A 144,179-nucleotide genomic window follows, 5' to 3' on the forward strand; every position below is an offset into this window, starting at 1 on the left:
CTCAGTGGCACTGGTGGCTCCTCCTCTTCTTGAGTGCCCCATCGGTGAAGCGCTCTCTTTCGGGACACCTGTGCTCCCGTGTCCTGCTGCTGCATCTATTGACACAGACAGCAAGACTCTGCACCGCCCCCGGCGCCCACGTCATTGGATTTGATTGACAGCAGCAGGAGCCAATGGCTGCGCTGCTATCAATCTATCCAATCATGACACAAGTCACTGGCCGGAGCTGGTGTGCTTGTTACATAGTTACATAGTTACATAGTAGGTGAGGTTGAAAAAAGACACAAGTCCATCAAGTCCAACCTATGTGTGTGATTATGTGTCAGTATTACATTACATATCCCTGTATATTGCGGTCATTCAGGTGATTATCTAATAGTTTCTTGAAGCTATCAATGCTCCCCGCTGAGACCACCGCCTGTGGAAGGGAATTCCACATCCTTGCCGCTCTTACAGTAAAGAACCCTCTACGTAGTTTAAGGTTAAACCTCTTTTCTTCTAATTGTAATGAGTGGCCACGAGTCTTATTAAACTCTCTTCTGCGAAAAAGTTTTATCCCTATTGTGGAGTCACCAGTACAGTATTTGTAAATTGAAATGATATCCCCTCTCAAGCGTCTCTTCTCCAGAGAGAATAAGTTCAGTGCTCGCAACCTTTCCTCATAACTAAGATCCTCCAGACCCTTTATTAGCTTTGTTGCCTTTCTTTGTACTCGCTCCATTTCCAGTACGTCCCTCCTGAGGACTGGTGCCCAGAACTGGACAGCATACTCCAGGTGCGGGCGGACCAGAGTCTTGTAGAGCGGGAGAATTATCGTTTTATCTCTGCAGTTGATCCCCCTTTTAATGCATGCCAATATTCTGTTTGCTTTATTAGCAGCAGCTTGGCATTGCATGCCATTGCTGAGCCTATCATCCACTAGGACCCCCAGGTCCTTTTCCATCCTAGATTGCCCCAGAGGTTCTCCCCCCAGTGTATAGATTGCATTCATATTTTTGCCACCCAAATGCATTATTTTACATTTTTCTACATTGAACCTCATTTGCCATGTAGTCGCCCACCCCATTAATTTGTTCAGGTCTTTTTGCAAGATTTCCACATCCTGCGGAGAAGTTATTGCCCTGCTTAGCTTAGTATTGTCTGCAAATACAGAGATTGAACTGTTTATCCCATCCTCCAGGTCGTTTATGAACAAATTAAATAGGATTGGTCCCAGCACAGAACCCTGGGGAACCCCACTACCCACCCCTGACCATTCTGAGTACTCCCCATTTATCACCACCCTCTGAACACGCCCTTGTAGCCAGTTTTCAATCCATGTACTCACCCTATGGTCCATGCCAACGCACCTTATTTTGTACAGTAAACGTTTATGGGGAACTGTGTCAAATGCTTTTGCAAAATCCAGATACACCACGTCTACGGGCCTTCCTTTATCTAGATGGCAACTCACCTCTTCATAGAAGGTTAATAGATTGGTTTGGCAAGAACGATTCTTCATGAATCCATGCTGATTACTGCTAATGATATCGTTCTTATTACTAAAATCTTGTATATAGTCCCTTATCATCCCCTCCAAGAGTTTACATACTATTGATGTTAGGCTAACTGGTCTGTAATTCCCAGGGATGTTTTTTGGGCCCTTTTTAAATATTGGTGCTACATTGGCTTTTCTCCAATCAGCTGGTACCATTCCAGTCAATAGACTGTCTGTAAAAATTAGGAACAACGGTCTGGCAATCACCTGACTGAGTTCCCTAAGTACCCTCAGATGCAAGCCATCTGGTCCCGGTGATTTATTAATGTTAAGTTTCTCAAGTCTAATTTTAATTCCGTCCTCTGTTAACCATGTAGGTGCTTCCTGTGTTGTGTCATGAGGATAAACACTGCAGTTTTGGTTACTGAAGCCCCCCGATTCACTTGTGAAGACTGAGGAGAAGAATAAATTCAATACCTTTGCCATCTCCCCATCCTTTGTAACCAGATGTCCTTCCTCATTCTTTATGGGGCCAATATGGTCTGTCCCCCCCTTTTTTTTCTTGGGATTTTTTTTGCTCTCCTCCGCTATGTGTCTTTCATGTTCTATCTTAGCCAACCTAATTGCACCCTTACATTTCTTATTGCATTCTTTATAAATTCTGAATGCTGTGGATGATCCCTCAACCTTGTATTTTTTGAAGGCCTTCTCCTTTGCTTTTATATGCATTTTTACATTGGAGTTAAGCCATCCAGGATGTTTGTTCGCTCTTTTAAATTTATTACCCAATGGGATACATTGGCTAATGCCCTTATTTAATATGCTCTTAAAGCAAACCCATCTCTCCTCCGTATTCTTTGTTCCTAATATTTTATACCAATTTATGCCTTTTAGCAAGGTTTGTAGTTTAGGGAAGTTGGCTCTTTTGAAATTCAGTGTCTTTGTGTTCCCTTCATGTCTCCTATTTGTGTGATTTATACTGAAACTAATTGACCTGTGATCGCTGTTACCTAAATTGCCCCGTATTTCCACATCTGTTATCAGGTCTGTATTGTTGGTAATCAGTAGATCTAGTAATGTTTTATTTCTAGTTGGTGCGTCTACCATCTGACCCATAAAATTGTCCTGCAAGACACTAAGGAACTGGCGAGCCTTAAATGAATGCGCGGTTCCCTCCGCCCAGTCTATGTCTGGGGGGCCTATAGCATACTCCCAGTATTATTTTCCCCTTAGCTTCATCCCTTTGGAGCTCTACCCATAAAGATTCCACCTCCTCCCTAGCCCCCTCAGTGATGTCATCTCTCACATTCACTTGTACATTATTCTTGATATATAGGCATACCCCTCCCCCTTTTTTACCCTCTCTGTCCTTGCGGTATAGGGTATACCCTTGAATGTTTGCCAGCCAATCATGAGAGCTGTTGAACCAGGTCTCTGAAATTCCCACAAAATCCAAATCCTCCTTGTACAACAGTATCTCTAGTTCACCCATCTTGTCCGCCAGGCTCCTGGCATTGGTGAACATGCCACATAGTTTAGACCGGTCGCATATTGTCCTCGTATTGGGTGTTTCAAGATTGCAACTTGGACTTGCTACTATACTCACCTTGTGTTTTTGTGCTTTGGTTAACCTACCACTAATGCCCCCAATACTACCCTCTGGAATATCTTCCGCGCTGGCTATCACTGTCTCTGGACCCTCCCCCCCATCGCCTAGTTTAAAAACCCCTCTAACTTTTTGGCCATCTTCATTCCCAGCAGATCTGCACCCTCCTCATTTAGGTGCAGTCCGTCCCTTCTATAGTACCGGTTACCGACTGAGAAGTCGGCCCAGTCCTCCAGGAACCCAAACCCCTCCTTACTACACCAGCTCTTCAGCCACTTGTTTACTTCCCTAATCTCCCTCTGCCTCTCTGGTGTGGCTCGATGTACCGGTAGTATTCCTGAGAACACTACCTTGGAGGTCCTTTTCCTCAATTTAGCTTCTAAGTCCCTAAAAACATGTAGCCACGCCCTACATGTTTCGTCATTAGTAGACGTCTTCAAAGGGGCCTTTGAAGACGTCTACTAATGACGAAACATGTAGGGCGTGGCTACGTTGTAAGCCGTCACGATTGCCCCATGTTATGCACGGGTTATTACGATTTTTATATGCCGGCTTGTTTTTAAATTGTATTTTCACCTCACGGAGCGTGCACTCTCCGTTGCGGTCTGTACTTTTATTTAATAAATTCCGAAACTTTTTACACTATTGGAGCTCTGCTCTTTTGTTTTTTCCTTTGCCACACTGGGAGCAAGAGAGCTTTCCTTCCCCCCTCTCCAGGCGTTTCACTTGGACCAGCCCGGATCGGAGACAACATTCCTAACAGCTGCTGGGGAGATCTTCTCATTACATGGTCCCTGCAGAGGGCAAAAATCTGCATGCCTGATAGACCCTGCCAAGGAGGGGGTCCAACACGGAGGGTAAGAGTCCACCTTTATCACTTTCTTACTTATTGGAGTCACCGCCAGTGGATTTGCACCATCCTGCACATCTCTCTCCCTTGTCAATCCACTCATAGGGGGATTAGTTGCTGCTGAGCTGTATAGTGGATGGAAGCTTCTTTTCACTGATGAACTTTTTATATTTGAACCCATGGACTGAGTTTGTTTGATTTTCAGATTTTCATGCTATTAATATCATTGTATTTCACATGTACACATTTTTTGTTTCTTCTTTTTATTTGAGTTTTTATGTTTTGCACTTATATATTTTTACCACTCATGGAGTCATTTACTTGCTCTCAGTAGATTGTGGTTTTTACTACTACCCACATGTATTCACATCTATGTGTGTATTTTCATATAATTAGCGCACTTTATTTATTTTTTATTTTTCATGGTATACACAGATATTGGTGTATTTTGTGTGCAGCTTTTACCTTTGACCTTTTTTGCTCTGCAGCGCAGTTTTTCTTTTTATTTTTGAACACACACCAACAGACAGCAACACACACCAACAGACAGCAACACACACCAACAGACAGCAAGACTTGTATACTCTAACACTTGTTTTTAACTCCCACTTAATGCAGCTCCACTTACACCAAGCTCCACAGCTTCAAACTGAGCACGCTCAGACTGAGTCCTACAACAAGTTAAATAGGCACCTGTGAGCAATTAACCACACCCCTTAATTGATAGACTGATGAAACAAGAAAAAAAAAAAAAAAAAGCTATTTAAAAAGTGACAGCAAAAGGCAAATTAAAAACTAAAAGAAGGTTCCCGTCACGGGAATTACAGGGCTCAGGTAAGTAAAAGGGGGGCTTGGGGGGGGGGGCATAGAATGCATTAAGGTAAAAAACCTCAAGGGTTTACAACCCCTTTAAGTCCCAAGAAGACTTCAACCAATATAAACCTGCCCTTCTAATATACTGTTCCTGCCTATACACTGCCTACTAGACCTATTTTATCACACTCATTATCACATTATCATCCAGTTCCCATCAACTCTTCTCTACCGTTAACGCTCTACTCTGTCCTCCACTGCCTTTACCCGCTACCTCACAGATTGGGCCCAAAGTGTCAATATTTTGTATGGCCACCATTATTTTCCAGCACTGCCTTAACCCTCTTGGGCATGGAGTTCACCAGAGCTTCACAGGTTGCCACTGGAGTCCTCCTCCACTCCTCCATGACAACATCACGAAGCTGGTGGATGTTAGATACATTCCACCTCCACCTTCTGTTTGAGGATGACCCACAGATGCTCAATAGGGTTTAGGTCTGAAGACATACTTGGCCAGTCCATCACCTTTACCCTCAGATTCTTTAGCAAGGCAGTGGTCAGCTTGGAGCTGTGTTTGGGGTCATTATGTTGGAATACTACTCTGCGGCCCAGTCACCAAAGGGAAAGGATCAAGCTCTGCTTCAGTATGTCACAGTACATGTTGGCCTTCATGATTCTCTCAATGAACTGTAGCTCCCCAGTACCAGCAGCACTCATGCAGCCCCAGACCATGACACTCCCACCACCATGCTTTACTGTGGGTAAGACACACTTGTCTTTGTACTCCTCACCTGGTTGCCGCCACATACACTTGACACCATCTGAACCAAATAAGTTTATCTTGGTCTCATACGACCACAGGACATGGTTCCAGTAATCCATGTCCTTAGTCTGCTCGTCTTCAGTAAACTGTTTGCGGGCTTTCTTGTACATCATCTTTTAAAGAGGCTTCCTATTGGGACAACAGCCATTTAGATCAACTTGATGCAGTGTGCGGCGTATGGTCTGAGCACTGACAGGCTGACCCTCCCACCCCTTCAACCTCTGCAGCAATGCTGGCAGCACTCATACGTCTATTTCCCAAAGACAACCTCTGGATAGGACACTGAGCACGTGCACTCAACTTCTTTGGACAACCATGGCGAGACCTGTTCTGAGTGGAACCTGTCCTGTTAAACCGCTGTATGGTCTTGGCCACCGTGCTACAGCTCAGTTTCAGGGTCTTGGCAATCTTCTTTTTACCTAAGCCATCTTTATGTAGAGCAACGATTCTTTTTTTCAGATCCTCAGAAAGTTCTTTGCTCTGAGGTGCCATGTTGAACTTCCAGTGACCAGTATGAGAGAGTGAGAGCTATAACACCAAATTTAACACACCTGCTCCCCATTCACACCTGAGACCTTGTAACACTAATGAGTCACATGACACCGGGAGGGAAAATGGCTAATTGGGCCCAATTTGGGCATTTTCACTTAGAGGTGTACTCACTTTTGTTGCCAGCGGTTTAGACATTAATGTTGACTTATTTTGAAGGGACAGCAAATTTACACTGTTATACAAGCTGTACACTCACTACTTTACATTGTAGCAAATTTTCATTTCTTCAGTGTTGTCACATGAAAATATATAATAAAATATTTACAAAAATGTGAGGGGTGTACTCACTTTGTGAGATACTGTATATATGGCATATTTCCATACAAGTTGTATTAATGTCTATGTTGTTTAATAACAACAAATTTTGGATTTTATCTTGTGTGCCTTAATAAAAAACATGTATTTTTATGGAATATTTGTTTTCATTATACCAGCACCTAAAAAATCCTGCCAAAAAATATCTCTTTGTATGGATTTTATGAACGTATAATGAACGTATATTACGTAACGTAATATGAATTCGTATTTTATGATCACGTGTTTTATTGATTGATGAACTCTTACAATAATTATTTTATTTTTGTTTGGAGCACATTTATCAGTTTCATTGCACGCTGGTCCAATCAGTTCCAATTGACTCTGTTGGGATTTGGGATGATATTCAAGTCTAATGCCACATACACATGAGCGGACTTTCCATCAGAGTAGACTCTGACAGTCTTTCTCACGGAGTTCCGATGGAGTTCCGCCGAAACGGACTTGCCTACACACGATCACACCAAAGTCTGATCGTTTAGAACGCGATGACGTACCACAGGACTAGAACAAGGAAGTTCAGTAGCCAGTAGCCAATAGCTGCCCTTGCGTCATTTTTGGTCAGTCGGACTAGCATACAGACGAACAGTTTTCTCGATAGGGATTGAGTCCGTCGCAAAGATTTGAAAGATGTTCTTTTTCTAGGTCCGTCAGAATTTTGGAAAGAAAAGGTCAGATGAAGCCCACACGCGATCGGAATGTCCGATGGAATGATTACTTCGGACCTCTTCTGCCGGAAAGCCCGGTCGTGTGTACACGGCATGAAGGGATTTGGCTGCTATCTAGCCATCAGTGGCAGCTGTTTGTGTCTGCCAGAGATCCAGGGGTCCTATGAAGTATATGACAAGGAAGTTGGATTCCAAAGACAGTGGGGGTGATCTAGGTGAAGGTCTAGCAGATTTTCCTTGGACTCTTTGTTTTGCTGTGGATTCTTTGAAGGATTTCATTTAGCAGATTTCATGCTTAGTACTTTTGCTTGTCAACATGCACAGGATTCTTTCGCTGAAATGCTGGTCTACAGAATTACTTTATGAGAGGTTGTTGGCAGGCTTTTAATTTCTTGGGAAACGTCTGTTTTCCAAATTTGGATAAATATATTCAAAAGTTTTCAGGAGGGAAGAGTTTTCTTTTACCTTTCAGGAAGAAGGGTAATTACTCATCTCAAAGAGTGACTGCTCCTTCTACTTCTAATCCTGTTTCTTCGAGACAGTCCTTTCATCACTTACAGGCTTCATCCTCCAGCGGAAGCCTCAGACCCATTTCCATAAAATGTCCTGTCTTCTAAGCCAGCAAAATTAGATTCTAAGTCCCTCTCTCAATGAAGGGACGCCCCCACCCATTCAGGTGGGGGGACATTTGCGGGCATTTTCTCAGGTGGCATGGGGATGTAGTGGACAAGTGGGTTTGATGTGTGATTGTTCACAGTTACAAGTTGTTCCTGGAATTTCCACTTCCACATGTTATGTTTTCAAATGTTTCTATGAATCTGCAAAAAATGATTGTTGCTTCTGCAGGCTCCTGAGCAACTTCTTTCACATTGAGTGATCATGCCAGTTTCAGAAAAGTTCCTTGGATAGTGTTGGTGCATGCTGTGGTAGCCTTGCACCAACCAGGAGACTTCCTCGCAGAGTAGACATAAAAGATGTATATCTTCATGTCCTCACCTTCTCTTTTCATCAGAGGTTTTTGCAGTTTGGGATATTTTTGGTATACCTGGATGATCTGTTGCTCAGAGTGCAATCTGTTCAACAGCCTGAGCACAACATATCTTGCACCTTGTAAAGGTTTGGCTGGGTTTTCAATCCCCAGAAGTTGGCATTGGTTCCGACACAGAGACTGAAACACCTGGGCCTACTTATGGACATGGTCCAGGTGAAGGTGATACTTCCTCCAGAGAAGTTTGTTGCTCTGAGAGTTCAAATGTCACAATGGTGAAGTATCCCTCAATTTGTCTCTGCATGAGATTGTTGGGGAAGATGGTTTTGCCCAGTTCCATTCAAGATCTCTATAACGGAATGTTCTTTCAACATGGGACAGGAGAACACAATCCCTGGAAATCTCTAAGGTCTCTACGTCTCAGCATGCTACAGTCTCTATACTGGTGGATGTCTCCAATGAGGTTGGAGACAGGGAATCATTTTTGGAAGGTGCTGATGATGGATGCCAGCCTGATAAGATAGGGAAGAGTTCTGGGTCACCTTTTGGTGCAGAAAACCTGGTCTCTAAAGAAAAGGTAATTGCCCATCATTGTTCTAGAGCTGCAGGCAATTCGCCTAGCTTTTCTGCACTGGTTGAATCATTTGCAGGGATTTCCGGTTAGGGTCCAGTAGGATATTCCCAAGGCCATGGCATATAGCTATCATCAGGGTAGTAACATAAGCCATGCTTCCAGGAAGAGGTGAATCTCATCCTGTCCTGGGCAAAACTCCATGTCCCTGTTCTATCCACAGTTTACATTCTGGAAGTAGAAAATTGGCAAGCAGACTTCCTCAGTCATTGTCAGAGCACTCTGTTTGTGGTAGGGCATGCCAGATGTGGATCTGTTAGCATCCAGGTTCAATGTTAAACTGTATATGTTTGGAAAAAAAGTATGGACTTTATAGGCCACAATAGTAAAAACAAAAGATTTTTATTAGTAACAATCCAATTATAGTAGTATAAAAAGACATGTAAAAACATTGCGGCAGCATCCTACAGTTTGTCATTGACATCTCCATCTCCAACTATAGCCACTGAATCAGGGTCATGGAATCTGGCAACCCTGTTCAGCACAGCTGGAATAGATGGTTGTAAAAATAAATAAGCTCTACATGTTTTGCGATATACGCTTCTCCAGGAGATTATTTACATTTTTTTGGATGAATAAAGAGACCTCAAATAAGTATACATACAACATGTGCATTGCATTGACAGTAATTGTAAACAAAATATTAAAGCTGTATCCGAAATCCAAAAACCATAAACCAAAGAGTTACATGCACATTAGGCTGAGGAACGATGTGGGAACACAGAGTGCCTATAAAGATAGGAAAATAGTAAAATTCTACACCAAAAGTGATTTTCCTTAGAATACATATATTGGGACATAAACTACCACCAAACATATTGATGGGGTGGGCAACTACATGGCAAATGAGGTTTAATGTAGAAAAATGTAAAATAATGCATTTGGGTGGCAAAAATATGAATGCAATCTATACACTGTGGGGAGAACCTCTGAGGGAATCTAGGATGGAAAAGGACCTGGGGGTCCTAGTAGATGATAGGCTCAGCAATGGCATGCAATGCCAAGCTGCTGCTAACAAAGCAAACAGAATACTGGCATGCATTAAAAAGGGGATTAATTCCAGAAATATAATGATAATTCTCCCACTCTACAAGACTCTGGTCCGGCCACATCTAGAGTATGCTGTCCAGTTCTGGTCACCAGTCCTCAGGAAGGATGTACTGGTAGTGGAGCGAGTACAAAGAAGGGCAACAAAACTAATAAAGGGTCTGGAGGATATTAGTTATGAGGAAAGGTTTCAAGCACTGAACTTATTCTCTCTGGAGAAGAGACGCTTGAGAGGGGATATGATTTCAATATACAAATACCATACTGGTGACCCCACAATAGGGATAAAACTTTTTCGCAGAAGGGAGTTTAACAAGACTCGTGGCCACTCATTAAAATTAGAAGAAAAGAGGTTTAACTTTAAACTATGTAGAGGGTTCTTTACCGTAAGAGCGGCAAGGATGTGGAATTCCCTTCCACAGGCGGTGGTCTCAGCGGGGGGCATTGATAGTTTCAAGAAACTGTTAGATAAGCACCTGAATGGCCGCAACATACAGAGATATACAATGTAATACTGACATATAATCACACACATAGGCAAAGCTGTATCCTGGCCTAGGCCAACAAGGCCCAGGCCTAGGGCAGCACTTTGCAGGGGGGCAGCATGGAAAGAGTCCCCGCCGGCTTGCGCTACACTGTTATGCCCTGTACACACAATCGGACATTGATCGGACACTCCGACAACAAAATCCATCGTTTTTTTCCGACGGATGTTGGCTCAAACTTGTCTTGCATACACACGGTCACACAAATTTGTCGGAATTTCCGAACGTCAAGAACTCGGTGACGTACACCACGTACGACGAGGCTATAAAAGGGCAGTTCAATACCAAGCACACCACCCTTTGGGCTCCTTTTGCTAATCTCGTGTTAGTAAAAGTTTGGTGAGAGACGATTCACGCTTTTTCAGACTCGTGGTTTTCAGTTCGTTTTTCTGCTGTTCAGTTTGTGCTTGTGGGTTTGTATCTGTTCTTCAGTGCATGCAGTGAGTTCCCATTGATTTATCAGTGTGTTCTTGTCCGTTCGTTACTGATTTTCAGGTCGCTCTTCACAGGCCTTGCTGTTCTTCAGTGCCTTCTGTTACTTCGTTCTGACCAGCCGACCATTTTCTAGCCATGTTGCGTGTATGTACTCATCATAGAATTAGTGCTGTGCGGGGGCTTGGTGTTAGGGTTCTTACTTTGACACAAGCCCAGTCCATGAACAGGGCGAGGAGGAGTTCATGGACCAAGAATTAGTTGCTCCATCGTGACCAATTCTGTCACATGCCTTTGCTCCATGAGATCCGTGAGAATGATCCTGACGATTTCAGGAACTTTCTCCGGATGACGGACCCCGTATTTCACCGTTTGTTGGCTTTGGTGACCCCTTATATCAGCAGGCAGGATACCTGCATGAGGCAAGCTATCACTCCGGAGCAGAGGTTAGTCGCCGTGTTGTGGTACTTGGCGACGGGGAGATGCCTTCAGGACCTCAAGTTCTCGACAGGCATCTCCCCCCAGGCTCTGGGGATCATTATCCCAGAGACCTGTTCTGCCATTATACAGGTCCTGCAGAAGGACTATATTAAGGTAAGATTTTTACCCTTTAACATCACATTTTATTGTATTTAATGTTTACTAATGTATTGTATTTCTTTCCTTATTCCCTAATTACCATGATTGTAATATGCTGTGAATGTCCCCTTTGTCCTCATGCATGCTGGATTTAAAAAAAAAAAATTGTCCTTCATGCATATTTGCCTTCACTTACCTCCCCAGCATGCTCTCCTGGGCCTATATCCACCTCGTCTAGTTACTTAATAATGTATTTTGTCAGCTCCATAGTAGTGCTTTACCCTAAACAACCCCTAAAATGTGAAAATGGCCAAAGTAATACATATTATTTAGGCATTCATCTCTCAATAAAGTGGAGAGGGTTACAAAATGGGCCATCAGAGGGGGGGGGGGGGGAATCTGATAGGTGGACCTTATACCTTTGTCTTTAAATACTCCCTAAAATAAATGTCATACTGATGTTGACCTAGAATGTTTGTGTCTAATCTACTTTCAATGTTTATGTGCAAAATGAATATTTTTTTTTCTTGTTTGACTCCACAGTTTCCTTCCAACCCACAGGAATAGCAGACTGTGGCCTCCCACTTTGCCCAGCGGTGGGACTTTCCCAACTGCGTAGGGGCAATTGATGGGAAACACGTCCACATAGTCCCATCCCCCAACTCGGGGTCATACTATTACAACTACAAGGGGTTCAATAGTATTGTGATGTTGGCAGTGGTGTCGGCTACTTACGAGTTCCTGTATGTGGACGTGGGGAAGAATGGCCTGATGTCAGATGGTGGAGTCATTGCCCAGACGGAGTTCTACAGGCTTCTCCAGAATGGCAGCTTGGGCTTCCCACCTCCAGAAGACAATGCGGAAGGACTCCCATTCGTCTTCGTTGCGGATGAAGCGTTTGCGCTGGGGGACCATCTTATGCGGCCATTCCCTATGAGGACCCTCACCCCGGACCAGAGGGTTTTTAATTACCAGCTGGCCAGAGTCAGAAGAGTGGTGGAGAACACGTTTGGAATAATGGCCAGCCAGTTCCGCCTATTTCTTACACCGATTCACATGGCGGAATATAAACTCAATCACATCATCCTGTCTTGCTGTGTTCTCCACAATTTTGTAAGGAGAAATTCTTTGAACTATGCTGACTCAGTTGGGCCTGAGGCCAGAATTAATATTAATGAACCAACCCTGACGGTGCTTGAAGCTGGCAGTCCTGGCTTGCCCTCCCCAGAGTGCCCGCGAGGTCCGTATAAGATACATGGAATACTTTGCGGGTAGGGCGGCCATCAATATGCCAGACAATGTCTGAGTCATTTTTTAAATAAAAATATATTTTAAACTGAACAAATATTTGCTTTGATTTACTGCTTGGCTTTCTTTTAGCTGTCTCCTCGGTTATCTTTTATTAATGTACATATTTTTTAGCCTTTTTCTTCAACAGTGCAAACTAAATTTCGTTGACACGTGAGATGACAATCTATTCTTCGGCTAACTATTATTATTAGGTTGTGGGTCTGCTACACACACACTTTGTTTTTTTTTGTGAATGTATGTAATGCATTACTGACAAAAATATTAATAATTTTCAACACCATGACCGAAATTTGGGGAGTCCTGAAAATGGCGTGATTGTGTAAAATTAGAAAGCACTGTGGGTGTTATTTACTAAAGGAAAATACACTTTGCACTACAAGTGCACTTGAGACTGCACTGAAACTGCACTTGTAGTGCAAAGTGGATTTGCCCTTAGTAAATAACCCCCATTGTCACTGAAAACACCAACTTTACTCCAAAAACGCTTTTGAGCATTGAAAGAAGAAGCCACACATGTTGATTATCAATCTTTTTAATTAAAACACAATCACATGTTCATTTCTAAAAGGGTTTTTGAAAAAACCAACATGTTTGTTGTATAACAATTTTTTAGGTCACATTAAAAGTAGAAATTGCCTTTTAAGGTAAAACAGGCATGTTTAAAACCATAAAAAAAATACACAAACTCTGGAACTTACAAAGTTCAACTTTTATAGAAAGTGAAGGCAATATCAGACTTTATCAGTATTTATAAACTGTATTTGATATTGCGTTCAGCAGATTGGGTGATGTCACCCCTGGAAAAGCAAAATTTTGAAGATGCACATTCATTGCCTAATGTCAACATGTGCTAGCTGTCATCATGGGGGATCAAGGGACGTGTTTTGTGGGCGCAACCCCTTCCTCTCAGCTACTTTATTATTGAGGAAGGGGTTGCACCCACAAAACGCGTATACTGATCTCCGTGATGGCAGATAGCACATGTTGACACACTGTGTGCATCTTCTAAATTTGGCTTTTCTATAATATGTCAAAAATTAGTCATAAAAACAAAAAAAAACCTGCAATAAGTTAGGGATTTCTGGGTGTTTTATATTCTCCCTAAAACGGGAGAATTGTTTTGAACATCATTGATGTTTTTCTTTAGGGTTTCTAAATCCCTATTACACCCCATTATCTCCCCGATGAGGATCTGGGCACTTTCACTTGTGAAATGACATTCCTCTTCCACAACATCACAAAAAAACCACGTGCAGGCATCCATCTCTTACCTGAGGCTGTGGTCGCAGACACTCACCTGTTGTGGTGACAAGTTCTATAATGTCTCCCTCCTCCTCCTCCTCTGATTGGGTTTGGGGGATTTCCCCTTCTTCCTGAGGTGGGGGGTCCGTGGTCTCCTCTGATGAGTAGTGTCCTCCGAGTCTTTTCTCCCCTATGTGAACAAAAATAGGTAGACTTAGCACACAAATATTTGATGGCAGAAATAGGAATATGAAATTTTGCTTGGAAGTGGGGTACAATTGTCAGTTTTGGCAGAGTTCCAAGATGAAGAAATATTTTTGTCCTTTGTCAAGCTTCAATACCTGTTTTGTGCAAGCTTCACAGAGGGAGACACCCCTATAGTATTCACTGGAGCACCTGTGTGGGCCCCCTAATAAAAAGGGTGTTCTTATGTCCCACACTAGAGCTCCAGCGTCCAGATGTGTAAACAGCTGCTGAGTGTCCTCTCCTTACACAGAATCTAATTTGCATTTCATTCTAGTTACAAACCCATATACAAACCCAATACAATGTATTGAACTGCATCTGGACAAAACATGGTGTTTTAGTGGCCGAACGAACAATGTTTCCTACGAACGAATAATGACATGAAAGTTGCCATTTTAAACTGTACAACAGTAAAGAAAAGCACATGGAGCAGCACGAACGTAATAAAAACAAATAGGAACACAGGACTACTTACTTTTTTGCAGCACTCTCCTGATCCTTCTATACTGATCGTGCTCCCTTAATTTGAGGTCTGACCACCGTTTCCTGAGTTGATCCTTGGATCGCCATACCCCAAAATTCTTCTGCGGACTCTTCACAACATTCCCCATGATCTTGGCCTTTCTGACATTTGGGTTGGGGTAAGGTCCATACTTACCGTCATAGTCGGCCCTTTTCAATATGTCCACCATCTCTACAAAGGCCTTATTTGAGGCCTTAAATCTTCTCCTTCGGGATCGTGACGTTTCTGGCTCCGGGCTTTCCTCCTCTTCCTCGTTGCTGGAATTATCATGCACCTGTTGTGTCTCTGCCATGTGCTCTCCCACTGCGCCAAAAGAGAAGGGGTGGGGAATAGACTAGAAAGAACGTCAGGGGCAGACGGAGTTTCACGCATGCGCAGTGTATATAAAGCGTAACAAGCGTGCGTCGTACATATGATTTGTGAGCGGGGAAGGAGTATCGGAAGCGCCGATCGTGATAACGAAGGTACCATTTAAACTTAGGCCTATACTGCTTATAGATTGAGGCCTATATTGGGACAAGATTAGGAGACTTTAGCCTGACATTAGGGTTTGTCTTGTGTATTGCAGATAAAATGGATGGCTTCAATGACCACAACTTCTTCCCCCTGTTCATAGACAAGTACAGGGAGCTGCCCTGTCTATGGCAGGTCAAACACCCGCAATATAATCATAAACAAAAGAGGCAGGCAGCGCTGGAGAAACTGCTGGAGTTGGTGAAGCCGGTGGTCCCCATGGCAACCATCCCCTATTTAAAAGCCAAAATTGGTGGCCTGAGGAGCACTTATCTTAGGGAGCACAAGAAGGTCCAGGATTCCCAGAGATCAGGAGCTGCAGCAGATGACATTTGTGTCCCCAGGCTGTGGTACTATGAGAGACTGCAATTTCTGTCAGACCAGACTGAAGTCAGGAAATCCCTCTCAACCCTTCCTTCCACTCTTCCTTCCACCCTATCTTCCACCCCAGCTGAAGCTTCCGATGTCCAACCTGGGACTTCCAGCTAGGAAGAAGTGGAGGAGCCCAGCTTGAATCAGGTATAACATTGTTCTACAGATTTCTGGTCAATAAATAAATGATGTTTACTTGATGTTATTATTGATCACTAATTGCTGATTTAATAAAGTTTTTTACATATCAATAGACAGTAGTGGGCAAAAAGAATTGGCACAAGAATGAAAAATGCTGGGCTCAGAATGATAATCTGTTATATTTGTTAACATTCAATTTGCAAGTCATGAGATGAAAATTGTGCATGATTGATAAAGAAAAACCTAAAAATATGTCCCTTTTTCATGCACACACATTCTACAGCCAGGAAGAGGCTGTGGAATGTGGTACACAGGAGGAGGCGGGGGTAAGTGGCAGCCAGGAGGAGGCGGAGGTAAGTGGCAGCCAGGGCCCAGTAGGAGCCTCACACAATCACAGGTTCCTCCCCTCTGCCTTCCAAACAAAAGACCCAGGGGGGAGTAACATGGAGGAGTCAGTGCTTAGGCTGATTCAGGAGGCTTCTTCGTCCCTCAGAGTCACCCCTACTCATCAAGAGGCCTTTGCCTGCATGGCTGCCACCAAACTGCAGGACATGCAGGAGAGCCAATGCCTCATGTGTGAGCAAATCCTTTATAAAACATTAACTAAGGGGGTGAGGGGCGAAATCGCACCCAATACCCACCTGTCTGAGTTGCATCATCCTCCTCCTCCTGCCACAACTCCAACACCACAGACACAGCCTGGAAGGAAGAGTGGAAAGAAGGCAAGAAAGTGATGGCCTCGGTTCAGTCTGGTCTGACAAAAGATGCAGGCTCTTGTATGACCACAGCCTGGAGACATACATGTCATCTGCTGCTGTTCATGATCTCTTCGACTTCTGGACCAGATTGTACTTCCTTATATATGGACTCCTCAGGCCACCAATTTTGCATTAAAATAGTTGATGTGCCTTGGGGGCCAAAGGCTTCGACAATTTCTGAAGTTTCTCCAGCGTTGCCTCCCTCTTTCTTTGGTTAAGACCTCTTAATAATTTTTTTTTTTTTTTTTAATAATACTCGCCTATGTGTTTTCCTTCAAAAAAGGACAGTTTGTTTGTGAGGAGGCAGGTACATTTAAAAAATAAAATGTGAAATTGACAAGAGACACGAACAACAACCAACTCCTTGAGATTAAATAATACAAGATAATAATGGTGTTGTGGTAACTTGACACACAAAACACACCCAAAACTATTCTGGAGTTAAAAAAAAAATAATAAAAAAAAAACAGGATATCAGGATTTAAAAAAACTAAAGAAAAATAATACAAAATCTAAAAACAAAAAAAAAAATATAAGAAGTTTTTGAGAACTCTGTGCGAATATGAGCAGCAAAACAACTTCATTCTTCTAGCATTATAAAGAAGAAGAGAGTACGCTGCATTAAACAATTTAAAATATTGCAGCGTGACGAAAGTGCTATATCCATTACGAATGCTAATTTTACCAGACCGAGCAGTTCTGTCTCAGAATTTATTATGAGCATGCGTGACACTTTGTGCGTCGGAATTGTCCACACATGGTCGGAATTTACGCGAACGGATTTTGTTGTCGGAAAACGTTATAGCCTGCTCTCAAACTTTGTGTGTCGGAAATTCCGATGGAAAAAGTCCGATGGACCCCACACATGGTCGGAACTTCCGACAACAAGCTCTGATTGCACATTTTCCATCGGAAAATCCAACTGTGTATACAGGGCATTAGTGCAGCGCCAGTCTTATGGGGTGGACTGGGCTGAGAGGCAAATTAGTTTAGAGCCCCATAAAGCGGCTGCACTGCTTCCAGTATGCAGGTAGCCAGCTTTCCGCAACTGTCCTATCATCCTGGACCACAAACTTTCCTCACTGTGCTATGTTTTCTTCTGCACCATTGGCATGGTTATATCTTCTTAATCCTCTCCAAAAAATTATTAGAAATGTGTGCTTAAAGTAGAACTATAGGCAACACTTTGATGGACTTGTGTCTTTTTTCAACCTCACCTACTATGTAACATGTAACTATGTTATACCCTGCTCCGGGAATCAGCGTTAACCATACTGCCATAGGTTGCACCGTTAGTCATTGAATGTAATAAAAATAGTAGTCTCCCTCTCTTTTTTTTATTACATTCAATGACATTGGTCATAGGTAGGTGTATCTTAGGGACTATTGGTGCAGCCTGTGGCAGTATGGTTTACACTGATTCCCGGTGCAGGGTATAGCATCAATATGTTTGGTGGTAGTTTCTGTCCCAATATATGTATTCTAAGGAAAATTACTTTTTGGTGTAGATTTTTACTATTTTCCTATCTTTATAGGCATCGGGTGTGTCCCCACATCTTTCCTCGACCTAATGTGCATGTAACTATTTGGTTTTTGGATTTCGGATACAGCTTTAATATTTTGTTTACAGTTCCTGTCAATGCAATGTACAGGTTGTATGTATACTTATTTGATGTCTCTTTATTCATCTAGAAAAATGTAAATAAGCTCCAGAAGAAGCATATATTGTGATAAATGTAGAGCTTATCTAGTATTACAACTATCTATTCCAGCCATGCTGAACATTATTATGGTCACCAGATTCCATGACCCCGATTCAGTGGCTAAAGGGAGGTGTATTTTATTTTTTACTATTGGCGCTTAATAAACTCCATACTTCTTTTCCAAACATATATATTCAATATTAGGATATGGCACTGTATATTATGTTTGCGTACACCCACAGCACCATCCTGTGTTTGTGTACTTGTCTAATTAATTATCTATCGATGTTAAACTGAACAGGTTTGTTCCCAGGGTCATGGATCCTAGTGGATGCCCTGGTGACACCAGGGGGCCGGTTCTCTCTGATATTTGCCTTTTCTTCAATACAGCTTCTTCTGCACCTGTTACGTAGGGTTCGGGTTGAAGGAACACCAGTAATTCAGATTGCACCAACCCGGCCCAGGAGAATATGGTAAACCCACATCATGAATATGTTGTTGGGTGATCTCTGGTCTATTCCACCTCAGCCAGACCCCCTTGGTCCAATCTTCAATTCTTCTTTATGGTCACTGACTTTAACAGCTTGGTTGTTGAAGCCAGAGTCTTAAAGGATAGGGAGGTGTATGATGCAGCCATCCCCACGCTGCTGAGGGCCAGGAAGGCTACTTCTCACAAGATCTCATGTGGCCTGGTGTGAGGCTAGGAAGTTGCATCCTCACAAAAATGTTATGAGCCAGATCTTGGCTTTTCTTTATGAAGCTGGCATTGAGTAAGATCAAGGGACAGATTTCAGCTTTGGTGATGCTTTTTTAAAGGCCAATTGCTTCCCATTCTTTGTTTGTCAGGTCACTTTTGTTTGCATGAGACCTCAATTTGATGTTGTTAGTTTTACATAGACCACCTTTTGAGACAGTTCAGGACCTACCATTGGTTCTTTTGATTTATAAGGTTGTTATTACTTCAGCAAGAAGAATGTCAGAGTTGGCTGTCCTTTCTTGCAAGAAGCCTTTTCTAGTATTCTACCATGGCAGGGTGGTTTCTTCTATATCAGCCGTCATTCTTGCTGAAGGTAGTTTCTTCTTTTCGTCTAAACCAGGACATTGTTTTGTCTTCACAGGCCCCAGTCACCAGGAGATAGAACCCTGCACACTTTAGATGTGGTTTGGGCTATCAAGATGTATTTGAAATTGACTGCTGCAGTCAGGCAGTCGGATTTGCCTTTTGTCCTTCCTGAAGGACCAAGGAAAAGTCAAGCGGCTACTAAGTCAACCATTTCCTGTTGGATTTGTCAGCTTATTCCTCAAGCCTACGGTAAGTTTTGTCAGCTTATTTCTCAAGCAATAAAGAAAGGCTCCACCATTTCCAGTGAACTCTACCAGGAGTATAGGTGCCTCCTGGCCTATCTCTAATCAGGCTTTAGTGGCTCAGGTCTGTATAGCTGTGATCTGGTCTTTAGTTCACACTTAATTAGGCTTAACCAGGTACATGTAAGAGCCTCTGAGGATACTGCCTTTGGTTGCAGTGTTTTGCAGGCTGCCGTGTAGTTTTATTCTGGTCCATGAGCAGTGCTTTATGACATCCCAATATGTTAGGACTAATTTGGATGCTCTATGTCCTGTGATGTATGATTAAGAAAATTGGATTTTTGTACTTCTCTGTAAAATCTATTTCTTTGAGTACATCATGGAACACAGAAATCCCTCCCCTCTTTTTGGATGTCAGCTTGCTACAAATCTACAAGTGCTTCCTGTGTGTGAAGGGTTATATAGGAGAGGACTCCTTGCAATTTTTGCCAGTGTCCAATCATCTGTAGGTGGCTCATAACCCAATACATAAGAATCAGTATGGCTGCGCTATGTCCCATGATGTACTCCAAGAAAATGATTTTACAGGTAAGTGCAAAAATCCAGTTTTTCTATAGGAAAAAGGATTGTACAATCAGTCATTGTTTCTGATACACAGTGCCTTTGCAAAGTAATTGCTTTGCATTTAGAGTTTAGATCTACTTTAAAGCTGTTGGTTTACTATATGCGGGGTGCATGCAATAATAGATGTGCATTATTACATATATTGTCATTAGTGTAAAAGAAAAGTTCAGGGTTTTAAAAAAAACAATCATTCATACTCACCTACAGTAGGTTGATCCAATGCTGCATCTGTCCCCTGCCAGCTCTGTAGTGAAAACTGAGCGATTAAACACCGCTGATTGCTCAGTTCTCTGCCTCTGCTCTGGAGCGCTGGGCTGTAGAGGGGACAGAAGGCACTGGCTCATGCTCTCAGAGGATCGCTGAGAGGCTGAGCCAGGTGCCGATCCAGGCTTCTGGGTGGACACCAACCACATGGTCGGATCATTTCAGAGCCTGGACCGGCTCTTTTCAGAGCCTGAACTGTACTGCACTCCTGTGATCCATAGGATAAGTATGGCCAAAAAAGCTTTGGCCATACTTCTCCTTTAAAGGGTGATTTTAATTCACGTTGCTATAATATACAAGGCAAGGTGGGGGGAAAACTATGAAGAATGAGAGTTCTACCAGACATTTTCATGTGGTACTATTAACTTTTATGGGCCCCGTTAAAATATTTTTTTTTTTAGTGCAGGAACATAATTTACTACACATTAAAGAGCAGAGCATTTTTGTGAACAGTGTACATAGACCACAGTGCTGTTACAACTGTCCTTAAGTTGAAAAATGTGTGTTACACCACAGGAAATGCACATATGTAAATCAGTCAGATGGTTACTCTAAATGAACTTTTCTCAAATGATGCATATTTTCACAGTTTTTCATATAGATGAAAAATGTGTCATTGCTTTTTTATTTTTTTCTTAACGCGCAGTTTTACACAGGCCTGGTATAATGTAATGAACCTGTCAATAATTTGATATTTGTGCTGTTTCCTGAAAACCTATATCCAGTAAATTTCTTATTTTGGATTCAGTTGGTTGTGAGATTTTGTTATATGATTTAGGCCTAAATTGTGAATTTTAACACCTGTGCAAAAAGTATCTCTGGCAGCGAAAGGGAGAAAGAGTCAATTATACTAGGACTCTGTAATCATGGTTGTTAAAAAAAATATATACATTTTTCATGAGCACCTCTGGGCCTTGGGCTTTTCAACCTTGTGAGCTAGGAATGTCTACTTGGGCCTGTAAACAAGAGATTGAAGAATGAGCTTCTCATGTCGGTAACCAGAATTTCAGTTTCTCTTATACACAATTCCAATTTTCATGTAGAAAAGTAAGTAACATATTTGAATTGTGTTTTGGTGTTTATGTACGTAACATGTGTTGTCCTCTCTTTGGGGATTGAGAAATGGCAGGACATTGCACTAAACCTGTAGGTAAACAAGAGAACCAGAACCTTAGCTAAATGAAAGAGTGGGTTTCAAAAAAAAGTTGGCAGTGTCTCCATCCATGACAGTGCCTCTGTGAACAGAGGGGATTCCCTTCCTAGGAAATTAACCAGCAATCTAATCAAAGTATTTGAGAGCAGAGGAACTACTGCAACCAGCAGATAAAATTAACCATAAATATATAGATGCACACCAGTATGGAAATAATACAAGCTTTATATAGGAAAAAGATTAATAATAGTACATACACCCAGCAAAACAGAGACAGGAAGTGCTATACAATTAATTTTGTAATAAACAAAACAGCTATCTCCAGACCGTAGAGAGAATCAGATCTCTAAACATGTTTGATGAGTTAACCTTTTCATTGCCAGGCCCTGCGCTCCACTTTTAAACTCAGCTAGCCGAATCATTTTTGCAGTTTTTGCTTTGCTTTTTTATTTTTATTTTATATTTCCTGAAAGCACAGAATGTAGAATAAAAAGAAGGTGCTACTGATTTTTAATGCCCCACGATATTTGTGCAAATGATTATCAAAACAATATTTTTGCTAAAAATACCCTAAAATCATTATTAGCAGATCAAAACACAGCAACTTTTACAAAATTCTTACTAAATATAAAAGGTTAACCTGTTTTGAGTTTATAAATAACAAATATTTGTAACTTTTAAATAGTGTCTTTTTGCAAAATGGTGAAAATCGAACAGACGCAAAAGTGTAAACATCCAAATTTCTCAAAAAATCTGAAGGTTTTCATTTTTCCCTATATAGCTTTCAGAATGTGTGAAATGTTTATGAAAACAATATTTTCGATAAAAAATACACTAAAATCATTATTAGCAGATAAAAAATTTTACAAAATTACTGCTAAATTCCTACTAATTATAAAAGCTTAACCTGTGTTGAGTTAATAAATAACAAATATTTGTAACTTTTAAATTGGGCCTTTTTGCAAAATGTTAAAAATTGAACGTACCAAAAATTTCTCTAAAAATCTGGAGGTTTTCATTTTTCACTTTCAGCTTTCAGAGTTTGTAAAAGACCCCCTCAAACCATATATTTTCTGAAAGCACATGACCAGTAGAATAAAAAGAAGGTACTACTGATTTTTAGGGTCCCATGATTTTGAAATGTTTATCTAATCACTATTTTCACACACAAAAAAAAAAAAAACACTAAAATCCTTATTTGCACACACAAACACAATATAACTTCCATAATTTCTGCTAAATTCCTCATTCAGTGGGATGTGCTAAAGCAATACACCCATGGGGGCCATGTTTACCAGCACGGGTATGCACAGGTATTCTGTGCATCCCTGTGCAGGCAGTCCTATTCATGTCAATTGGGACGCAGCAGCTGCAAGGACAGATCTGACATTTATACGGGTGTAGGTGCATGGCCCCAAACGTAGACAGTGTGAGCTCGGGACATGCACCAACACAGATATCAAGTTGGGACCAGTGGCTGTGTCCTTGCAGCTTCTGCGTCTCACACATGAATGGGACTGCCTGCACAGGAATGCACGGAACACCTATGCATTCCCGTGCAGCTGCTGTGTCCAAACACGGCCCTTTAGTAGTATGCCCTGCTTGACAAGGCCTTAGGCTTTGTTTAGACTTACGGCTGGTGCCAACCACACCCCTCAAGCTGCAATAGATGGATGGGGGTGTTACATTCTGGGGGTGTTACATGCTGGGGCTGCGATGCTTTGTGCCCCTGGCAAATTTGACCTGACTTGGGAGGAGGAGTTACACCGCTTCCTCACCGCCTGTCAGTAGCATCTGGAGCGTATCCTCGGGCTTCAGAGGAATTAGGACACGAGACACCAGCCATAGCTGGTGTGCTCATCCCTAGGGCAAGAAAGACAGGGCTCAGGTACGTAAAACAGGGGTCTGGGGGGCTGCAGCATGAGAGAAGGTTTTTCACCTTAATGCATAGAATGCATTAAGGTGAAAAACCAGGAGGGTTTACAACCCCTTTAATTGTGGCTCCAAGAATGTAGTTTGTTATAGAATGCACTATATGTGCATTACAATATGTAGGTTGCACTATTAGGCCCCTCCAAGTAAGAATAGGAGAACATTACAACAGTGCCATTAACCCCAATGCTAAGAATTCATCTAATGGCTCAAAACATTTTAGGGATATCCATGCCGGCAATATGAGCTCTTTCATATTCAGTGGAGTTGAAAGGGTTAAGGAATCCCTGTGGGGAGGTGATACCCACCATAGATTGCTTGAACAAGAGGTATGGTGGATTTTTACCTTAGGGACTAGGATTTCTTTAGGTCTTAACCACAAATGGATGTAGTTCGTTTTCTAAAGTAATGCTTTTTCCCAAACTACTTACTTTATTCCACTTTTGTGCAAAAGTTTATTTTCTTTTAACAGCTGCCTTTAGAACCATTTCTGTGTCATGCCTGACTCTTGCACTTTTGTTATACTTTTATTCATATCTATTTGCGAATTTATGGGCCATAATCATATTGTTCTAGCAGATATTTGTATTCACTGTCTGATTGTTCTGGGATCAGTAGTTCAGCCTTATATTATTAGAAATGTATATTTATTACTTTTCCATTTTGTTTATTTTCCTTTTTCTTTTGTATTTAGATCTATTCTGCTGTATGCCAATTCCACTACTAGGATAGATAATACACCTGGATCTTACCTGCTGATGCATATATATTTTTTATGAAACATTGAAATCTTTGTGAAATTTGATTATCTATTATATGTTTTTGCACTTATTGTGAAATTTGTATTGTAATTTGGATTACAACTGTACGCTTTGTCATTACTGTTACACAGACGTGTATGTCCTTCACATTGATTGGATTTTAATTAGTAACACCTGAATGTGTATAGGTGGAAGGTGTGTATATTGATACTAATGCCGCGTACACACGGTCGGACTTTTCGTCTACAAAAGTCCGACAGCCTGTCCGACAGACTTCCTGCGGACTTTCGGCGGACTTGCAGCAGACTTTCTAACGAACGGACTTGCCTACACACGACCACACAAAAGTCCGACGGATTCGTACGTGATGACGTACACCGGACTAAAATAAGGAAGTTCATAGCCAGTAGCCAATAGCTGCCCTAGCATGGGTTTTTGTCCGTCGGACTAGCACACAGACGAGCGGATTTCGGGGTCCGTCGTAGTTACGACGTAAAGATTTGAAGCATGTTTCAAATCTAAAGTCCGTCGGATTTGAGGCTGAAAAAGTCTGCTGAAAGTCCGGAGAAGCCCACACACGATCGGATTACCAGCCAGCTTTAGTCCGTCGGCGTCCGTTGGACTTTTGTAGACGAAAAGTCCGACCGTGTGTACGCGGCATAAGGTCCAGTTTGCATCATGCTATGACTAGGGCCTTTTGGCCAAAACGCGCTTTAAGCTGTTATTATCTGTTATCACCTTGTAGCAAATAAAGACTTCAAATGCTTTGTGTTGCCGGCTCCTTATATCTGTTTATATATTTAAAATAACATATTTGCTAAGGCATTTAAATATAAACCTCTAATTATCTAAAATATTTAAAAAAAATATTGTGTATGGTGACTTTTAATCTTACCATTTTTAATAGCAACTTCTTTAAAGGATAGATGGGCACACATATCATTGTCACCAAAAGGTGTGGAGTTACCATTGCTGCATTCTTATTGTGCCTCATACTGTCATTATTGTGTGAGAATATAAACTAAGGATACACGTGCTGTCTTCTTTTTTTATGTGAGTGCAATGATAAATGTGATTTGTTTATTTAATAATATGCTGCACTAGAGTTGCTTTTACTGCTATTTTATACACTTTTTGTAAAACTTACTATATTACATACAGTACTTGCCAAACTGGTAAAGCTGCTGAAGATTGGCAAGCTTGCCATGCTTCCTGATGCTTCAACCGTTCTTCTGAGAGATATGTAAAGGTGTGCCCAGTTCACCTTTGGGACAGGTGATCTGACATAAAGAGGACTGAAACATACTGTGCACATCTGTGCTTTTTTCATTAGCTTGCATTGATACATGTGTTGCATGTCAACCACAAATGACTGCTAAATACAGTAAGACATTGAAATAAATATTGGAGGTTTGTAAAAAATAAATTCATTTTATTTACATAATTTAAATAAGGAAAATGCCATGCATTAAGAAAAAAATAAAAAGCATGTTTGGTATACATCATATCATAACACTGCAAGGTGCATAACTAATATTAATCTTACTCCAGTAGATCATAATATAAAAACTTCCATAAACAAAAGAAAAACTTAGTTCAGAGCTGAATTATTTTACATAGCTACATAATTACATAGTTAGTCTGGTTGAAAAAAAGAGAAAAAAAGTTACAATCCTATATACACATTTCTTTACCCACTGTTGATCCAGAGGAAGGTAAAAAACCCCAGTAAAGCATGATCCAATTTGCTCTCGCAGGGGAAAAGATGCCTTCCTGATCCGAGATGCAATTGGATAGTTCCTGGATTAATTTTTTACCTACAAAGTTAAACTTTTTCACAGTATACACAAATATGTTTGAAAAAGAGGGTAAGTTGTAAAATAAGGACATTGCTCATTCAAAAATTAAACAAAACGCATCTCGCATAAACAGCTTACATGAGCTTTTGGCGTGCAGATATGTTAGGATTTATGTTTAAGTCTGTTTTGCAACCAAAGCTAAGTTTTAGCTTTGTGTGATCCTATGGCCATACAGCACCCTGTTTGCCTTCTTTTCTGTTGTGCTGCAGTGAGTACTTGTTTAGGGGTTCATTTCAGCCTCAGAACTGGTGCAGGACTTGGAAATGTTATATTCTAAGTTGATCTGAGACAGATCCTGTGTTAAGCTTTAGGCACATGGCTGTATAGGGCCTTACAGTGTGCAGACCCCGCAAAATGCCTCCCTAGGGCCCACTGTTACTGTGTAAAGCCAACCATTGGGATGAGTGAGTATAGGTGGTTATAAATGATTGCGTGAGATGCTGAAAAAAAAATGAGGATTAGTTTGCTGGAAAATCAAAGTTAAAAGTTCGTTTCTTGATCGACTGCTTTTTTTTTGACAATTTATGGTATGTCCACAACATTGTTCCCTAGTAGAGTATAATGACTATCAGGGTAGGGGCCAGCAATAGGCAGGTCAGGCAGCTGCCTTAGAACGTCAGGGTACGGGGGCAGCAGAATCCAGATCCCCAGCCACTCGCTGGGAATTCAGATTTTTAAAATGGCTGTTCCTCCAGCAGGCAAACTAAAACTTCCACCCTGCACCCCATAGAAGAGAGGGTGGAGCATGAATGCTTTCGTTTGCCTGCTGTTTAATAGGCAGGCTGCTTTCAGTGTGAAAAAGCCAGAGAGCAGAAGGCAGGCGGAGCGATGAGTGTGTACCGCTGTCAGACGTATCCAATCAGGCAGAGGAAGGTGAAGCGGTGGACAGATTCCCATGTGTGCAAGTAGGAAGCGGGGGACCCGCTGTCAGGCAGCATGGAGGTGTGCGCTGGCTGTGCACGCTAAAGTCAGGCCGGCGGAGGAAGTCAGGATGGAGAAGGCTCCCCGCTCTTTACAGCTGCTGCTGCCGCCGCTAGCAATGATTCGGGACAGATCTTTTCATGCCTGCCCCAGTGACAGCTAACCCTGGTTGCTGCAGATTCCTCCACTGACATCATCTGGAGAAGGAGCCGCAGGACTGGGAGGAACTGCGGGGCTGGTGAGATCTGAGGGGTTGGTAAACCAAAGGTGTGTGTGATGGTGGAGGGAGGGTGGTATCTGGGGTGTGTGTTAGAGGAGAGATGTGGGGGCTGTGATCAGAGTGAAGAGATTTGGGGGGTGTGATCAGACTGGGAGTATGGGGGGGTGATAAGGCTTGGGGGTATCTGGGGTGTGGTGTAATCAGAGTGGGGGGTATCTGGGGGTGTGATGCAATCAAGGTGGGGGGAATCTTTGGTAGGTGTGTTATGGGAGAGGTAGGTGTGTGTGTGTGTGTGGGAGGTAATCAGAGTGAGGAGATCTGGGGGTGTGATCAGACTGGCGGTATCTGAGGGAGTGGTGATCAGGCTGGGGGGGTATCTAGAGGTGTGATCAGAGTGGGGGGTATCTGGGGGTGTAATCAGGGTAGGGGTATCTGGGGAGGTGTGATCAGGGTGGGGGGTATAAGGTGGTATAATCAGGGTGAGGGAATCTGGGGAGGTGTGATCTGGGAGTTTGCTTATGGAGGGAACCCAACCCAGCCAGGGAACCCAGCCATTGGAAGTTTTAGTTGGCCTCACCTGCAAGCTGCCTGTGGCCAGTGAGGGAAAGCGAGGAACGCATAACCCCACCCCCTCATTACACACTGCCATTTAGTGGAAGTTCAATGGTGTGTGACATCCTTCACGCTGGCACCCCATCACATTATGGGTGCAATGTAAAGATGGCACTAGCTCGGTTTTAGACAAGGAGTAACAGGAGGATGGTTGGAATATGTTGGGGGGGACAATGTAGACAATGTTTTCTTGCTGCCTGTCCCAGAAATAGGCAAGTTTAGTCACAGTATTGTCACAGATGATATTTCTGGGTGCCACAAAGAGAGGTCACCATTTTGTTATAGACCCTGCAACCAGTAGTTGCACCCCTAATAAGGATCCTTATCCTGGAATGTTAGCTTTGTGAATTAACCTTTTATATGCAAAAGCTATATCCACACTTCACAGAGGAGGGCTTGTGTAAGCAAGATGCCTGGTTATTTTTTTAAGCCAAGGCTCTGTGTGAGATAAGACTGGTTTACTAAAATGCACATACCTAATAACAAAGAGGTTTAAGCTGTGACTGGGTCTCTTCCTTTAGAGAAGTCATAGGGGTTACCTGAAAACAGCAGGTCATTGGAGGTCCTTAACATTTCTATCTACAACTTCTCTTCGAGTAAAAAATTGTTTCAAAAGGTGCTACGTGCATGCAAAATGTCCTCCCTAATGAACAATTGAAAGATTTTATCTAAAGCGTTATGAAAGAATAAAAAAGGTACTGTGAGATTATAGCTGTATTAGCATGTAGAACAGGGATATGCAATTAGCAGACCTCCAGCTGTTGCAGAACTACAAGTCCCATGAAGCATAGCAAGACTCTGACAGCCACAAGCATGACACCCAGAGGCAGAAGCATGATGGGACTTGTAGTTTTGCAACAGCTGGAGGTCCGCTAATTGCATATCCCTGATGTAGAAGAAAGGCCATAGAGGGCTCAAGGTTTAAACCAGGAAGAGGTACTTGGGGTCCAAAATAGCCGTGGGGTACTGCGTGTGTTAGTACTGAATTGGGTTACTGGGTAGCTATAGGTGCTGGAGGACTGTTGTTGTTGAAAGTGAATGTATGAGGGAATGCGTAAATGAGGTCGGGGTCATGCATTATTTCTTGCACTATAGCCCATAAATTCCAGCCTTATCTTTGACTGTCATGGACAAAGTTATTTTGTGTGACATGTCTCTTTACTTCTTTTTTACTTATTCATTGCTTCATTGCTAATCATCAGATTATATTTTTGTCTTTTATTGAACCCTTTTTCTGCAGTCTATGAAAATCACTTTTTGACAATGCTGGCTTTGCTGGCATTAGATACTGGATTTTTTTCCAAAATCTAGAATTCAGAGGTTGAGACTTCTCTCCTTTCCATTTAACTCTGTTTGCTTTCTTGAGCAGCTGCAACGATTCTGGTATAAAACTTAGCTCGCTTAGAGGTGTGAACTCAATCAAAATAACTTTAATATTCCGTTCCACCATTGCTTTATGCAAGCCACTTTCCAGCTCATACATGACTTTACCAGAGGCATAGTTTTTGCTGAAAACAATAATTAATCTCCTGCTCTTCTCCAGAAATGCATTCATGTCATCGACCATAGCTGTATTGGAGTTACAAAAAGAAAGTAAATGTTAAAAAGAAAATGCTGAACAACAGCTTATGTCTTTAGAACTTAGAGATAAGATCTACCAAAAAGCAACCTTTCTTATTTCTATTTTGAATAGTGTGTTAAAATGTTCAAAATTTCTGTTACAACAGTTTTTTTTTTCCACCTTTTCTGTTGAGGAGATTCACTTTCGCTTTCTATCCTGCAGACACAACTGAAATGAGATGAATATATCCTCTCTTTGACATTAGTCACTGTGCTAGGTGTCCCCATTGCAAGACTTGCCCTTTATTATTAATTTGGTGACAACTCAAGTTTCTGGGTTTTCCCTACCTTAAGTTCCAGTGACAGTGGCCACCAAGACAAATAGACAGGGTGAATATTCCCAGAAGGTACACAGAAAAAATGGAAAAAAATATGGCTTCAGTTACACATTTAGCCCTTTACCCAGATGCAGAATGTAAACATAATAGTAAGGGACTATAGCTCCAAACATCTAGGTTGGATGATACAAAGTGTTGAACAGAAGGGTTCAGCACATCTTTTGGACTGATTTGTTAATTTACACCAGTTTTAATTTCTTGTATGCTTTTTTTTTTCATAAGCCAGGTGTTGTCATGGCCGAGACCGGAAGTACCCTTATCACAGTCGGATTTTTGACATTTTAAATGTAAGTTGCTATGTTTGTTTATGAATAAATCTTTTATAAATCACTACACGATTGAGCCATCCCTCTTTCTTGCAAGCCCTCACCACATCTGATGAGCCTGGAGTTTGAAGCCATCTTCCAAAAATACCGCTATTTCTGTGGTGATCGCTGGAGGTCGATTGATTGTGGGGATCCTGCTTCTACTTCATATTAAAGCTCTGTTTGACCCGTAGGGGTCTTCATTAGAGGTGAGAGTCTGGGGGAAATGAGTGGTGCACTTTGGATGGTGATAGTGATTGGATGAAGTGGACACCGCTTCATTTTTTTGCACATGCACTTTTTATATATATATGAACTGTTATATGGAGATTTGTTTTCGTCCTATTGGAGTTGGATTGCACTTTTTTGGACATTGCACTTTATCTTGTCTTATGCACTTTATGAGATATTTGGACATTATTAGAGTTTGTTATCACATCTGTGTCATCCATTTGCACTGTATGAAATTTATTGCACTTTATACTGCTAAGTATTGTTAAAGCACTTTATATTGTTAGAACCTTTTTTTTTTTCACTGAAGAATTACAATATACAGCGAGTTTATTTTCACTGTTGCAACACATTCTTACTAGTTGCTGACAGTTTCAAGATATTTGTTTCCACCTTATGTTACTCCATTGCACTTTATATTGTCAAGCACTTTATATTGTTAGAATTTAAATTTTCTTGAAGATTTGCCACCTACAGTGACTGTCTCCAAATTTATCCACATTTAGGTGATCCCTGAAAACTTTTCTCTTCAGAGAAGCCTATCCTGCCTTTATCTAACAACTGCACTATTTTCTCCATTAGCTCATCCCCCACAGCTATTACCCTTTTGTATAACTTGACCCTCCCTCCTAGATTGTAAGCTCTAACAAGCAGGGCCCTCTGATTCCTCCTGTATTGAATTGTATTGTTATTGTACTGTCTGCCCTAATGTTGTAAAGTGCTGCGTAAACTGTCGGTGCTATATAAATCTTGTATAATAATAATAATAATAATACTACAGTAAGTGTATTTTCACTGTTGCTAGACATTCTCTTCAGTTGCTGACAGCTTGTGTGATGTATATCCATTTTTCTCATTTTATTCTAGTTAGCGCCACATACCATTTCATATTCAATACTTTTCTGTGTGGGAACACTTATATATGTTGGCGGCTTCTTACATTCGTTATATTCATTATTTGTAGTATATTTTGGTTTTGGGCATTAGTTTACCCCCCTCCTTTACATATATCTTAGCAAAACATTGTCGCCTTGGCTGTTACCAAGTCATTCAGCCCACTAATAGACACTCAAGCCGAACTCCTAAGACCCCTTATAGGAAACCAATCAAGGATGAAACATAGGAGCTCCTACTGATGGCTTACTTTTGAAGGCATATGGTTTAGGGCAGTCATCCTCATCTTTACTGCCCTACAGAGGGGTTTGCATGTTAACCATAAGTGTCACTGAAATGTATACTTGCTAACAATGGAGGCATTATAAAAAAGCAAATCTTCAAATCAATGGCAGAATGCAGGACCAAAAGAGACAGCGCAGAAGTATCTTTGTGTGTTTAGTTGGATATATCAAATTTCTTTACTCATGTTATTTAATGTTGTAGATGGAAAATTATGATTTGTTTTTTTTTTTTTGTTTGTTTTGGATAGAGTAGGACCAGGTTAAAATCCTTATTTATGTTGTTTCTGCCCCTTGGGGAGAGTATCCTTCATTTCTTGTTTAGAGACTTAACAGTAAATAAGAGATTATCTCTGCAATTTGAGGGAACATCCCCCCCTCCTAATAAATAGGTATTCTTGCCTTCCATTGTGGTGGCAAATGAAAAATTCCAAATGTCCCTCACTTTTTGTCTTAGTGATAATGAAGATCAATACAAATAGCACAAATCTAGCCAGGTGGGGCACAGAAAGCGCTAAAACTATTTACAGAGGTTCTAATAATTTTGTTCAACATTTCCCAGTATTAGTTGCTGAAGAATTACTTCGCTCATCGTTTGGCTTGAAATAAATTATACGGAATGGGAAAACACTTTATTTGGCAGAAACGTTCATCAATTTAATTGTAGATTAGGGAATAGAAATTGGAATACCTACAAATGTTATTTTGGAAATCTGGTAATATAATGTACCAGTCTACTCTTGGGGCCCAGAAAAAGACTTGGCTAATTGGAACATTATATTGTTAGGCTACTGGCGCCATTTTTGTGATATTGTAGAGAGGATTCTGGAGTACCCTTTTACTATATTACATTAATACTTCTCAGGTTAGGAATGGACTATATCCCCTCCACCTTATTGGTCCAACCAGACCCTGTAAATTGTAAATAAGAATAGGCAAATCTACAGAAAGACAGGGTTTCGGTGGGCATTGCAAAAGAAAAGCATTCATATTGTGTAGCACTTCATTTGTCTGTCCTGCTGCTTCAAGGCCATTGTTAAGATGCAGAGAGTGACACATTTGAGTCTACTAATTTAGCTAACACTCATAGTGAAAGGAGCGAGTCCCAGGAAGTTGGCACAGTATTCTACTCTTGGTTCCAGTCTAAATGTCACAGGTAGGCTTCAAACACCTCTGAGCATGTTGTCAAGAGTTCCTGTCTTACCATCAGGAATGTGTGTCCGTTCAATGAATTTAATTTTTGACCCCTTGCCGGCCAGGCAAATCTGCCTCTGTGTACCCTTACCCTGTCAAAGTTGACCAAACTAGATACAATTCAGCTGTTACCAAAATGGTGAGTATGTTTCATTATTGAATAATAGCAAAGGGTGCTGCCAAATGAAAATTGATGCAAAACCACGTATTTATGGAACTGTTACTCAGGCAATTGTGAATCTGTGCACAGGAAAGGGAAAGAATTTATGAATAAAGAATGAGAAAAAAATTACAATTAGAGAAAAAACTGTTCTTACCTCCTCCCGGAGTAACATCTCTCTCAAAAATGCATAGTTTAAAACCAAAGTTATTTTCCAAAACTGGGGCAAGAATGCGTAATGCAAAATCTCTCTCTTCACCTTTGAGACTGGAATAACTTTCAAATGAGATGTATGCATCATATTCTTTAGAATCTGAAAAGCAAACATATAAATATCAACACATTTTCCGATGCAGTGCTTACATTGAGAAATGTAAGTGTATTGGAAACTATTTGTGTGTGAAACCCAACAGATGTATAAATAAGACTTGGGAATCTATGCCTCCGGTTTACTTTTAAACTTTTTACACCATAATTCATCTGCATGCTAAAAAAAATATACCCTCATAGATGTTTAAGAAAAAATCTTTTACTAAAAACTCTCCACCCAGAAATGCTGGAAGAAGTTGGTCTGTAAAATAAAAGTGTTACACATGTGCTGCCTACTATCACAGACAGATATTTGTCAGCTTGAAGGGAAATAGAAGGGTGATAGAGGTAATGCTAATATGTGTTCCACTTCCTCCGATCAAGTGAGTTACAAAAGAATTAGCGTTGAGTCCCAGTGCACATCTCCACTGAATGTCAATCTACGGAGCCACTACAATGTCCACATTCTTTGCTTCTTCTATGTACACTATAACAATGTATTAATCATTTCATCATCAATTATATATTTTATCATTTTTACTCAGTTTTTTAAAAAATAAGGAAGAGGGTGTAAAAAAATATCTGACTCAGGTGTAATATGCAAAAAGAAGGTAACTGTCAGTGATTCAAAAAAAAAATTGTTCTTTTGCAGATACCCGCCAGGTTTACATCTACCAATAAATCAGTGAATAGATGAGAGAATGTGCATAACTGCACCACTGGACATGATTTATATGCAGGGATTCACTGAGTTCTGAAACTTCATAAATGGGTTTCTTCAGCATACAAAAGGCTCCACTACTGCATGTTAAATGTTAGCATTTTTTGCCTCCACCCCTTGTATTTGGCCTTTGACTTTATGAAACTATATAGAGAGATGAAATATATATAATTTTTAAATTTTAACTATATCTAAACCTCCAAAAAATGTAATATATTGCAGGTTACCAGTCCCTATATGTGGTGGCTGCATTTTGTTGGCTAGATACATTTGCTGCAAATTAAAAAACTAATCCTGTAGATTCTGCAAGAAATGTTGGGCTTATTTACTTAAAGCAAATGGGTTGTTACCGCTGTAATGGAATTTGCACTTTACAATAGGATTTTCCCTAGAGTATAATAAAGTGGTGAATACCCAATGGTATGCAAGTAAAATAGAAATTAAGAAAAAAAAATTTTTGCTTGCATGTTTGGATGATGAAAGTCAGCAGTACTTCAGCCCATTCACTAAGCTCTGGGGATAATTTTCTTTGCAAAGTGCACCTTCCCTTGCAAAGTGAGCAGTCGATTTGCCTTTAACAAATCACCTGTACTGTGCACTGAATTGGGATTTTAAACAATTGTATCTTCCTTCCCCGCTCTTTTCTGTGAACAACACCAAAAAACTTCCCCACTATGTAATGGAGATGAGGAGAAGGGTGGGTCCTTGTCGTTCATATCAGGAGAGCAGTCAAGGGTGCCAAACTGTTCCTCCATAGATACAGTAGAGTGGGTGAGCATTGTCACTCTAGAACAGGAAGTGTGTTACTAGCAGGATCACCAGGTATAAAAAGAAAAAAAGAAATCAAACTGATAAGCTGCATAAAATTACATTTTTGGGGGATTTCGATATACTTTACTTTGCCTCAATAAAGTTTCAAGTGTGAAGTTGAGGACTGTGACACCTACCTCCAGTTGTCTCATCCAGTCCTGTGATGTTTCTGTACAATAAAACAATCTCAATTCTAAAGCAAATGCACAGAACAAACGAAAGTATAATAGCAAGTGAACAAGCCACAGCTGCAATAATTGAAGTCGTGAAAACACTTTTAGGAATATCTGGACCTTTGCCTGTTGAAGTAAAACAAGATTTAATTAGTGTTTAACTCCTCTCAAATTCTCAATAAAAAGCATGTAAATCGTTCATATTTTACAGCATACAAATACAATAAAACAGTATAAATTTAATCACACAACAGTGTGACAAGTTTTTATTCAGAGCTAGTACTTCTAACACCAATAACAATACTTCCAGAAAAGTAAGCTTATAGTGTGAGTGAACTTTTAAGACCTGTGAAAATCAGAAAAATAAAAAAATGTAATTTACTGAAATTAAATAAACTGTGCACACCAAAGACAAACAATAAAACCTTACATATCGATTTATTTCCCTTCATAAGAAAAGTATTCACAGTATTATATTAGCTAAATAGTTAAAAAAAACTGTTTAAAAAAGATATCACATGATATTGCTATTATATTAGATTTGATTACCCTATTTATTTGGAGAGGTTTTCCAGGTTTTAATTGTTTATGTGTCAGTTTATCTCAAATAACCCCTGTAGCATAAAAATCAATTGCCAATACCTCCTTAAATGTATTTTCAGCTTTGTTTTCTGTTTTAAATAGTTAAAATTATAGATAGCTACCCCAGTGTTTTTCTACATTTTTTTTCATTAAGAAATTGAAGCTGTCCTATAGGCCCAATTTGGACATTTTCACTTAGGGGTGTACTCACTTTTGTTGCCAGCGGTTTAGACATTAATGGCTGCATGTTGACTTATTTTGAGGAGACAGCAAATTTACACTGTTATTCAAGCTGTACACTCACTACTTTAAATTGTAGCAAAGTGTCATTTCTTCAGTGTTATATATATATATACACACACATACACATAAAATCCCAATAAAATATGTTTACGTTTTTGGTTGTAACATGACATAATGATGAAAATTTCAAGGGGTGTGAATACTTTTTCAAGGCACTGTGTATATATATATATATATATATATATATATATACACATATACACACAGTTGTGCTCATAAGTTTACATACCCTGGCAGATTTTATGATTTCTTGGCCATTTTCAGAGAATATGAATGATAACACAAAAACTTTTCTTTCACTCGTGGTTAGTGTTTGGCTGAAGCCATTTATTATCATAACTGTGTTTACTCTTTTTAAATCATAATGGCAACAGAAACTACCGAAATGACCCTAATCAAAAGTTTACATACCCCAGTTCTTAATACCGTGTATTGCCCCTTTAACATCAATGACAGCTTGAAGTCTTTTGTGGTATTTGTGGATGAGGCTCTTTATCTTCTCAGATGGTAAAGCTGCCTATTCCTCTTGGCAAAAAGCCTCCAGTTCTTGTAAATTCTTGGGCTGTCTTGCATGAACTGCACGTTTGAGATCTCCCCAGAGTGGCTCAATGATATTGAGATCAGGAGACTGAGATGGCCACTCCAGAACCTTCACTTTATTCTGCTGTAGCCAATGACATGTTGACTTGGTCAATCTCTGTGTTTCATAGTAGGATTGGTGTACCTTTCATCACAGGCCTTGTTGACTCCTCTCCATATGTAGCATTTATGGTTGTGGCCAAAAAGCTAAATTATCGTCTCAGCACTCCAAATTACTTTGTGCCAGAAGGACTCAACCATGCAGCCCATCTTTCTTCAAGTGCCTTCTTATTGTGCATCTTGAAACAGCCACACCACATGTTTTCAGAGAGTCCTGTATTTCACCTGAAGTTATTTGTGGGTTTCCTGGCAGTTGTGGCTGAAATTTCAGTTGGTCTACCTGACCGTGGTTTGGTTTCAACAGAACCCCTCATTTTCCACTTCTTGATTAGAGTTTGAACACTGCTGATTGGCATTCTCAATTGCTTGGATATCTTTATATATCCCTTTCCTGTTTTATACAGTTCAACTACCTTTTCCTGCAGGACCTTGGACAATTCTTTTGCTTTCCCAATGACTCAGAATCCAGAAACGTCAGTGCAGCACTTGATGAAAGATGCAAGGGTCTGTCAGGAGTCCAGAAACTCATTGACCTTTTATACGCACACACTAATTACAAGCAAACAGATCATAGGTGAGGATGGTTACCTTTAATAGCCATTCAAACCCCTTTGTGTCAACTTGTGTGCATGTTATCAGGCCAAAATCATCAGGGTATGTAAACTTTTGATCAGGGTCATTTGGGTAGTTTCTATTGTTATCATGATTTAAAAAGAGTAAACACAGTTGATTGATAATAAATGGCTTCAGCCAAACACTAACCACGAGTGAAAGAATAGTTTTTGTGTTATCATTCATATTCTCTGAAAAATAGCCAAGAAATCATAAATTCTGCCAGGGTAAACGTATGAGCACAACAGTAAAGACTGTGTGCGCAATTATTAGGCAAGTTGTATTTTTGAATTAATTTAATTAATCGCCGTACCCGTACAGCGATTCATGCACTGGCCTTCGTGGACGTGGGGGAGCCAATCAGCGGGTCCGGCAGACTCAATGTCCGCAGGCCACCCGCGATCGGAGTAAACATGGCAGATCTCCGTTCTGTCAGGGGTTGACATTGAGATCTGTCTTCCTGCTAAGCAGGAAGACGGATCTGTGTGTTTCCCTAGTCACACAGTCCCCATACAGTTAGTAATCACAAACAGGGAACACATGTAACCCTTTGATTGCCCCTGATGTTAACCTCTTCCCTGCCAGTGTCATTAGTACAATGTCAGTGCATATTTTTAGCACTGATCACTGTATTAAAGTCACTGGTTCCCATAGGCGTGCGTACAGGGTGTGCCAGGTGTACCTGGGCACACCCTAATCACCCTGTGCTGGGCAAATTCCACCTGCTGCTTGGCTGCTTAGACCCCTGATATCTCACCAAAGTCCCCCAATGGGGCTCCTAAAAAAAAATTGTAAAAACAATAATAAAACAATATTGTAAAAAAATATTGTAAGAAATAATAAAACTGTAAAAAAGTAATATTAAAGAAATATTAAAGAAAATATAAAAAATAAACTACTGACACCATGCCCTGCTCTACTGACACAAACATCTGCCCTACTGACATTGTCCACTGTTCTACTGCTATATATATATATATTTATATATATATATATATATATATATATATATATATATATATACACAAACGCATGTGCTTTGGAATGCACACCCTAATGTAATAGGCTGCGCACACCTATGCTGGTTCCCCAAAAAAGTGTAAAAAATTTCAGTTAGGTGTTCGATCTGTCCGCCGCAATGTTGCAGTCCTGCTAAAAATCACTGATCACCGCCATTACTAGTAAAAAAAATAAAATAATAATAAAAATGCCATAAATCTATCCCCTATTTTGTAGACGCTATAACTTTTGCACAAACCAATCAATATATGCTTATTGGGTTTTTTTTTAACAAAATTATGTAGAAGAATACATATTGGCCTAAACTGATTAATACATTTGTATATATATATAGATATATATAGATATATATATATCTATATATATCTATATATATATATATATATTTTTTTTTTTTTGGATATGTATTATAGCAGAAAGTAAAAAATATTGTTTTTTTTTTCCCAAATTTTATAGCACAAATTTTGTTTGGGTACAACGTCGCAAGATCACACAATTGTCAGTTAAAGAAACTCAGTGTCGTATTGCAAAAAATGTCCTGGTCATTAAGGGGGTAAACCCTTCTGTGTGCACAATTATTGGGCCACTATTAGTGTGCAGAATTATTATGCAACTGTATGAAAAAGAAAAAAATTCCCATCTCACTGGCTTATTTTCATCTGTTAAAGTGAGAATAATAAACAAACAACTCAAAATTTACAAATAAAGATTCCTGAAATTTAAACAAAAAATCAGTCACCCTTCTTTTCAATAACAGCCATAAGCCTTCCAATCATGGAGTCTGTCAGTTTATTGATCTGTTGACAATCAACTTTTTGTGCAACAGCAACCACAGCCTCCCAGACACTGTTCAGAGAGGTGTACTGTTTTACTTCACCATAAATCTCCCATTTAAGAAAGGCCCAGAAGTTCTCAATAGGGTTTAGGTCAAGTGAGGAAGGGGGCCATGTCATTATTTTTTCATCTTTAAGGCCTTTACTGGCTATCTATGCAGTGGAGTACTTAGATGCCTGCCATGGAGCATTGTTCTGCATAAATATCATGGTCTTCTTGAAAGATGCAGACTTTTTCCTGTACCACTGCTTGAAGAAAGTGTCTTATAAAAACTGTGAGTAGGTTTGCGAGTTGATTTTGAGTCCATCTTCAACCCAAAAAGGTCCAACTAGCTCATCTTTAATAATACCAGCCCATACCAGTACCCCACCTCCACTTTGCTGCAGTCTGATTTGAAGTGGAGCTCTGTGCCCGTTACTGATCCAGCCACAGGCCCATCCATTTGGTCCATCAAGAGTCACTCTCATCAAATCAGTCCATAAAACCTTTGAAAAATCTGTCTCCAGATATTTCTTGGCCCAGTCTTGACGTTTAAACGTATGTGTCTTGTTCAGTGGTGGTCAGGTTTCAGCCTTCTTTACCTTGGCCATGTCTCTGAGCACTGAACACCTTGTACTTCTGGGCACTCCAGGTAGGTTGCAGTTCTGGAGTACGACAGCTCTGGGAGGATAATGGGTTACTGGTAGCTTCACATTTGATTCTTCTCAAATCTTTGGCAATTAATTTGTATCATTTTTTTTCTCAACACGTTTCTTGCGACCCTGTTGTCTATATGCAACAAAATGTTTGATAGTTCTGTGATCACGCCCCAATATCTTAGCAATTTCAAGAGTGCTGCATCTCTCTGTAAGACTTTTTCAAATTTTTGACTTTTTTGAGTCAGTTAAATCTCTTGGCCCATTTTGCCTGAGGAAAAGAAGCTGCCTAATAATTATGTACATCTTGATATAGGGTGTTGATCTCCTTAGACCACACCCTCCCTCATTACACAAATACACATCACCTGATATGCTTAAATCCAATAAGCATTCAAGTTTACACAGCTTGGAGTTGGACAAAATGCATAAAAATTATGATTTGGTCAAAATACTCACTTGCCTAATAATTGTGCACACAGTGTATATATATATATATATATATATATATATATATATATATATATATATATATATATATATATATATACACACAATTTAAGATATCAAGTAATGCTTAGTGAACATGATTTCTCACGGGAGATGTGTTCTATGCATTAAACCATTGTTTGAAAATGAGTTCATCTCAATGCCACTACTTGGAATCTAGACACTTTTGACTCTTTTGACTCCCATTTTTGACAGAATGAGTACAGCTTCATTTGGACATGTGGCTGGGAGGTGGCAAAAATACACGGCTGTGTTGCATTTACATGCCCCGGTCATGATGCTTCGCTTTGCTCCCAAAGCAAAGATTGCCCAAAACGTAGATTTCCGTCCACCAAATGCTACACAATCAGGCAAATGGGGAAATGCCGAAAACGTGACGCAAAAATGGGGTTAAAGCAAGTGGTGAGGAGGCATCACAGTGCTTCCTCGCAGCCTGTCAGCAGCCTCTGACAGAACGATCTGAACAGCTTCAGAGGAAAGGAAGATTTAGATGCACTTCTAAATCTACCTTTAAATTGTCAGATAAAAAACAGCTAAGTATGTTGATTCAAATTTTTTCTAAAAATGTTAAAGGTTATTCCAAGAGCCCCTATAGTTAGCACACAGTTCCGGATGCAGATTTTGATGTAACCATATTCTAGTATCTTACCTTTCGGTTTCTTACCTTTCAGATTGAAAATGTATGTCTTTTTGTCCGGGTCTAGTGAATTACTTAAACTGCATACATATGGGTACTTAATATCATCCTCATTTATACTTGGTATTATTAGTTCAGTAAATGCAATACCTTCTTCTTTCTTGTGGCTTAAAACATTAAATGCAGCATCTTTAATTCTCAGGGATAGGCAAGATATGCAATGGATTTAATTTACATGTATACTGAAAATTTTCTGTAATTTTAGCAATTTCTAAGAAACAATTGAGGAACGTTTATAGATAGTTATATTACAAATTTATGTAAACACTTCCAGCCCCCTCCTTAGCCCCCAAAGTAGTTGAAAAGTTGAAAAAGCCCACCAAGGTATTAACTCATCTCCTCCAATGGTGGCGGCCTACTGCATTGTTGCATCCCAGCTAACAAACTGTTTTGCGGTCCTGCCGGTGCCTGTGCATTAATATCCCACAGAATAGGACATCTCTTCAGAAGTATGGGAATGTCCGATATGTGTTACTGGACCTTACTGAGCAACATTTTGGCTGCTGCCCTCAAAGAAATTAACCACTTGCTGACTGCCCTATAGCTCTTTCACTGCTACAGGGTGACAGCTGTGCACAGAATCACGATCATTCTGCACTTTCGCCTATAGGGGGCACGCGCCACTGGCGGGGTGCTTCTGCTGTGATAATTTACAGCAGAAGCTGATCTGTGGGTCCCAGGGACTCAGTGTCCTCCAGCACCTGGCGATCGTTAGTAAAACAAAGAGAACTGAGATATGCCTATGTAAACAAGGGTGATCTCAGTTCTGATGGGGGGGGGGATGATCCTGCGCATCTGCAAAGCAGGGAATAGAATCAATCTCTTCCCTTAGTGAAAGAAGCATACAAAACCGCTGGCTAGGCACACAGTTAACCCTTTGATCGCCCTAGATGTTGAACCCCTTCCCAGCCAGTGTCATTTGTATAGTGACAGTGCATATTTTTTAGCACTGATCACTGTATTCGTGTCACTGGTTCCCGCAAAGTGTCAGTTATTGTCTGACAGTTTGCCGGAATATCGCAGTCCCGCTATAAGTCGCAGATTTCCGCCATTACTAGTATTAAAAAAATAAAAAATAAATTGCAGAGCAAAGCAGGGAATAGAATCAATCTCTTCCCTTAGTGAAAGATGCATACAAAAACACTGGCTAGGCACACAGTTAACCCTTTGATTGCCCTAGATGTTTAACCCCTTCCCAGCCAGTGTCATTAGTACAGTGACAGTGCATATTTTTAGCACTGATCACTGTATTCGTGTCCCTGGTTCCCGCAAAGTGTCAGTTAGTGTCTGATAGTCTGCCGCAATATCGCGGTCACGCTATAATTCGCTGATTTCCGCCATTACTAGTATTAAAAAAATAAAAAATAAATTCCATAAATATATCCCATAGTTTGTAGACGCTGTAACGTTCACGCAAACCAATTGGTATACACGTATTGGAATTTTTTTTCCAAAAACAAGTAGCAGAATACATCTTGGTCTAAATTTATGAAAAAATCTTATTTATTTATTTTTTGTAATTATTGGTTGTGTTTTATAGCAGAAAGTAAAAATTATTGTTGTTTTTTTTTTTTGTTTATAGTGCAAAAAATAAAAAACGCAGTGGGGATCAAATACCACCAAAACAAAGCTCTGTTTATGGGAAAAAATGACATACATTTCATTTATGTCCTTATGTAATTTATGTCCAGCACAATTGTCAGTTAAAGTAACCCAGTGCCATATAGCAAAAAATGGTCTGGTCATGAAGGGGGATAAATCTTCCGGAGGTCAGGTGGTTAAGTAAACACCTGAATGGTAGTTTTAGCCTAATGGCCCATACATACAATCAGAAAATCGTACGAAAAAAGCAATTTTCAAAGCGATCATACGAAAATCTGATCGTGAGTACAGAGCTTTTGAGAGCCAATCACGGTTTATTTGATATTATTTGATGGGACAAGCATGAAAATTTTCCGCATACGATACCAAATCATACAATTAGTGCAGTTGTCGTTCGAAAATACAATACAAATGAACTACAACACATTACATCACTTCCAAATTTTTATTCTGTTTTCGTACGAGAATTTTCGTCACTTTAGTAAACTCTTCATTTTCAATATGAGATTAGCATGCAAAAAAACCCCCCAAAAAACGGACGATCATTTGCCCGATAATCTCATAGTGTGTACCAGACATTAGATAGTTTAGAGCAGTGGTTCTCAACCTCAGTCCTCACGTACCCCAAACTGGCCATGTTTTGGGAACTTCCCATAGATAAAATAGCTCTTATCAATACCATGTCATTGATATTGATTTAAACCAGCTGTGCAAAGTGAAGGAAAACATGAAAACATGGCCCGTTGAGGGTACTTGAGGACTGAGGTTGAGAACCACTGGTTTAGAGGACTAGGGAATGGGGCTGGGGATGTTTACTTAAAAGTAAACATGTCCTTTAAATAACTACAAGATTACAATGTTGCAGTCTGATCATTACGGAAGAGGGGGGTCTTGCCTACAGCAAACTAATTATATCATCTCAGGCAAACTCAAGTCTGGAATTTAATGATAGAGTTTTAATGATAAAAGTTGGAGATATTTTGAACATTTCAATGGTCGCTATATTGAGAAAAAGTTAGGAATGCATTCATGCAGATTTTTAACGTTACTGACAGGCCCACTTTAAATTTGAACTCCAGCAAAATTGTTTGTTTTGAATAGTATGAGAAAGGAATATATGCTCTATCAAATTCAAGGTATATTATGAGATCTAAGAGCGTTAGCCCCAATGCACATGGGAAAGTAGTGTGTGTTTTTGAAACTAGGGCACAGGGTAAAGAAAAACTGCTACAAGCGAGTATGTCAGCTTACCTCTACCCCAGCACTGCTGCCTTAGCCCTAATAAAGTTTACCTTCAGACAAAAATGTTTAGTTTTAGTTGGGATAGTTCAATTGCATTTTTAAACACTTTCACGGCAGTCTGTTACCCTGGTAAATTTCATCTCACTTCCTGTCCCTGTGATAGCAGTGTAAGAAATCCAGGTGTCTGTTGTCACCAGGCACAAGACAGCACAAACAATGATACTAACCTGACAAAGGTTCTGCCATTTTACTAAAAAAAAAAATAATTTTCTTTTTTGCAACTAGGGTTTACTACCTAGATACTTTGCTTTTCATATTATATATCTCCTGACACATTATTCCTCATCAGTCATCATTGACCCCCTAATACCATCAGGCACCCTGTACATTTAAACACAGATTTATTTGCCCCTCAGGGTATACCTCACAAAGTATGTCTTTGTCCTTTATGCCTGCTATGTATGTGCCCCTACTGTTCTCTGATGCATGCACCCTAAGACAGTTACTTTGTCCCCATATGTGCATCAAATTCTTACTGTTCTGGGACCTTGTATGGTATTCCAGGCACTAAAGTTTGCATCATTTTGGATTGTAAGCTTTCACAAGCAGTGCTCTCCTAACACTATTGTTGTGAAATGTATTGTAACTGTACTATCTTACTTTATTCTGGTCTGTGCTGATAATCAGCACATTGATTATCAGCACAGCCCCCTCAGTTGTGCAAATCACCTGTAAATCAGTGCCCAACAGTGTCCCAACAATAAAGTGTGCCAGTGCCATCCACAGTGCCAATCAGAGCCCACAACAGTGCCAATCAGAGCCCCCCATAGTGTCAATCAGTGCCCACCACAGTGCCAATCAGTACCCAGCAGTCAGTAATCACTCAGTACCTCACCATCAGTGCTGCCCGTCAGTGCCACCTGTCAGTGCAAATCAGTACCACCTATCAGTGCCAATCAGTGCCCCCTGTCAGTGCCCATCACAGCCACCTGTCAGTGCCCATCACAGCCGCCTGTCAGTGCCCATCAGTGTCGCCTTTCAGTGCCCATCAGTGCCGCCTGTCAGTGCCCATCAGTGCCGCCTGTCAGTGTCCATCAGTGCTGCCCATCAGTGCCCATCAGTGCCACCTATTGGTGCCCATCAGTGCTGCATATCAGTGCCGCCTATCAGTGCCCACAAATTCTACATATCAGTGCCTCCTCATCAGTGCCCATCAGTACCACTTTATCAGTGCCAACTCATCAGTGCCCATCAGTGAGGGGGAAAACAAAATTTTATGACAAAAACTAAGAAAAACTTTTTTTTTTTTCAAAAATTTTGGTCTATTATAGTTTGTTTAGCAAGAAATAAAAACCCCAGAGGTGATCAAATACCACCAAAAGAAAGCTCTATTTGTGGGAAGAAAATGATAAAAATTTAGTTTGGGTACAGTGTTGCACGACCGCGCAATTCAAAGTGCGACAGCGCTGAAAGCTGAAAATTGTCCTGGGCAGGAATGGTCGAAAGTGCCTGGTATTGAAGTGGTTAAATATCTTGCCTGGGGGGGTGCCTATAGTATGCCTGTAAAGTTGCGCAGTTTTCCCTCAAGAACAGTTTGGAACAGTACCACAGCAAAATGACATTTCTAAAGGAAAAAAAGTCATTTTAAACTGATCGCGCCTGTAATGAATTGTCGGGTCTCTGTAATATAGATAAAACTCATTGAAAAAAATGGCATTGGGTCCCCCCGCAGTCCATTACCAGGCCCTTTGGGTCTGGTATGATTATTAAGGGGAACCCCGAACCAAAAATTGTAACAACGTGCATCCCCCCAAAATGCATACCAGGCCCTTCAGGTCTGCTATGGATATTAAGGGGACCCCTGCATGAGATTTTTTTTAAATGGCGTAGGGGTCCCCCCCAATATCCATACCAGACCTATGGCCCCCGGCACGCAGACCCCCACAACCACCGGGCAAGGGTTGTGGGGATGAGGCCCTTGTCCTCATCAACATGGGGACAAGGTGCTTTGGGGGGCTACTCCAAAGCACCCTCTCCATGTTGAGGGCATGTGGCCTTGTAAGGTTCAGGAGGAGGGTGCTCTCTTGTCCCCCTTCTCTTTTCCTGTGGCCTGCCAGGTTGCGTGCTCAGATAAGGGTCTGGTATGGATTTTGGGGGGGACCCCATGCCATTTTTTAAAAATTTGGCACAGGGTTCCCCTTAATATCCATACCAGACCTGAAGGGCCTGGTAATGGACTGGGGGGGAACCCATGCCTTTTTTTCAATGAGTTTTATCTATATTGCTGAGACCTGACAATTCATTACAGCCGCAATCAGTTTTAAATTACTTTTTTCCTTTAGAAATGTCATTTTGCTGTGGTACTGTTTTAAACACTTGAAAACTGCGCCACTTTACAGACATACTATAGACACCCCCAGGCACGATATTTAAAGGAATATTTCATTTTTATTGTTTCATTTTAAGCATTATTAAAATCACTGCTCCCGAAAAAACGGCAGTTTTTTTTTCAAACAGTCACACTCCAAACTCCACTATGGCGAAGACCAAAGAGCTGTCGAAGGACACCAAAAACAAAATTGTAGACCTGCACCAGGCTGGGAAGACTGAATCTGCAATAGGCAAGCAGCTTGGTGTGAAAAAATCAACTGGAGCAATAATTAGAAAATGGAAGACATACAAGATCTCACCCCGTTGGGTCAAAATGATCACAAGAACGGTGAGCAAAAATCCCAGAACCACACGGGGGGACCTAGTAAATGACCTGCAGAGAGCTGGGACCAACGTAACAAAGGCTACCATCAGTAAGACACTATGCCGCCAGGGACTCAGATCCTGCAGTGCCAGATGTGTCCCCCTGCTTAAGCCAGTACATATCCTGGCCCGTCTGAGGTTTGCTAGAGAGCATTTGGAATGATCCAGAAGAGGATTGGAAGAATGTCATATGGTCAGAAACCAAAGTAGAACTGTTTGGTAGAAACACAACTCATTGTGTTTGGAGGAGAGAGAATGCTGAGTTGCAACCAAAGAATGCCATACCTACTGTGAAGCATGGGGGTGGTAACATCATGCTTTGGGAACAGGACGACTGATCCGTGTACATGAAAGAATGAACGGGCCATGTATCGTGAGATTTTGAGTGCAAACCTCCTCTCATGAGCAAGGGCCCTGAAGATGAAACGTGGCTGGGTCTTTCAGCATGACAATGATCACAAACACACCGCCTGGGCAATGAAGGAGTGGCTTCGTAAGAAGCATTTCAAGGTCCTGGAGTGGCCTAGCCAGTCTCCAGATCTCAACCCCATAGAAAACCTTTGGAGGGAGTTGAAAGTCTGTGTTGCCCAGCAACAGCCCCAAAACATTACTGCTCTAGAGGAGATCTGCATGGAGGAATGGGCCAACATACCAGCAACAGTATGTGACAACCTTGTGAAGACTTACAGAAAACGTTTGACTTCTGTCATTGCCAACAAAGGATATATAACAAAGTATTGAGATGAACTTTTGATATTGACCAAATACTTATTTTCCACCATGATTTGCAAATAAATTATTTAAAAAATCAGACAATGTGATTGTCTGGATTTGTTTCCACATTTTGTCTCTCATAGTTGAGGTATACCTATGATGACAATTACAGGCCTCTCTCATCTTTTTAAGTGGGAGAACTTGCACAATTGGTGGCTGACTAAATAATTTTTTGCCCCACTGTAAATTCACAAATTACACAGGTCTATGAGTTGGCCAACTTACTGAAAACAATGCACTTCCTGTCGGGCCAATATCTTATCTCAACCATAAGACAGGGTTGTTGCACAGAGACACTGAGAACTCCCTCTAGTTGGCCAATCTACAAATCTATTTTTTTACAATAGCACAAAAAGTGCTATATGGGCATATACAAAAACATGTAAAATAAAATTTAAAAAAATGTGAATACAAAAAGTTATTAAAAAAATAATTTAGGGTGAACACTGCAACAATACTAACAATAATAAAACCCCAATTGTTTTATAGTATTTTAAATAGGAAATCTGTTTATCCTACATGTAGCTTGCTATTATGTTTTATACCCTTCGAAAGTAAAAATTACTTACCTGCACTTTGTCATGCACGGTTTTGTTATGGGAGATTCACAGTCATCAATTAAATCATCCAAATTATCGACTCTAGACTTGTTGTGAACCCAGGAGAACTGAAACATTGCTGTTTTGCCTACTGAAGCCTCACACTTTACAGACACATTTTGTCCTAGGGATTAAATACAATTGAGTTAAAACAATGTACCATTCTACCAGGACAGAATAAAATAAATGGGTTGTGAAATATGCATTCTCCAAACTTAGTGAATGATCTGTTTAGCAATTCTTTATGTATGCTAGCCTAAACCCTAATGTGCTGCCAGTAGAAGTGCAGTTGGTAAAACTGGGAATAAAGAGCTTGCACTTCCAGGCAGTTGAACTAAGTTCCATTTAGACCTTTGCTTGCAGTTTTGCTAATTTCCAAGTAGTTCTGAATGAACTTTTCCATATAAATTTGTATGGTTTTAAATCACAGGAAAGAAAATAATTTCTTATTTTTGTTGTGTGGATTCATAAAAATGTCTAATCACTACAATAAAAAAAGTGTAAATCATCATACCAAAAAAGCATTAGTCACAGCTATCCTTTTCTTTGCCAGAGTTTATAGAAATTTGTGCACTGATACGTAACTCACCAGTACATAATAAGTGAACAAAAACTATGCTCTGGTCTGCCCCTCGAATACCAGTTATTTCCCAGTTCAGTGCTGCCGCCATTTTGCCTTTTGCACAGCAAAGAGCAAGGTAAAGCTAAGCTGTCAATCACAATCCACACATTAATGATACCTTTACAGTTCTTGTCACTGATTTCTGTAGTGCAGTTGGCACGAGACAGCAGCCAGGGAGAGTGGTTACAGATGCAGATTAGACATGTGCGGTTCATTTAGTTACGAATAAATATTCAGTATAATTTTTCGTTATTCGGAGATTCGGAAATATCCGAATCTCCGAATTAGAGTATAAACAAAATTTACTGAATGCTCTGAATAACGAAACAAATCTCTTTAGAATTTCCGAAATTCAAATTGAAATTCGAACTGAACTCCAGTCGAATTCTAACTGTAAACATACTTCTGAAATCAAAGACTGTGTGTTATTAGAGTACCATTTCAAAATAATGCTGTTTTTATTAAGCTAAAGGTCATTTAAAGAGTCATCATTTGATGAAGATTTTTCTTTTGTTTGATCACTTTGTGTGTTGCTATGGCCATTTGTATTGTCTTGATAGCAATAATATAGAGCTAGGTTTAGTAAGAGCATATGTTTACAGAGGCTCTTCCCCCTCCATTGATATGTAAATAAACCAGATGGATAGGTTTTGGAGCTGAGACAGGAAGTTGTCGGCAGGATATGATGTAAGCAGGAGTTAGGGGAAGGAGATTTAGCTTTTGAAAGAGACATATGTTCGGAAAAGAGATGTGTTTGGAAGGACGATGGAGTAACACATGGCTGCCGGAAGCTGGATAACAGTGGAGACATTTTAAGTTGGACCGAGCAAGGAACCATGAAGAGCATTACATCTTAAACCCTAAGCTGAATAACTGTTTAGTTTACTTAATACATACATATTGTACATGCTTATATTTGTAGGCATATTTTTGCAAGCTATGAGTTGTGTTATATTGTGTATCCTACAGTTGTATGGGCAGTTTTCCTGTTTAGTAAAGCAATGATACAGTTCAGAAGTCTAAACTTCCTTGGTTTTACCACAAGAACTTTGCTAGATAGACAAAAGCATTACACTTTGCCACATTCCAATCGAAAAAAAATAACTAGATTACCGAATCTAAACGAAACAAAAGGCCAAGGAGAGAAGACATCAATGTGAGTTGCACCAATACTACACTTTCAGTAGAACACACTAGGCACACTTTTCACCCCCCATCACCCCCCGATCACCCCCCTGTACCCCCTGTCACAGTGACACCAATAGCAGTTTTTTTTTTTTTTTTGCATTGGTGTCAGTTTGTGACAGTTATAAGTGTTAGGGCAGTTAGGGTTAGCCCCCTTTAGGTCTAGGGTACCCCCCTAACCCCCCTAATAAAGGTTAACCCCTTGATCACCCCCCCGTCGCCAGTGTCACTAAGGGATCGTTTTTCTGATCGCTGTATTAGTGACACAGGTGACGCTAGTTAGGGAGGTAAGTCTATAGGTTCGCCGTCAGCGTTTTATAGCGACAGGGACCCCCATATACTACCTACTTTAACCCCCTGATTGCCCCCTAGTTAACCCTTTCACCAGTGATCACCATATAATTGTTACAGGTGACGCTGGTCAGTTAGTTTGTTTTTTATAGTTTATTATAGTTTTAGGGCACCCGCCGTTTATTACCTAATAAAGGTTTAACCCCCTAATTGCCCAGCGGTGATATAAGTTACGTTTTTAGGGTCAGATAAGGTCTGCATAGCCCCAGGCAGCGTCAGGTTAGTGCCAGTACCGCTAACACCCAGGCATGCAGCCTACACCTCCCTTAGTGCTATAGTATCTGAACGGATCGATATCTGATCCGATCAGATCTATACTAGCGTCCCCAGCGGTTTAGGGTTCCCAAAACCACAGTGTTAGCGGGATCAGCCCAGATACCTGCTAGCACCTGCGTTTTGCCCCTTGGCCCAGCCCTGCCCAGCCCACCCATGTGCAGTATCGATCGATCACTGACACTTACAAAACACTAAGCACACATAACTGCAGCGTTCGCAGAGTCAGGCCTGATCCCTGCGATCGCTAACAGTTTTTTGGTAGCATTTTGATACAGTCGTTGACAATCAGGAGCTTTTTTGCCTGTGAGACTCACTAGTGTACCCCTAAATTCAGAGCCCAAAATGGCAAATCAAAGGTACACTAGTGAAGAGGCCTACACGTTTCTGAGCATGACAGATAGTGAAGAGGAAGTCACTCATCTGTCAGATTCAGGCTCAGAATACGATCCTGTAGATGACAGCGGCTCCATGACAGATAGCTCTGACGATGGAGTTGTGGTCCCTACCAAGGTCAGGCGTACCAGACCCCAATCTTCTTCTTCTGAAGTGCAAGAACCGCAGGTCTCTCGTATGGAGCAGAGAAGTACTAGCGCCGCTATTCCTTCTGGTGAACTGGCAAGCACCAGCGGCCTAGTACACCCTGGTCGTACATCCAGCACTGCAGTATCACGTGGTGACGTGGCGAGTCCCATAAGTGCAGTTCAAGCTGGCGAGGTGGCAAGCACAAGTAGTTTCCTGCTGCCACCAAGAAGACGAACACAGGCCCTTCATGCCCATAGTGCCCATAGTGCCCTTTCTGCTGCATTCGCCAATCCGAATTGGGAACCCACCACTTCTGCAGCACCCGTACTTCCCCTATTCACTGGACAACCCGGCATTCAGGTGGAAACAGTTGATTTTACGCCACTGGATTTTTATTCGCTGTTTTTCACCGAAGATCTCTATAGATCTATTGTGGACCAAAGCAATTTGTACGCTGGTCAACACATCGCCACTATTCCCCAGTCCTCCCTTGCCAGAGATTGGAGACCAATTACGGTCTCCGAATTTAATATCTTTCTGGGCCTTTCCCTCAACATGGGCATAAATAAAAAGAGTGAGTTGCGGTCATATTGGTCCACTGACCCAATTTACCATATGCCCGTGTTCTCTGCCTCCATGACCAGGGCACGATACGAGCAGATTTTGCAGTTCATGCACTTCAACAACAATGAACTCTGTCGTCCTCGTGGAGACCCTGAATACGATCGGCTCTACAAAATTCGGCCCCTCGTAAACCACTTCAACCAACATTTTGCAGACTTGTTTACTCCCCATCAAGTTGTCAGCGTTGATGAGTCCCTGATTACATTTTCTGTCCGCTTGTCATTCAAACAGTACCTCCCCAGCAAGCATGCCAGATATGGGGTCAAGATGTATAAGCTCTGTGACAGGGCCACAGGCTATACATGTAGTTTTATGGTTTACGAGGGCAAAGATAGTCACGTAGAGCCGACAAACTGCCCTGACTACATAGGGAGTGCTGGCAAGATAGTGTGGGACTTGGTGTCACCCTTATTCAGAAAGTGGTACCACTTGTACGTGGACAATTATGCCACTTTTTAGTCACCTTTTTGATCATCAGATTGGAGCATGTGGCACCGTGCGACCTAATCGCCAGGGCTTTCCCCAGCGGCTTGTAGATTTCCATCTTAGGCTGGGGGAGAGCCTGCTTGCAGTGTAATAATTTGCTCGCTATGAAGTGGAGGGATAATAAGAATGTTTTCGTTCTTACCTCCCTTCATGCAGACACGACGGTCCAAATTACTACGGCGACTAGTGGTGTGGAGAAACCCCTCTGTGTCCACGAATATAACCAAAATATGGGAGGGGTGGACCTCAACGACCAGTTGTTGGCGCCGTACCTAGTTGCCCGTAAGGCCAGACGCTGGTTAAAAAAAGTGTCTGTTTATTTATTTCAATTGGCTTTGCTGAACGCTTATGTGCTATACAGAGCTTTAGGACGGACTGGATCTTTCCTTAAATTCCAGGAAGAGATCGTCAGAGCCCTTCTGTTTCCAGACGGTGCTCCACCTCACCTATCCCAACCAAATGCAGTAAGCCGGCTGCATGAGAGGCATTTTCTTTATGTCCTCCCGAGTACCCCTACCCAACGAGCCCCCCAAAAAAGATGTCGTGTCTGCAGCAAGCGCGGATTTAGGCATGACACCTGGTATTATTGTCCCTTCTGTCCTGACAATCCTGGTCTTTGCATTGGTGAATGTTTTTAACGCTACCATACACTAGTTGAGTATTAGCGAAGGGTACAGCACTGCACAAACTAGGACACACTTTCACAGGGTCTCCCAAGATGCCATCGCATTTTGAGAGACCCAAACCTGGTACCAGTTACAAAAGTTAAAGTTACAAAAAAGTGTAAAGAAAAACAAAAAACAAAAAAAAGTAAAAAAAAAAAAAAACAACACAAAAAAATATAAAATAATAAAAACCAAAAATAGTTGTCGTTTTATTGTTCTCTCTCTCTCTATTCTCTCTCTATTGTTCTGCTCTTTTTTACTGTATTCTATTCTGCAATGTTTTATTGTTGTTATGTTTTTATCATGTTTGGTAACCATTTTTTTGTTTTTAGGTACGCCATTCAGCTGCAGAGCGGATTTATTTATCTTGACAGCAACAGCATTTGCTCCCACATGATGTGAAAAATGAGAAGAGATAAAGTTTGACATATAAAGTTGAAATAATGTCTCTCAGAAAAATTTTCGCTGAAGTGGAAAAAAAAAAAAAAAAAAACAGCATTTGCTCCCACGATACATAAAGCCGCGATTCCAGCGCTGTCGGAGGTGATTTCACCACCGCAGTTACATACTTCAGCATATATGCCGAAGCGTGGGGCAGCAGTGGGTGGAGGAGCGATTTGCTCCTGCCTTTTGCGGGAGGATGCCCCCATGCTTCGGCATATATATATTTTAGGCACAGGTTGCATTTAAATGTTTTATTTTTTACTATTTTTTTTTGTATTTGCTTTGCAGGTATGGTAGGTCTTACTGTTATACTGTAATGTTACTTTGTTTTATTGTTAACCATCCTTTGCTTAGCAGGTACGCCATTCAGTTGCAGCGCGGATTTATTTATCTTGACAGCAACAGCGTTTGCTCCCACGATACATAAAGCCGTGACTCCAGCACTGTCAGAGGTGATTTCACCACCACAGTTACATACTTCAGCATATAAGCTGAAGCGTGGGGGCAGCAGTGGGTGGAGGAGCGATTTGCTCCTACCTTTTGGGGGAGGATGCCCCCATGCTTCGGCATATATAAACGGTGCATGCATGCCCATCATTAGAAGTGGGCGGATGAAGGGAGGTATTCTAATGGTGGGCATACCCATTGATCAATATCTTTTTTTCGTTCAGCCCACAGGCTGCATGAAAAAAAATTTTACAATATATGCCCAACAAGGACCAGCAACGTACTGGTATGTTGCTGGACTTTGAGTGGTTATACCAGAATGATGCCTGCAGGTTTAGGTATCATCTTGGTATCATTCTTTTCAGCCAGCGGTCGGCTTTCATGTAAAAGCAATCCTAGCAGCTAATTAGCCTCTAGACTGCTTTTACAAGCAGTGGGAGGGAATGCCCCCCACCGTCTTCCATGTTTTTCTCTGGCTCTCCTGTCCCAACAGGGAACCCGAGAATGCAGCCGGTGATTCGGCCAGCTGACCATAGAGCTGATCAGAGACCAGAATGGCTCCAATCATCTCTATGGCCTAAGAAACCAGAAGCTACGAGCATTTCATGACTTAGATTTCGCCGGATGTAAACAGCACCATTGGGAAATTGGGAAAGCATTTTATCACACAGATCTTGGTGTGGTCAGATGCTTTGAGGGCAGAGGAGAGATCTATGTTCTAATAGACCCCAATTTTTTCAAAAAAGAGTACCTGTCACGACCTATTGCTATCATAGGGGATATTTACATTCCCTGAGATAACAATAAAAATGATTAAAAAAATAAAAAATGAACGGAACAGTTTAAAAATAAGATAAAAAAGCAAAAAAATAATAAAGAAAAAAAAAAAAAAAAAGCACCCCTGCCTCCCCCCCTGCTCTCACGCAAAGGCGAACACAAGCGTCGGTCTGGCGTCAAATGTAAACAGCAATTGCACCATGCATATGAGGTATCACCACGAAGGTCAGATCAAGGGCAGTAATTTTAGCAGTAGACCTCCTCTGTAAATCTAAAGTGGTAACCTGTAAAGGCTTTTAAAAATTAAAATGTATTAAAAATTAAAAAATGTATTTAGTTTGTCGCCACTGCACGTTTGTGCGCAATTTTAAAGCATGTCATGTTTGGTATCCATGTACTCGGCCTAAGATCATCTTTTTTATTTCATCAAACATTTGGGCAATATAGTGTGTTTTAGTGCATTAAAATTCAAAAAAGTGTGTTTTTTCCCAAAAAAATGCGTTTGAAAAATCGCTGCGCAAATACTGTGTGAAAAAAAAAAATGAAACACCCACCATTTTAATCTGTACAGCATTTTCTTTAAAAAAAATATATAATGTTTGGGGGTTCAAAGTAATTTTCTTGCAAAAAAAAATAATTTTTTCATGTAAACAAAAAGTGTCAAAAAGGGCTTTGTCTTCACGTGGTTAGAAGAGTGGGTGATGTGTGACATAAGCTTCTAAATGTTGTGCATAAAATGCGAGGACAGTTCAAACCCCCCCAAATGACCCAATTTTTGAAAGTAGACACCCCAAGCTATTTGCTGAGAGGCATGTCGAGTCCATGGTATATTTTATATTGTGACACAAGTTGCGGGAAAAAGACAAATTTTTTTTTTTTTTGCACAAAGTTGTCACTAAATTATATATTGCTCAAACATGCCATGGGAATATGTGAAATTACACCCCAAAATACATTCTGTTGCTTCTCCTGAGTACGGGGATACCACATGTGTGAGACTTTTTGGGAGCCTAGCCGCGTGCGGGACCCCGAAAACCAAGCACCGCCTTCAGGCTTTCTAAGGGCGTATATTTTTGATTTCACTCTTCACTGCCTATCACAGTTTCGGATGCCATGGAATGCCCAGGTGGGACAAACCCCCCCCAAATGACCCTATTTTGGAAAGTAGACACCCCAAGCTATTTGCTGAGAGGTATAGGGAGTATTTTGCAGACCTCACTTTTTTCCCCAAAGTTTTGAAAATTGAAAAAAGAAAAAAAAAAATTTCTTGTCTTTCTTCATTTTCAAAAACAAATGAGAGCTGCATAATACTCACCATGCCTCTCATCAAATAGCTTGGGGTGTCCACTTTCCAAAATGGGGTCATTTGGGGGGGGGGTTTGTGCTTGGGGGAGGTTTATGGCCTTCGAGACTGTAATAGTTAGTGAGTTGTGAATCAAAAATTTACACCCTTAAAAATCCTGAAGGCGGTGATTGGTTTTCAGGGCCCCGTATGAAGCTAGGCTCCCAAAAAGTCCCACACATGTGGTATCCCCATACTCAGGAGAAGCAGCAGAATGTATTTTGGGGTGTAATTCCACATATGCCCATGGCCTGTGTGAGCAATATATCATTTAGTGACAACTTTGTGCAAAAAAAAAAAAAATTTGTCATTTCCCTGCAACTTGTGTCAAAATATAAAATAGTCCATGGACTCAACATGCCTCTCAGCAAATAGCTTGAGGCGTCTAGTTTCCAAAATGGGGTCATTTGGGGGGGTTTGTGCCATATTGGCAATTTATGGCCTTCAAAACTGTGATAGGTAGTGAGGAGTGAAATCAAAAATTTACGCCCTTAGAAATCCTGAAGGCGGTGCTTGGTTTTGGGGCCCCGTACGCGGCTAGGCTCCCAAAAAGTCCCACACATGTGGTATCCCCATACTCAGGAGGAGAAGCAGAATGTATTTTGGGGTGTAATTCCACATATGCCCATGGCATGTTTGAACAATATATCATTTAGTGACAACTTTGTGCAAAAAAAAAAAAGTTTGTAATTTTCCCGCAACTTGTGTCAAAATATAAAATATTCCATGGACTCAGCATGCCTCTCAGAAAATAGCTTGGGGTGTCTACTTTCCAAAATGGGGTCATTTGGGGGCGGTTTGTGCCATCTTGGCATTTTATGACCTTCAAAACTGTGATAGGTAGTGAAGAGTGAAATCAAAAATTTATGCCCTTAGAAATCCTGAAGGCGGTGCTTGGTTTTCAGGGCCCCGTACGCAGCTAGGCTCCCAAAAAGTCCCACGTATGTGGTATCCCCATACTCTGGAGAAGCAGCAGAATGTATTTTGGGGTGTAATTCCACATATGCCCACGGCATGTTTGAGCAATATATCATTTAGTGACAACTTTGTGCAAAAAAAAAAAGAAAAAAGCTTGGGGTGTCTACTTTACAAAATGGGGTCATTTTGGGGGGGGTGGTTGTGCCATCTGGGCATTTTATGCCCTTCAAAACTGTGATAGGTAGTGAGGAGTGAAATCAAAAATATACACCCTTAGGAATCCTGAAGGCGGTGCTTGGTTTTGGGGCCCCGTACGCGGCTAGGCTCCCAAAAAGTCCCACACATGTGGCATCCCCATACTCAGGAGAAGAAGCAGAATGTATTTTGGGGTGTAATTCCACATATGCCCATGGCATGTTTGAACAATATATCATTTAGTGACAACTTTGTGCAAAAAAAAAAAAAAAAGTTTGTAATTTTCCCGCAACTTGTGTCAAAATATAAAATATTCCATGGACTCAGCATGCCTCTCAGAAAATAGCTTGGGGTGTCTACTTTCCAAAATGGGGTCATTTGGGGGCGGTTTGTGCCATCTTGGCATTTTATGACCTTCAAAACTGTGATAGGTAGTGAAGAGTGAAATCAAAAATGTATGCCCTTAGAAATCCTGAAGGCGGTGCTTGGTTTTCAGGGCCCCGTACGCAGCTAGGCTCCCAAAAAGTCCCACGTATGTGGTATCCCCATACTCAGGAGAAGCAGCTAAATGTATTTTGGGGTGCAATTCCACACAAGCCCATGGCCTGTGTGAGCAATATATCATTTAGTGACAACTTTTTGTAATTTTTTTTTTGTCATTATTCAATCACTTGGGACAAAAAAAATGAATATTCGATGGGCTCAACATGCATCTCAGCAATTTCCTTGGGGTGTCTACTTTAAAAAATGGGGTCATTTGGGGGGGGTTTGTACTGCCCTGCCATTTTAGCACCTCAAGAAATGAGATAGGCAGTCATAAACTAAAAGCTGTGTAAATTCCAGAAAATGTACCCTAGTTTGTAGACGTTATAACTTTTGCGCAAACCAATAAATATACGCTTATTGACATTTTTTTTACCAAAGACATGTGGCTGAATACATTTTGACCCTGCTTCACAAACTTGAGGTGTGCTTTTAGGCATGCTAAGACAAAACACTATAATATTGAGAGGCCACTTTAGGATGCTTTAAGTGTAATTCAAGGTGTCTAAAGTACTACTTAAAGACTTATGAATCAGGACCAACATATTTTGCTTAAAAGGGCTCTTTGTGCCCATTATAGTAAACCTGCCATGAGAATAAGACAAATGTGGTTAGTTGCCTTGTTGTAATGCTGACCCCTGGGTGCACATTAAGTTTCAGCATCATTATCTCATACTTATTTGGAATCAATGACTTAAACCAGGGGTCTTCAAACTACAGCCCTCCAGTTGTTCAGGAACTACAATTCCATCATGCCTAGTCATGTCTGTGAATGTCAGTGTTTTTCAATACCTCATGGGATGTGTAGTTCCGTAACAGCTGGAGGGCCGTACTTTGAGGATCCCTGACTTAAACTATTAAACATATTGGCTTAAACTATTAAAATAAGGGCATTAGGGTTTTTCTTTCTCATTAGAGGTTTTCTTTAAAATCAGACATTTAGGACTGGTTAATCTTAAAAAATAATTACTATTAATTTTGCAATTATAAACAAGATGTATAATAATATTTAGGAGTCTACCTACCCATCTCTACTTCTGTGATAACAGTGCTTCCCAAGCCGGTTATCCTAGGTCTTACATGTTCTTGTACATCTTAAAGTAAAAAAAATAAATAAATAAAATAATTACCTGACATTTGTAAATAGTATCGGTATTCCCATCCACTGACAAGCAGTGTACAGATAATTACAGTGGGACCAACAAAGAGAAAGCATGACTCAGTAGCTACTACTACAGAGCAAAGAGAAGTAATGCTGTAATTGCTCCACCATTTAGTCAATTTCATAAATGTGTATTTTTTATATTTGTTATCGTCAGTGCTTAAAAATAAAAGAAAACATATTTTTTTTAGTTTGTTAAATATGAAATTTTGCTTATGAATAATTTTCATTTTCATATACAGCCACCAAATGGAGCTCTTGGTTCCTTTGGCTCCCTATTTCCCTTTAATTTTCCTGTTGGTACTAACCTCAATAGCTCAAGGTAATGGGAGTTAGAGCAGTGGTTGATTTTGGCCCCCCTCCTCATTGCATCCAATAGAAATTAATTCCTAACCTATTTGGAAAGGTACTGGTGGACAGCGCTCAATGGACTGGATGTGGAAATGGTGAAAAAGTCAATAGGGCAACAAATAAAGGCAATGTTTTTATTCCATCAGTAAACAAGGTAATAGATAAAAAAAGAGCCAATGATACCATTTTGGATCCCAAGGGCGTTGAAGGTTTAACACCATGCGAAGGGCTGGCTGGTGGAGCATGGAGGGGCACCAATAGTCCATGCTGTGGAAGATGGAGACCTGGTCCGGAGAGAGAGCGGATGGCTGGAGGCAGAGACCCAGGTGTGTGTGGGAGGTAACACTGCCGTGAGTTGCAGGATGGTATGTTGCAATCGAGGACCCAGCTGGAAAATCCAGTGACACTGCCTTGAGAGTGTCTCTGCCGATCATGGTGGAGGGGAAATAACAACCAGGAAGCAGAACCAGAGACCAGGGGAGCTCGGCTGTACTGACGGCGGGCGCGCCTTGATGACGTGCGGTACCAACCGTAAGTGTGATGGAAGGTGGAGGCCAGTGAACCAGCGCTTTGTGATAGCTATGGCAGTGATAATGCGTATGTGCGTGAAACGTGTCATCACAGCAACAGAGGATCCTGTGTTTTCCACGCTGGTTCACGGCCTCCACTTTCCTTCACACTTATGGTTGGTACTGCACGTCATCAAGGCAAGCCTGCCATGGACATGGCTCGGCTCCTTTGGTCTCCGGTTCTGCTTCCTGGTTGTTATTTCCCCTCCACCATGATCGGCAGAGACACCCTCAAGGCAGTGTCACTGGATTTTCCAGCTGGGTCCTCGGTTGCAACATACCATCCCGCAACTCATGGCAGTGTTACCTCCAACACACGCCTGTGCCTCTGCCTCTAGCCATCGGGTTTCTCTCCCCGGACCAGGTCTCCAGCTTCCACAGCATGGACATTGGTCCCCCTCCATGCTCAACCAGCTGCCCCTTCGGATGGTGTTAACCCTTTAACGCCCTTGGGATCCAAAGTGATATAGTTGGCGCTTTTTATTTTCATTTAAACTTTATCTACTACCTTGTTTACTGATGGAATAAAAACATTGCCTTTATTTTTGGCACTATTGACATTTTCATCATTTCCACATCCAGTCCATTGAGCGCTGTCCACCGGTACCTTTCTTTCATGCTACATCCTTCCATATGTCTTTGGTCAGTTGCACTGGTTCTAGTTAAGTCATAACTTTCTGGTTGCCATATACCATCATATGATCCACAGTTTCTAGTGCTTAAGGAACTATGGGGGTTATTTACGAAAGGCAAATCCACTTTGCACTATAAGCGCAAAGTGCACTTGAAATTGCACTGAATGTGCACTTGGAAGTGCAGTCGCTGTAAATCTGAAGGGCAGATCTGAAATGAGGGGAAGCTCTGCTGATTTTATCATCCAATCATGTGCAAGCTAAAATGTTGTTTTTTAATACCCTTGCATGTCCCCCTCGGATCTACAGCGACTGCACTTCCAAGTGCACTTTCAGTGCAATTTCAAGTGCACTTTGCACTTGTAGTTTGCACTTGTAGTGCAAAGTGGATTTTCCTTTCGTAAATAACCCCCCATGTTTCTAACCTATTTGGAGGTCATTTTTTGGTGAGTTAACATGCTTAACAAGGTGCATTCAACAAAGCTTAATGTGTGGAATGAACACAAAGCAATTTTGTAAAAAACCTGCGCTCATGAGAAAACAGCCAATAAATTGAATGTTAAAAGTGCATAGTGAAGCTGCAACAAATATACTTCAAATATTAGTGAAGTGTATAAACCATAAATAAACTTAAAATGTGCGCTGGCATGAATAAAATTAAAATTAAATCTGCAACAAACAAGGTTTCCTGAAAGGCCACCCGAAGCTGTAGTATATACCTTAAAACAGGGGTCTCGAACTGGCGGCCCTCCAGCTGTTGCAAAACTACAAGTCCCATCATGCCTCTGCCTGTGCGAGTCCTGCTTGTAACTGTCAGCCTTGCAATGCCTCATGGGACTTGTAGTTTAGCAACAGCTGGAGGGCCGCCAGTTTGAGACCCCTGCCTTAAAATAAACCACAGTGCTGCAAAATGACAAATTACAAAATATAACACATCTCCGCGAAAGAAAATATATAAAAAACTGAAGAAAATTAAAAGTTCAAAAAAATGTGATTGAAAACAAAAAACGCTTGAAAAGCGCCACATTCAGTTTGTGAAAAACGGAATTACAAGAAAAAACGTGGGTGAAGAAGATGAACCGTTCTTTTAGTGTATCACATCAAGGTGGGAAAAGGTAAGAGGTATAAGAACACTTCCAAACCACCGATAGTTGCGGGAGAGTAGTAATGGCTGTACTCTTAACAAACTTGTTGGACCTCCTGTGTAGCGAGGTCATATGAGCTTGCAGATACAGCCCTCTGCAGGGACAAGTGGGAGACGATGTCCTGGTCCTGCTCACAAGCGTCACCCGCTTCCAGAAGTTGTCTCCGTTTCAGCATCAGGGGGGAGACTCTTTTTAAGCTCGCTGAGGGGTGATGGCGAGAGATTGAAGAAACAGCCTTACTGATACTTACTGATTACTGATAATGTGTGCAATGAACACAAAGTGGCTCTAATATTCATCATCATTTCATATGGAGATTGTTTAGAAATTTGGATTGCTATTCTCGATAAGAATTTCTTCACATCACATGAGGATTAGAACTCTTGGATAGGCACATCTAATATGATATTTTGAGATATGTAAGAAGGCCAGTATGCTGGCCTGAATTTATAGGAGGAGCCCGTGGGGGTATTTAACCAGCCCGCTCATTTCCTGTGCGCGATACTACGTCACTAGGCCGACTATTCGAGATTCGTTAGCGTTCGCGAGTTCCGTCTTCGAAGTTCCCGAGGCTTTCGTTACCGTCATGGTTTTGTACAATGTGCCTGGCTCGGCTGTCGCAGGTAGGGTTTTTTTACATTTGACCTTCATTTCATGCATTTATGTTAGATATCTTGGCACCAGACCGAGTCATTCATAAAAACCCTACACATAGCCGTATTGTTAGCCACTCACTCGCACCGCTATCATAAACAAACATTTCTACACTTTACGTACTTCATTACGGGTCGAACCTTGTAACAACAGTATCGCACCGCTCCGTCTAAACGTGTCACAAATATTTTTACATCACCGTACCATGCTCCCCAGACAGGTTGTTGCCAGTCGCAAATCGCGGCACACCGACTTGTGTCTCAGTCGTAGCAAATCATTTCAACCATTTCAATCATTTTAATCATTTCACTAATTTCTCTGTCACTTACCACGCTCCGATTCAAATCTAATGGCATCAGTGATGCACCGATTCGTCCCGGTGTGCCCCAGTTGTTTTTCGGCCTCATTTCAGTACATGCTCCAGAGTCTGGTTCGTTGTTAGTCGCAGTTTACGGCTCACCGATTCATGTCTTTGTCATGGCAATTATTTCACTGTCACGAATCACGTCCCGGGTCGAATCCAGTCGCATCCTTATGCACCGATTCGTCCCGGCGTGCCCCAGGGTTTTTGGCCTTATTTCAGTACACGCTCCAGAGCCTGTTTTCGTTGTTAGTCGCAAAAAATTCAGCTCACCGATTCGAGTCTCTGTCATGGCAATTTCACTGTCACGTATCACGTTCCGATTCGAATCCAGTCGCATCCGAGATGCAGTGATTCTTCCTGGCGTGCCCCAGGGTTTTTTGGCCTCATTTCAGTACATGCTCCAGAGTCCGGTTTGTAGTCAGTCGCAGTTGCCAATTCGTGCCTCCGTCATGGCAAATCATTTCATTTCACTGTCACGTATCGCGCTCCGATTCGAATCCAGTCGCATCTGAAATGCACCGATTCATCCTGATGTGTCCCAGTTGTTTTTGGCCTCATTACAGTACATGCTCCAGAGTCCGGTTCGTTGTCAGTCGCTGCCGCGGCTCGACCGTTTCGTGCCTCTGTCATGGCAAACAGTTCATTCATTCATTCATTCACACATTCATTTCACTGTCACATCCGATTCAAATCCAGTGGCATCCGAGATGCATTGATTCGTCTCGGCATGCCACAGTTGGCTTGGCCTCATTTCATTTCATTTTTATGTTCCACAATTTGATTACTTGCTTGTCGCAGTCGCGGCACCGATTCGTGCCTACATCCAGGCATAAACATTTCACTCATTTCATTTCATGCAACAGTCGCATCAAAAGACTCAAAACCACTCCAAATAGACAAACTTGCATAAACGCACTGCAAAGTTACACAAGTCAGTCATTAAGTCACCTTTTCAATTCAGATAGTCAAACCCCTCACCAATTGTCATATGTCATTTCTCTCTCCAGGTCAGTCAAGTTCAGTAAGTACACCCTGCAGCAAGTTGGACGGTATTCCCCCAGGTAAAAAAAAACAAAAAACACACCCGTCTAAAAAGGACAGGAGCTGAGTACGTATGCTGACACAGAAAGAGAAACAATCTAGACTTTATGTCACCCTCAATAGGTTCCGGTCGACCATCTTGCAACCTCAAAAGACAGCACATCACTTCCAGGTCACAAGCCACCTAAAACCATGTCTCAAGCTGGCAGCGAAGACTTCACTGCCCCTCTGTCACCTTCCCCAATGTCAGACAGTGGCAGCGTGCAGTCCCTCAGAGGATCTACCATCCCCAAATTAACGCCGGAACTGAAGCGCAGGGGTGTGCCTTTCCCCGCTACAGCCAGGAAGGCAGAGCTTTTCAAACTCCTCTTCCCCCCGCCAGCCACAGCTGGGCCCAGTACTCAACAGGCTTCTCTCCAAACAATTTCCGCTGCTATATCACAACTTCACACCATGGTGTCATCTTTGTCAACTACAGTCATGGATGTCCAAGCCAGAGTGGCACTCTTGGAGGCCACGACCATCCCTGACCCACCCACAGTGCAGGTTCTGACACCCCTTCCTGCAGGTAGTACAGGGACAAGTCCCACTATCTGCCCAGAACATCTGGTTCCAGCCAGCATTAGGAAGGACATCCTGGACGGCAAGGACGTCAACCTCGCCTCCCTACTCATTTCAGTCCACGACTTAGCAGAGAACAAAGCCTATACCTGGGGAGACGTGTCAGTGGTCCTCCAGGCCAAAGATCCTAGGCTCAACCGAAAGTTGTCCATCCCAGAGTTTGTGCTGGCCTTCGGCATGGTCAGGGATGCTCAGCCTTCCCCAGCAGAAGGGAAGAGCTAGATCTATATCTCCACACCGTGGTGGACTTGGGCTACAAATATGGAGGTTTTTCAATTTCAGACAATTTCAGACAGGCACGGATTGGAGCCGTTTGGACACTGAATTGTTCTGCTGTCACTTTGCTGGCATGCGCTCACCATTGTGCGCTATTTGCCAATCCTCCTCCCACACCGCTGCCTGGCGCCAGTAAAAGCCCGGGAGCTACATGATCAGAAGAACAAATGGGAGGAGTCTACCCTACTTGATACCGTGTGGGACGCGTGTATGTGTTTGGCGCCAGAGAAGAAGAGAGGCCTCGTGATCGTGCTGAGAAGATCAGAGTGTGGCCATGTCTTTTTCGGCAATGCAGCCAGTTATGGGACCAGGAATGTTCCCAGCGAGCACCGTGTCGAGTACTGTGTTGACCGGAACCCTGCTTACAGATACCGGTATTCGTCTGAAGCCGCAGGGGAGGTTTGTTCTCTACACCGTTGGAGATGTTGAAGGGCTGGGCATGATTTGCCACAAATGTGAGGGACTGGCCGTACATCTCCATCCATTTGGTCGTTTCCCGCAATGTGGAGAATATTTGTTTGTGGTGGAGCAGCCTACCATGTCGCCCCATGCTTATCGTATGGACTGGGCTACAGGTGTCGCCACAGTAGAAGCTGCTACTTCTGCTGGAAGAGAACGGCAGGCCGTGACTTTGCTTGTTGCTACTGAGAGTGTTCTGGAGAGAGATACTGCTGTTACCGATTCATCGGCGGACATTACTTTGATTTCCACGTCTACTACACCTATCCCTGTTGTACCTGTCCAGAAGAAGGTGGGATATGTGAAGGCTTCCCGCGGCCGTGGTCGAGGCCTACCCCAGAGACTACCCGAACCGGATCCAACAAAGTCCACGTCAGGAACAGGTGAGCAATTGTTGGGGAATGTATCTGGGACTGTAAATAGATATCTGCCAGCAGAAGAACTGGGAGATTCGGAGATAGAATCCATGCCGGATCTCTCTGGTGATGACCTATTTGAGACTATGTCACAAGAGTTGTTATGGACCCAAGGCTAGGATGTCGCCTCTGCCATGACTCTCCCTGAATGGACAGCCCTGAGTTCTGGGAAGACGTCCCCTTGTGTGGAGCCACACATCACTGTAAATGAGACATTGTCGAAAGTTACTAGTTCACTTCAGACACCGGCTGGGTCTATGGTGAACAAGTTATTGGACTCGTGTGTGCCTCCTGGTATTGGGAAAAATAGATCCTTACCGAAACTTGCACGTTTGCAGAGAATGTTGAACAAGCGTGTCGCTACGGAGTATGGTTTGGAGTTCCCATATGTCCCTCGGGACATAATGCAAGTGATTGAAGCTAACCGGGAACTTTGGTACAGTGAAGCTGTTTGGGACTATTTGTCTGTGCCTAAGCCTTTCCGGAAAACTGGTTGTTCTATTGCTATGGATGAACGTTACAGTGGATGTTTTATGCACTGGAATTATGGTCGGCACATTAATGCTGACAAAGTGGTCATTTGCAGACCCGGAAAAGATGATGTTGTGTATTTCATCACTACCGTGGATAAACTGAGAAAGACACCGACATTGCCAGATCCCCGGTTTTATTGGTAATTATGGACAAAAGAACTTTGAGTTAGTTAGTGTCAGTGCATAGAGAACTTCGTGGTCAAGATCTGAATACCCATCTCAGTGTTTTAAATCCAAGGACTTCTTTTTGATAGCCGGATTTTCTTCATTTAAGAAAAATTGTGTATATATATATAGGGATGTACTCCTAAAGATTAATCTGCTATGGATAATGGGAAGAGAGTTTCATTTTTTCTAAATGAGACTTTGCTCCTGACACAGTATAGGTTGCATGTATGTTTAATATGTTTTCTTTTTCAGGAACTATTTGATCCCTTATCAAGCTGTTAGGCTTTTCAGCTAAGATAGATAGTGAGGAAATGTACAGTCATAGGATGGTTTTGTTTGCGGATGTGAACATATTGTTTTACAAATGTTAATCTTATAATGTCTCTCTACTGTCCTTCCTTCTTCTTTGACTAAATCCAAGTTTTAAGCTCAAATACCTACTCTCAGGCTTGGGAGTTATTTGTTTTGTGACAGACGTTGAGGACAACGTCTATTGTAGTGGGGGGAGTATGTAGCGCTGGTAGATTTTTATCTCCAGCTGATAGGTAAATTTAGTGAGTCGTTTATTATAGGAAGTTAGGTTCGCCTCTGTTCCAGCTTGGCTGATGTTGCATGCAGTTCCGCATTGTGCCGGTGGGTGTCGTTGTCACCATCGGCAGGTGTTGGAAAAGCAACGTGTTGAAGCGAATGAGTGCTCCTCTGTCCCGGAGATAACAACATATATATGGTGCAGCTTGGCAAGTGGACCCTAATGCCCAGTTGCTGCATATATGCATTGCTGCATTGTACTGGGGCGGGTTCTTATGTCAACTCCAGAACTGTGACTGAGCTATCGCTGACAGCTTACGGTCATCCACTGACAATCAGGAATTGGAAGAATGGGTTCCTGATTACATCATCATGGTGCAGCCAATCAATGTGAACAAATGAACGGCTGTTAAATAGGTTCCCTGTTCTGACCATCAAGTGTTCAGTAAATTAAAAGCATGCAGTAATGTAATAGCTAGCAGTTTTTGATTCTTCTTGCGCTAGTAGTAGAGCATAGATAATATGGAGTTCTTTAAAAAAAAAAAAAAGGCTCTGAAGTATTGAAACATGTTTGTAAATGCATGATTGTGATCTATGAAGAAATAAATACAGGCTCGGAAATTGCTGACAAACAAATTACTATAAAGTTACCATAAATTTATATTGCCAAGGGTTTAGTAATAGAACATGCACTTCACGCTCAGAAAGAGGAGATTATACAGGTAAAAAGCTGTACTTACAACTGAAAACATTACTATGTAATAGAATCCTTTAAAAGCGTGCGCTTGTTTGTTTGTTTTTATTTAACTTAAAAGAAACTGTAATTCTTCCTGTTTTTTATTATTGTTTAATTTAGAAAAAACAATTACAAAAAAAACCCACCACAAACATACAACATGTACTTTTACATTCCCCATCACTACTTTACCTTTTACTTTTTTGGCATGGTCATCTACTATAAGCCTTGTTTTTCCTGAAATGTTGTAATATTGTCCATTGTGTACATTAGTGATAACATATGCATATATAGCGGAATCTGAAACCTTTAAAGCTTCAAATGAAAGCTCATTGACGTTCTCAGCATAGATTGTACAGTTCTGGAAAACAATCCAATATGTAAATATATATATGTTAAACAAAGCATCAACATGCAAGCAATTAAAAAGCACCACATATTTTTCAGATGCATGTAGTCAGTTTGTCATTGGTCTGTCTTGAAATGCATGTTGCAGCCGTACTATAAAACTATGTCTATAAATATCTAGTAACAGAGTGAGATTTACTAAAACTGGTGCACACAGAATCTGGTGCAGCTGTGCATAGTAACCAATCAGCTTCTAACTTCAGCTTGTTCAATTAAAGTGATTGTAAGGCTTCGTGTTTTTTTTTATTTAAATAACAAACATGTCATACTTTCCTCCACTGTGCAGTTCGTTTTGCACAGAGTGGGCCTGATCCTCAACTTCTGGGATCCCCCGACGGCGCTGGTAGCTCCTCCCCGCATCGTAGGACTCAGTTGAGCGTGCTCTGTTTGAAGCTGTGGAGCTTGGTGTAAGTGGAGCTTTTTTAAGTGGGAGTTATAAACAAGAGTTAGAGTATACAAGTCTTGCTGTCTGTTGGTGTGTGTATTGCTGCTGTCTGCTGGTGTGTGTATTGCTGGTGTGTGTATTGCTGCTGTCTGTTGGTGTGTGTATTGCTGCTGTCTGTTGGTGTGTGTATTGCTGCTGTCTGTTGGTGTGTGTATTGCTGCTGTCTGTTGGTGTGTGTATTGCTGCTGTCTGTTGGTGTGTGTATTGCTGCTGTCTGTTGGTGTTTGCTGGGTTGCATTTTGGGGACTTTTCCTTTTAGTTTTTATCTTGCCTTTTGCTGTCACTTTTTAAATAGCTTTTCTTTTTTTTTTTTTTTTTTTTTTTTTGTTTCACCAGTCTATCAATTAAGGGTGTGGTTAATTGCTCCCAGGTGACTATTTAACTTGTTGTAGGACTCAGTTGAGCGTGCTCTGTTTGAAGCTGTGGAGCTTGGTGTAAGTGGAGCTTTTTTAAGTGGGAGTTACAAACAAGAGTTAGAGTATACAAGTCTTGCTGTCTGTTGGTGTGTGTATTGCTGCTGTCTGCTGGTGTGTGTATTGCTGGTGTGTGTATTGCTGCTGTCTGTTGGTGTGTGTATTGCTGCTGTCTGTTGGTGTGTGTATTGCTGCTGTCTGTTGGTGTGTGTATTGCTGCTGTCTGTTGGTGTGTGTATTGCTGCTGTCTGTTGGTGTTTGCTGGGTTGCATTTTGGGGACTTTTCCTTTTAGTTTTTATCTTGCCTTTTGCTGTCACTTTTTAAATAGCTTTTCTTTTTTTTTTTTTTTTTTTTTGTTTCATCAGTCTATCAATTAAGGGTGTGGTTAATTGCTCCCAGGTGACTATTTAACTTGTTGTAGGACTCAGTTGAGCGTGCTCTGTTTGAAGCTGTGGAGCTTGGTGTAAGTGGAGCTTTTTTAAGTGGGAGTTATAAACAAGAGTTTAAAACAGGAGGTTATAACAGGGGTCATAGTACCTGTGTAGTGTGAGTATCTGAGTGTTGTCTGAGTAGTGTGTGTGGATCTTGTGTATTGTGTACCTGTGTATTGTCTTGAGTATTAGTGCCAGGAAGCTAGTTGTTAGGTAATTTGGACAGGGTAAAATCCCCAAATCCTCACTAAATTTAATAGGTACGATGCCCGGCGGGTGTGGAGAGGCGACTCTTTGTACATCTTGCCGCATGTATGCGTTCCTTGATCATCCGATCGAGGGCGAATACTGCTGTGCAAAATGTAAGCACATTGTTTCCCTGGAAGCCCAGGTTCTGAATCTGGGGAAGCAACTGTCAGCACTGAGAAGTCCCTCCATACTAAAGGTGAGCCAGGAACGTACACGGCAGGTGCCGGCAGGGGCCAGCACAGAGGCGGGTGGAGACAAAGAGGTGCAGGCACTAGCAAAGAGTAGATGGGTGACAGTCAGGAGGGGTAGAGGGGGAAGTGCCAGGGAGGCCGATCCAGGACTGGAGCATCCCAATAAGTACGCTCCATTGAGTGACATTGGTGTAACCAGTCAGGGACCAGCACTGCTGGAGTTGAGGGACTCTCCTAGCTGCCAGGGGAAGAACTCCTCCAGTGAGAGTGGGGGGGCAGCAAAGGGAAAGGAAAGACAGATTCTGGTGGTAGGGGACTCAATTCTTAGAAGGACAGAGAGGGCAATCTGTAACCAAGACCTGAAGCGCCGAACAGTATGTTGTCTACCGGGCGCTCGGGTTCGGCACATCACGGATCTTGTGGACAGATTACTGGCAGGGGCTGGGGAAGACCCGGCTGTCATGGTGCACGTTGGCACCAATGACAAAGTCAGAGGCAGATGGAGTGTCCTAAAGAACGATTTTAGGGACTTAGGAGCTAAATTGAGGAAAAGGACCTCCAAGGTAGTGTTCTCAGGAATACTACCGGTACATCGAGCCACACCAGAGAGGCAGAGGGAGATTAGGGAAGTAAACAAGTGGCTGAAGAGCTGGTGTAGTAAGGAGGGGTTTGGGTTCCTGGAGGACTGGGCCGACTTCTCAGTCGGTAACCGGTACTATAGAAGGGACGGACTGCACCTAAATGAGGAGGGTGCAGATCTGCTGGGAATGAAGATGGCCAAAAAGTTAGAGGGGTTTTTAAACTAGGCGATGGGGGGGAGGGTCCAGAGACAGTGATAGCCAGCGCGGAAGATATTCCAGAGGGTAGTATTGGAGGCATTAGTGGTAGGTTAACCAAAGCACAAAAACACAAGGTGAGTATAGTAGCAAGTCCAAGTTGCAATCTTGAAACACCCAATACGAGGACAATATGCGACCGGTCTAAACTATGTGGCATGTTCACCAATGCCAGGAGCCTGGCGGACAAGATGGGTGAACTAGAGATACTGTTGTACAAGGAGGATTTGGATTTTGTGGGAATTTCAGAGACCTGGTTCAACAGCTCTCATGATTGGCTGGCAAACATTCAAGGGTATACCCTATACCGCAAGGATAGAGAGGGTAAAAAAGGGGGAGGGGTATGCCTATATATCAAGAATAATGTACAAGTGAATGTGAGAGATGACATCACTGAGGGGGCTAGGGAGGAGGTGGAATCTTTATGGGTAGAGCTCCAAAGGGATGAAGCTAAGGGGAAAATAATACTGGGAGTATGCTATAGGCCCCCTAACCTGAGGGAGGAAGTGGAGACGGATCTCCTATCACAAATTGGATTAGCAGCAAGGATGGGAAGTGTTATCATAATGGGGGATTTTAATTATCCAGACATAGACTGGGCGGAGGGAACCGCGCATTCATTTAAGGCTCGCCAGTTCCTTAATGTCTTGCAGGACAATTTTATGGGTCAGATGGTAGACGCACCAACTAGAAATAAAACATTACTAGATCTACTGATTACCAACAATACAGACCTGATAACAGATGTGGAAATACGGGGCAATTTAGGTAACAGCGATCACAGGTCAATTAGTTTCAGTATAAATCACACAAATAGGAGACATGAAGGGAACACAAAGACACTGAATTTCAAAAGAGCCAACTTCCCTAAACTACAAACCTTGCTAAAAGGCATAAATTGGGATAAAATATTAGGAACAAAGAATACAGAGGAGAGATGGGTTTGCTTTAAGAGCATATTAAATAAGGGCATTAGCCAATGTATCCCATTGGGTAATAAATTTAAAAGAGCGAACAAACATCCTGGATGGCTTAACTCCAATGTAAAAATGCATATAAAAGCAAAGGAGAAGGCCTTCAAAAAATACAAGGTTGAGGGATCATCCACAGCATTCAGAATTTATAAAGAATGCAATAAGAAATGTAAGGGTGCAATTAGGATGGCTAAGATAGAACATGAAAGACACATAGCGGAGGAGAGCAAAAAAAATCCCAAGAAATTCTTTAAGTATGTAAACAGTAAAAAAGGGAGGACAGACCATATTGGCCCCATAAAGAATGAGGAAGGACATCTGGTTACAAAGGATGGGGAGATGGCAGAGGTATTGAATTTATTCTTCTCCTCAGTATTCACGAGTGAATCGGGGGGCTTCAGTAACCAAAACTGCAGTGTTTATCCTCATGACACAACACAGGAAGCACCTACATGGTTAACAGAGGACGGAATTAAAATTAGACTTGAGAAACTTAACATTAATAAATCACCGGGACCAGATGGCTTGCATCCGAGGGTACTTAGGGAACTCAGTCAGGTGATTGCCAGACCGTTGTTCCTAATTTTTACAGACAGTCTATTGACTGGAATGGTGCCAGCTGATTGGAGAAAAGCCAATGTAGCACCAATATTTAAAAAGGGCCCAAAAAACATCCCTGGGAATTACAGACCAGTTAGCCTAACATCAATAGTATGTAAACTCTTGGAGGGGATGATAAGGGACTATATACAAGATTTTAGTAATAAGAATGATATCATTAGCAGTAATCAGCATGGATTCATGAAGAATCGTTCTTGCCAAACCAATCTATTAACCTTCTATGAGGAGGTGAGTTGCCATCTAGATAAAGGAAGGCCCGTAGACGTGGTGTATCTGGATTTTGCAAAAGCATTTGACACAGTTCCCCATAAACGTTTACTGTACAAAATAAGGTGCGTTGGCATGGACCATAGGGTGAGTACATGGATTGAAAACTGGCTACAAGGGCGTGTTCAGAGGGTGGTGATAAATGGGGAGTACTCAGAATGGTCAGGGGTGGGTAGTGGGGTCCCCCAGGGTTCTGTGCTGGGACCAATCCTATTTAATTTGTTCATAAATGACCTGGAGGATGGGATAAACAGTTCCATCTCTGTATTTGCAGACGATACTAAGCTAAGCAGGGCAATAACTTCTCCGCAGGATGTGGAAATCTTGCAAAAAGACCTGAACAAATTAATGGGGTGGGCGACTACATGGCAAATGAGGTTCAATGTAGAAAAATGTAAAATAATGCATTTGGGTGTCAAAAATATGAATGCAATCTATACACTGGGGGGAGAACCTCTGGGGGAATCTAGGATGGAAAAGGACTTGGGGGTCCTAGTGGATGATAGGCTCAGCAACGGCATGCAATGCCAAGCTGCTGCTAATAAAGCAAACAGAATATTGGCATGCATTAAAAGGGGGATCAACTGCAGAGATAAAACGATAATTCTCCCACTCTACAAGACTCTGGTCCGCCCGCACCTGGAGTATGCTGTCCAGTTCTGGGCACCAGTCCTCAGGAGGGACGTACTGGAAATGGAGCGAGTACAAAGAAGGGCAACAAAGCTAATAAAGGGTCTGGAGGATCTTAGTTATGAGGAAAGGTTGCGAGCACTGAACTTATTCTCTCTGGAGAAGAGACGCTTGAGAGGGGATATGATTTCAATTTACAAATACTGTACTGCTGACCCCACAATAGGGATAAAACTTTTTCGCAGAAGAGAGTTTAATAAGACTCGTGGCCACTCATTGCAATTAGAGGAAAAGAGGTTTAACCTTAAACTACGTAGAGGGTTCTTTACTGTAAGAGCGGCAAGGATGTGGAATTCCCTTCCACAGTCGGTGGTCTCAGCGGGGAGCATTGATAGCTTCAAGAAACTATTAGATAATCACCTGAATGACCGCAATATACAGGGATATGTAATGTAATACTGACACATAATCACACACATAGGTTGGACTTGATGGACTTGTGTCTTTTTTCAACCTCACCTACTATGTAACTATGTAACTATGTAACTATGTATAACCCCTAGAAGAAGCGCTCTCCTGGGGGGTTACCTTGCGGGCGCGCTCCCGAGTCTAGCATTCGTCGTCCACAGACGCCGAATGTAGGACTCGGCCCCGGCTCCCGCGTCATTGGATTTGATTGACAGCAGCGGGAGCCAATGGCTGTGCTGCTATCAATCTATCCAATCAAGAGCCGAGAACCCCGGGCAAAGAGGAAGAGTGCTTCTCCAGCGGGGGAATAATGGACTCAGGTGAGTAAAACGGGAGGTGGGGTTGGGGGCCGGTCAGTGACAGAAGTTTTCTCACCTTAATACATAGGATGCATTAAGGTGAAAAAACATGAGGGTTTACAACCCCTTTAAGCTTTGGCACTACCTAGAAGCTGATTGGTTACTGTGCACAGCTGCACCAGATTGTGTGTGCACCAGTTTTAGTAAAGCTCCCCCAGTATTCCTGATTTTAACTCTGTAATTTTCTGCACAAAAAAACTTTTAAACCTGCACAATCATAACCTACAGTTTAAACAAAATGTGCTGACAAGCATGCATCCCTTTTAAAGAGAAATGCACGCCATTCCTGAAAATACCCGGGTTATGGCAGCTGGCGATTTGCGTGAAGTGGTAAGTAGCATGCAGATGTTCCCATCATCGCACTTGTTGTACTGTATTAACAAGTATCTGTCAGTCAAAACTTTTCAGCATTATTTTCTCCAATAGAGCTTCCCTGGAGGTGTCATTAAGGTCTGGTCATTAAGGGGGGAAATCCTTCCGGTTCTTAAGTGGTTAATCTCCTCTTCTCAACAGAGAATACATTTAGTTCAGTTAATATTTCCTCATAGCTGAGCTCCTCCATGCCTCTTATCAGTTTGGTTGCCCTTCTCTGCACTTTCTTAAGTTCTCTGATATTCGTTTTGTGAACAGCGCCCAAAACTGAACTGCATATTCTTGATGAGGTCTTACTAATGACTTGTACAAAAGCAAAATTACGTTTGAAATCTAAACCTCTGTTAGTACAAAAAAATATTTTGCTAGCTTTTGAAACTGCAGCTTTACATTGGATGCTATTTTTAAGTCTCTGATCTACCAGAACACCCAGATCTTTCTCAACTATAAACTGCATCAGCTGTTTAACTCCTAGAATGTATGATGCATTTAGCCCTCAAGTGCATAACTTTACATTTATTTACATTAAACCTAATTTTCCACTTTATTGCCCAATTAACCACTTAAGCCCTGGACCATTTGCCTGCCCAAAGACCAGAGCACTTTTTGCGATTCGGCACTGCGTCGCTTCAACTGAAAATTGCGCGGCCATGCGACGTGGCTCCCAAACAAAATTGACATCCTTTTTTCCCCAAAAACAGAGCTTTCTTTTGGTGGTATTTGATCACCTCTGCGGTTTTTATTTTTTGCACTATAAACAAAAAAATAGCGACAATTTAGAAAAAAAATGCATTATTTTTTACTTTTTTCTATAATAAATACCCCCAAAAAATATATAAAAAAAACATTTTTTTCCTCGGTTTAGGCCGATAAGTATTCTTCTACATATTTTTTGGTAAAAAAAAAATTGCAATAAGCGTTTATTAATTGGTTTGCGCAAACGTTATAGCGTCTACAAAATAGGGGATAGTTTTATGGCATGTTTATTAATAATTTTTTTTTTACTAGTAATGGCGGCGATCAGCGATTTTTAACATGACTGCGACTTTATGGTCGACAGATCGGACACTTTTGGCGCGATTTTGGGACCATTCACATTTATACAGCGATCAGTGCATTTATGTAAATGTGACAGGCAGTGAAGGGGTTAACCACTAGGGGCAGTGAAGGGGTTAAGTGTGTCCTAGGGAGTGATTCTAACTGTGGGGGGCATGGCTATGTGTGACACACGACACTTATCACCGTTCCCGATTACAGGGAGCTGTGATCAGTGTCCTGTCACTAGGCAAAATGGGGAAATGCTTGTTTACATCAGCATTTTCCCATTCTTCCTCTCCGTGGGATGATAGCGGGTATCCCCGCAGACAACGAGTCCGCGGGACCCGCGATCACACTCACGGAGGTCGTGGCGGGCGCCCGCCCGCAAACCGCTTCGTATAGGGCAACAAAAGGTACGTTAATCTGCCTGTACGTGCTCTTCTGCCGATGTATATCGGCGTGAGCCGGTCAGCAATCGGTTAAACAGTGCATTGAGGTTGGCTTGTAAGTTGGAGACATTCTATAAGGATGTTATTCCACTGCATAGCTTAGTGTCATCTGCAAAGACAGAAATGTTACTTTTAATCCCAGACCCTATATCATTTATAAATAGATTAAAAAGTAAGGGTCTCAACACTGAACCTTGGAGTACACCACTAATAACCATAGACCATTCAGAGTATGAATCAATTATCACTACTTTCTGAATACAGTTTTCTAACCAGTTTTCTAATTATTTCCTAACTGAATTTTCTAAGCCTGTAAATTCTAACTAAGGCTCCGTTCACATTTGGCATTTTGGGATCTTGGGCAGAATTGCTGCAATTCCGTCTGTGATCTCAAATTGCACTGCAGTTGCAAAATGTATGTTCAGGTGCCATTAATTTTGACTGCACCTAAACACGGTGGGGTTTTGCCACGATTATTGTGCAATAAATTACATGGCAATCATGACAAACTGCAACTCGTGAAGCTTGTCGCCCAATAGAATCTCCTGCTCATTTGAAGATGAATGGCACCTGAACATGCATGTTGTAATTTCAGTGCGATTTGAGGTCACAGGAAGAACTGCAGCGATTCTGCCTGAGATCCCAAAATGCCAAATGTGAACAGAGCCTTGAACATTAGGCGCATGTGGGAAACTGTCAAATTCTTTTCTAAAATTCAAGTATACTATAGCCACAGCCACTCCTTTGTTTAGGTTGTGCTTACCTCCTCATAAAAAGAAATTAAATTTAATTGACAACTTCGTTCTTTCATGAGTCCACGCTGACTATAGCATAAAATATTATTTTCTGTGTAGTCTTTTACTACATTCTCAAGCATCTCCTCTTCTAGAAAAGTTAAACAAAACAATCTGTAATATCATATATTTCCTCCACTATTTGCATGCTGGGTCAGTGAAGTCACAAGGGGGCATAGGCACCAGGTGATGTCACCAGGTGGCCCCGCCCCTTACCTATTAATAGTTGTCAAACGGCCAAGCAGGCGTTCAGCGGTAAGCCTTTTTTTACGGTCGTAGCGTTACTTTTTTTCTTTTTTTTGGGTCCAACAGTGCGGCAGGCATTGTGATTGATGATAGATCTACATCAGGGGACATTGTTTTTTATTTTTTTAATAAAGAAAATGTCAAAAACTGACTCCTGTCTTTTCTTTGCTGAATGAGTAGGGGTACAATGTACCCCTACTCATTCATATAGGGGGAGGTGGGATCTGGGGTCCCCCTTGTTAAAGGGGGCCTCCAGATCATGATAAGCCTCCTACCGGCAGACCCCCACAACCAGGGTTGTCAGCAAGAGACCCTTATACCCATCAACGTGGGGACAAAGTGCCCCAAATCATGCCCTCCCCCATGTTGCGGGCATGGGGGGGGTGATTTCAAATAGAAAGAAAAGTACCCATTTTTAACTTCTTCTAAAACTGTGCAGAATATAGAGCCTAAATTATTCTGGCAATTGGGTTGTCAGCTGAGGATTGTGCAGGTGGCAAATAACTGACACCAGGGCCATTCAGTATTTGTTTTATGTCCTCCCTTGACCAAACATGTAAACTGACACAATTTCTTCACGCCATGGAAACTGCTTTGACCACTGTAACACATCCCTGATGCTAAAATTGTTGTGTTATATGTTTATGTATTATAAGGTTTGTAAATTAAATAACCTATCTCATTACTGATTTCACCTACAGGATGTTACAGAAATTATATATGTACCTTATACCATACAACGGAGTAGCTAGTGCTTTTAAATTTATGAGGTAGATTATATTTGATAATTGCTGCTGTTCCCACAGTCTTTGATAAACGGTCTGTTGACACCACATCTCTGCAATAGTTGGGATTTTTCTTCTTTACATTCAAAGCTTTCACTGTATAATCTTTTCCCCTAAACAAAACAAAAAACAAAAAGAAGAATGAAATAAAATGATACATCAACAAGCATTTAAAATGTAAAAACATTTTGTTTTAAGATTTCCAGATGCCTCTTTCTCACGCTGTGTCCCCAATGGGATCAGGGTTAGCTACCGTCCTGCCTCTATTCTTCACTACTTGGCGAAACATACACAAATGACTGTTGCTATGCTGGTCACATTTTTTATGTTTTTGACTTTTTCAATTGACTTAAAATATACATAAGATTTAATAACTAGTGAAGAAACGCTTAGGGTGGAGCCTGCACCGGTGACGTCATCAAGTTTTTCCTCTTAGGAGGTGGTTGGGCAAACAATATAGGAAGTGAAGTGAAGCCGATGGAGACGCCACATGTTGCTGTATTGATTTCAAACGACTTTTACCTTGTAAGTATAACCCACTCGTTTTTATTAAATCCTCTTTTACAAAGTACTACACTATGGGAGCATTTCTTTTTTATGTTTTCTGAGCATTACCAGTTCTAGCTGCAGTTCCAGACAACTTTAAAGGTCCTGGGGAGACCGTTTTTCCCTGAGCTTGGTGAGACTACTGTTTAGTGGTCACGGTAAGCAGGCTACTCTACACACTTGGGTGTGGAGTTGGACGCACTTTATATGAAGGATTTTTCACGATTTCCTCCTCTGTAGCTTATCATCTCTATCGACACTGATGGGTGTTACCTCCTTGTTATTTATGGACTTGAATCTCAATGGGACTCTGCTTTAGTTTTCTTTCACTTGATAAATTGACTAATATTTTCACTAGCACTGCATCTATCTTGCATGATTTATATATATATATATATATATATATATATATATATACTGTATGTCCCTCTTGTGTATCATAATTTTTAAAAATGCTGTGAAAGTAACAGGCCCATAGTTCACTTTCCAAAGTGAATGGTAACAAGCAAGATGAATCTGTGTTAACTGTGAATTTTCAGTCATGTAAGAGGGGCATACAAAATACATTGGATTTTTGCTACCACAGGACTAGGTATTCAAAGAGGTTGATTTAACAAAGGAAAGTAGACTGTTCACTTTCCAAGGGACGATGCGATTTGCAAAGAAAATTTTCCTAAGAGCAAAATGATTGATGTGAAACTCTAAACACGAACAGAAGTGCCAAGTCTTACCACAGGATGGACTGTGGAGACTAGGGATGAGCCGAACACCCCCCGGTTCGGTTCGCACCAGAACCCGCGAACGGACCGAAAGTTCGCACGAACGTTAGAACCCCATTGACGTCTATGGGACTCGAACGTTCGAAATCAAAAGTGCTCATTTTAAAGGCTAATTTGCATGGTATTGTCCTAAAAAGGGTTTGGGGACCCGGGTCCTACCCCAGGGGACATGTATCAATGCAAAAAAAACTTTTAAAAACGGCCGTTTTTTCGGGAGCAGTGATTTTAATGATGCTTAAAGTAAAAAAAAAAAAGTGAAATATTCCTTTAAATATCGTACCTGGGGGGTGTCTATAGTATGCCTGTAAAGTGACGCGTGTTTCCCATGTTTAGAACAGTCCCTGCACCAAATGTCATTTTTAAAGGAAAAAATCTCATTTAAAACTGCTTGCGGGTTTAATGTCATGTCGGGTCATGGCAATATGGATGAAAATCAGTGAGACAAACGGCATGGGTACCCCCCAGTCCATTACCAGGCCCTTTGGGTCTTGTATGGATATTAAGGGGAACCCCGCACCCAAATTAAAATAAGGAAAGGTGTGGGGCCACCAGGCCCTATATACTCTGAACAGCAGTATACAGGCGGTGCAAACAAGACAGGGACTGTAGGTTTGTTGTTAAGTAGAATCTGTTTGTAATTTTGAACATTTTTAACGTGTTTAGCTCCAGCCAAAAAATCTTTTCTAAGCTTTTTGGAAAACATAGGGAAGGGTTATCACCCCTGTGACATTTGTTTTGCTGTCTTTCCTCCTCTTCAGAAGATTTCACCTCACTTTTTTGTCCCAATGAAAAATGTTTTTTGAAAATTTGGGTTTTTTTGTGGAACAAGGATTGGAAAGCATCAGTGGAAAGGAGAAATTGTTTTCCCATATTAACTCTTACAGGAAAGAATTTCCCTTCCTAGGGGTAGATTTCATCTCACTTCCTGTTGTCTCCTTCCGTTTGCAAGTAGGAGTCGTTTGTAAGTTAGATGTTTGAAAGTAGGGTCCTGCCCTATATACTCAGCAGAAATTTGGGCCTTAGGTGTTGCTGTGGCCACAACACTGTAAGCCCTCACAGGGCCCTGCTGTGAAATATTAGATCAAGAATTGTAATTACATGCCCCTGTTGAACAGGAGCTGAAAAATTAGGCCTTAGGCACTGGTGCTGGTGCCACAACACTGCAACCCCTCACAGACACTCTAGTTGGAACGCAGGAACGAGCCCTGCTGCAAAGTATTGCTTCAAAAATTGTAATTACACGCCCCTGTTAGACAGGGGCAGAAAAATTGGGCCTTAGGCACTGGTGCTGGTGCCACAACACTGCAACCCCTCACAGACACTCTAGTTGGAACGCAGGAACGAGCCCTGCTGCAAAGTATTGCATCAAAAATTGTAATTACACGCCCCTGTTAGACAGGGGCAGAAAAATTGGGCCTTAGGCACTGGTGCTGGTGCCACAACACTGCAACCCCTCACAGACACTCTAGTTGGAACGCAGGAACGAGCCCTGCTGCAAAGTATTGCATCAAAAATTGTAATTACACGCCCCTGTTAGACAGGGGCAGAAAAATTGGGCCTTAGGCACTGGTGCTGGTGCCACAACACTGCAACCCCTCACAGACACTCTAGTTGGAACGCAGGAACGAGCCCTGCTGCAAAGTATTGCATCAAAAATTGTAATTACACGCCCCTGTTAGACAGGGGCAGAAAAATTGGGCCTTAGGCACTGGTGCTGGTGCCACAACACTGCAACCCCTCACAGACACTCTAGTTGGAACGCAGGAACGAGCCCTGCTGCAAAGTATTGCATCAAAAATTGTAATTACACGCCCCTGTTAGACAGGGGCAGAAAAATTGGGCCTTAGGCACTGGTGCTGGTGCCACAACACTGCAACCCCTCACAGACACTCTAGTTGGAATGCAGGAACGAGCCCTGCTGCAAAGTATTACATCAAAAATTGTAATTACACGCCCCTGTTAAACAGGGGCTGAAAAATTGTGCCTTAGGCACTGGTGGTGGCGCCCAGAACCAAAAATGTTCTTACAAGCTATCAGCGTGATGATTGAGGAGGAAGAGGATAATTACTCAGGGATAGTCACTCAGCATCAGCATAGGCAGTCTTTGAAGGGATCTGAGATTTCAAAAAAAATTATTCGGTTACATCAGCATCAGGTGCTTGGTAGCTGGTGGTGATCCAAGACTCATTCATTTTTATGAAGGTCAGCCGATCGACCGAGTCGGTGGACAGACGCACCCTGTGATTGGTTACCACGCCTCCAGCAGCACTGAATGTGCGTTCCGAAAGAACGCTGGATGCAGGACAGGCCAGTAGCTCAATTGCATACTGTGCAAGCTCTGGCCAGTGATCCATCCTCAAGACCCAGTAACCCAGAGGATTTTCGGTGGGAAAGGTGTCCAAGTCTGATCTTGCCCCTAGGTATTCCTGCACCATGTAAAACAGACGCTGGCGATGGTTGCTGGAACCGATCATACCTTGGGGCTGCGGACCAAAAAATTGTCTGAACGCATCGGTCAGACGGCCACCTTCTCCACCGCTCCTTCTTTGACTGACCGAAGCCTCAGCAACACGTTGTCCAGAAACAGGAGTTTGTAACCTCCCAGTCTCTGGGAACGCGTTGCACAGACCTTTCTGCAAGGCCTCCCGAAGATGTTTCATCCTCTGCTCCCTCTGCGATGGCAAGATAAGGTACGCAACCTTACCCTTGTAACGTGGATCAAGGAGGGTTGCCAGCCAGTATTGGTCCTTCTCCTTGATACCACGAATACGAGGATCCTTACGCAGGCTTTGCAGGATCAGGGAGGCCATGCAGCGTAGGTTTGCTGAGGCATTCGGTCCGGAGTCCTCTGGGTCACTAAGAACGACATGGTCCGCAGCCACCTCCTCCCAGCCACGTACAAGTCCATGTGTTTCTTGGGACTGATCCCTTAAAGACTGCTGCTGATGCTGAGTGCCAGGCTCCACCTCCATACTGACACAATCTTCCTCCTCCTCCTCTTCCTCCTCGTCCTCTTCCTGTGTGATCGGCGGGCACGCAGGAACACTGTCTGGATAAAGGGGGCCTTGAGAGCTAAGGAAGTCCTCCTCTTCCTGCCTCTGTTCTGCCTCAAGTGCCCTGTCCATTATTCCACGCAGCGTGTGCTCCAACAGGTGGACAAGGGGGACAGTGTCACTGATGCATGCACTGTCACTGCTCACCATCCTCGTGGCCTCCTCGAATGGTGACAGGACAGTGCATGCATCCCTGATCATGGCCCACTGGCGTGGGGAAAAAAAACCAAGCTCCCCTGACCCTGTCCTGGTGCCATAGTCGCACAGGTACTCATTGATGGCCCTCTGCTGCGTGTGCAGCCGCTGCAGCATGGCCAACGTTGAGTTCCACCTGGTGGGCATGTCACAGATTAGGCGGTTCTTGGGCAGGTTAAACTCCTTTTGGAGGTCCGTCAGCCGAGCACTGGCATTATATGACCGGCGGAAATGCACACAGACTTTCCTGGCCTGCCTCAGGACATCCTGTAAGCCCAGGTACCTGCCCAAGAACCGCTGCACCACCAAGTTAAGGACGTGAGCCAAACAGGGCACATGGGTCATTTGTCCCTGTCGGAGGGCAGAGAGGAGGTTGGTGCCATTGTCGCAAACCACCATTCCTGCCTTAAGTTGGCGTGGCGTCAACCACCTCTGAACCTGCCCCTGCAGAGCTGACAAAACCTCTGCCCCAGTGTGGCTCCTGTCCCCCAAGCACACCAGCTCAAGCACCGCATGGCATCTTTTGGCCTGCGTACTTGCGTAGCCCCTTGAACGCCTACGGAGCACCGCTGGTTCCGAGGAAGAGGCCATGGAGGAAGAAGAAGAGGAGGGGGTGGAGGAGAGAGGTGTGTCACAATCAGCATTTTGGAGGCGTGGTGGCGGAACAACCTCCAACACTACTGCACCTTGTCCTGCATCCTTCCCAGCTGCCAGCAGAGTCACCCAATGCGCCGTGAAACTTAGGTAACGTCCCTGTCCATGCCTGCTGGACCATGAGTCAGCGGTAATATGCACCTTACCGCTGACCGCCCTGTCCAGCGAGGCATGGACATTGCCTTCCACATGCCGGTAGAGAGCCGGAATCGCCTTCCGTGAGAAAAAGTGGCGTTTGGGTACCTGCCACTGAGGAACCGCACATTCCACAAACTCACGGAAGGGGGCAGAGTCTACCAACTGAAAAGGCAGCAGTTGAAGTGCTAGCAATTTTGCCAAGCTAGCATTCAACCGCTGGGCATGTGGATGGCTGGGAGCAAACTTCTTTCGGCGGTGCAGCAGCTGGGGCAGGGAAATTTGCCTGGTACAATCTGACGTCGGTGTACCAAAAGCAGATTGCCCACAAGTACTTGGCTGTGACACACCTAATTCTACACCTTCATTCCTCTCACTGCAGGTCTCAGAGAGGACTGAAGGTCTAGTGGGGTTGGAAATCTCAGCTGATGAGGAGCAAGGAGAGATCCTCTTTGTTCTTTGGTGTGGGTCTTTTAGATACGCTTGCCAACGAACTGCATGGCAGGTCAACATATGTCTGGTCAAGCATGTGGTACCCAAGCGAGAGATGTTTTGGCCACGCGAGATACGCTTGAGACATATGTTGCAAATAGCAGCGGTGCGATCTGATGCACTCGTCTCAAAAAAGGCCCACACCAAAGAACTTTTTGAATAACGCGCAGAGACTGCAGCGCCCTGCACATGTGGAGCTTTGGGGTGTGATGCAGTCAATGTGCTGCCCTTAGGCTGGCCCCTGGAGGGCATCCTGCCTCGTTGGTGATGTGCCGCCGCCTCCTCCTCCTCCTCCTCCTCCTCCTCCTCCTCTCTCCTATCAGGCACCCACGTTGAGTCAGTGACCTCATCATCCCCTCCCTCCTCATCACTGGAGCAAACCTGGCAGTATGCTGCAGCAGGGGGAGCATGACTGCCAGATTGCTGTCCTTCTTGGGCACCCCCTCTGTCCGTGCTCATGTTACTGCCTTCATCGAGCTCAGTATCGTCATCAGAGCCTTCCAAACGCTGGGCATCCTCCTGGAGCATGTACCCAACATTGTGGTCAAACAGTTCGAGGGAATCCTCATGAGGACATGGTGGAGCTAGGGAAGGAGTCACTGATGACATTGAGCTGAGGGAAGAGGCCGCTGCTTTGCCAGACAAAGCACCCTGGGCATGGGTGAGAGAGGATGAGGAGGATGAGGACGGCTTGGTCATCCACTCGACCAAGTCTTCCGCATGTTGCGGCTCAACACGGCCAGCTGCCGAAAAAAAGGCCAAGCGTGTCCCATGGCCACGTGCTGATGAGGATGCACCGTCTCCACGACCAGCACTAGACACAGAGCCTGCTTGCCCTCTCTTATTGGCTTGTGACTGTCTGCCTCTCCTTCTTGGCCTTCCAGACATACTAATGGCCTGTAGCTGCACTAAGCTGGGATAGAACACCTGTAATTTTCTTCAAGTAGCTTTATATACTGTAACCAGACAAGCCTGCCTGTCAGTAGGAAGATAACAGGAACGGATCTAGCTGAACACTGTGAGCAGGACGCACTGTACTAAATGTAAATAGTCTAGCTGCCTGACCGTGGTACTAATAGGATCAAATAGAACACCTGTAATTTTCTTCAGGTAGCTTTATATACTGTAACCAGACAAGCCTGCCTGTCAGTAGGAAGATAACAGGAACGGATCTAGCTGAACACTGTGAGCAGGACGCACTGTACTAAATGTAAATAGTCTAGCTGCCTGACCGTGGTACTAATAGGATCAAATAGAACACCTGTAATTTTCTTCAGGTAGCTTTATATACAGTAACCAGACAAGCCTGCCTGTCAGTAGGAAGATAACAGGAACGGATCTAGCTGTACACTGTGAGCAGGACGCACTGTACTAAATGTAAATAGTCTAGCTGCCTGACCGTGGTACTAATAGGATCAAATAGAACACCTGTAATTTTCTTCAGGTAGCTTTATATACTGTAACCAGACAAGCCTGCCTGTCAGTAGGAAGATAACAGGAACGGATCTAGCTGAACACTGTGAGCAGGACGCACTGTACTAAATGTAAATAGTCTAGCTGCCTGACCGTGGTACTAATAGGATCAAATAGAACACCTGTAATTTTCTTCAGGTAGCTTTATATACAGTAACCAGACAAGCCTGCCTGTCAGTAGGAAGATAACAGGAACGGATCTAGCTGTACACTGTGAGCAGGACGCACTGTACTAAATGTAAATAGTCTAGCTGCCTGACCGTGGTACTAATAGGATCAAATAGAACACCTGTAATTTTCTTCAGGTAGCTTTATATACTGTAACCAGACAAGCCTGCCTGTCAGTAGGAAGATAACAGGAACGGATCTAGCTGAACACTGTGAGCAGGACGCACTGTACTAAATGTAAATAGTCTAGCTGCCTGACCGTGGTACTAATAGGATCAAATAGAACACCTGTAATTTTCTTCAGGTAGCTTTATATACAGTAACCAGACAAGCCTGCCTGTCAGTAGGAAGATAACAGGAACGGATCTAGCTGTACACTGTGAGCAGGACGCACTGTACTAAATGTAAATAGTCTAGCTGCCTGACCGTGGTACTAATAGGATCAAATAGAACACCTGTAATTTTCTTCAGGTAGCTTTATATACTGTAACCAGACAAGCCTGCCTGTCAGTAGGAAGATAACAGGAACGGATCTAGCTGAACACTGTGAGCAGGACGCACTGTACTAAATGTAAATAGTCTAGCTGCCTGACCGTGGTACTAATAGGATCAAATAGAACACCTGTAATTTTCTTCAGGTAGCTTTATATACTGTAACCAGACAAGCCTGCCTGTCAGTAGGAATTTAACAGGAACGGATCTAGCTGAACACTGTGAGCAGGACGCACTGCACTAAATGTAAATAGTCTAGAAGATAACAGGAACGGATCTAGCTGAACACTGTGAGCAGGACGCACTGCACTAAATGTAAATAGTCTAGAAGATAACAGGAACGGATCTAGCTGAACACTGTGAGCAGGACGCACTGCATTAAATGTAAATAGTCTAGATAGAAGATAACAGGAACGGATCTAGCTAAACTGAATACAGTGTATATATATATATGCAACACCTGGGATGCATATATATACACAATACACTGTAAGTGCAGCTAACTGACTGACTGTTCTGCCTAATCTATCTAACTCAAATCAAATGACACTGTCTCTCTCTCTCTCTCTATCTCTCAGCACACCGGAACACACACTACACAGGGCCGCCGTGCAGGCGGCCTTATATAGTGTGGGGTGTGTACTAAATCCCCTGAGCCATAATTGGCCAAAGCCACCCTGGCTTTGGCCAATTACAGCTCTCTCTACTGACGGCGCTGTGATTGGCCAAGCATGCGGGTCATAGTGCATGCTTGGCCAATCATCAGCCAGCAATGCACTGCGATGCCGCAGTGAATTATGGGCCGTGACGCGCCACACGAATTTAGCGCGAACGGCCCATAACGTTCGCAATTCGGCGAACGATCGAACAGCCGATGTTCGAGTCGAACATGGGTTCGACTCGAACACGAAGCTCATCCCTAGTGGAGACTCAATAAGTAAAGCAGTGCCAACGTCCTAAATCTACAATAATTCAAAATTACACCCAGGAGTGTGGACAAATGGACTTTGTAGGCACCAGTCATAAAATATGGTAAAAAACTATTTTTATTATACATACATATACAAAAGTCAACAAACGCATATATTAAAAAAGGAGGGCGTTGCAAAATATAGCAAAGCCATAACTCGTACTCTCTCACAATCGAATAGCAGCATATAGAGGGATAACCCTCACCCTATAAAGGGAGGCTATAATCCTCTATTCAAACAGAGAGACACCAAACTAAAACAGGGCTCTACATGTTTCACAATTGAATGCTTCTTCAGGAGCAGTTTGAGTCGCCTGTATTGGAAAAAGAGAGAGAGAAGACATACAACAAAATCATACAAAATGTTAATGTTCAATTATGATTTTGTTCATTGCGTTTGGAATAATGTTCATGGACATAGTAGGGCAACACACCAGTGGGACTGTCAACCAACAAGCATATGGTAACAGGCAGTCACATGTGGGGACGTGTACTGTAGAGAAAGCCATAGAATATGTTTGAGCCTGGAACCATAGTGGAGTGTTAAATCCCAGTGAACAGAACAGGAAAAGACATAGAAAAAAGAAAAAAGGTAGGGAAAAACCAAGGGGGAGGAAATGGGAAGGGTGGGGGGAGGGGAAGAAAAAAGGGGGGGAGAAAAAACAAGGGAGGGGGGGGGGGAAGGGGGGGAAAAAAGGAGCCGAAGGGAGAGACAGAAACAGGGTAAGGGATGAAGGCAGAAAGGGCTGGTGGCATGGGGACTCCTACATAGTAAGGCCTACCTCAACAGGAGATAAAAAAGCGTAGATCGCTGAACACCAGTTGCTGCCAAGCTGAGAATGGCTTAGCCACAATGGATGGTAAGAAATCTAAATATAAACAGTATAGTATAAGTAATATCACCAGTTACTAAAGCTGTATAAGCTTCTAGCAGAACAGCAACCAGATTTTTCAAAAAAATATTAACTAGCCATTACATCCAGTCATAACTGAAGAGGTACGGCCAGCACTGCAGACAAAAAGGGTCTCACCTTCCATGTAGAGATAAACACCGAACTAATCCAGTATACAGTGGTTATGGGCTGTGCTATTGTAGTGCCCAAGTAGTCAGCATACGATAAACGGGTTTAAGCAGCAATGATGTAAACATCTATCAATGTGGTTGTACAGTGGTAAGACCAGATCATCTATAGAGGCAACACAGAAGCTTAGTGTTACCAGACAGTAAAATAGCATCCAAATGAACCATGCCTCAAAGCAGGACATAGGGGAGCAAACAATTACCAGGCTCAGGAAGTAGTAAACAAGCCGTCAGAACGCCAGGGCACCATGGACAGAAATGGCGTGGTACTAGGCTATGCTGGGAGCCTTTAGTACCCTCCCCAATCAGGTGTCCACGGGGTGCAACACCTGACTCGGCCGACCAGGGCTGCGCGCGCATCCCCGTAAGTCTGCACATGCGCAGTGACCAAGAGTCAGCTGCAAACGACACGGACAGGAGAATGGAGCGCCTCCATGTAGGACACAGGCCCGTGAACTCCCCCTGGTGGTTCCACTTGACAAGCAGTGTAAAAACACTGCATGGGCTCGATGAATTGAGTCAGAGGGTGGAGACAGAGGCTGACACCAAGCCAAAGCCTACAACCAGAGGGAGGGGTGATCACAGGCCTGTACCTATAGCCGCAAAACTCATCCCCTAAAACGGGGCGGAATGCGGCTACCCGGCCGCACATGTAACTGAGTTAAACCGGCAAGCTAGTGAGGTCCCAAGGTTGGTATAGCCCAAGTCCAAATTACTGGCCCAAAACGCATGGACCGTAAACACACCAAAAAGGGGTAAAAACACCCATGAAAGGGGGGTGTAAAAAACCCCCTTCATGGTGCAAAAAAGCTCAAAAATGCATAGTTTAACCATAGGTACATACAGGCATCTTGTCAATTTCAATGTGACCTTCATTAAAGAATAATAACTCAATGGCACGGTGAATTGTACAGCAAAAAACTGAACAGACAGGACTCGATAAATTGGAATATATTCAAGGACGGTTAAGCAGATCAGGATCGAAGAGGTGGGGGAGGGGACAGAAGGATCACCAGTCCCACAATAGAGGGAATAAGCTAATAAAATAAATGTTATAAACCCTAACCATCAGACCGCAAGTTCTTTGGTGTGGGGTCTAATATGAGTCGCCTCAAATCCCCAATAGTAGCTGTCAAAAAGGCCCAAATATGGGCATTACTAGCAAGATCCGGAATTTTTTTTGATTTGGGTTTAAATTTCTTAGGTTTAGACACCAAAGAAGTTGGTGTAGAGGTAGTGTCGGTAGTGGATATTGAGGACTTGGCCCCTTCATTCTCCTCTAACAACAAGATAAGGTCTCTGAAAGCCCTGAACTCCTCCATGGTGAAGTGCTTGATGCTCTCAGAAAGTTCCTTATCGCGTTTAGAGTGTATGTACTGCTCATCAAAAAGATATTTATAAGTTAACTTCCTACAAAAAAGATATAGGTCTTTAATAGTATCATATTTATCCATTTGAGATGTAGGACAAAAACTTAATCCAAATCTGAGGAGATCAAGGTCTGCTTGGGAAAAGGGATAAGCGGTAAGATTGATAACATCCAATTCTAAGTGGGGGGGGGTAGGGTCATGGGTAGGGATGAGCCGAACACCCCCCTGTTCGATTCGCACCAGAACATGCGAACAGGAAAAAAGTTCGTTCGAACATGCGAACACCGTTAAAGTCTATGGGACACGAACATGAATAATCAAAAGTGCTAATTTTCAAGGCTTATATGCAAGTTATTGTCATAAAAAGTGTTTGGGGACCTGGGTCCTGCCCCAGGGGACATGGATCAATGCAAAAAAAAGTTTTAAAAACGGCCGTTTTTTCAGGAGCAGTGATTTTAATAATGCTTAAAGTCAAACAATAAAAGTGTAATATCCCTTTAAATTTCGTACCTGGGGGGTGTCTATAGTGTGCCTGTAAAGGGGCGCATGTTTCCTGTGTTTAGAACAGTCTGACAGCAAAATGACATTTTGAAGGAAAAAACTCATTTAAAACTACCCGTGGCTATTGCATTGCCGACAATACACATAGAAGTTCATTGATAAAAACGGCATGGGAATTCCCCAAAGGGGAACCCCGAACCAAAATTAAAAAAAAAAAATGACGTGGGGGTCCCCCTAAATTCCATACCAGGCCCTTCAGGTCTGGTATGGATATTAAGGGGAACCCCGGCCAAAATTAAAAAAAAAAAATGACGTGGAGTTCCCCCTAAATTCCATACCAGACCTGACGTCACGGGGAATGCCACAGGGAAGTCCCGTCAAGTCACCGTGCGTCAGAGGGGGGCGGGGTCACCGGGTGGCCCCGCCCCCCCGTTATTTAAGAACTGTCAGACGAGGAGCGCCGTCACACAGCGGGAGCCTCCCTCCATGCCAGCATGGATTGCGGAGCGGCCCGGAGAAGAAAATGAAGAAGAAGAGAAGAAGAGAAGAAAAGAAGAAAAGAAGAAAAGAAGAAGAGAAGAAGAGAAGAGCGGGAGCCTCCCCCCCATGCCATGGGTGCGGAGCGGCCCGAGGAGAAGAAGACAGAAGACGCCGCGGAGGAGATGCTGGACTAGAACGCCGGAGGAAGAACCAGAAGAACCAGAAGAGCCAGAAGAACCAGAAGATGAAGGAAGATAGAAGAAAGAAGAAGCATTTAAATAAAGGAATTGTCAAAAACTGTCTCTTGTCATTTTTAACATTTTTGACACTTTTTTCGTGAAATGGTAGGGGTACTTATGTACCCCCTTACCATTTCACACAGGGGGGGGGGCCGGGATCTGGGGGTCACCTTGTTAAAGGGGGCTTCCAGATTCCGATAAGCCCCCCGCCCGCAGACCCCCACAACCACCGGCCAGGGTTGTGGGGATGAGGCCCTTGTCCTCATCAACATGGGGACAAGGTGTTTTGGGGGGCTACCCCAAAGCACCCTCCCAATGTTGAGGGCATGTGGCCTGGTACGGTTCAGGAGGGAGGGGGGGCCGCACTCTTGTCCCCCCCTCTTTTCCTGCGGCCTGCCAGGTTGCGTGCTCGGATAAGGGTCTGGTATGGATTTTTGGGGGGACCCCACGCCGTTTTTTTTTTTTTTTTTTGGCGCGGGGTTCCCCTTAAAATCCATACCAGACCTGAAGGGTCTGGTATGGAATTTAGGGGGAACCCCACGTCATTTTTTTTTTTAAATTTTGGCCGGGGTTCCCCTTAATATCCATACCAGACCTGAAGGGCCTGGTATGGAATTTAGGGGGACCCCCACGTCATTTTTTTTTTTTAATTTTGGTTCGGGGTTCCCCTTTGGGGAATTCCCATGCCGTTTTTATCAATGAACTTCTATGTGTATTGTCGGCAATGCAATAGCCGCGGGTAGTTTTAAATGAGTTTTTTCCTTCAAAATGTCATTTTGCTGTCAGACTGTTCTAAACACAGGAAACATGCGCCCCTTTACAGGCACACTATAGACACCCCCCAGGTACGAAATTTAAAGGGATATTACACTTTTATTGATTGACTTTAAGTATTATTAAAATCACTGCTCCTGAAAAAACGGCCGTTTTTAAAACTTTTTTTTGCATTGATCCATGTCCCCTGGGGCAGGACCCAGGTCCCCAAACACTTTTTATGACAATAACTTGCATATTAGCCTTTAAAATTAGCACTTTTGATTTCTCCCATAGACTTTTAAAGGGTGTTCCGCGGCATTCGAATTTGCCGCGAACACCCCAAATTGTTCGCTGTTCGGTGAACTTGCGAACAGCCAATGTTCGAGTCGAACATGAGTTCGACTCGAACTCGAAGCTCATCCCTAGTCATGGGTGAAGGAAAATTTGTTGAGGGCACAGTTAAAGGGGTAACATGAGCATCCAACGTGGGCTTTTTTGACAGCTACTATTGGGGATTTGAGGCGACTCATATTAGACCCCACACCAAAGAACTTGCGGTCTGACCAGTTGCAATCACTTACTAAATTACAACGCTACCCAGATTTAGTTATAAAACAGTCAGACAAAGGGGGCAACATTGTATTAATGACCGACCAGCAGTACATAAGAATGTGCATGACCATCCTTAACAACAGGTCCTGGTACCGTATAATTCCAGTAAGTACAACTCTTCGTTTTGTTAACGAATATAAATCACTCATTGGGGATGCCTACCATTCGGACCTAATTAATCAGGATACGCATGCCTTTTTGGACAACAAATTTCCCCGCATGGCTACGTTTTATGCGTTACCGAAGATTCATAAGAACTTGCAAGTCCCCCCCGGACGGCCTATAGTCTCGGCAATAGGTTCACTGACCGAGAATGCGAGCAAATTTGTTGACTTCTTTTTAACTCCTCACGTCTTACGTCTGCCTTCCTATATCCGTGATACCCTTGACCTCCTTAAACATGTGGAGGGGGTCTAAATCCCTCCTGAAGCCCTGCTCGTTACTTTGGATGTTGAGGCTTTATACTCCAGCATCCCTCACGAGCAGGGCGTCGGAATGGTTTGCTCCTTCCTCATGGAGGAAGATCATCATCTATGGCCATTTAACAAATTCATATTGAAACTCCTATTTTTTATCTTGACACATAACTGCTTTACGTTTCACGGTTCCCACTACCTCCAGGTGCAGGGTGTGGCCATGGGCACTTGTTGTGCCCCGGCCTACGTCAATCTGTACCTGGGGGGGTGGGAACCTGACTTATTCTCGAACTAACAACTTAGTGAATATACCAGCGAAGTGCTGTTATGGCTAAGATATATTGATGATGTATTCATTATTTGGGTGGGGTCCAACAGGCATTGCTATCCTTTGTTGATCATCTAAACATTAATACCTTTAACCATAAGTTTACTGTTAATAGCAATAGTCATGAGATCTCCTTTCTTGATCTCATGATCTATAAGGATCCGAACAACTGCCTGGCCACTACACTGTATCATAAGGAAACAGTAGGGAATACAATCCTGCACGCTGCAAGTGCACATCCCTCTACATTAATACGTAGAATTCCTTACATACAGTATATTCGGCTCAGGAGGAATTGTACCGTCGACAGCGACTTTAAACATCAGGCCAATTTACTTAGGGATCGCCTCCTCAAACGTGGGTATTCCAAGTCACTTCTTCGTAAGGCTTTTAATAAAGCCTATGACCAATCTAGGGATACATTGCTATACAAGAACAAGACCAAAGTAGATGAGCATGCAATGGTCAAGTTCATTACGAACTATTCTTATCAGCAATACCAACTGCGCAATGTATTACAACAACATTGGCACATTTTACATGAGGACCCCATCTTAGGCAAATATGTTAGTGACTATCTGGAGATTGTGTTCAAGAGAGCACCATCTCTACGTGATAAGCTAACCAAAAGTCACTTTATGCCCCTACAGGACCATACAACCAACCAAGTGGGGATGCCGATCTGTGGTAATTGTACCTTCTGCCCCTGGATCTCCATGGGCCAGAGGTTCTAACTACCAAATGGCGAGATTTTTCACCCATTTTTCCTGGCTGATTGCAACACTCAAGGGGTGGTCTATGATGACTTGCAAATGTGTTTTTTTTTTATGTTGGCAAGACTATCCGCCACTTCTGGCAAAGAATACGAGATCATGTTTATTACTCAACCAATGGGAAGATGCTTAGTCCCATCAGTAGACATCTTGATCTTTGTCACAGGTTTGATACCTCTGTTGCAACTTTTATTGCATTGGCAGTGATCACACAGGATCCAAGAGGGGGTGATTGGGACAGAAGGATACTCCAACAAGAGGCGAAATGGATTGAACGCCTGAACGCCACACGGCCAGGCATTAATGAAGTACAGTCTTACAAATCTTTTCTTGGTTAGGTAATGTCTACCTTCTCTTATATACCTATGATGGTTAGGGTTTATAACATTTATTTTATTAGCTTATTCCCTCTATTGTGGGACTGGTGATCCTTCTGTCCCCTCCCCCACCTCTTCGATCCTGATCTGCTTAACCGTCCTTGAATATACTCCAATTTATGGAGTCCTGTCTGTTCACTTTTTTTGCTGTACAATTCACCGTGCCATTGAGTTATTATTCTTTAATGAGGGTCACATTGAAATTGACAAGATGCCTGTATGTACCTATGGTTAAACTATGCATTTTTGAGCTTTTTACACCATGCAGGGGGTTTTTTAAACCCCCCTTTCATGGGTGTTTTTACCCCTTTTTGGTGTGTTTACGGGCCATGCGTTTTGGGCCCGTAATTTGGACTTGGTCTATACCAACCTTGGGACCTCACTAGATTGCCGGTTTAACTCAGTTACATGTGTGGCCGGGTAGCCGCATTCCGCCCCGTTTTTGGGGATGAGTTTTGCGGCTATAGATACAGGCCTGTGATCACCCCTCCCTCTGGTTGTAGGCTTTGGCTTGTTGTCAGCCTCTGTCTCCACCCTCTGACTCAATTCATTGAGCCCATGCAGTGTTTTTACACTGCTTGTCAAGTGGAACCACCAGGGGGAGTTCACAGGCCTGTGTCCTACATGGAGGCGCTCCATTCTCCTGTCCGCGACGTTCGCAGCTGACTCTTGGTCACTGCGCATGCGCGGTCTTACGCAGCCCTGGTCGGCCTAGTCAGGTGTTGCACCCCGTGCACACCTGATTGGGGCGGGTACTAAAGGCTCTCAACATAGACTAGTACCACGCCACTTCTGTCCATGGCTCCCTGGCGTTCTGACGGCTTGTTTACTACTTCCTGAGCCTGGTAAGTGTTTGCTCCCCTATGTCCTGCTTTGAGGCATGGTTCATTTGGATGCTATTTTACTGTCTGGTAACACTAAGCTTCTGTGTTGCCTCTATAGATGATCTGGTCTTACCACTGTACAACCACATTGATAGATGTTTACATCATTGCTGCTTAAACCCGTTTATCGTATGCTGACTAATTGGGCACTACAGTAGCACAGCCCATAACCACTGTATACTGGATTAGTTCGGTGTTTATCTCTACATGGAAGGTGAGACCCTTTTTGTCTGCAGTGCTGGCCGTACCTCTTCAGTTATGTCTGGATGTAATGGCTAGTTAATATTTTTTTGAAAAATCTGATTGCTGTTCTGCTAGAAGCTTATACAGCTTTAGTAACTGGTGATATTACTTATACTATACTGTTTATATTTAGATTTCTTACCATCCATTGTGGCTAAGCCATTCTCAGCTTGGCAGCAACTGGTGTTCAGCGATCTACGCTTTTTTATCTCCTATTGAGGTAGGCCTTACTATGTAGGAGTCCCCATGCCACCAGCCCTTTCTGCCTTCATCCCTTCCTTCCTTACCCTGTTTCTGTCTCTCCCTTCGGCCCCTTCCCCCCCCCCCCTATTTCCCCCCCCCCTTTCCCCCCCCCTCCCCTGTTTTTTCTCCCCCCCCTTTTTTCTTCACCCCCCCAGCCCTTCCCATTTCCTCCCCCTCGGTTTTTCCTTCTTGGTCTCTGCCTTTTTTCTTTTTCTTTTTTCTTTTTTCTATGTCTTTTCCTGTTCTGTTCACTGGGATTTAACACTCCACTATGGTTCCAGGCTCAAACATATTCTATGGCTTTCTCTACCTTACACGTCCCCGCATGTGACTGCCTGTTACCATATGCTTGTTGGTTGACAGTCCCACTGGTTTGTTGCCCTACTATGTCCATGAACATTATTTCAAACGCAATGAACAAAATCATAGTTGAACATTAACATTTTGTATTATTTTGTTGTATGTCTTCTCTCTCTCTTTTTTCAATACAGGCGACTCAAACTGCTCCTGAAGAAGCATTCAATTGCGAAACATGTAGAGCCCTGTTTTAGTTTGGTGTCTCTCTGTTTGAATAGAGGATTATAGCCTCCCTTTATAGGGTGAGGGTTATCCCTCTATATGCTGCTATTCGATTGTGAGAGAGTACGAGTTATGGCTTTGCTATATTTTGCAACGCCCTCCTTTTTTAATATATGTGTTTGTTGACTTTTGTATATGTATGTATAATAAAAATTGTTTTTTACCATATTTGATGTGAAACTCTGTTGACTTCCACCTTTCAATCACCTGTAAGCAAAAATTCCCTGCATGTGGGGTATTCTTTGCAAAGTGAAATTTCATTAATCTCTGGGGAAAATTTCCTTGCAGTGTGCAGCTTCCCCTGAAAAGTGAACAGCCGATTTGCCTTTAGTAAATCACTTGAAACTAGAACACCGCTTCACACTGCACTAACATTCATTTTGCCAAGTGAAAAGAAGTGTTATACCTTTAACATTTTAACATGTAAGTGTTGGTAGCATTAATAAATAGTATATATGGATGGTAACTTGGTCCTATCGGCAAAAAGTGCTTTATAAACATTTGTTCTTGCTGACGAGAAATACACTGGGGTTGATTTACTAAAACTAGAGAGTGCAAAATCTGGTGCAGCTGTGCATAGTAACCAATCAGCTTCTAACTTCAGCTTGTTCAATTTTGACAAAAATTGCACAGAACTGCACCAGATTTTGCACTCTCCAGTTTTAAGCCAGACACAGATGGTTTGAATTTTGGCCGGTTCAGCAAGATTCGAATCATGTATGGGTAGGCTGAATGTACCCAAGTTGATTGATTGATCAACTTGGGTACAACCAGCCTGCCCGATTGTACATGCGGTTATCGCTAGTGGCTTTTTTATCACTGTGTTCTCCTGGTCTGTGTTCTCCCATTCGTAGTAAATCAACCCCACAGTTAAAAGTCAGGAATGAAGTGTTCCTATGACTTATTAACACAGTCTCCTACAGATTCACTCTTATTGTAGGACAAATAAATATTACATTTACTTACTGCACAGTACAGATATATTCCCCAGAATCATTTAAAGATAGTGGCCAAAATTCAAGCAGATTTCCATTCATGAGAATCCGATTGTCTATATCTGCAGAAATTATTTCTGAAGCATTGGAGGGTAATCTTTTGTGCCAAGTGATTGTGACCTCTGCATCATTGCTTTTGCTGGTGTTTTCATCACATTTTAAAACACAGTACTCATCCTCAAAGTAACAGGGATATACTTAAAAAAAAAGAAAAATACATTTTTTATCAATAAATATTTGCTGATTATGCTGATTATGCTGATTATACATCTGCAATGTGCCTCCACGTGTCACCAGTCTAAACATAAAGATTATATTTATCATTCTATGGGGTTCCCACTGTACAGTGCCTTGAAAAAGTATTCATACCCCGTGACATTTTCCACATTTTGTGATGTTACAACCAAAAATGTAAATGTATTAAGTGATACATAATTGTGAAGTTGAAGGAAAATTATAAATGGTTTTCTAATTTTTTTACAAATAAATATGTGAAAAGTGTGGCGTGCATTTATATTCAGGCCCCCTGAGTAAATACTTTGTAGAATCACCTTTCGCTGAAATTACAGCTGCTAGTGATTTTGGGGATGTCTCTACCAGCTTTGCACATCTAGAGAGTGACATTTTTGCCCATTCCTCTTTGCAAAATAGCCCAAGCTCTGTCCAATTGGATGGAGAGCATCTCTAAACAGCAATTTTCAAATCTTACCACAGATTCTCAATTGGATTTAGGTCTGGACTTTGACTGGACCTTTATAACAAATGAATATGCTTTGATCTAAACCATTTCATTGTAGCACTGGCTGTATGTTTAGGGTCGTTGTCCTGCTGGAAGGTGAACATCCACCCGAGTCTCAAGTCTTTTGCAGATTCTAACAGGTTTTCTTCTAAGCCTGCCCTGTATTTTGCTCCATCCATCTTCCCTTCGGCTCTGACCAGCTTCCCTGTCCCTGCTGAAGAAAAGCATCCCCACAACATGATGCTGCCACCACCATGTTTCATGGTGGGGATTGTGTGTTCAGGGTGATGTGCAGTGTTAGTTTTCCACCACACATAGCGTTTTGCTTTTAGACCAAACCTTTCAATTTTGGTCTCATCTGACCAGAGCACCTTCTTCCATATGTTTGCCGTGTCCCCCACATGGCTTCTCGCAAACTGCAAATGGGACTTCTTATGGCTTCCTTTCAATAATGGCTTTTTTCTTGCCACTCTTCAATAAAGGGAGTGCATGGCTAATATTTGTCCTGTGGACAGATTCTCCCACCTGAGCTGTGGATCTCTGCAGCTCCTCCAGAGATACCATGGGCCTCTTGGCTGCTTCTCTGATTTATGCTCTCCTTGCCCAGCCTGTCAGTTTAGGTGGACAGCCATGTCTTGGTAGGTTTGCAATTGTGCCAAACTCTTTCTATTTTCGGATGATGGATTGAACAGTACTCCATGAAATTTTCAAAGCTTGGGATGTTTTTTTATAACCTACCCCTGCTTTTAAACTTTTCCACAACTTTATCCCTGACCTGGGTGGTGTGTTCCTTGGCCTTCATGATGCTGTTTGTTCACTAAGGTTCTTTAAAAAACCTCTGAGGGCTTCACAGAACAGCTGCATGTATACTGAGACTAAATTACACACTTGTGGATTTGCCAATTAGATTACTTCTGAAGGCAATTGGTTCCACTAGATTTTAGTTAGGGTTATCAGAGTAAAGTCGGCTGAATACAAATTCATGCCACACTTTTCACATATTTATGTGTAAAAAATTTTGAAAACCATATATCATTTTCCTTCCACTTTACAATTATGTGCCACTTTGTGTTGGTCTATTACATAAAATTCCAATAAAATACATTCACGTTTTCGGTTGTAACATGACAAAATGTGGAAAATTTCAAGGGGTATGAATATTTTTTCAAGGCACTGTAGTAATGTGTAGTTTTCACAAATTATATTCTTGAAAAAATTGTTCCAGGAAATTGTCATTTTTTAATATCATTTTTAGAGAGATATTTGCTTTTTGATTATAGTTCAGCAGTTCTATAATATACAGGTACCAGTTAGAGTTCTCTGTGTTTGGATGAGCTTAATTTAGATTTATATTTAAGCTGATATAAAAAGATGACTCATTCATGTTTTAGTCTAATTTTATTCACATCAGTTATATTTGTGAAAGATAATATTGTCAAAATAATTTCATTGGCTCTCTATGTAGCAAGGTCTCTGGCCTTGTCCAGTCTAATGAGGCCCTCCAAGGCCAAAGATAGCTGAAATCCTTCAATACGTAGAGGGTTGTGAGGCATAGTGGATGCAAAGATGGTGAAAGTCATTGTGCGCCAGACACTTCTTGGATGCAAAAGAGGTATTATTTCTTTTGACAGTTCTTTTTGTATTTTTGGGGGAAAGAGGGTAAGGGCCAGGACACCGTTAAGTAATTGTAGATTCAATTGGCAGAGTCCAAGACTTCAATAGGGAGACAGCCATGCAGGGAAAGGCCCCAGCAAGGCACCACTTCTGCACATGCTGGAATGCTGTCTCCTATGGTAACATTCTTTAACAGTTCCTAACTCAAAAGTAACAGGCCTTTCAACTGCCTCTTCAACAATGAGCTCCCGGTCTCTCACTAGACCCTCTGATTCACTGACTCTGAATCTCTTGAGCTCCTCCAAGGTTTGCGGTGGTATTCCCTCAAGCGTCACCCACGCTTCCCTGCTGGGTCCCTAGCTTGGCACTCCAGATACTTCTCAAACTCCCCTCTGCTAACTGGCGAGGTCCCTGGCTTGACTCACAAGGCTACTCTGCAAGCGTCTCCTCCACTGGTTTGGTCCCTGACTTGATCACCTCCTGAAGTTTCCCGATTCTCCACCGTGCCCTTTCGGTGAGAATGTGGTTTCGATACTTGCTTCAGTTACTCACTGTGGTCCCTGGTAAAGGTGGTTGGTCCCTTTGTGGTGACAGCTTTCCTTCTACCTCCAACCACTGACAGATTCTCCAGCCGGCAGAACCGTCACTTCTGGTTGGACTGCAAGCCGCAATCCCAGCCCTGCACTGCTTTCTTTACTTCTGTGTAGGCCCTCACACAGCCTGGCAGTCAGATGCCCCTGGGATAGACCCAATCTCCGGCCTAGCAGCCCAGGTCGTGTGACACACGTTCACCCAGACAGCTGTCCAGGTGGCACAGAATGCAGATCACCTGACTCCACCCAAATATATAGGTGCTCCCAGCAGGCCAAGGGATTCAAGAAATCCCCTGCCCATTGGCTGAGATACCCCATATACCCATAACCTGACCTTGGGTTGCCTCATATCTAGTACCACCAAGTACCCAGCCACCTAGTGGTAGAAGAGAAAAGTGCGACATGGCCAAACTTAGGGGGAAATCAATAGATCTCTATCAATCAAACAGGATAACTACTCCTGGCAAGTAAATTTGTGAGGAACTCCCTTCCCAAACTACAGAGTGCTACATCTATATGAGAGGAAAACACAAAAGTATAATTTGAAACCCATGGCTTAGGCTACTTTAACACAGCTGCACAGAGGAAGCCAGGGCGATGAAAAGCATTAGATTGCAAGTTTTAGCTACCTCTGAATGCAGAAAACTATCTGCATCCATCCAGCCATGTGAATGTAGACCTAGGCTGCATCAACATGGGTGCATATCTCCGGACAGTTTGCTGCGTTGAGGGTCGGTTGGAGGCTCTATTCCCATGTACGCACTCGGAGGAGTAGTTACAAGTGAACAGCTGTGGCGCTAGCCATTGATTTGCACAGAGTACAAATCTGACAGCCACCGCTAACAGCTGCTGCTACTTGCACACAATGTGCGCAGGCTATGTTTACAACCACTGACAAGATTCTGCTGATTCTTACCAGTGGCCACCCTGGTCGTTGCCATTTAGACATGTGAATGTAGCCTTACAGTTCCCAAAACAACATGTATATTCATTGAAAATAAATGATTCCTTTATAAAAGTGTACATGTGAAGAAAACAAATGATCTGTACCTGCTGGTATATAAAATACATACATACAGTACATAAATATCTTAAAGCTGCTCATACATGGATCGAATCTTGTCCAGTTTAGCCCTGATTGGCTAGGATTTGACTTTGGTACAACCAACCTGTTAGATTTTTTACATATGATTACTGTCGGCTGCTAGCAGAAATCATTGTGTTCTGCCAGCTGGGAAAGCTCCCTGCCAGCAGAACCCAATAGCGCTGCGGGAGGCATTCCTTCATCAACACTTCTTGTGTTGATGTGTTGATGGGGGAATCAAGCTATTTTCTTTCCTTCTACACGTGGTGGAAGTAAATAAATACAAAACATCTATGAGCTCTAAATAAAAGGATTTATTGAGATGTGAGTGTTTTGTTGTATGCATAGCATATTGTCCCAAACCTACAAGTAAGCTAATTTCTTCCTTGCGTAGATTTCATTGAAATGGAATGTTCTCTGGTTTTCTTCACATTTGAGACCATGCCATTCAGAACCCACTCTAGTGGTAACTATCACAGTCAAATGTGGTTGACTATGCATGAAACAAAATGGTAAACCCTTTAGTTCAGTTGTCTCCGACTTTAGTTCCATCCACAGACTATGGCTGTCATTTTTCAGAATTTTATTGATGCTAACCAAATCCAAGTATTGTCTTGCAGCACTGGAATAGATTCCAATCAGTAGGCACCCAAGAAAATACCCTCTATTGAATATTATTCCCTTATTTCATGTTATTATTTTTTACAATATGGACAGAATCAATTCATTTCTGATGCTAAACATTACCATTCATATGTTTCATGCAAATGACAACTATGCTGTATCTTATGCCTTTTTCTCAATCCTAGGACTTTCAGTGCAGAACTGATATTAATGGGCAGGTCTGTAAAGGTTGACTTGCCTGTGCATCCTTAATTTTGTCCCATGCAGTAGAATGTAACACAACCCACCCTACTGCCAAACCAGTTTAGGCAATAAGATAAAGAGCAAAGTGTAGCAACACACAACAACCACCGAAAACTAAAATCGGATTGATTGCCCTAGACTGTACTGCACTTTGCAAGTCACCTTTGCTCATTCTACACTATTTTATTACAGAAAGAAGACAATGAAATATTCCAGCCCACAAGCTCTACAGGTTCTAGGACAAATAAGAAAAAAATATTCTGTTTTAATAAGGTTTCCATGCAAATTACTATCAGGCTTGTCAAATAAGTGAAACAGCAATTAGAAATTAGTCAAGCTCTCTCTCCCAGTTGAGCCAGGACTATAGTTCAACTGTCATGCACAGATCACTCTTCCTGACAGTTCCAGCTTTTTTCAGTGCCAAAACGTACAGTATCTCACTGCATACGACACAACACTGCCACTCTTCATCTCACCAGTCGGTGATCCCTCTAAGTCAGTGGTTCTCAACTCCTGTCCTCAGGACCCACTAACAGGCCAGGTTTGCAAGATAACTGAAATATATCACTGGTGATATAATTTGCTGCTCAGTGATTGCAGTATTCTATTCTGCATCTCCCCAAGGTAATACTTAAAATCTGGCCTGTTAGTGGGTCTTGAGGACAGGAATTGAGAACTACTGCTCTAAGTGGTGGTGTCCGCCCTCCAGGTCTAGATAAACCCAGGGCTGCCATTAGAAATCATGGGGCCCCTATTCACAGGTCTCATGCAAATGAAAGCAATGCTGTATCTTATGCTTTTTTCTCAATCTTATGACTTTCAGCGATCATAGAATTTAGTTATATAAAAAAAAACAAAAAAACCCATACATTACACATGACAGTATTAGGAAAATTGTTATTCTGATACTACAAAAGTAAGAGGAGGGAAGAGTGACAGGTTTGTTTGTTACACATAAAATAATGTACTTACCAAATTCCATCAGACAGGCAAACCCAAAAATGAGGCACAAGGCTTTTTGTCTGTACATGGCCTTTATCGTCACAGATACGCTTTCGTTTCTCGTCAGGAACAGTTCTGCAGGACTTACCAGTGATCTTAGTTTTTTGTCTGATTTAATCTACTACATCAAAAACTCACACACACGGTTTGCCTTTCAGATTTGGAAGCAGGAAGCAGTTACGCAATTTCTGCTGCTTAATGGTAAGCTATGTGCACACAGATGACTGAAAGAAGAAAAATGACATTTACTTCTTGACACGTTCCTTGTTTAGATTGCATAAAGTACTGTATACTCTATGTTAAACAGACCTACATAAAATTAGATAACACAAGATGCCTAGCATTACTTTTTTTAGTAAGAGAAATCTCTTCCCTTCTGGTTAGCAGGTTTAACCTTCCTAGAATTCAAGGCTATAGCCTACTAACAGTCACTCTAATTAGGAATTTGCTCAGGTGTGTTTAGATCCTAGGCCAAACCCACCTGCACAATTCCACCAGGAAGCGGTCACTATACTGTGCCAATCATATGTGGCTGAGGAATTCCTTGCCCGGCAACCACACAGGTATACAACGCATGAATACATGCAGCTGCAGGGAGTCCCTCAATCACTAATGATTGACACAGTACAGATGACAGCTTCTTGGTGGGATCACACAGGTCGGTTAAGACTAGGATTCAAATACACCTGAGCTTATCCCTAATTCCAATATACTGTGAGATTGTCTCAGTGGTGAATAATGGATTCTTATTGGACAGGGGGCAGCATTTGTTGAAGCTTAGCCATTAAGTCATGGAAGAATGGACCTTAACAACAAGGTACAAATAAATTAGAGGTGTATTCATGACTTTGTGGCTAATAAAGGTAATAGCAGGTATATTGTAATGACTGCTCTTAGGCAGTGTCTTTGAAATCGAATAGCAGTCATAGAGTAAAGGCACTTACAGGCCTCTATATACATGCAGCTAGTTTCATTCCCCTCTGTTATGGCCGCTGTGAATTGGCAATGCTTTGTCACTACCTGGTAGTAATGGAGCTTTTCTACCACCACCCAGATCATTGAAATTCCTATATGCCATAGAGTCAACCTATTATAGTGATGGGTCAATAAGAAAGTGGGAGGGAGCAGGTAAGGGGCAAAAAAAGGCAGAGTTTACCCATTGAAAACAGCAGTTTGCCATAGCAGAGAAAGCGAGCTCCAGCAGGTCTAGGTGCGTGCACTTTATACCTGCCAGCAGCTAGCAGAAGTGACAAAGTCGCCTAAAGTGTTTTATGTTAAAGAACACTTGTCATGAGATGCTAGTGCTCATTTTCCTTTGAAATTCAGAGGGTCAACATGGCAACCAGGCATCTAGAATTTTAAGAAAGATAGGGCAGCAGTGATAGTCTCCATTTTTCATTCATGACAAGTTTCTTAATCTTTATGTACTGTATGCTAAGCTAGGAAACAATATATTGCTTAATAATATTACATGCAGAAGAAAAAAAACATGAAACATAACATACTCATGCTAACATTTTGTTGGGTAAAGGTAGATAAAAATACATTACCTGATACAGCATAAAGTGAGGGCTTTTGAAGTAGCTGGACTAATGCACCGATAGCCCTCATCAGCTATGCTCCTTCCTCACCTAGAATACAGGTGGGTGGTCTATAACGTGCTGCCTTAAAATATGAAATGTCACAGACCAATTTGGGGTCAGAAAACATCTCAAGCTAAAATGTTGCATTCATATAGTATGTAATTCTGAGGAAACCACAGCAAAAATGACACCTGGGGTTAACTTGGCCACAAACACTACTGTCACACCCTTGAAGCTCTTTGTTAATCCAGAGGTGATACTGAGTGTGTAACTGCAATGCAAAAAAACAAAGAAAATAAAACAAGCTAGATAAAAACAGACAACCACTTTGGACAGAATCATTTACTGAAAGTGACCATTGCTCCAAGGCTAGAGAAAATGAAACAAAACTCTGGACAGCCGCAATCCAAAAAATAGTAATTCCTTTATTAGTGTAAATCCATACAGCAGGGATAAAAACTGCTAACGCATTTCACACCATCAAGGCAGGTTCTTATTCATAGCTGAATTGCTCTAAGGTTAAAAGATTTTGAAAAAGAAATCTAAGGGCACTCTACTGACCGTGCTTACTTTTTTTTTTCTGGAACCTGCAAGGTTGAGCCAGGACTGTAGTTCAACTGACAGGCACAGATCACTCCTCCCGACAGTTCCAGCTTCTTTCAGTGCCAAAACGTACAGCCTGTCACAGCATACGACAAAAAACTGCCACTCTTCATATTACCAGCTGGAGATCCAGCTGGTGTCCCCCCTCCAGGTCTAGGTAAACCCGGGGCTGCTGTTAGAAATCATGGGGACTAGTAACAGGCTACCAAACAGGACCCAACCACCACCCCCACACTCCCCCGCTGCCATTGTGTACACAGCCCAGCAATCCTTGCCCATGACCAACACTCAGACCCCATGCCCCTCCCCCCACTCCTGAAATGAGAGAAAAAAGGGACTTACCTCTCCAGTTTCTTCTGATTGAGAAAGAGTGTGTCGCCTTTTGTAGATCCAAGGACAATCTCATCTCATAATGAACCACTGAATGTGCTGTAAAGCATCCAGTAGGACACTTCACAACACATACCTTCTGTCCTCTTCTCTACTGCCAGTCGAGTGCAGAAGAAAGACAAGGTATGTTAGTGATATTACACTTGGGCCACCCACAGGCGGCCCTTGCTGGGCCATGCTGTAAATAAAGGATTATGATTAATATTTATTATTGTCATTATTGGTGTTGTTGTGGAAACAGGAGTGTATAGAATGAAAACTCCTTGAATCCAAATAGACCTCCGCAGCAAATTGGTTCATCCAGAGAGAGGCATTTTACTGAATCCCAGAACAGATGACAAAATCCATTTTGTATTTGTAAAAGTATTACAGTGATCAGAGTCCAAATCAAAATACAAATTTTCTGCCATAGCAAGCATAGAGGAACTCCACCCATCCATGCATCTATATCCAACCTATACCTATCACCTAGGTAGCTTCCATGTATGCAATAATGTATACTATCTTCTAGACATGTCCTGCCATACTGCTGTGTCCGTAATCAAATCTTTTCTTGATTTTAAGCTACTTTCCATTGATTTAAATGTACGGCAATCTGTTGGCTTGGTTTTACCAGCACCTTTAATCTTATATGTGACAAATAATTGTTAACAATAGAAAAAAATTACGCTGTATGGAACTAAATACCTAAATCTGGCAATAACAATTAGAGCAACATTGTAAGCGAGGATGTGATAGATGAACTTGCCTCGCTAGTGTATGTCTATATTTAAATAGGAATATCAAAACATATAGTCGATAATATATTAAAATCACAACAGTCCCAAGGTGATCAATATGAAAATAATGTTGCCAAATTAGTGACTTTCCACCTTCTGTTTCAAAACACCAGTAATGAGCCACCACCTTAAAGTATTACTAAACCCACAACAGTAAAATAAGTCTGTATATGCAGTAAAACATGCTTGTTATACTCACTGTGGAACCTAAGGGATAATCCTGTACATTGTGTAAAAAGGCTACTTGATCCTGTATGCACAGATCCTCCCCTCCCTGCACTGTCCCCTAGACAAGTCAGGATAAGACAGAGCCTTTGGAGTCAAGCTGCACATGCTCAGTTTGGTGTGTATTACTAGAGAGGATTTTTTTTTTTCTTGTGAGAGTGCATGTGATCATCGCAGGGCCAATCAGCACTGTCCAGACATGTCCAGACAGAGGGTCAGGAGGCCCGCAGCCTCATAGAACAGCTCAGTGCAGTATGAAAACTCCTCCTACAAGCTTCACCAGGAACTGATAGAAATCACAAGACTGCTCTATACTGCTGATGAGAAAAGGTATTTAGCAGTTTATATTTACTAAAATAATTGCATTTCCATGTTCGGTGTACTGTGGGAGACCAGATATAGTTAATGCAGTAGCCTGGGTTTAGTAAAAGAGATTCTTACCAAAGTAAATGGACTCCCTTTAAAAGAAAGAGTCACATATGCTTATAATGAATGGTAAATACGGTAGATTAATCTGGTGACTATCCAAGCTGTTCACACATTTCCTGTATTATTTAAGGCAAAACTACATTCTACCACTCTAAAGTAGGTAAACAAGTTACCCTTTGAAAATGCTATTTAACATAAACAAGTACTGTACCCCATAAATACTTCAAATCCCTTTATGTCTAATTATCATCATTAGATACTTCCTGTATTTGTAGAGTTACCCCCGTAGGGGCCACTGGTGAATGTGGTCGCCTCCCACCCTGCATAGCCAGGTACACAAATGTCCACTCACTTCAGAGACAAGAAGCAGTCCTTGCAGCTCTGTTTATTTATTTTTTCATTAGGGGAATTGAACTTGGACAGGTAAGGGTTGATATGGGATGCCCATTTGATCAGTAGAACTCTTTAGGGACTCGAACTATATACATGCAGTATACACTTTTTTTCCTCTTCTACCTCCAGCAACTTGCTTGCAGACTGTTACTCCCAGGACCAGATAGCAAAGGTTCTAGATCCAACATAGACTCAGCTGGATCTTAGCAGAATGCCCTTTGCAGGCAGGGACTGCGGGCCCCTTTGGTGTAGCAAAAATAGAAGTCTATGGTGCTAGCTGTTCTATCTGTGGCTACTGCTCCCAGCACCACCTCTTCAGACCCTACCAGCCCTACTGGCTGCAGCTGCCCCTTTCTCCTGCCCGTACCAGCACAGTACTCTTTACTGGCTCTGCATCTAGGCCCAAGGTCACCCCCCCTTCCCAGACTGAGGAGAGCCCTACTAAGACAGGACAGCCTAACACTCCATTACACACATAGCCAGATGAGTCATCCATTTCCATTTTTTAATGTTACATGATATTAGTGCAACGATTTATGAAACACTAGCTTTTAGTAAATACACACCCTAAAGTAAATTTTTGGGCACATACTGTAAATACACATTATTGCCCAATTTGTTTTTAAAATATAAAAGATGAGGTTTTGCTGAGTAAATAGATACCCAGATCAAACCTTAAAGTTGTGTGTGCCCTTGAAGCAGTGAAAAACATCAATATCCTATATTTTTTTATAGTCAACACTTCCCCTACAGGTCTACAGGTCTTCAGTTTAGAATTACGCTGGAGCTTTGGTAAATGTGTAGCACTATGCTAACTACAGGGAGACCTCAAATATTACTGGTGGTACTAGCTAACATGTGTAAGGCGATTGCTGTTTTCCTATGTAGGCGACCCCAACATGTGTTTTTGTGTGTGTGTGTGTGTGTGTCTCTCTAAAATTCTTTTGTTCTTTTTTTTCTTTTTTTTTTTTATTCTGGCTCTTTAAATGTTTAAAACTTCTTTTTTTTTTTTTTTTTTTTACATGACTTTATTGCTCTTACATAGGGAACCAATAGCCCCCTATGTGATAGCATATTGGTGACAGGTACTCTATATGAGACATCTGGGGTATATCCTTTCTGATGCCCTAAGATGGCTGCCAATAACCACTCTGCTGTGCCTGAGTCAGGCTGAGTTCAGCTATCTAATAATCAGCCACGCTCTGGAACTGCACATGTGCAGAAAAGAGCCTGAGAAAAGCCGCAAAACTTACGGGTGCTCTTCTCCTGTCTATAGACATTTAAGACAAAGAAAAAATCTTGCGAGCCACAATGTTCCTATGCTTAATAAACCAACAGCAACAAGTTGTTATATACCACAGGTATATCAAAGATGAATATCCAGCAGCAGACGCAGTTCACGTACTCATAACCGTGCATAAAACCATAACATAAGAAAATTTGCGTTGCGCTTGATTATATGTCATACAGAGAAATATCCTAAAACCTTAAAAAAAATTTTTATATATACCTCCATTGTGCATAATTGTGCTGAAAAAATGATAATTTAAAATAAAAATAAGAAATATCCAAACACTCCTGTGGAAAAGTAAATGGTATCACTTCTATGCAATGTGCATATGTATAAACCTGTGGACAATCAATATAAAGTGCATATAGTGCCAAAGTATATATATACAATCGTGCATAAAAAAATATATTAAAGAGGTGACTGAAAACATAGAAAAGCATGCACTGCTTCATATAACGTGCAACATGCAAACGTCAAAGAAACGCAAACTGCGTTTAAATGGCTGTGATTCAAAGTTCTTATATAAATGTTCCAAAGTTGAAACTAAAAAGTGCTTCCGTGTCCATAAATATCCATAGACGTGCAAGTCATCCAATGTGCTGAATTCCAGTGCTTTAAACAATGATAGTATGCCACAGTGCCCCCCCACAGTGGTTGCGCTCACCTTAGAGCGTGTGACACAGCGTTTAACTTGTGTCAAAACACGCTATGTAGCCCCCCCCTGGGCTATATGCGGTAAGCTAGATCGATCTCCACTCTGGGTCAGTTAGGCTCCATAGACATCAATCATGAAAACAAGGAGAGACTATATAGTGTAATTCCACTTAAAACCGTTTATTCCAACAAGACAACTTTCCCACAAGGGGGTACTCACATTTCGTGGGTGCTGTTGTGCACCAAACAAAAAAAGCTCCGAAGGGTATACTGTGTGGTCTGCCGCGGGGTATGTGCTTTTCCCGGCTCAGCTGTTCGCTATTCCGCTGTACGCTGCTCGCTCCGTCCTGGCCCCTCCCCAATATCACCTCTTTAATATATTTTTTTATGCACGATTGTATATATATACTTTGGCACTATATGCACTTTATATTGATTATCCACAGGTTTATACATATGCACATTGCATAGAAGTGATACCATTTACTTTTCCACAGGAGTGTTTGGATATTTCTTAGTTTTATTTTAAATTATCATTTTTTCAGCACAATTATGCACAATGGAGGTATATATAAAAAATTTTTTTAAGGTTTTAGGATATTTCTCTGTATGACATATAATCAAGCGCAACGCAAATTTTCTTATGTTATAGACATTTAAGGACAGAAGAAAAGTGCCCTTTTTCTGCAAACGGTCTGTAACTATCCATCTCGGTATGTGCAACCCAGACTGTTTCCTGTTCTAACTGTCCCATCCCCCCATGTCCCCTGCTCTGTTCCCATCTCCATTGCCCTGTCCACCTCTCACCAAGTGTTCTGTTTTGCCCCATCACCTTTGATCTGTCCCTACGTACTCTTCTCTGACTGCCCCATGTCCCCTTCTGTCCCCATCTATGTGCCTTGGTTTTTCCCCAGTATGACTTTCTGTGCATCTATCCTACATGTCCCCATGCTGTACATGTCAGCTCCGAGGGCTGTATAATAAGACAACCACACAGGTGGTTAATAAAGCGCTTTGCCTTACCTTCCACTGAGGCTGCAGGATCTCTCAGTTCCATTCCCGACCTGTGTCTGCTGGCCCCTCCCCCTGGTCTCACTTGGCTCTTCCCCCTTCTCTCACAAGCTTTTAGCTCAGCAGTGATTGTCTCTCTGCTGGACTGGAGGTGTTTCTGCTAACACCCAGGTGGGAGGAAATTGATCTTCAAAGAGAGATCTGCAAAGAGAGAAGTAGTTGCTGGAGATCGGAAACCAAAGGTGTCTGCTTGTCATCTGGGAGGAAGGAGCAGGGGCTGGGAGAGCAGTGGCAGAGGTTTACAGCATAGAGCAGAGGCAGCGGCTGAAGTTTACTGCATTCTCAGGGCCCGGGGTTGTGTTGGCAGTTGCCGTACAAAATGCCTGACCTGTTCTCTGCTAGGTAGAAGTCCGTGTGAGCAAGGCTGGTGGCAGCATAAGCACATCTTGGTTTTAGCACCCCTTATGTTCAGGCGCCCTCAGGCAGCCGCCTAACCTGCCTTATGCTTGTGCCAGCCCTGTCTCCAGCTTCCACCCGAACCCTTCCGCTCCAACTTGGCTGACCCTGAGTATTTGAGGGGGCCTGCCCCCTGCCAACCCTCTGTTGGGGATTGGTCAGGGCCCTCAGAACAATCCAGCTAGCTCCTCCTAGACCCCTCCCAACTGCTTCTGGAATCTTCTCCCAGTTTCCAAATAGCAGGGGGAGTCACCAGAGAAGCTGCTGAGTCATCCAGCCTACCTGAGTCACTGAGTCACTCGTGGCTGCCAGCCAAGCCTGAAAGTGTACCTACACTAATGTCAGGAATGCACAATAAGAAAATCGGACGAAAATTTCCATTCTACGAACCATTGGCTAATTTTCTACTTGTTGATGCCCAGCAAGTAATACCCGATATCGATATTGTGAACGAAAAATACAGATTGAAAAAAATGGAAAAATTGTATCATTTGCGAATGAGCGATATTCTATTAGTTGGTGTGAAGGTCATACGTAAAACATCTCATGAACATTATCACGCGTAAGCGGAATGAGTAGACGACCCCACTTGTATGTGAGACATCAACACTACGTATGAAATCGATTGCTCTTTTAAAGATTTTTTTTTTTTGATTGGTTAATGTTGGAGACGATTTCGACCAACGAACGCTGTGTCGTTGGTCAGCGGTCAAGCGATCAGTCAATTTTCTAACCGTGTGTTCTTACTATTACACAACAAAAATCCTATCAATAGTACTCTAGCAACACTAGGGGGTGCTACATATTGTTTATGGCCAAATTGCATACTTGATCTCCCTTAAACAATTTACCCTTTAAAATGCAATTTTTAATCAGACAACCTACATTTCGCAGATAACCTCCTTTGAAATGGTTAGATAACCAGCCATAAACAGTTTGGCCCACAAATATGGTATTTTCCTGTTGTCTAGCCTTTTGATGTGTAAATTACAACTTGTTTGATCAACTATATGTGCTAACCCCTAGGCAATTGCCCACTGATAACTTAATTTAGTAACACATGAACCCCTTATGAACAACCCCTGGATGACCTTTTGAAACATTGAGCCTATATACACAAGTTATTGCCGCCTTTCTTTCCAATGTCCTATGACCCCATAATACATAGATATTTCGGAAACACATTGAGAAGTATGGCGCCTTACAGAATTCTTCACACGCTCAATAAAACACATCACTGTGTTGGGGAAGTGACAACACACGATTCCAATGGGGTACCCGTACTGAAGATTTAACCACTTGACTAATTACAGGGCTAGCCGCCCTCGTTGAGTTTTGTTCTCTGTTTGAGGTTTATGATTTCTTCTAATTTCAACATACTCCAGTATAAATATGTATTATATATTGAGCAAAAGAGATCAATGTGTCTAATATTCTGTATCAACACAATGTTATACTGCTTCTGCATTCTCCATATGTATCATTTTTGTGTATTTCAACCTGTATGTACAATAAACATTGATTTTTGGAAAAAAAAAACTATATGTGCTAACCCCATATATCAGGGGTACTCAAACTTTTTAAACAGGGGGCCAGTTCACTTCTCGCCATCACAGAGCCCTCCATCACAGACTCTTCTCCATCACAGAGCACAAATCACCAATTCCTCTCCATCACAGATCCCCCCATCACAGACTTCTCTCCTTCACAGATCCCCTCATCACAGATTCCTCTCCATCACAGATCCCCCCATCACAGAGCCCCCGTCACAGATTCCTCTCCATCACAGATTCCCCCCCTCATCACAGAGCCCCATCATAGAGCCCCATCACAGATTCCTCTCCATCACAGATCCCCCCCATTACAGAGCCCCATCACAGATTCCTCTCCATCACACATTCCCCATCACAGAGCCCCCATCACAGATTCCTCTCCATCACAGAGCCCCCATCACAGAGCCCCCCATAACAGATTCCTCTCCATCACAGAGCCCCCCATCACAGAGCCTCGCAGAGCCCCCCATTACAGAGCCCCTATAACAGAGCCCCATCACAGAGCCCCCATCACAGATTCCTCTCCATCACAGATCCCCATAATCGACTCCTCTCCATCACAGATCCCCCTATCACAGAGCCCGCCATCACAGATTCCTCTCCATCACAGATCCACCCCATCACGGAGCCCCGTCACAGATTCCTCTCTATCACAGATCCCCCTCCATCACAGAGCCACCAATCACAGAGCCCCCCATCACAGATCCCCCATATCACAGAGCCCCCATATCACAGAGCCCCCCATCACAGAGCCCCCATCACAGAGCCCCCATCACAGAGCCCCAATATCACAGAGTCCCCCCATATCACAGAGCCCCACCCATCACAGAGCCCCCATATCACAAAGCCCCCATATCACAGAGCCCCCCCATATCACAGAGCCCCATCCATCACAGAGCCCCATCCATCACAGAGCCCTCATATAACAGAGCCCCCATATAATAGAGCCCCCATATCACAGAGCCCCCCCATATCACAGAGCCCCACCCATCACAGAGCCCCCAAATCACGGAGCCCCCATATCACAGAGCCCCCCATCACAGAGCCCCCATATGACAGAGCCCCACCCCATCACAGAGCTCCCATCACAGACACCCTCCCATCACAGAGCCCCCCATCGATATTACACACTTTCATAAGATCACAGCACTTCCACTCCCCTACTTTATTCACGCAAGACAGGAAACATGACAGGTCTGGACAAAGGGCGGGACTTTTCATGTTAAAGGCAGGTGATTGATTGCTGTCTAGTAACCAATCACCCGCTTCTTAACATGAAAAGTCCAGCCCTTTGTCCGGACCTGTTATGTTTCCCGTCTCGCATTAATAAGGAATGGGGAGGGGGAGTGCGAGTGCTGCGATCTTATGAAAGGGGCAGTCCATGGGCTGGCTAAATCACCCTGGTGGGCTGTATGTGGCCCGCTTGCCGTAGTTTGAGGACCCCTGGGTTAAAGGATAAGGTCACCTTCGGAAACATGTTACATGTGCCACCATTTTTAGGGTGGAATATGTAACATGTTCCCGCTTCTGCAGCGGCACGGTGATCAGAGCCCTCTGTGTGACAGCAGTATGGGGAGCAGTTTCCCATACCAGCTGCCACACGGTCGCGTCATATATTCACAGTTCTGTGAATTAATCAAATACAAGTATCGACATCCTTTGGGAATGTCGGCTTGTAGTTCTCAACGAACTACCATGGCGCTGTTGAGTGCTCTGGTATCTCATTGATTCTTCCTGCCAGTGTGAAACTGCCTGCCCGTATGATGTACGGGCAGACAGATTACATTGGCAGTCTTCAGGAGTCCTGCATTGCACCAGCGATTCGCAGATCGCTGGTTTAATGCTCTCCAGGCTCCTAAAAAAAAAAAAATTTTTTCTTTTTAAAGGTGAACTTAGCCTTTAATCTTCGGAGATGTTGAAGGTATTGAATGTATTCTTCTCCTTAGTCTTCACGAGGGAATCGGGGGGCCTCAGTAACCAAAACTGCAGTGTTTATCCTCACGACACATCACAGGAAGCACCTCCATGGTTAACAGAGGACAGAATTAAAATTAGACTTGAGAAACTTAACATTAATAAATCCCCGGGACCAGATGGCTTGCACCTGAGGGTACTTAGGAAACTCAGTTGAGTAATTGCCAGACCATTGTACCTAATTTTTACTGACAGTCTACTGACTGGAATGGTACCAGGTAATTGGAAAAAAGCCAATGTAGCACCAATATTTAAAAAGGGCCCAAAATGCATCCCTAGGAATTACAGACCAGTTAGCCTAACATCAATAGTATGTAAACTCTTGGAGGGGATGATAAGGGACTATATACAAGATTTTAGTAATGAGAACGCTATCATTAGCAGTAATCAGCATAGATTCATGAAGAATTGTTCTTGCCAAATTAACCGACTAACCTTCTATGAGGAGGTGAGTTGTCAGCTAGATTAAGGAAGACCCGTAGACGTGGTGTATCTGGATTTTGCAAAAGCATTTGACACAGTTCCCCATAAACGTTTACTGTGCAAAATAAGGTCCGTTGGCATGGACCATAGGGTGAGTACATGGATTAAAACTGGCTACAAGGGCGAGTTCAGAGGGTGATGATAAATGGGGAGTACTCGGAATGGTCAGGGGTGGGTAGTGGGGTCCCCCAGGGTTCTGTGCTGGGACCAATCCTATTTAATTTGTTCTCAAACGACCTGGAGGATGGGGTAAACCGTTCAATCTCTATATTTGCTGACGATACTAAGCTAAACAGGGCAATAACTTCTCTGCAAGATGTGGAAACCTTGCAAAACGATCTGAACAAATTAATGTGGTGGGCAACTACATGGCAAATGAGGTTCAATGTAGAAAAATGTAAAATAATGCATTTGGGTGGAAAAAATATGAATGCAATCTATACACTGGGGAGAGAACCTCTGGGGGAATCTAGGATGAAAAAGGACCTGGGGGTCCTAGTAGATGATAGGTTCAGCAATGGCATGCAATGCCAAGCTGCTGCTAACAAAGAAAACAGAATATTGGCGTGCATTAAAAAGGGAATCAACTCCAGAGATAAAACGATAATTCTCCCGCTTTACAAGACTCTGGTCCGGCCGCACCTAGAGTATGCTGTCCAGTTCTGGGCACCAGTCCTCACGAAGGATGTATTGGAAATGGAGTGAGTACAAAGAAGGGCAACAAAACTAATAAAGTGTGGATATTAGTTATGAGTGAGGATATTAGTTATGAGGAAAGGTTGCGAGCACTGAACTTATTCTCTCTGGAGAATACAAATACCATACTGGTGACCCCACAATAGGAATAAAACTTTTTCACAGAAGGGAGTTTAACAAGACTCGTGGCCACTCATTAAAAGTAGAAGAAAAGAGATTTAACCTTAAACTACGTAGAGGGTTCTGTACTGTAAGAGCAGCAAGGATGTGGAATTCCCTTCCACAGGCAGTGGTCTCAGCGGGGGGCATTGCTAGTTTCAAGAAACTATTAGATAAGCACCTGAACGACCGCAACATACAGGGATATACAATTTAATACTGACATATAATCACACACATAGGTTGGACTTGATTGACTTGTGTCTTTTTTCAACCTCACCTACTATGTATATGTAATAGAGCAGACACCGGAGCTGGATTTGGCTACTCAGCATGCTCTTGTACTGAGCACCCACAGCAAATTTCCTATCAAATACTTAATACATAATTTTCCTCTCCTGATGGACTTCATGGCAGCATTCGATTGGGTAGCCCTGCCTTCGCTCTTACCCCATAGGACCCCACTCCCATAAATTTTCAGTCAGAGGCCGCATTCCATTACTAGCCTACTCCTGACACTGGGATGGGAACTCCTGCTGCCATGGAATCCATCAGGAAATGAAAATTATAGTAAATATTTGGTATGAAATTTTCAGTTTTCCTGACAGACTCAATAGCAGCATACATTGGGAACTAACTAGCCCAAAAAAACAAGGGTGGAATGCTGAAAAAAGTATGGTTTCAATCATAGCACTTAGCCAACATTATGGATAGCTAACAGTATAAGGAAGTTAGCTACACCCTACAATGAACCAAAACAGTTTTAATGGAAGATACAGTATGTCATCCCCTACAAAAATTCTTGCCCTTCTTCCACAGGAGGGACCACAAAGCCTACACACTCCTGGTTGAGTGTGTTGTCACTGATTCCGTAGGAACCAAGCCCTAAGCTCTAAAAGCCTATTGGCTAGCTGGGATGACCCATCCAGTGATGATTCTGGATGATATCTCTGTCCCGCTGGTTCTGCTAGAGAGAGTGACAAATATATCCTAAAACGCTGAGCAAAGCTGTAGCTTAAGAGCATGCTCAAAGTATCCCGATATCCATGGCATTTAACCAGTTATCCTTACTGGTCTCACATATGGGATGAACAAATCTCTTGATCTCACAGGATGCCGAAGTCACCTCAGATTGCAACCCAGTATGGATATAAACACTACCCATACTAGGCAGAATGCCAACAAGGATCCTTCATGGCCCAAGGCCCAGATCCCGGCAAACCTCTTAAAGCGGAGGTCCACCTATCTATTGTTTTTTTTTTTTTTGAGTTCATTCACAAACTTTTCTTCTCAGCATTACATACTTACATATTGTGTGTAATATGTCCGCCTGTGTCAGATTTCGTCGGAAAGAATAACTTATATTATTCACTGCAGGCGGTTTCCATCTTCATTGTGGGCATTTGAAGCCCACAAGCATTTATTTCCTGGATGCGGTGAATGCTGTGCTCCCAGCATTCACCGCTCGTTCCCGCACATGCTCAGTGGCATCCTGGGAAGCCTGAGACTAGCTCCCAGGAGACTGTGCAGAGTCTGGGAGAGGCTAGAAACACGCCTACTCCCACGGGAGGAGAATCAGGAAGTGCAAAGAAGAATAGAAAAATAAAAGGTAATTACTGCGATTTAAATTTTATTAAACGGCATGTCAGCATCTAGGCAAGGAAGAGAATACATACAGATTGTTCAAAATTTGGGTGGAACCCCGCTTTAAGGAAAACAAATAACCCTTAGAGAAGCTGGCTTCATGACCAAGCCCTTACTCAAAACTGGACTGGAAGAGATCCCATCTGGAGCAGCAGGCTGCCAAAGGGTCCTAAAGGCCCTGGTTCTGGCTTCCTGCTGAGGATGTAGCCCTTAGAGAGATTGACATCATGGCTCAATCCTTACTCCAACTGGACTGGAGGTGATACCGCATGAAGCTGTAATTCACAAGGATTCTTCCTAGCCTAAAGCTTTGATCTTGGCAGATCTTGGCTGATGAGACAGTCCTTAGAGTAAATGTCTGCATAACGCAATCTTTACCCAAGCTGGACTGAAAAGAGATCTCATCTGGAGGTGGCTAGAAAAACTATGCACTAATGCACTATGTTATCTTTATCTGACTAAAATGAAGAAAGCATGTTTGTACAAATAGTATTTTTTAGTCCTGACCATAGAAAACATAGAAAGTATATTGAGAATCATTGCGGGTGTAAAAAGCAGATCTGAAAGTTTAACTGTGAAACTGTTCTTCAGTAATATCTCTGATCCAGTGTAAGGAGAGACACTAACAGCTTTATTTAAGTTGTTATATTCCACACTTATGCAGTGTACACACGATCAGGATTTTGGTCGGAAAAAGGTATGATGGCTTTTCCGATGGGATTCCACTCCAGCTTGTCTTGCATACACACGGTCACACCAAATTCCGACCGTCAAGAACGCGGTGACGTGCTACGGCACTAGAAAAAGGAAGTTCAATAGCCAGTGCGCCACCCTTTGCTAATCTTGTGTTTATCTCGTGTTAGTAGAAGTTTAGTAAGAGACAATTCGCGCTTTTCAGCTTTCGTGCTTTTCAGTCCGTTACTGCTCTTCAGTTTGTGCTTGTGGATTTGTATCTGGTTTTCAGTGCGTGTAGTCAGTTCATATCTGTTTTTCAGTGCGTTCTTGTCCGCTCGTTTCTGATTTTCAGCTCGCTCTTCAAAGGCCTTGCTGTTTTTCAGTGCGTTCTGTTAGTTCGTTCTGACCAGCCAACCGCTTTGAAGCCATGTTGCGAGTACATACTCATTGTAGAGTTCGTGCTATGAGGGTGCTTGGTGTTGGGGTTATTACTTTGACCCAAGTCCAGTCAATGAACAGGGTGGGGAGGAGTTCATGGACCAAGAATTGGTTGCTCCAGCGTGACCAATTCTCTCACATGCCTTTGCTGCGTGAGATCCAGGAGAATAACCCTGATGATTTCAGGAATTTTCTCCGGATGACGGACCCCATTTTTCACCATCTGTTGGCTTTGCTGTCCCCTTATATTACAAAGCAGGACACCAGCATGCGGCAAGCCATCACTCCGGAGCAGAGGCTAGTCGCCACCTTGCGGTACTTGGCGATAGGGAGAAGTCTACAGGACCTCAAGTTCTCGACAGGCATCTCCCCCCAGGCTCTGGGGATCATTATTTCAGAGACCTGTTCTGCCATCATTCAGGTCCTGCAGAAGGACTATATTAGGGTAAGTTTTCTCTGTTAATATCACATTCTATGTATTTAATGTATGCTAATGTTTTGTATTTCTTTCATCATTCCCTAATTACCATGATTGTAATATTCTGTGAATGTCCTCTTTATCCTCATGCATGCTGAAAGTTTTTAATGGTCCTTTTTGTCCTTCATGCATATTTGCCTTCACTAACCTCCCCAGCATGCTATCCTGGGCCCATATACACCTAGCCTAGTCACTTAACAATGTATTTTGTCAGCTCCATAGTAGTGCTTTACCCTAAACACCCCCTAAAATGTGTCCAAATGTTATTGTTGTCCCCCCCTAAAATTTTTCCAATGGGCCATCAGAGGGCATGAGGAATCTGATAAGTGGACCTTATATTTTTGTCTTTAAATACTCCTTAAAATAAATATTATACTGATGTTGGCCAAGAATGTTTGTGTCTAATCTGCTTGCAATGTTATGTGCAAAAGTACTGTACTAACCTTTTTTTATGTTTTGACTCCACAGTTTTCTCCAACGCTACAGGAATGGCAGACTGTGGCATCCCACTTTGCCGATCGTTGGGAATTTCCCAACTGTGGAGGGGCAATTGATGGGAAGCATGTCCACATTGTCCCACCACCCCACTCTGGGTCCTACTATTTTAATTATAAGGGTTTCAATAGTATTCTGTTGATGGCGGTGGTGTCAGCGACATACGAGTTTCTCTATGTGTACGTGGGGAAGAATGGCCGGATGTCGGGTGGTGGAGTCTTTGCCCAGACGGAGTTCTACCGACGTCTCCAGAGTGGTGGCTTGGGATTGCCACCTGCAGAAGAGAACATGGAAGGACTCCCGTTTGTTTTTATTGCTGATGAAGCGTTTGGTCTGGGTGATCACATGATGAGGCCATTCCCCCACAGCACCCTCACCCCGGAGAAGAGGGTTTTTTTAATTTCCGGCTGGCCAGAGCCAGAAGAGCCATGGAGAACACCTTTGGGATAATGGCCAGCCAGTTCCACCTATTTCTAACGGCTATAAATATGGGGGAGTACAAACTTAACCACATTGTGTTAGCATGCTGCATCTTGCACAACTTTTTAAAGCGAAATGCTACTAATTATGTTGCTTCAGTTGAGGCTGGCCTTCATGAACCAACAATGATGGTCCTGGAAGCTGGCCGTCCTAGCTTACCACCCACAAAGAGCCCATGAAGTGCAACAAAAATATGTGGAATATTTTACGGGTAGGGGGGGCATTGCTATGCCAGCAAATTTTTAAATATTAGCAAAATAAAAATAAAAATGATATGATAATCTTGAATTGGATTTACTGCTTGTGTTTCTTTTATCTGTCTCCTAGGTTCTCTTGGTGCACTTGTAGTGCTAAGTGGTTTTTCCATTATTTAAATAACACCCATTGTCACTGTAAACACCAACTTAATACAAAAACTGGCATTGAGCAGTGAAAGAAGCCACACATTGTTGAGTATAAAACATTTTACTCCGTGCACATTCACATGTGCATTGTAAAACCTTTTTTGGTAAAAAAATAACATCTTTGTTTTATAAATTTTTACCTTGAAATTTTTTTTTTGGTACATAAACAGGCATGTTTCAAAACATAACATACACAACTCGGGAACTTACAAAGTTCAACATTGAAAAACTGAAGGCAATATCAGACATTATAGTGTCAAAAATGTGTTGATCTTGCCTTCATCAGATGGGGTGATGTCACCCCTGTAAAAGCCAAATTTAGAAGATGCACACAAATTGTGGGTCAAAATGGGGATTTCCCTCCTGATCCCATGCCTAATGTTAACATGTGCTATCTCCCATCATGGGGGATCAATGGACGTGTTTTGGGGTCCAACCCCTTCCTCTCACCTACTAGAGTTGCGAGGAAGGGGTTGCACCCACAAAACGCGTATACTGATATCCCCTGATGGTAGAAAGCACATGTTGACACACTGTGTGCATCTTCCAAATTTGGCTTTTAAAATGTATAAAAAGGTTATGTAAATTTTCTATTAAAAACAAAAAAAATGTAATTTTTTGGGGATTTAGATTCTCCCTAATATATCAATCATGTTCTTCATTCTTTGTTCAATCTCCTTGGTTTTTTCCATTATGAGGTCTAAATCCCGACTACAAAACATTATGTCCCGGATTAGCCTTTGAGCACTGTCAGTCGTGAAATGAGCAGATTGTTCTTCCACAACATGCACATCACCTAAAAGAAAAAATTCACACCATGTATTATAAATATGCAGGCATACATCTATTACCTGAATCTGTGGTGTCAGACACTCACCTGTTGTGGTGACAATCTCAACCACCTCTCCTTCCTCCACATCCTGAGGTTGTGTCTTCTGTTCCTCTTCTTCAGGACATCCCAAGTCTTTTCTACTCTATGAGAATGAAAAAAAAAGGTATACTTAGCACACAGATATTTGTGGCCAGAAATATGAATGTGAAACATTGCTTGGAAGTGGGGTACAATTGTCTGTTTGGGAAGAGTTCCAAGTTGAAGACATTATTCCCTTAACAAAGCTGCAATACTTACCTTTTTTGGAAAAGTTTCACACATGTAGGCACCCCAAGTATCCACTGGAGCACTTGTGTGGGACACCCTAAAAAGTTTGTTCTTGTGTCCCACACTAGTGCTCCTGAGTCCAGATGTGTAAACAGCTGCTGAGTGTCCTCTCCTTACATTACACTGAATCAAGTTTGCTATTCATTCTAGTTACAAACACATCTAGACAACAATGTCCTAAACTTCTTTTAATACAAATTAGCATGACCAAATGTAGTTAACCCTGTATCTGCCTAAAATATCGTATTTAGTAAACTTGGAAACAGTAAACTTAGGAAACTTGACACACAAAAAAAAATTATGGAGATCACTGGAAAATAATTTAAAAATAATCCAAAAAACAGGAGATCTTGATTAAAAAAAATGACAATAAAAAATTATTCTAAACATTATTATGGATATCTGGCTTTAAAAACAAAAGTGATTATTCAGAAGATCACCAGAAATAATAAAGAAATAAGTTTGTCAGAACTCTGTGTGAATATCAGCAGCAAAACAACTTTATTCTTCTAGTATTATAAAGAACAAAAGAATGCGCTGCATTAAAAGATCCAATAATTTGCAGCGTGACGAATGTGCTAGCTCCCTTACGAACGCTAGTTTTACCAGACCGATCGCTTACATCTCGTACTTGATTCTGAGCATGTGTGATTTTTGGCACGTCGGAATTGCATACAGACGATCGCATTTTCGGATAGGAACTTTTTCGACCGAAAAATAGAGAACATGCTCTCAATCTTTTGCTGGCTGGAATTCCGCCAGCAAAAGTCCGATGGAGCATACACACGGTCGCATTTTCCGACCAAAAGCTCTCATCGGTCTTTTGCTGGCGGCATTTCCGATTGTGTGTACAGGGCTTTAGGTTCAAAAAAAGGGCTACTGCCTCCCCTAAGGTACTTTGATTAAAAGCTCCAATGTGAAAAGTGTATGTGTGTGTATGGGGAAATGGCACTGCCTGAAGAGTAATTCTCTCCAATAGCTCACTCCTCCAAGTGGGTGTACAGAAGGTAGGTAATTTATTACTACAGAAAGAATGACCCATCACCTGAAGGCCGACTCCACAAAGTGAGTCACTCTTCCTGGGTGAGTATGCAAATGGGTAACTTGTGCCTATTCCCGTGATCACTTTTACAAAAAGGAAAAACGTGTATATTTAGCCTGTGATCTATATTAAGTTAAGTGCTAATGTGACTATATTCTTTGTATATATTATTTATATCCAACACCTACTTCTGAGGTGTTCGTGCAAAAAGTGATGTTAATCTCATTAATTCATCTTATATAGACAATATTCATTCATAGAGATACATAATTGTGCAAATTCATATGTAATAAATTAATGAAGCATATTTCATTAAGAAATAAGTGTTTTAAAAAGTTAAAGTTAAAGCCCAGTCTTTGTATAGTACAAAAAAAAATAAAAAATGCAAATTAAAAAGTGACTTGTGCTTTTCCAAAGTGACTCATGCCTGGATTTATCCACCAATGTGCAAAGGAATCAAGTGACTTCTGTACTCCCCTTCAGTTCCCCACTCACCAGATTCTTGCACCCCTGCAGGTGTAAGAAGCGTATAGTAGGTATACTGGCTGTATCCGGAATGGGCACCTCCACCTTTAGCTCGACGGACACTGGGGTATTCTAATCCCTCACCTCCTCCTGGAGTGGATCTCTCCCTTCTTCCTTGGCATAAACACAGGATATCCTTTACTGGTTTCTGCTTTCCATTTTCATTACAAACCTTATTTTAGACAGCTTTATAGCCAGGTGCTTCCAAGGAGTTTTCTGTAATATGTGTTTATTCCATATGTTTTAATTATTGTAGGTCTGGTTACTTATTTTCATTTCCATGTGAAACAGTATACTGTATTCCAATGTGAGTGTATTTGTGCTGTTGGCTTATGTTTGGCTGGTGGTACTCACTGGGAGGCAAGGCTTAACACTACTGGCCAGGTTTTTCTGCGCTTTTTGGGGGAAGTACCACTCTCTGCCAGAGCAAACATATAAAAAGGGGAGGGAACCACCTCTCGGGGGCATCGTAGTTAATAAGATCGCCAAAAGTTTGGTTCCAGGTCTCCCCACTGAAAGCAGTAAGATGTGAACTGTTTGCAAGAAAACTCCTCCTGTGGGAGCCCAGTTAGGGTTCCAGGGGTATGGACTCTTGCTTACCAAGGACTAATGGACTTTAAAGGACTTTCTCACCTACTTAAGGTATGAAGAAGTGCTAGTGGACTGTACTGTATGTTGAAGACATTTTTTGTTGCCTGTTCATTTGTTACATTTAAATTTCTTCATTAAAGAATTTTCTATTCTATTTAAGTAACTTGACCTGGTCTGAAGTTACTTATGGACAACCTTAAATGGGTACAATGCATGCATGACATATTACAAGAACAGGGCTGCATAAGTGAACAAGATGAGATAGAGAAGATACAGGAAAATGTCTAATGTGCAGTGAAGCTATTCGGAGGAAGCAATTGTGCCATTGCTAATGACTACCATACCTGTGACTATGTGCATAAGCAGCCAGCCGATCGGGAAGTGGTGATGTGGGGAAGGTGATAGAGACCCTGGTGGTGACCCTTGGTCTGACACCCTGACACAGCAAGTACTAGGTAGAGAGTGGCCTCAAAAGAAGAATAAGCATGGGTGTTGTACAAGAAGTCAAGTGAGGTGACAGGTTACTGGACTGGTGGAGTCTGGGACAGGCTCAGTATTACCGGCTCAGAAATGCTGCACAATTCAGAGAGAAGAGTTATAAAGTTTATTGGTGAATTGCTATACATAGTGCATAGAAAATGGAATAAAAGACTGATGTCCATACAGAACAATGTAAAGAGTACAGAAGCCATGGATTACAATGAGCTAACAATGTTCCAAAGGAGAAGCACCAACTTTAAGTTGGCGTCCTTCCTTGATGCCAACCTTGCATTATATGGCAGCCTAAGCCTGTCTCTGGGTACCCACTTGGGCACAGTAAGCCCCAACCACAACTGCACTGGAGTTCCACAGATGCCTGGATCTCACCACAAGCCTGCCATTAGTTGCATCCAAAGTATCCCAACTTTGACCTCAATCCCACCATGTTCACTACCTGGAAAGTCCTGAAAACATATATTTGGAATATGGGACCAACAAAATTCAGCAGCCCTAACAGGAGTTCTATCTTCAGCCACCAGTGCCAAATTTAATGGTTCACTGACAAAATCAAAACTAATCCTCTTCAAAGATATGTAACCCTGCTCCCAGTTTATCACCTGTCCTATTTAACTGCCAATCAAGGTTTTTCTTTGCAAGTCATTCTTAAAAGCACAAGACCAGCACCTGTGTTCAGAGAGCTGAACTTATTACTCAGACAGCAGCTCTATAAGAAGGTGTCTAATTCATAGGTGAAAGCGCAGTCGTTTTTTTTTTTTTGTAAAGGCCTTTCTTGTTCAAATCTTTATAGATCCATCAGATGTGTCTTGGAAGAGATAGACATCTAATTTGAGCAGGATGGACACATTTTGGGGTGTTATAGCAAGTAAACACAGTAATTATATGGTCTTCCTCGTTGTTATGTTATTCACTACTAGTGAACAATTAACGTAGCAACCTGTCAGTGGAACCACATTGCAGACCAAAGAGACAAGGGCATCAGACACACCCGGACGTGCCAGATGATGAAGATTCTACCGCCAGCTGTAGGTAAGTATTATACTTTTAAGTGCTGCCATTTTTAACCACTTGCTGACCGCGCTGTAGCCGTGGCCTCCCGTGGCCGTGCACGCTGAGGACACTTGCTGATCACAGATCGGGGTAAAGAGCCAATCAAACGACTTCTATTTACATCCGTGATCCGCTGTGACTGAACACAGCTATTTACAGATGTAAATAGAAGTTGGTTATCGCCACTCTTTTCCTCATGCTGACAGCATGAGAAGAGAGCCGATAACCGGCTTCTCAAAAAGGGACATGTACACTTATAGTCAGTGTCCTGATTATCAGTGCAGCCTCTACAGTGCCTTCCCACCAGTGCTGCCAATATGTTCCCACTAGTGCTGCCAATAAGTGCTCATCAGTGCTGCCAATCAGTACCCATTAGTGCCTCCTCATCAGTGTCACCTTGCAGTGTCGCCTACCAGTGCCCATCTGTGCCGCCTATCAGTGCCCATCAGTGCCGCCTATCAGTGCAACCTCATAAGTTCCCACCAGTGCCTCCTAATCAATGCCCACCAGTGCCCATTAGTGCAGCCTATCAGTGCCCATCAGTGCAGCCTCATCAGTGCACATCAGTGAAGGACAAAAATGACCTCCTAAAATTTTATAACAAATTATGAAAACATTTTTTTTTCACAATTTTTGGTCTTTATTTGTTTATTTAGCAAAAAATAAAAAACCCAGTGGCGATTAAATACCACCATAAGAAAGCTCCAGGGCCGGTACTAGGGGTGGGCAGGAGGGGCATCTGGGTGGGATGATTTAATGCGAGAAGAGGGTGCAGTTTGCCGGGTACAACCCTTCCCATTCTGCAGCATATAACACAGGCAGAGAGCGGCTCTGTCCCTGCATGTAGATCGTAGCACTACATCTGCCCCCTGCCTGCACAGCACACTGTACTAGTCTTTCAGCAACAGTAGAGTGGAGCAGGCAGGGCACGTGAGGTTGGGAAGGTATCAGCGCTTTCCTGATTCATTCTACATGCATACAACTTTCCCTCTCCTTGACAGCAGCTTCTCACCCCCCTCTCCAGTCATTTCTATCACTCCTACTTTATCTCTCACACTGTCCCATGTCTGTGGGAGATCACCACCTCCACCCCACTCCACTGTTATCTCTCCCTGCTCTAGACCATCTCAGAGCCTATTCCTCCTCTGTATAGTGACCCATTTCCCTCCTGTGCCCTTCTCTCAGACCTCCTCCTCTCTACCACCTGCACAGCCAAACTGAGTGGTGTTCTCTCCTCTGTTCTCTTCTCTGTCTCTGTACTGCTAAGACTGCCTCTACTCAGCTAACAGGTAACAGTAAAATACTTTCAGGCTTCATTACAATGCTAATTGTTGTGAAGACAACTGTTATTTCAGATTCTATTTTTAGTAAGGGCCCATTCACAAGGGGTGCAAACATGCATCTCCCATGCAGGGCTGGTGTTTATCAGCAGGGGGTACATAGGTGTTGTGTGCATCCCAGTGTCAGCACCCCATTCATATCCACTGGGACATGAGGCTGCATGGACACAGCCTCTGTATCCTAATATGACATTCAGGTGCGGGTTCCAATAGAAGTGAATGGGACGCTGGCACAGTGATATGCACACAATGCCCCTACATCCCTGTACTGATAAGAGAGCCCTGCACAGGACACACATGTCTGCACCACATGTGAATGGGCCCTAAAGAACTTCTGTACATGGAGGCTTAGTGAGCTCCCCAGGCATAATAAAACAACAGGAACTACTAAACCTGGCCATAGATGGATGGAAATTTAAATGGTCCAGCAAGGACCGGACCAGTTTCAATCCTTCTGTAGACATTCTTGCTAAAGAGACATCAATTTGTCCCGCCACTGGAAAGCTCTATTTGTGTGAAAAAAATGATAAAAATGTAGTTTATGTACAGTGTTGCATGACCACGCAATTGTCATTTGAAATGTTACAGCGCTGAAAGCTGAAAATTGGCCTGGGAGGGAAGGGGGTAAAAGTGCCCATTAGGCAAGTGGTTAAATAGTTGTTTTTTTACCCTCTCTCATGATCTCTTATTTTGATTTTGTTTTGCTTGCGTCTATGTAGCAAGGTTACTCTGTGGAATAAGCAAGGAAGCTGAGATTTCTGCAGTGTGTAAATGTGCTTTTACTATACAAAGATGCTGTACATACAAAACTATTACAATGTTAAGAACACAATACAAGACTGACAGATATCTATAGCAAGCAAAATGCCTAGCAAACTGAACAGCCTATGGTCTATAATAGTACAAATACACTTAAAGGTTACTTATCTTCTGTTACTGTATGTTTGTGATCTCCATTGGCAATGATTTTTTTTTGGGAGCATCAGCCACTGCTCTTCTATCATGGGTGGCTTCTGATGTTACAGAATGATGGTGTGTGTGTGTGTGTCTGTCCCTACTCACCCCTTTTATGTGTCAGGCTGTTTACCATAGTTACCAAACAACAGAAAACATACCTGTTTACTGTAGCTGTAGAAACAATGGACTGTTGCAAACTGTCATTTGAATACAAAAATGGTATCTACATACCATTGTCTAATCAAGCCAGCACCTGACAGTAATCTAACAGTCATTCTTTCAGTTTGAGAGCTGAAAGAACCTCAGACAAGTACATTTCTTACTTGTTTACTGTAGCTATACAGACAATAGCCTGTTAAGGGAACTGTCAATTGAATACAACAATGATATTTACCCCCATTGTATAAACAGCATTTGTTTGAGAAATCTACTCAAGCCAAAAAACTGACAATATCTCTATGACCAACCACTATTGTGTAATGTTATGTCCCATGTATCGTAAGTCTGATTAATAAAAAAAAAAATCATATTTTTAACAAATGCAACACATTCTGCCCTAGATTTTTTTTTTTTCTTTCAGACTCCATACGGAAAATGACTTCATTACCATAAAAACTCATTTTAAACATTAATTTTCCTTGAATTCAACACCTCCCATATTTCTGTTATTGAGAAGGTGTTTCAGTCTTTAAAAGTTCATTAGAAAGTCCATTCTAAAGTTCTTTAGAAACAAGTCCAGGCTTTTAATACATCAAAGGCGTTGCTCTCCACAGCTCTCGCGATCTTCCGTCATTCTTTCCATTATGTCCTATGGATCAAATTGTAGTCAACCCCTGAGTGGAAAACAAAGCGGATTATCTGCTCCTAATAATACATAAACAGTAGATCCAGGCCCTTCAGCTAAAATCTGTCCTCTAAGTGGCTTCTTGCCTGGATATCTGACTAACACTTTGCCCCCTGCCTGTACCCACTTCTGACCCTCCCAAAGAACATCAATAGGGAGAAGAGGAAATATACTGATATTTCCCAGAAGATTACTGCTGTTTATTTTGGAAGGTTTGCTGTTATGTAGCCTCACTTTCTGAGAAGTATCCACTAACCAGTCAGAGTCCCAGCCACTGTCTTGAAGCTCATCTGTCAATGCAAATGTAACTTCAAACCTTCCTGCCAGATCCCCTCTCATTCCTAGATAGGCTTCAGCTTCAGATACGTCACTCTTGGTTTCTATGTCATGGGAAGCAGTAACATGGTATCTGTTAAGCCCTGTTCTTACAGGAACCTTACATAAATACTGAACTCTGCACTCCAGCTGTGCCCTGGCCCCTACCATCCTCTCATGAGGTGTGCTTTTGGCTATTGGCCTAGAATTTAACAACATGACTGCCTGTGTGAGGACCCAATCCCACCCCCTTAGTGTATGTGTGGGTGACCCCTTAGTGTATGTGTGGGTGTAAGTTTGCGTATCTGGCCCTTCAATTGCCTGTTGTATCTTTCAATCAAACCAGCTGCCTGTGGATGGTATGGGATGTGGCACAACCAGTACACACCAGAATCTTTGGCCCACTGCTGTACTGTTGATTCAGTGAAGTGTGAGCCGTTATAACTTTGGACTTGTTTGGGACAACCATAAGAAACGGCAAGTTTCTGGAGCAGTTGAAGCATTGCGGCTTGATCTGCACGTTTGCAGGGATGAACAAACATAAGTCCTGAATAGGTGTCCACTGCAGTGCAACAATATCTCAGTCCATCATTTCCCCGGGGCAGCGGACCGATGAAATCGATCTGCCAGATCTCTGCAGACCTCTCATCCCTCTTAATCGACCCGGTGGAGTACTTTTGCAATGGCCATTGTCGCACTTCTCCACACACTGTACAGTTCCCTATTACAGTCTTTATCAGGTCCATGGATATAGGCAATCCTCTCTGCTGTGCCCATTCATATGTTGCTTTCTTCCCCAAATGTCCAGATTGCTTGTGGGCCCAGTTGGCCAAGTTCATCAAGACAGGATCAATTGGCACAACTGCCTTCACTTTGGCAATTTGATCTGCAACTCTGTTATAGTTCTCAAAGTCTGGGACTAGGGGAACATGTGCATCAACATGCCCCACTTTTATGGTGCGGGAGTGAGCTTCCTTCCAGATGTAGTCCCAGACTTACTTGCCTCCCCACACCACTTTTCCATGGATCATCCATTCATTGGACTTCCACGTGGGCATCCAAGTTGTCAGTCCTTTAAAAACCGCCCAGCTGTCAGTGTAGATAGTGACATGGGAAGAAGGATCCTACTGAAGAGTCATCACCACAGCTTTCAACTCTGCATACTGACTGGGCCCTCCAGTTCCGGGCTCCTGCAGGACTGTGTCTGTACTTGGGTTGTAGGCTGCTGCTGTCCATTTACGTCCAGACGAGGTGACTATGGCTGATCCATCAGTGAACCACGCTGACTCCTTCATGTCTTCTGACAGAGACTCAAAGGGTGGAGCCTCTTGAATGGGGGATGACTGCAGCACAGAAATTTCTTCTTCTGGCTGGTAAAAGTGACAAGCCCAGCCAACTATTTTGAAATGTCTCTAACATCCCCAGCTGCAATACCCCCTCTTTCTTGAAGGTACCACTTCCATTTCATCAGTGTCTGGTTCTGGGCTACAGCTGCCCTAGTGGTCAGTCCATTATCTCTCACCCATCCTGCTATTGGCAATGCAGTATGGATGGTGACAGTGTCCTTTCCAGTAATGGTCTCTACATGTTGAAGTGCTGTGTAGGCCCCACACAGGTACTTCTCTAGGGGCGTGTATCTCTTCTGTGCCCCTATCAGTTGTTTGGACCAAAATCCAATGGGTATTGCTCTCAGTCCTTTCTTTTCATTTGGCTGCCATAGACTCCAATATATGGTATCATTCTGCTCCACTACATCCAGCTGAAATGGTACTCCTTGTCTCACGGGTCCTAATCCCTGATGCTGCAAAATAGCTTCTTTAGCAGCCAGGAATGCAGTCCGCTGCTCTGAACCCCATGAGAACTCAGTCTTTTTTTTCTGGTGACATTATATATAGGCCTCAGAATCAGTCCAAGATGTGGGATGAACGATCTCCAGAACCTCACAACTCCAATGAACTTCTGTGCCTCCTCTTTGGTAGTAGGGGGCGACAGAGCATGGATAGTTTGCACAACTGTCTCTGGAATTTTCCTCTGTGGCCCAGCCCAGATCATTCCCAGGAATTTCACTTCTGTGGCAGGTCCTTGGACTTTGTCTCTATTGATAGCCCACCTTCTGTTCTCCAAGTACTCTATCAGCAGGTGCAGTGCTTCAGTTACATCTTCTTTTGTTCCAGAGATCATGATGTCATCAATGTAGTGGAACACAGCGACTTTCAAATTCAGGGTACTTAAATCTCGGGCAATCAGTCCATGAAAAATTGTTGGAGAATGAAGATAGCCTTGCGGAAGGACAGTGAAAGAGTACTGGCGGCCGTCCCACACCATAGCAAACTGGTCTTGACACTCTGGGTCTATTAAAATTGAAAAGAAAGCATTAGCCAGGTCTATCACAGCATGATATTCTCCTGCATTTATAGCAATTTTCTGAACAATTGAGATCATATCTGGTACAGCTGACTTCAATGGAGGTGCCACTTTGTTTAGACCTCTGTAATCCACAGTCATTCTATATGTCCCATCAGGTTTTTTTACTGGGAACACCAGAGACGAGAAAGGACTTACAGCAGGTCTAAGGATCCCTACTCTCAACAGTTCTTGAATAGTCTCCCCAATTTCTTTGTGGCCTCCAGGAAGTCTGTACTGCTTGAGAAAGACTGGCTTCTCTGGTGGAGGAATGTAGACAGGGGTCCATTTCGCATGACCTCTGACCACAGCCTTCACCACCCTAACCAGATGCGCTTTATCAGGATACCCGAATGTGAATGTACCTCTTTCAGTCTGAATTGACTGACCTTGAAGTACATCCATCCCAAGAATATTTTCGGGTAACTCTGATACCAAAACATTTGCCATAAATCCTGATCCCTTGCCAATAGCCAATTTCACCCGCATCCTAACTGCTGGTGTAGTTTGCCCTCACAAAGGATTTCCTTGTAAAAGTGTAACTTCGGCTCCGCTATCAACTAAAGCCATTACATGTGCAGGAGAAGATGACTTCCCCCACCATACAGTGACAGGTGCATATGGGAGTCGGTCTCCTGTGACTGCCCTCACGGCTATTATAGGAGACTCACCTTTCCTTCATAAAGGATAAGGAACCTTCCAATCCCCTTTTCTGATTCTCTCTAACTCCTCCCCAGGATAAAGGGATTTGGGTTCATGTTCAGTTTTGGGAATTGGTTTGGGGCTAACAGGAGGGGTCTGTTCTGTTTTCTCTAAGTCCAGGCTGGTGTTATCTTCACTAGGAGTAGTGTTTCTAACCCTGACAGTTTTCCCTACTAAATGTTTCCACCTCTTCAGCATTTCTGCAGTAGAAATCCCATCTATCTCATCTTTAGGTACTCCTGCCTTTAATAGGTCCACCCACATTTCTTTCCTAGAAATAACTAGCCTGGTTTTCTTTTCACCTCCTGTCTTCTCTACCCCATTCCCTTTCTTCTCTGTTCTTTTCTGCTTGTATTCTTCCTGTCTGGCCTTGACCTTATCTACTGCACTGACAGGTTTTGTTTTAGTCTCCTCTAGCTCCCCCAACTGGCTTAAAAGGACTGTGGCTTCATGAATCTTGCTGTTTAATCCCAGGCCTCCCAATAAGGACAATATTGGAGCCCTGAGATTAAATGGCACAGACTTCATCAGCTTAGAGCGCAGAGCAGACGTAAAGGGTTCCATATCTGGACCCATCCATTCTGGAAATGTATTCAATCCGGTTATACAACCCATCTCACGTAACCTGGAAAAGGCGTGGGTGATTTGTCGAGCAAATGGCTGGTGTTGAAAAATATATGCTAAATATATATACTCGCGCTAATGGTGAATGATGCCCTGTGGGAGTGCGAAACGTTGACGATATTTCCGGGATTTCTGCCATCAGTTCCGGTCGTTTGGAACGCACGTTTGGAACGCTCGCCTGAAACGCCTGTTTTATACGATCTGCTCCATGCTTGATGCTTGTTTTTATCCCATGTTTTGTAAGTACCCATCTTTTGTTCAAATAAACCCCTTTTTGATGGTACTTCACTATCAGTTTGTTTTTTTACTTCTGGGTACGTGTTTTGTCTGGCTAAAACCCTTCACCAAGCAAGCCTGGATCTGATGACCTGATCTCCTATCCACCATCCTAAAGACATCCATATTAAGCCTTAAATGACCCACCAGACTGAAAAGCTGGGGGTCATGTGGATCTGGTGAGTGGGGACACATAATGGGGTGTTGTGCTCCTGAATTTTTTGAAGCACCTTTCTTCTCTTCATTTTGGATTGGAGTACCTTGAGTCACTTGTTTTGGACTTTGTGTTGTTTTATTATTTTTCATTCCATATTTGTTTATTGTTTGCGAGCGCTATATTTATATCAACTTTTTCAAATGGCTGGTGTAAGCACTTAAAACCATCCTGACACCATGCTTGATATGGTGTCAGGATGATCAAATTCCATTATTTCTATTACTACATTGTAATATATAGTGAAATAGTTCAACTCACCATAATGCAGAATCAGTGGGAACCTCAGCTTGTCACTTGCCACCAGATGTAGCTTGTTACTTGCCACCGTCGCTTGCCACCAGATGCAGCATGTCATTTTCCAGTTGCCACCCATAGCCTGCCACCAGATGCAGCATATCACTTTCCACAGTTGCCTGCCGCCAGATGCAGCGTGTCACATGCCACCAGCAGCCTGTCACCAGATACAGTGTGCCACTTGCTACCAGCATCCTGCCACCAGATAGTGTGCCACTTGCCACCAGCAGCCTGCCACCAAATACAGTGTGCCACTTGCCACCAGCAGCCTGCCACCAGATACAGTGTGCCACTTGCCACCAGCAGTCTGCCACCTGATACAGTGTGACAATTGTCACCAGCAGTCTGTCACCAGATACAGTGTGCTACTTGCCACCAACAGTGTGCCACTTGCCACCATATATTGTGCCAGATACAGTGTGCCACTTTCCACCAGCAGCCTGCCTCGAGATACAGTGTGCCACTTGACACCCACAGCCTGCCACCAGATACAGTGTGCCATTTGCGACCAGCAGACTGCCACCAAATACAGTGTGCCACTTTCCACCAGGAGCCTGCCACCAGATACAGTGTGTCACTTGCCACCATACAGTGTGCCACTTGCCACCAGCAGCCTGCCACCAGATACAGTGTGCCACTTGCCATCAGCAGCCTGCCACCAGATACAGTGTGCCATTTGCCACCAGCAGCCTGACACCAGATACAGTGTTCCACTTGCCACCAGCAGCCTGCCACTAGATACAGTGTGCCTCTTGCCACCCACAGCCTGCCACCAGATACTGTGTGCCACTTGCCACCAGCAGCCTGCCACCAGATACAGTGTGCCACTTTCCACCAGAAGCCTGCCACCAGATACAGTGTTTCCCTTGCCACCAGCAGCCTGCCACCAGATAGTGTGCCACTTGCCACCAGAAGCCTGCCACCAGATACAGTGGGCAACTTGCCACCCACAGCCTGCCACCAGATACAGTGTGCAACTTTCCACCAGCAGCCTGCCACCAGATAGCCACTTGCCACCAGCAGCCTGCCACCAGATACAGTGTGCAACTTGCCACCAGCAGTCTGCCACCTGATACAGTGTGACAATTGTCACCAGCAGCCTGTCACCAGATACAGTGTGCCACTTGCCACCAGCAGCCTGTCACCAGATACAGTGTGCCACTTGCCACCGTACAGTGTGCCATTTGCCACCAGCAGCCTGCCACCAGATACAATGTGCCACTTTCCACCAGATACAGTGTGCCACTTGCCACCATATAGTGTACAACTTGCCACCAGCAGCCTGCCACCAGATACAGTGTGCCACTTGCCACCATATAGTGTGCCACTTGCCACCAGGAGCCTGCCACCAGATACAGTGTGCCACTTGCCACCAGCAGCCTGCCACCAGATACAGTGTGCCACTTGCCACCATCTAGTGTGTCACTTGCCACCAGCAGCTTGCCACGAGATACAGTGTGCAACTTGCCACCCACAGCCTGCCACCAGATACAGTGTGCCACTTGCCACCAGCAGCCTGCCACCAGATACAGTGTGCCACTTGCCAACAGTAGCCTGCCACTAGATACAGTGTGCCACTTGCCTCCAGCAGCCGGCCACCAGATACAGTGTGCCACTTGCCACCATATAGTGTGCCACGTGCCACCAGCAGCCTGCCACCAGATACAATGTGCCACTTGCCACCAGCAGTCTGCCACTCCCTCCAGGACTCTGTCCGGATGGGTAGAAAGGACAGGGCCTGCATAGTCAAACAAATCCCTGGAGCCCCCACCCCTCCTGAGCTGGGATGGTATGACTGTGTGTAAAATGAATGCCAGGAGTATTGATCAGACCAAGTTCTACAGAGGGGGGGTGTGTACAAGCCTTTGGGCTCACACTGGTATGTTGCAGTTTGGGCGCACTGCTTGTGTATCTGCAGTTTTAGCTGCAGTCCTATTGATTTATATTAGGTTGCAGGTTTTTGACGCATATTCTGACAGTGCACCAAAGATAAGATGCAGCATGCAGGAATTTTGGTGCGTTTTCAGAAAAAACACGCAACCTAATGGAAATCAATAGGACTGTGGGTAAAACGCAGGAAAACTGCGGGTACACCAGCAATGGGCCAAAACATAGCAAACCAGTGTGAACCCACCTAAAAGCACAAGGAACCAAATCTAAACATATTGGCTGCAGTTATAACAGCTATTGCTGAAGGAAAAAGTTAAAAAAAGAGGGGGAGGGAAGGGAAATAAGAGTCCAGTCACTGAGCTCACACTTGGATGGTCGGAAGCTTATCACTCAGATGTCGTGTTCACCTTATCTGCCAGCTGGTCTGTACAGATTTTCGCACCCACACGGCTCCTTCACTGTATGGACTTCACAGGGGGAGAGGGGAGAGAGAGGGGAGGGGGAAGGCAGAGCAGACCCAGCCTTTCTCCTCTCCCATTTGTGCAGGGGGAACTGTACACTGTGACATTGTAATAACCACAGTGAGCCAACACAGATGCAGCCAGACACCCCTACATTTACACACAGCTTCTTCTGTCCCATAGACATTTATGGACAGGAGAAAATCAGGCTTGTACTGCTGTCTGGGCGGCCGATTTTAAGGGAGGGGCCTGGAGCTGCAGCTCCAATAGCCCCTCTGTCAGTGATGGCAAACCTTGACACCCCAGATGCTTTGGAACTACATTTCCCATGATGCTCATGCACTCTGCAGTGCAGTTGTAGTTGAGCATCATGGGAAATGTAGTGCTATGTTAATCTGGCCCTGCCGCATATCACACTTCCAGGTCCCCCTCACCTATCACACTTCCAGTTCCCCCTCTCCTATCACACTTCCAGGTCCCCCTCTCCTATCACACTTCCAGGTCCCCTTCTCCTATCACACTTCCAGGTCCCCCTCACCTATCACACTTCCAGGTCCCCCTCACCTATAACACTTCCAGGTCCTCCTCACCTATCACACTTCCAGGTCCCCTTCTCCTATCACACTTCCAGGTCCCCCTCACCCATCACACATCCAGGTCCCCCTCTCCTATCACACTTCCAGGTCCCCCTCACCTATCACACTTCCAGGTCCCCCTCTCCTATCACACTTCCAGGTCCCCTTCTCCTATCACACTTCCAGGTCCCCCTCACCTATCACACTTCCAGGTCCCCCTCACCTATCACACGTCCAGGTCCCCCTCACCTATCACACTTCCAGGTCCCCCTCACCTATCACACTTCCAGGTCCCCTTCTCCTATCACACTTCCAGGTCCCCCTCACCTACCACATATCCAGGTCCCCCTCACCTATCACACTTCCAGGTCCCCCTCACCTATCACACTTCCAGGTCCCCCTCACCTATCACACTTCCAGGTCCCCCTCACCTATCACACTTCCAGGTCCTCCTCACCTATCACACTTCCAGGTCCCCTTCTCCTATCACACTTCCAGGTCCCCTTCTCCTATCACACTTCCAGGTCCCCCTCACCTATCACACTTCCAGGTCTCCATCACCTATCACACTTCCAGGTCCCCTTCACCTATCACACTTCCAGGTCCCCTTCTCCTATCACACTTCCAGGTCCCCCTCACCTATCACACTTCCAGGTCCCCCTCACCTATCACACTTCCAGGTCCCCTTCTCCTATCACACTTCCAGGTCCCCCTCACTTATCACACTTCCAGATCCCCCTTTCCTATGACCCCCTCTCCTATGAATGCCAATAAAAATGTTATTATAACTGTCAAAATCTACCACTATGGGTCATATTTTTAAAAACTGTAATGTGAAAGGAGGGGACTCCTGATGTGAAAGGGTGCTCTCATATGAAGCGGATTCATGATATGATAAGGGGACTGGTATAAAGGGTGACTAACTATACTTAATATTGGAAACAAATAATTCCTCAGCCACTAACTGTATCTGTGTGTATATGGCAGGATTTTTTTAGTGTAGGTTTAGGTAAGTTAGTTTATCACTTATAGCACAGTAGACTGTGTACAGTGTATTCCATATGTGGGCTTAAACTCTATTTACCCATGCTCTTTTAAGCCATCCCAATATTACGCATATTTTAACCACACCCATTTTCACTGTGGTGCGGTCTTCTTCGTCCCTAAGTGTCCCTCATTCTCAAGTTCCAAAATTGTGAGGTATGCACTTATACTGTGGCATTTGCTACAGCACAAGCCAATCAGCGGGTCCCAGACAATGATTTATGGCCAGAATCTGCTGATCGACTGCGCGAATGACAAAAGAGAACCCTGCTTTGCAGGAAGAAAAAAATGTATTGGTAAACAACACAGAGCTCTTTACAGACAGCAGCGGTGTGTCATTTTTTTTTATTTCTGCAAAAGCAGGGAGTAAAAGCTGGCACATTGCTTAGTAAAAACAGCACACAGTAAACCCCTTGATTGCCTCTAAATGTTAACCCCTTTCCAGTCACTGTCATTAGTACAGTGACAGTATATAATTAGCACTGATCACTGAATTAGTGTCACTGGAGATGTCAGCATCAGTTAGTGTCAGATTTCCACTGCACTATCACAGTCCCTCTATAAGTCACTGATCACAGCCATTACTAGTATAAAAAAGAAAAATTACAGTATATATATGTAGCAAGGGCCCCGACCCCTAGAGGCCTAATGGTGACCTCCAGAGTCAGGGAGAGTTGACATTCTTTCCTTGAAGAGTGGGTTACCAGGCATGGTGGGTGAGATGCAAGAAGAAATGCTGGGCACCAGTCACCTTTTGAATGCAAACAAGAGATTTATTGTCTCTTAACAGAACTGTGGGAGAGAGGGTTAGGGCCAGGACACCCTTGAGTAGATGTAATGCTAATTGGCAGACTCCGAGACTTCTATAGGTAGACAGCTATACAGTGGAAGACCTCCAGCTGGATAACACATCTGTATAGTTAGGACCGCTAATCCTATGGCAACTGATCTTGCAACAGTCAATAAAAAGTGGTTGTGCTTAAGTTTTGGTAACACAGAACAGTCCATTTCTTATCTCTCAGTATCTCACTGTAAATCTTCACTCAATGAGCTCCAGGGGCGGATCCAGAGTCTAGTCTCGGGAGGGGTACTGCCAGAAAATACATTTTTTGGGGGGAATTTATTAGGGAAATGGCTGGTGTTGGTGCTTCAATCATCACAGCACCATGGTTGTTATGGTGTCAGGATGATTGAAGCGCATTTTTTCTTTTATTACATTGTTATATAAAATGAAATAGTTCAACTCACCATAATGCAGAATCAGTGGGAGCCCCAAGCGTGTCACTTACCACGTTGCCTGCCACCAGATGCAGATTGTTACTTGCCACTTTACCTGCCACACGTTGCAGATTGTTACTTGCCATGTCACCTGCCACCAGATGCAGTTTGTCACTTGCCACGTCACCTGCCACCAGATGCGGATTGTCACTTGCCACATCACCTGCCCCCAGACGCGGATTGTCACGTCACCTGCCCCCAGATGCGGATTGTCACGTCACCTGCCACACATTGCGGATTGTCACTTGCCATGTCGCCTGCCACCAGATGCAGAGTGTCACTTGCCACGTCACCTGCCACCAGATGAAGATTGTCACTTGCCACGTCACCTGCCACCAGATGCGGATTGTCACGTCACATGCCACACATTGCGGATTGTCACTTGCCATGTCGCCTGCCACCAGTTGCAGATTGTCACTTGCCACGTCGCCTGCCACCAGATGCAGATTGTCACTCGCCACATCATCTGCCACACGTTGCGGATTGTCACTTGCCTGCTACAGCTTCAATTGTAACTTTCTGCTTCCCAGAGGGTGAGGCAGCAGATTACCAGTCAGGCAGCAGAGAGATGATGTAATCTCTCTGCTGCCCGTAGCTACCTGCACAGTGAGGGCGGAACTGCAGGGATGCAGGGCGGGAGGTGAGAGATGATGTCACCTCTCTGCTCCCTGGCCCGCCGACTCCCTGATTGGCCAGCAGCCCAGCCGCTCTCTAGATGTCACCCGCCCACTCTCTGACTGTCACCAGCGGCCGCTGGTGTCCGCTCTCACCTGCCCACCCCACTGTCAGGCTTAGACTGTCACCAGCCCCCCCGGCTGTCCGCTCTTACCCACCCACCCCACTGTCAGTCTCAGACTGTCACCAGACCCCCCGGCCGTCCGCTCTCTCACCCGCCCACTGTCAGTGACTGACAGTGGGCGGGTGAGAGAGAGCGGATGGCCGGGCTGGTAATAGTCTGAGACTGACAGTCAGTCTCAAACTATCACCAGCCCGGCCGTCCGCTCTCGCACCCGCCCACTGTCAGTCTCAGACTGTCACCCGCCTGGCCATTCGCTCTCTCTCTCCCACGGACCCAGCTGCCTGCCCTCTCACCAGCATTCTCGGAGGGGGCAATTGCCCCGTTGCCCCCCCTGGATCCGCCCCTGCTGAGCTCCCAGTCTCTCACTAGACTTCCAGATCCCAGTCGTCACTGGATCCCCCTGAGCTCTTCCACAACTATCCCACTGTATACTCCTCAAGCGTCACCCCCGCTATCCTGCTGGGTCCTTGGCTTGGCACTTGCTGAAGCTTTCCCACTTCTTCACCATCCCCGGTTGGTGAGAAGACTGCTCCGGTACTTGCTCAGACTTACTCACTGTAGTATCTGGTAGGAAAATGGATGGTCCCTTAGTGGCGACAGCTTCCCTTCTACCTCCAACCACAACTGGTTCCCTGAACCTTCTCAGCTTAGTTGGTCTCCAATTCTGCAGTCCCAACCCTACGCTGCTTCTCCTGCTCCTGGATAGGACTCAGGCAGCCTAGCAGCCAGGTGTCCCCGGGATAGGCCTCAGGCTTCCAGCCTTGCAGCCTGGGGCGACATAACACACATCCACCTACACAGCCCTCCAGGTGGCACAGAACCCTGATCACCTGACTCCACCCAAATAAATAGGCTCTCCCAGCAGGCCAAGGGACTAAAGAAACACCTGCCAATTGGCTGTGACAGCCCATCCATTCATACTCTGACCTTGCGAAGCCCCTGTAATTCTAATGTCACCGGCTGGTAACCTGTGTTAAGTGGAGATGTAGATTACATTTGGATGCCTGTAATGATCAAAGTTCGAGGCAGAAGGATCCAAGCCATATTGGTCAGAGACCAACCACCTCTCTCTCCAACGCTGTGGTAGTAGCAACTTGTTGTGCCTTATATCCAAACAAGAAGACTCGCTGCTCCAGGTGAGGTTTTGAAAACCTGATGATCTGGACAGGTGCCCACCTCGGCTCACCTCCGCATATAATCAAAAGAAGAAATGGCCTCACTCTGTACTCGATCAAAATTCTTTCATTCAGAACATCCCAAAGTGTTGGCAGAAAGCTGGTAGATGCATTTCACACACTCCAAGTGCACTTAATCATTACACAGAGAGAGCAACATAGATTTCCACATAAAGCCCAACCTAGTTGCATAGCAGCTGACATTAATCATTGAATTGCATGCCTCCTGTTATATGAGACACGTAGAAACCAAGAAAACAGAAAAACCTACAGCAACCTATAGAAACTCACAAACACATAAATATGTATCGCATCACATATAGATTAATGTAAAATAGAACAATCGTATATAGTGAAAAGATATTTATAAAAATGTGTACATATATTAGTAAATAGAGATAAACATACTCAAGAACATATACCATAAAACCATTGTAATCACCATATTGGATTAAAACAAATCTATGTAACTTCATATACCATCCCTTAACAGAAGTATGCACACGCACATCACACACACACATATATATGTATTTGTGTAAACGCATAGACAGTGACACCCACCCATAGAATATCTCCCTTCATTATAAAAACATTAAACAACATATATCACTATATGGTACAGTACTCTATGGAGATAATTCAAGGAATCTTTCTCCAAGCCCCCAAAAGGAACAATGGAGAAAGGGTGGGCAATAGAGGGCAGAGTACAGAGGAAAAACAAACAGACAAAAAAGACAAAGAAACAAAACAGGTTGAGCAGCAAGAGATATGAGACTGTATTAAAATTATCAATGATTATGTATCAATCTATACATAGTCAGTAAAAACCGACATATGTCAACCCATAACTCTTTAAGCTCATAAAACACCAAATATGGCAAGCACATCAAGAGAACTGTGCGGAGGGAAAGACCAGGGCAGTAAATATAAGGCCAAATTTTCAGCCATGTGATTGTTTTATGAGCACCTATATAGTGTAACGAAAAATCTATCAACAAGCTAAACACTTTAATTTATGCCATAATGGCAATATTACAGCCATACATATACAGATCATTGAGAAGGTCAGGGCTCCACCCAGAGAGGGGTGATATATTTTGATTACTTTGTCGTAGAGAGGTATTCTGGATATTCCAGCTCCAGACCCGCATCTCACATGGGTTAAATTTTGAGTGGCATGTGACCCATTATTATGACTAAACATGATGAATACACTCTCTCAGACAAAGTATTAACATTAACATTCAAAAATAACCACATAATGATCTAATCATCCTTCATTGCTCATTAGTGGTAATGCTTCAGCAGTCCCACTATTGTTATTAGTTTTTTTATTTATTAATTTTAATTTTATTCCGTACGTTTTTTGGCTCTGCGTAACTTCTGCATATTTTCAGCTATTAAAACCATTCAACTTTTAAAATGTTCAGCTCTTTCAGTTGATGATGTGACTTTTTCAACTTTTTTCTACTATTTATACTTTTTAAAATATTAAAATATTAAGCTTTTTAACACTTTTTTTTAACATTGAAGTGAATGAGAGCATGCTTCAAATCCTTAAAATCCGCTCCCAAAAGTTTCAGCACCTTCATACTATCACCTACAGATGCCAAACAAACTTTAAAATGTTCACAAAATATTCAGCTATCTGGCTATATCTTTTCAGTTTGATATCTTTTACAGTTTTTGTGAAAAAGCGGTTTGTTTAGTGGTCATTTCAGGAAATTTTATCAATTAAACTGAGTGCCAGTTCACACAGGGGAGACTTGTCAGGCGACCTAGCCGCCTGACAAGTCGCCTCCCGTTCTGTACAATGGAACCGTTCTAATAGGAGCGATGCAAGTCGCTCCGACTTAGAAAAAGGTTCCTGTACTACTTTGGGGGCGACTTGCATAGACTTGCATAGACTTCTATACAGAAGTCGTTTTGCAAGTCGCCGTGGCAGTCGTGTGCAGGTCGCCTCGGTGAGTCGACCTGCAAGTCATGCCGCCCCTGTGTGAACCGGGGCTGAGTGTCTATTGGGGTGCTTAGAGTGGATGATGTCATACCTAGAGCACAGAGCCTTACAAAAATTATCTTAGTTCCTTCTCTATAAATTGCTCTCACGCCCACAAGATCTACTTGTCATACACAATTTATACACCAAAACGTAGGTATTTTGTCTAGTTTCAGGCAATGCACTCAGTTTTGTACACCTTTTACTTTTGGCTGGTTGAGCTTCCAAATGACAAGAGTTCTACACTTTCTTCCATTGACTGTCCTGTATAAAATTCTTCTCATTTCCCAGCGAAACGCATAGCCAACTTCTTTTTTAAATCACTGACATGGCCACATTTTTAAGTTTATCAACATAAATTTTATACTGATACGTTCACAAAGGCCGTGTGTCTCTAACGGTGAAGTCGCTGTTTCCATAGCATGTACTGTTGTGGATTTATTAAGGCTTGTTTGAAGGATTCTCTCACTCAGGCAGATAGTGAGGAGATGTTTTTTAGTGTGTTCAGGGGACAGGCAGCTAGCAGATAGGGGGATGCTATTCAGCATTCCCAAGTATTTTCTCCAGGAAATGCATTTTCTAGTTATTACTATTTTTTGTTTTATATATATATATATATATATATATATATATATATATATTCAAAAAAATGTATATATACATTGAGTTGATGGAGGGCGGCTGAAAATTTGGCCTTATATTTACTACCCTGGTCTTTCCCTCCACACAGTTCTCTTGATGTGTCTTGCCATATTATTTGGTGTTTTATGAGCTTAAAGAGGTATGGGTTGATATATGTCGGTTTTTACTGAATATATATTGATTGATACATAATCATTGATAATTTTAATACAGTCTCGTATCTCTTGCTGCTCAACCTGTTTTTTTTCTTTGTCTTTTTTGTCTGTTTGTTTTTCCTCTTTACTCTGCCCTCTATTGCCCACCCTTTCTCCGTTGTTCCTTTTGGGGGCTATGGAGAAAGATTCCTTGAATTATCTCCATAGAGTACTGTACCATATATAGTGATATATGTTGTTTAATGTTTTTATAATGAAGGGAGATATTCTATGGGTGGGTGTCTATGAGTTTACACATATACATATATATGCGTGTGTATGATGCGCATGTGCATACTTCTGTTAATGGATGGTATATGATGGGTTACATAGATTTGTTTTAATCCAATATGGTGATTACAATGGTTTTATGGTGTATGTTCTTGAGTATGTTTATCTCTATTTACTAATATATGTACACATTTTTAGGAATATCTTTTCACTATATACGATTGTTCTATTTTACATTAATCTATATGCGATGCGATGCATATTTATATGTGTTTGCGTTGCTATAGGTTGCTGTAGGTTTTTCTGTTTCCTTGGTTTCTATGTGTCCCATATAACAGGAAACATGCAATTCAGTGATTAGTGTCACCTGCTATGCAACTAGGTTGGGCTTTATATGGAAATCTATGCTGCTCTCTCTGTGTAATGATTAAGTGTGCTTGGAGTGTGTGAAATGCATCTACCAGCTTTCTGTCAACACTTTGGGATGTTATGAATGAAAGAATTTTGATTGAGTACAGAGTGCGACCATTTCTTCTTTTGAACTTGTTGTACCTTGACTGCCTTAATGGCAGAGATGTAATGACCTCTGGTATACGCCTTGAAGGTATCCAAAACTCAGGAGAGGATGACCCCATGTTTGAGTCCCAGTAACCACATAAGGCTAGGGGTCTGCTCCGCAATGTCTGGTTGTGAGATCAATTGAGCACCGAGATGCCACATGGAGGCGGTACGGGAGGAGGAAGTACGGAGAGTAACCGCTAGGGCACTGTGATCTGAGAGGCTGCTGGGTAAATAAGCAGAACCTAAAACATCTGTCAACATAGAGGGGTTAGCAAAGGCATAGTCAATTCTGGAGGCGGTTTTGTAAGAGGTAGAAAAGCATGAGAAGGTTTTGGTGGATGGATATTTCCACCTCCGTTACCCCAACTAACAACGCCCAGTTTGGTAAGTTCCCAGTAAAGGACTTAGGTGGTGTGGGCCTATCCAAGTCTGGTGAGAGAATAGCATTAAAATCACCTAGAAGTAACATTTTTGCAGGACAGTAGGGGGTGATCCTCTCCAGTAGGGATGAGCCGAACACCCCCCTGTTCAGTTCGCACCAGAACATGCGAACAGGAAAAAAGTTCGTTCGAACACGCGAACACCGTTAAAGTCTATGGGACACGAACATGAATAATCAAAAGTGCTAATTTTAAAGGCTTATATGCAATTTATTGTCATAAAAAGTGTTTGGGAACCTGGGTCCTGCCCCAGGGGACATGGATCAATGCAAAAAAAAGTTTTAAAAACGGACGTTTTTTCGGGAGCAGTGATTTTAATAATGCTTAAAGTGAAACAATAAAAGTGTAATATCCCTTTAAATTTCATACCTGGGGGGTGTCTATAGTATGCCTGTAAAGGGGCGCATGTTTTCCGCATTTAGAACAGTCTGACAGCAAAATGACATTTCGAAGGAAAAAAAGTCTTTTAAAACTACTCGCGGCTATTGCATTGCTGGTCCGACAATACACATAGAAGTTCATTGATAAAAACGGCATGGGAATTCCCCACAGAGGAACCCCAAACCAAAATTTAAAAAAAAAATGACGTGAGGGGTCCCCCTTCAGGTCTGGTATGGATATTAAGGGGAACCCCGGCCAAAATTTAAAAAAAAAATGATGTGGGGGGTCCCCTAAATTCCATACCAGACCCTTGAGGTCTGGTATGGATTTTAAGGGGAACCCCGTGCCAAAATAAAAAAAAAACGGCATGGGGTCCCCCCAAAAATCCATAACAGACCCTTTTCCAAGCACGCAACCTGGCAGGCCGCAGGAATAGAGGGGGGGACGAGAGAGCGCCCCCTCTCCCTCCTGAACCGTACCAGGCCACATGCCCTCAACATTGGGAGGGTGCTTTGGGGTAGCCCCCAAAACACCTTGTCCCCATGTTGATGAGGACAAGGGCCTCATTCCCACAACCCTGGCCAGTGGTTGTGGGGGTCTGCGGGCGGGGGGCTTATCGGAATCTGGAAGCCCCCTTTAACAAGGGGACCCCCAGATCCCGCCCCCCCCCCTGTGTGAAATGGTAAGGGGGTACAAAACTAAAAAACTGTCAAAAATGTTAAAAATGACAAGAGACAGTTTTTGACAATTCCTTTATTTAAATGCTCGGATAAGGGTCTGGTATGGATTTTTGGGGGGACCCCATGCCGTTTTTTTTTTAATTTTGGCATGGGGTTCCCCTTAATATCCATACCAGACCTGAAGGGTCTGGTATGGAATTTAGGGGGACCCCCCACGTCATTTTTTTTTAAAATTTTGGCCGGGGTTCCCCT

At 42.8% G+C, this 144,179-nt stretch overlaps 1 protein-coding gene across 1 annotated transcript; it reads right to left on the reverse strand.

The window, feature by feature from the left end:
• Positions 1–25,585: 25,585 nt before the first annotated feature.
• On the reverse strand, positions 25,586–103,154 carry IL18R1 (interleukin 18 receptor 1). Its single transcript, XM_073614761.1, has 11 exons — positions 102,998–103,154; positions 101,418–101,671; positions 95,520–95,745; positions 76,656–76,827; positions 66,930–67,098; positions 58,108–58,176; positions 47,656–47,809; positions 40,682–40,821; positions 34,787–34,948; positions 32,967–33,122; positions 25,586–29,355 (listed from the first exon to the last, which is right to left on the reverse strand). Exons 2-11 carry the CDS (start codon positions 101,473–101,475, stop codon positions 28,985–28,987), a joined length of 1,677 nt encoding a protein of 558 aa, XP_073470862.1. The 5' UTR covers positions 101,476–101,671; positions 102,998–103,154; the 3' UTR covers positions 25,586–28,984.
• Between the last annotated feature and the right edge of the window lie 41,025 nt (positions 103,155–144,179).

This window comes from Aquarana catesbeiana, linkage group LG02, assembly GCF_042186555.1.
Source record: "Aquarana catesbeiana isolate 2022-GZ linkage group LG02, ASM4218655v1, whole genome shotgun sequence".
Taxonomy (NCBI): Eukaryota; Metazoa; Chordata; class Amphibia; order Anura; family Ranidae; genus Aquarana; species Aquarana catesbeiana.

What these genes read in the sequence shown, in the direction of transcription:
- IL18R1 (XM_073614761.1), bottom strand. Translation starts at nt 101,475, where the DNA reads ATGTACAGACAAAAAGCCTTGTGCCTCATTTTTGGGTTTGCCTGTCTG. An exon ending in TATCACAGAAGTAGAGATGG is followed by an intron (nt 47,810 to 58,107) that starts GTAGGTAGACTC and finishes TTTAATCCCTAG; the next exon opens with GACAAAATGTGTCTGTAAAG. An exon ending in ATACATTTTCAATCTGAAAG is followed by an intron (nt 34,949 to 40,681) that starts GTAAGAAACCGA and finishes TTACTTCAACAG; the next exon opens with GCAAAGGTCCAGATATTCCT.